The 142,845-nt window shown below is 39.8% G+C and overlaps 16 protein-coding genes across 23 annotated transcripts in view; 8 read left to right on the top strand and 8 right to left on the bottom strand.

Moving 5' to 3' along the window:
* Pop4 (ribonuclease P/MRP subunit POP4) overlaps positions 1 to 21,792 on the bottom strand; it is a 22,133-nt gene extending 341 nt beyond the window's left edge. The window contains exons 1-5 of one of the 4 annotated variants that reach the window (XM_071695543.1): positions 21,500 to 21,792; positions 20,024 to 20,180; positions 15,489 to 15,690; positions 10,314 to 10,488; positions 1 to 283 (exon numbers count right to left, since the gene is read on the bottom strand). The exon at positions 1 to 283 is cut by the window's left edge and continues 341 nt beyond it. In XM_071695543.1, the coding sequence (XP_071551644.1) occupies positions 1 to 283; positions 10,314 to 10,487 (457 nt within the window). In that variant the 5' untranslated portion in view covers position 10,488; positions 15,489 to 15,690; positions 20,024 to 20,180; positions 21,500 to 21,792. The remainder of the gene's footprint in view (positions 284 to 10,313; positions 10,489 to 15,488; positions 15,691 to 20,023; positions 20,181 to 21,499) is intronic. The other 3 variants (XM_071695541.1, XM_071695540.1, XM_071695539.1) reach the window with 3 other exon arrangements.
* Positions 21,793 to 29,991: 8,199 nt separating this feature from the next.
* LOC139766652 (cytochrome P450 3A29-like) lies at positions 29,992 to 41,366 on the top strand. 5 transcript variants are annotated; one of them, XM_071695537.1, is made up of 6 exons: positions 29,992 to 30,114; positions 30,736 to 31,890; positions 32,116 to 32,247; positions 37,740 to 37,846; positions 39,115 to 39,258; positions 40,709 to 41,366. In XM_071695537.1, exons 2-6 carry the CDS (start codon positions 30,766 to 30,768, stop codon positions 40,821 to 40,823), a joined length of 1,623 nt encoding a protein of 540 aa, XP_071551638.1. In that variant the 5' UTR covers positions 29,992 to 30,114; positions 30,736 to 30,765; the 3' UTR covers positions 40,824 to 41,366. The 5 variants fall into 5 exon arrangements, with proteins under 5 accessions (XP_071551638.1, XP_071551636.1, XP_071551635.1 ...); XM_071695535.1 differs by having other exon boundaries at positions 30,004 to 30,165; XM_071695534.1 differs by having other exon boundaries at positions 30,004 to 30,399.
* Positions 41,367 to 43,117: 1,751 nt separating this feature from the next.
* Positions 43,118 to 45,171, bottom strand: LOC139766648 (crustacyanin-C1 subunit-like). Its single transcript, XM_071695528.1, has 4 exons — positions 44,996 to 45,171; positions 44,266 to 44,350; positions 44,022 to 44,144; positions 43,118 to 43,574 (listed from the first exon to the last, which is right to left on the bottom strand). Exons 1-4 carry the CDS (start codon positions 45,131 to 45,133, stop codon positions 43,327 to 43,329), a joined length of 594 nt encoding a protein of 197 aa, XP_071551629.1. The 5' UTR covers positions 45,134 to 45,171; the 3' UTR covers positions 43,118 to 43,326.
* Positions 45,172 to 45,459: 288 nt separating this feature from the next.
* Positions 45,460 to 46,954, top strand: LOC139766650 (crustacyanin-A2 subunit-like). The gene is made up of 3 exons (XM_071695530.1): positions 45,460 to 45,619; positions 45,737 to 45,953; positions 46,431 to 46,954. Exons 1-3 carry the CDS (start codon positions 45,497 to 45,499, stop codon positions 46,661 to 46,663), a joined length of 573 nt encoding a protein of 190 aa, XP_071551631.1. The 5' UTR covers positions 45,460 to 45,496; the 3' UTR covers positions 46,664 to 46,954.
* Positions 46,955 to 51,031: 4,077 nt separating this feature from the next.
* Positions 51,032 to 54,828, bottom strand: LOC139766649 (crustacyanin-C1 subunit-like). Its single transcript, XM_071695529.1, has 4 exons — positions 54,648 to 54,828; positions 53,780 to 53,864; positions 53,510 to 53,632; positions 51,032 to 51,489 (listed from the first exon to the last, which is right to left on the bottom strand). Exons 1-4 carry the CDS (start codon positions 54,783 to 54,785, stop codon positions 51,242 to 51,244), a joined length of 594 nt encoding a protein of 197 aa, XP_071551630.1. The 5' UTR covers positions 54,786 to 54,828; the 3' UTR covers positions 51,032 to 51,241.
* A 286-nt stretch (positions 54,829 to 55,114) lies between these two features.
* On the top strand, positions 55,115 to 56,315 carry LOC139766651 (crustacyanin-A2 subunit-like). Its single transcript, XM_071695532.1, has 3 exons — positions 55,115 to 55,274; positions 55,392 to 55,608; positions 55,996 to 56,315. Exons 1-3 carry the CDS (start codon positions 55,152 to 55,154, stop codon positions 56,226 to 56,228), a joined length of 573 nt encoding a protein of 190 aa, XP_071551633.1. The 5' UTR covers positions 55,115 to 55,151; the 3' UTR covers positions 56,229 to 56,315.
* A 2,353-nt stretch (positions 56,316 to 58,668) lies between these two features.
* Positions 58,669 to 64,475, bottom strand: LOC139766646 (crustacyanin-C1 subunit-like). Its single transcript, XM_071695526.1, has 4 exons — positions 64,300 to 64,475; positions 61,322 to 61,406; positions 61,052 to 61,174; positions 58,669 to 59,132 (listed from the first exon to the last, which is right to left on the bottom strand). The coding sequence occupies exons 1-4, from the start codon at positions 64,435 to 64,437 to the stop codon at positions 58,885 to 58,887; spliced, it is 594 nt and encodes a 197-aa protein (XP_071551627.1). The 5' UTR covers positions 64,438 to 64,475; the 3' UTR covers positions 58,669 to 58,884.
* Positions 64,476 to 64,767: 292 nt separating this feature from the next.
* Positions 64,768 to 66,363, top strand: LOC139766647 (crustacyanin-A2 subunit-like). Its single transcript, XM_071695527.1, has 3 exons — positions 64,768 to 64,927; positions 65,045 to 65,261; positions 65,884 to 66,363. Exons 1-3 carry the CDS (start codon positions 64,805 to 64,807, stop codon positions 66,114 to 66,116), a joined length of 573 nt encoding a protein of 190 aa, XP_071551628.1. The 5' UTR covers positions 64,768 to 64,804; the 3' UTR covers positions 66,117 to 66,363.
* Positions 66,364 to 75,226: 8,863 nt separating this feature from the next.
* Positions 75,227 to 83,067, bottom strand: LOC139766645 (crustacyanin-C1 subunit-like). Its single transcript, XM_071695525.1, has 4 exons — positions 82,904 to 83,067; positions 81,000 to 81,084; positions 80,678 to 80,800; positions 75,227 to 75,717 (listed from the first exon to the last, which is right to left on the bottom strand). The coding sequence occupies exons 1-4, from the start codon at positions 83,039 to 83,041 to the stop codon at positions 75,470 to 75,472; spliced, it is 594 nt and encodes a 197-aa protein (XP_071551626.1). The 5' UTR covers positions 83,042 to 83,067; the 3' UTR covers positions 75,227 to 75,469.
* A 278-nt stretch (positions 83,068 to 83,345) lies between these two features.
* LOC139766644 (crustacyanin-A2 subunit-like) lies at positions 83,346 to 85,071 on the top strand. Its single transcript, XM_071695524.1, has 3 exons — positions 83,346 to 83,522; positions 83,644 to 83,860; positions 84,476 to 85,071. The coding sequence occupies exons 1-3, from the start codon at positions 83,361 to 83,363 to the stop codon at positions 84,706 to 84,708; spliced, it is 612 nt and encodes a 203-aa protein (XP_071551625.1). The 5' UTR covers positions 83,346 to 83,360; the 3' UTR covers positions 84,709 to 85,071.
* A 6,074-nt stretch (positions 85,072 to 91,145) lies between these two features.
* LOC139766643 (crustacyanin-A2 subunit-like) lies at positions 91,146 to 97,435 on the bottom strand. Its single transcript, XM_071695522.1, has 3 exons — positions 97,295 to 97,435; positions 96,957 to 97,173; positions 91,146 to 91,620 (listed from the first exon to the last, which is right to left on the bottom strand). Exons 1-3 carry the CDS (start codon positions 97,427 to 97,429, stop codon positions 91,388 to 91,390), a joined length of 585 nt encoding a protein of 194 aa, XP_071551623.1. The 5' UTR covers positions 97,430 to 97,435; the 3' UTR covers positions 91,146 to 91,387.
* Positions 97,436 to 97,770: 335 nt separating this feature from the next.
* On the top strand, positions 97,771 to 104,558 carry LOC139766797 (crustacyanin-C1 subunit-like). The gene is made up of 4 exons (XM_071695718.1): positions 97,771 to 97,927; positions 101,853 to 101,937; positions 102,137 to 102,259; positions 104,266 to 104,558. Exons 1-4 carry the CDS (start codon positions 97,790 to 97,792, stop codon positions 104,511 to 104,513), a joined length of 594 nt encoding a protein of 197 aa, XP_071551819.1. The 5' UTR covers positions 97,771 to 97,789; the 3' UTR covers positions 104,514 to 104,558.
* Positions 104,559 to 117,107: 12,549 nt separating this feature from the next.
* LOC139766640 (crustacyanin-C1 subunit-like) lies at positions 117,108 to 120,910 on the bottom strand. Its single transcript, XM_071695519.1, has 4 exons — positions 120,714 to 120,910; positions 118,303 to 118,387; positions 118,046 to 118,168; positions 117,108 to 117,806 (listed from the first exon to the last, which is right to left on the bottom strand). Exons 1-4 carry the CDS (start codon positions 120,882 to 120,884, stop codon positions 117,559 to 117,561), a joined length of 627 nt encoding a protein of 208 aa, XP_071551620.1. The 5' UTR covers positions 120,885 to 120,910; the 3' UTR covers positions 117,108 to 117,558.
* Positions 120,911 to 121,033: 123 nt separating this feature from the next.
* Positions 121,034 to 122,791, top strand: LOC139766642 (crustacyanin-A2 subunit-like). The gene is made up of 3 exons (XM_071695521.1): positions 121,034 to 121,191; positions 121,850 to 122,066; positions 122,258 to 122,791. The coding sequence occupies exons 1-3, from the start codon at positions 121,069 to 121,071 to the stop codon at positions 122,488 to 122,490; spliced, it is 573 nt and encodes a 190-aa protein (XP_071551622.1). The 5' UTR covers positions 121,034 to 121,068; the 3' UTR covers positions 122,491 to 122,791.
* A 3,719-nt stretch (positions 122,792 to 126,510) lies between these two features.
* On the bottom strand, positions 126,511 to 129,071 carry LOC139766641 (crustacyanin-A1 subunit-like). Its single transcript, XM_071695520.1, has 4 exons — positions 128,871 to 129,071; positions 128,118 to 128,202; positions 127,861 to 127,983; positions 126,511 to 127,177 (listed from the first exon to the last, which is right to left on the bottom strand). The coding sequence occupies exons 1-4, from the start codon at positions 129,006 to 129,008 to the stop codon at positions 126,930 to 126,932; spliced, it is 594 nt and encodes a 197-aa protein (XP_071551621.1). The 5' UTR covers positions 129,009 to 129,071; the 3' UTR covers positions 126,511 to 126,929.
* Positions 129,072 to 129,244: 173 nt separating this feature from the next.
* On the top strand, positions 129,245 to 132,072 carry LOC139766796 (crustacyanin-A2 subunit-like). The gene is given in 4 exon segments (XM_071695717.1): positions 129,245 to 129,372; positions 130,873 to 131,089; positions 131,284 to 131,333; positions 131,335 to 132,072. Coding segments are annotated over 4 exon segments (573 nt in total). The 5' UTR covers positions 129,245 to 129,249; the 3' UTR covers positions 131,518 to 132,072.
* The last annotated feature ends 10,773 nt before the right edge of the window (positions 132,073 to 142,845 follow it).

Raw genomic sequence — 142,845 nt, 5'->3', positions numbered from 1 at the left:
TTGTGTCTCTATCACCACCTTTCCATCCATTCTCCACAAAAAATCTTATGCCAAGAAGGTCCTGGGCATATTTCTTCCACAAATCATTTATGGGTAAAAACATTTCAAAAGTCTTATTACACCTATCAACTTTGTGCAGCCCTAACTTCCGTTTCTCATGACCTGTCAAACGTTTCTTTCCTCTGTGTGGTCCTCCATCCTTGTGAGCTTTACCCTTTTTCCTCATGGATTTATGTGGTCGTTTTCTTGCTTTCTTTTCAGTCAGCAAGAAGCCTTTTCGAACCTAAAATATACCAAGATATAAAACTTGAGTTGTATCAAAAAAGAGATACTGCATTAATCTAAGAACAATTCACTTCTTAAGAAACGCAATATTTTTCCCATATTTTACTTCTCAAACATACCTGACTTCTCAAAGATGCCAAGGCTGAGGTATAGTTTCGTAAAGACATTGATGGATGAACACACTACTAATGCAATAAGTTGAAGTAGTCAATGGAAAAAAAATAAATATTAGATGAAAACAGTGAAAATGAATCCCAAATACAGGAGGCCACCACGACCTTTTCTACTGTTTGGAAATAAAATAAAGGACTGGAGGATATGAATAAACAATCATTATGATTATAACTGATTGCAATTACCCGCATTAGTGAGGTAGCACCAGGAAACAGAAGAAGACCCATCCACTCATAAACACACATATATACATACACGCACATACATGTACATTTACATAAATATACATAACATACACATACATATACATAGACATATATTATCTTTTTTTTATTATACTTTGTCGCTGTCTCCAACGTTAGCGAGGTAGCACAAGGAAACAGACGATAGAATGGCCCAACCCACCCACATACACATGTATATACATACACGTCCACACACACACATATACATACCTATACATCTCAATGTATACATACATATACACACATGTACATAATTCATACTGTCTGCCCTTATTCATTCCCATCACCACCCTGCCACACATGAAATGACATAGACATACACATACATATAATATACACATGCATATATACATAAATCCCTGAGGATAGGGGAAAAAGAATACTTCCCACATATTCCCTGCCTGTCATAGAAGGCGAATAAAAGGGGAGGGAGCAGGGGACTGGAAATCCTCCCCTTCCATTTTTAATTTTCCAAAAGAAGGAACAGATAAGGGTGCCAAGTGAGGCTCAGTCCTCTGTTCTTAATGTTATCTCACTGATGCGGGAAATGGCGAATATGTATGAAAGATATATACATATGAACATATTCAAACGTGTTTGCCTTTATCCATTTTCAGTGCCACCTGCTGTCCCACAGGATACAGCATTGCCACCCTGTGTCAGTGAAGTAGCCCCAAGAAACAGACGAAAAAAGGCCAAAAAGGCTACGTTTACTCGCAATCATACTCTAGTTGTCATGTGTAACTGCAAATAGCTACAGCAGACTTTTTTATGGGAATATGGTGTTCGGAGAAGGGACAGAGCACACACCAGTAATGTTTCAGGGATCAACGAAAATGTGAAGGCAGGTGAAAAACTGAAAATAAAGAAATACCCAGGAGTTCAACAGCTTTAGACCATTTAGTCCCTTAGAGGCTGTTGATGATAATGGAAATGTCAGATATCACATATTAGCACCATAAGATTAAAAAGCATACATATTTTCAGAGAGAATACCCCTGCAAACTTTTCCAAACTTTTCATGTAACTATGGGGCACACATAATATCATTCCTGGCCTTGAAGCTAGATATTTACCATGTCTGTTCTTAACTGTATCTATGGTACTGTTTTCAACCTTCGTACTGTTTTCAACCTTTCTAAGTGATAAATCACCCAACATGTCTACAATCATTTAAAAGAAAATATAATATCTTTTCTCTGAGAAAATTCCTTATAAACACTGAAATTTCTCTGGCTTTCCCCATCCATCACTAACCACTACACTAACAACAGTTAACTCATTCTGGGTTCTCTTTTGACCAATTTGAGTCCACCACAGTGATTACATCAACGACCCACTCATTCTAAGGGACTGATCAACCTGGCAGTTCAGAATCTTAGATTATGTGCTTCAACCCAGAGGTGGTCAACATAAGTAAAGATGGTGAAAAGCAAAATACAACTGATATTTTAGAGGTATGTAATGAATAAATCAAAAGTACTGGACTTTGGGACAAAGATTCATTGATAATATCAGGATACTTGGTGGGATCTTGAATGGGAAATCTGAGGGCTTTCTAACTGAGGATAAGGATGCCAGTGGGGAGATGTTACATGAATCTATGATTAGAAAATATCAACATGAGGGTAAGATGAAGAAACTGAACATTTCCACAGATCATGAAATATGCCAAAAGGCATTAGCTGAAACTGATAAAGGTAAAAACTCTGGTGGAGCTTGACTACAAAACCAGGAATATGAAGATGTTTTTAGCATGGGTATGGTCATATGTGGGGTCTCCCAGGGATGGCAAATGAGATGTTAGGTAAGCAGCCATATTTCAAAGAACTTAGAACAAAGAATGGAACATGTGACACAATCTAGGAGATGACTCTGGGGCTGAAAAAGAAAGCTGCACAGCAGAGAAAAATGAAGTGGAATAGAGGTCTGGGGATTCTGAATAAGAAAATAAGAAGAATATATTGAATGAAGCCAGAGAAAAGAGTTTACAAAGTCAGAGACAGGACAATCAGGGAAGTATGTGAAGCATTGGATGAAAAACTGAGGAGCAATAATCATTTAGGATGAATGTGCTGAAAATCTAGATTCTAGATAAGATGAAAACTAAAAATGACACAGCACAGCTATAGGAGACAGCCAGCAGGTGGGCAACTCATCAACAGAAAAAGACTGAGAAGAATGAAATCAACACATATTAAGAGGGTTATGATCTTTGGGTTGAAAAAAACTACTGAACAAAGAGGAAAATGAAGCTAAAGATGAAGCGCATGTCAAAAAGGTACTTGTTGCAGGGGACTTGCTAAATGTAATTCAAGAAGTAAAAGAACTTAGGAGGATTTTTAGAATCATTAGGATAGACAATAGAGGGTGACTCATTTGGGTTACTTCTGTTATGAAGATGTTTGGTGATGAGCTGCTTAAACAAGCCAGTAAATTTGCTAAAAAAGGGAAATTTGAAGGACTATGTCAGATTTGCCAAACCAGTATGAAAAAAGAAAGATCTCCTACCTATCTACAATGAAATTTAGCCATAATGAAAGGGTTAGTTCAAAACACTCACTGCATGTCTTGCTTGATGAATACAAATATTCTTCTCATCTAGAGAATCTAGACAAAAGGCATAAATACAAGGAACAACACTCCTACTACTAGCTCGTGAAAAAAGAAAGATCTCCTACCTACCTATGATGAAATTTAGCCATAATGGCAGGGTTAGTGCAAAACTTACTGCATATCTTGCTTGATGAATGCAAATATTCTTCCCAGCTAGAGAATCTAGACAAGAGGCAAAAATACAAGCAACAACACTCCTACTACTAGCTTGTGGAGGATAAGGTCATTAAGTACCATACTGGGAGTCCATGATTGTGAAAACCTAAACATGAATTGAAAAAGCATTCGTCGAAAACATTCTTCCCATAAGTATAATGTCATAAACTGATGATGAGATCATGGGCAGTACTTTCAGGTCACCTTAACCTAATTGCTTACCTATATCATGTACATGTGTGCCCATTTTAAAAAGAGACACAAAGTGCATGTCAAGACCTGAGAGGTGAAGGAGGGGAGTAAAAAAGTTACTGAGGCAAAAGTATCTGCCTTTTATATGATACTGGCCAGTTTCTTGCATGGATGGTAAGGTTTCTGTGCATGATGGAGGAATTTCCTGAGTTTTTGATGGGGTTCCCTGATCTGTTGACAGAATTTTCTGAGATCTGAAGAAGGTATGAATAGAGTTCTCAACAGTTTGCTACATTACCTTCCTCTCATATAGCTCTTTAAAGCAAGGCAGGGTGCCCTTAGCTGTACAGCAACAGTTGAAGTATTAGTTCTTATTGAGGTAATTTCAATGTGGCTGAGCCATTTTTTGCTGCATCTACAGAAAACAAAAGATAGGAAAGGCAAAATAAAAGCCAGTATTCAAGCTTTTATAACTTTAAGTGCTACTGAATGATAAGAACAGAGATGGCAATGATAAAAAATTCATACAGAAGAGTGATGCAATGCATACTTAATTGTAAACAAATATAGAGGAGAAAAGTTCTCACTGATACAGTCATGTAAGTGACTCTTTCGGTAAGATCCATCTATCTATATCTCTGATGCCTGTTCCCTCAGGAACTTCCTCAATGGGGTGGCCATGGCAATAGCATTTCCATAACTAGTGAACTCCAATGCCGCTTCTTAGCCTTTATGCCTTACCATCAAAAGGCCACTGGAAGAAGGCCAATCCAGCACAGTGTTTGCAGAGGTTCCTACGGACTTCTACCTAATGTTTCTACCTGAATGTTCCATCCTACTGCTTCTATCAATTGCTCCTATCATTTTGTCCAAAGGCAGGGTTAGCACACAGCTCTCACCACAGGAAAATCTGGAGTTATGAAGAATGAGTTCCGTGAGTTAAGTGTTGTCAAGTGCTATGTGAGACTGGGAGACATATTGTATATCTATGGACAGAATGCCAGCAGTCCACATGTAGATGAGGCAGAAAGAAAAGACAGGTACCTGGATCAGAGGAGTGCAACTTGAAAACCAATGATGTGCTGGGTCACTATGCAGCTATCACTATAACCCTCATGACACCAATGTGGGTAGTACTGGTAAAATACCTCCCAGGTCATTGGCTGCTTACCAACTACTACCTTAAGGTAAGAAATGAGTGATAAATATAAAGAACTGTTATGAACTAAACTCTTAATCATCTTAAAAAAGAAAAGCCATGAATAAATCACTTTAGATGTAAAATTGGAAGTGTTAAGAAGATTCAAATACTGGACGACTTACTCATACTTTCTTTCTTTCACATGTGCTCACTCTCTTCCAAGTGAGTGAGGTAGTGTCAAGGTAATGACTGAGTCTAAGAGAAAAAAATCCTTAGTCAGCTGCATTCGCTGTTTCTTCTCTTGAAAAATAATACAGGAGGGGAAGATAACAGCCCCCTGCTCCTGCCCATCTCAGCTGTCTTCTATGACATGCAAGAGATATGTGGGCAATACTCTTTTTCCATCCTATCCCCTGGGATAGGACTTGTTACATGTACATATAAAACAAAGAGAAAATAAAGGCCAGTGGGTGTTAGTGGATTCCACCTACTTGAGATTACACCACGAAAGAAAAGTCCCCTTTGGCAAAGCTGTATCACTGGGAGTAGAGCCATATTAAAAAAGTTCCAGCTCCAAAGGAGCCTACATATCCCTTGTACCTGAAGTAGTACAACCTTTGGATGTGGGAGCCTATATAAAGTTCCTTAGTAACTTCAGAACTCTTTCAGAAATTGCTCTTGGGTAAATTATAAATAAATGAATGAGACAAAAGCAGTGCTCATACTCTTACTCCTTTAAGTACCAAGTAAGTGAGAGTAACAAATATAGTGCTGCAACAAGTTTATACTACATGAGCAATGTCAAGGATATGTATCAGTTGATATAAAGAGAACATTGAATAAATCATTAATGCCAAGAAAATACATGAAAGTGATGATAAGTATACAAATCTGAATGATATAGTCACTTTGAGGTTCTGAAATTAACAAGTTCATGATTATCATACTAAAGTGTTATATCAAAGGTTCTTTTAAGTGGACAAACAGATTTATTCAATTTCAGAAATTGGCTAAAGCTGACTGCTATGTCAAACTGAAAGTGGGATGACTGGTAGTGACAAAAGTAACTGGGCATCAGTTTCTGAATGGATCAAAAGAGATACAATAAATGCCTAAAGTAGTACTGTTATATAAAATAAAAAATAAATAGCACTGTTAAAGGAGAAAAGGTCATAATCTTTAATTATCTTAATGAGAAAGTGAAAGTGTGAATAAGGAACAACTGATAAACAAAGAAAACATATTATATTTGATAATTACAGATTTAGCCAGCATGATGCAATAACAAAATGGTAAGTCTAGCATCTGGGTTCTGCAACCCTCCATTTACTTTATCCTTTAATATTCTCTGATAATAATCTTATATTTCTAAAAGCCTGTGAAGCATATTTCAAGTAAATTCCTTATTCTCATTTTTGCATACTAATAGGCAACAATATTATTGAATAAAAAAAAATATTACGTTTAACAAATTGTTGAATATCTTTTCTTTCTTTGATTTACTATACTTAATTGCCGTCTCCCACGTTAGCAAGGTAGCGCAAGGAAACAGATGAAAAAATGATCCAACCCACCTACATACACATGTATATACATAAACGCCCACACATGCACATATACATACCTATACAATTCAACATTCCCAAGGTTATTAGGTACAGTAGGGTTGAGGGTCAAGTCAATTGGGAGGTATGTTTGAATGGAGAAAAACTGGAGGAAGTAAAGTGTTTTAGATATCTGGGAGTGGATCTGGCAGCGGATGGAACCATGGAAGCGGAAGTGAATCATAGGGTGGGGGAGGGGGCGAAAATCCTGGGAGCCTTGAAGAATGTGTGGAAGTCGAGAACATTATCTCCGAAAGCAAAAATGGCTATGTTTGAAGGAATAGTGGTTCCAACAATGTTGTATGGTTGTGAGGCATGGGCTATGGATAGAGTTGTGCGCAGGAGGGTGGATGTGCTGGAAATGAGATGTTTGAGGACACTATGTGGTGTGAGGTGGTTTGATCGAGTAAGCAATGTAAGGGTAGGAGAGATGTGTGGAAATAAAAAGAGCGTGGTTGAGAGAGCAGAAGAGGGTGTTCTGAAATGGTTTGGGCACATGAAGAGAATGAGTGAGGAAAGATTGACCAAGAGGATATATGTGTCGGAGGTGGAGGGAACGAGGAGAAGTGGGAGACCAAATTGGAGGTGGAAAGATGGAGTGAAAAAGATTTTGGGTGATCGGAGTCTGAACATGCAGGAGGGTGAAAGGCGGGCAAGGAATAGAGTGATTTGGATCGATGTGGTATACCGGGGTCGACGTGCTGTCAATGGATTGAATCAGGGCATGTCAAGCGTCTGGGGTAAACCATGGAAAGTTCTGTGGGGCTTGGATGTGGAAAGGGAGCTGTGGTTTCAGGCATTATTGCATGACAGCTAGAGACTGAGTGTGAACGAATGGGGCCTTTGTTGTCTTTTCCTAGGGCTACCTCGCACACATGAGGGGGGGAGGGGGATGTTATTCCATGTGTGGCGAGGTGGCGATGGGAATGAATAAAGGCAGACTGTGAATTGTGTGCATGTGTATATATGTATGTGTCTGTGTGTGTATATATATGTGTACATTGAGATGTATGGGTATGTATATTTGCGTGTGTGGACGTGTATGCATATACATGTGTATGGGGGTGAGTTGGGCCATTTCTTTCGTCTGTTTCCTTGCGCTACCTCGCAAACGCGGGAGACACCGACAAAGCAAAATAAAAATGAAAATAATACATTTCAACATATAAATACAGACATATACATATATACACATCTACATATTCATACTTGCTGCCTTCATCCATTCCTGTCGCCACCCTGCCACACATGAAATAGCATCCCCCCCGCAAGGTAGCGCTGGGAAAAGACAAAAAAAGACCACATTCGTGAACACTCAGTCTCTAGCTGTCATGTGTAATGCAGCAAGACCACAGCTCCCTTTCCACATCCAGGCCCCACAAAACTTTCCATGGTTTACCCCAGACACTTCACATGCCCCAGTTCAATCCACTGCCAGCATGTCTATCCCGGTATGCCACATCATTCTAATTCACTCTATTCCTTGCATGCCTTTCACCCTCCTGTATGTTCAGGGCCCGAATGCTCAAAACCTTTTTCACTCCATCCTTCCACCTCTAATTTGGTCTCCAGCTTCTCCTCGTTCCCTCTATCTCTGACACATACATCCACTTTATCAATCTTTCCTCGCTCATTCTCTCCATGTGACCAAACCATTTAAACACATCCTATTCTGCTCTCTCAACCACACTCTTTTTATTACCACTCATCTCTCTTTTCCCTTCATTCCTTACTCGATCAAACCACCTCACACTACATACTGTCCTCAAACATTTCATTTCCGACACATCCACCCTCCTCCGCACAACCCTATCTACAGCCCATGCCTCGCAACCGTATAACACTGATGGAACCCCTATTCCTTCAAACATACCCATTTTTGCTCTCAGAGATAATGTTCTCGCCTTCCACACATTCTTCAACACTTCCAGAACCTTCGCCCCCTCCCCCACCCTGCGACTCACTTCCACTTCTATGGTTCCATCCTCTGCTAAATCCACTCCCAGATATCTAAAACATTTCACTTCCTCCAGTTTTTCTCCTTTTAAACTTACCTTCCCATTAAATAGTCCCTTAACTTACTGAACCTAATAACCTTACTCTTATTCACATTTACTCTCAGCTTTCTTTTTTCACACACTTTATTACAATTGCATAAATTGGAAAAGGGGCCCCTTTTAAGTATAGCACCAAGAAAATTCTACTTTCTGTAGACTAAGCATGGTTTTAAAGGTTTTTAAGTTCTTGCTGGGAAATGGTTAATTTGCATTATGATTTTTGCTACAAGAAAAGGTGTACGCATGACAAAATGGCAAGCCGAGCTTCTAAGTTCAGCAACCCTCCCCCTTATCCTTTAACATTCCCACATAATAATCTTATATTTCTAAAAGCCTATGAATACATTTCATGTAAACTCTTTATTCTGTTATTATATTACAAGGCAACAGTATTGTAACAGAAGAAAAAAAAGACTGACATATTCTGAATATCTATTTAGCATAAACTGGAAAAGGGGCTCCTTTTAGGTACAGCAACAAGAAACTTCTGCTTTCTGTAGACTATGCTTGGCTTAAAAAGTAATTACGTTCTTGTTGGGAAATGGTTAATTCATATTTAGATTTTTGCCACATTTTTTTTTTTTTTTTTCATACTATTCGCTATTTCCCGCGATAGCGAGGTAGCGTTAAGAACAGAGGACTGGGCCTTTGAGGGAATATCCTCACCTGGACCTCTTCTCTGTTCCTTCTTTTGGAAAATTAAAAAAAAAAAAAAAAAAAAAAAAAAAAAAAACGAGAGGGGAGGATTTCCAGCCCCCCGCTCCCTTCCCTTTTAGTCGCCTTCTACGACATGCAGGGAATACGTGGGAAGTATTCTTTCTCCCCTATCCCCAGGGAATATATTAAGCATATAGATATATATATATATATATATAACAAAGATGAGCAAAGAAAGACTGACTAAGAGGATCTTAATATTAAAAGTAGATGAAACAAATGGGAATAGGGAGACCTAGAAGGAGATGAAAGGAATGACTGAAGGAGGCTTTGGGGTACTGGGGCCTAAACATTCAGGAAAATGAAGGGCATGCATAGGATAGAATGAACTGGATTCATGTGAAATATAGGATCAACAAGATGGTAATGGACTGATCCAGAGCATATGAAGCAATCTAAAAGACCTGGTTGTGGATGGTAAGTGCTGGTTTCAGTAAATCATACTTGCCACATGAAAAGGTATATTTCTGTAGACGATGCTTGGCTTAAAAAGTAATTACGTTCTTGTTGGGAAATGGTTAATTCATATTTAGATTTTTGCCTCATGAAAAGGTATAAAGGCGAAAATCATGCAGTGCATAATGAAAGTACTGTTGAGGGTATTCCAAAAAAAGTAAACAATGGCCATCAATTGAAGAGTCTCTTTCGAAGAAACCTTAGGTTAAAGATCACATGCACAAATGCAGACAGACTGGTTGTAAATCTTACAAACCAAGTTTGGGTTGCCTAATCTATCCAGAGGGGCACACAATAACATGGGGAGACAGAGAATATCATGGAAGGGGTGGGGAACTGACCCCGTTGATAAGAGGCATCATTAAATTTCAAGAAATATCAATGAATAACTTATTCAAAGAGCATATACTTTGCAAAATCAATGCTGCTAAGAAGTGAACAGCAGTGCTGATAAAATATAACTCTCCATGAAACTGTAGTGACCCAGAACAACTACACAATTACAACAGTGAAGGTACAGTCAGGTTGGTGAAGAAAACAGTGATAAACTCCCCCCCCCCCCCCCCCCCCCTCCTGGATAGAGTAAAGTCCAGATAATGGAGCTATTCAGTAACAAGAAAACAGACTAGGAAAAAGATTCTCATGGAGATAGAGTGTACAGCTATCTTACCTCATCAAAGACTTCACCTTTATCACTACATGGAAGATGAGCTGTAAGGAAGTCTCGCAGCTCATACTTTGATGGTATCTTTGATTTCTGGGATGGAAGGTCAATCAAAGCAGAAGAACGTTTCACGATAACCTCAGGTAGATCTTCATAGATTTTTGATGTTCCAACTTCCATGCTACAATGTCCAATTCAGAAAGGTTAGAAAACTGACATTTTGTTTCTAATGCAAGAAGTTGTTCTAACTTATGGTTTTCTTTTTTTTTCTAAAACACTACTGCCTTTATGCATTGATTCATTGGTCAAAAATGATACTGCACAAAGTCTAAATTGATGCTGAACACAATAATGTGTTTAATGAGGTTTCAAAAGGAGGAAACTTTATTTCCTCCCAAACTTCTAGAATGCATGTACTGCAGTAAACATATGTTAAAACCCATATCTTAGATGGTAAAAAATTGAGAATTACATTGGTAAAATAAAAATTATTTGCATAATAAAATAGATAAAACTATTGCATACTGTCTTCAATTCATGTATAATTACACTACAGAAATCTAATTTATGCATAAGGTTGTTTAATTAAATGAATAAAAAAACCTTTTCCTGGAATTATGAATATAAGCAAGAACTGTCAAAAATCAATTTTGACCAAGGCCCTACCCCAAGTGATGTGGAAGTGCTCTTCCTCCACACTTCTTCATATTTTCATTTTAGTAATGGTACTCCTAATCAACTCCTTACATCGGAAATGTGTTCCTTGAATATAAGACTTAGCAGTATCACTGTATACCTGTATACTGGAACCTATTTTACTACATGATTCAGTGATATAAAGGAGAGTCTTGTTCATAAGGGTGATCTCTCAACCTAATGTTTAAGCAAAAAATGAATAAAATGCAAAGAAACATAAAGTACGATATAAATACATTATCATTCCAAGTATCTAAATAAGAAAACTTATAGTTATTAAGTGTAAAAATATATTGTAGTAAGTAGAGGTATGTTATGATAAATCTTTCATCCTGACAGTCAACAATCACTCCAATTTCTCTAAAAACTTCACCTCATTATGAGTGATCTTCACTGCACATATATTTGTCAAGATGGAGGCATACTGTTTCACTTCATCCATACACTCACAAATTGCTCTTATGATATAGTGGATATGACAAAGGTGCAGGCAATATCAACAACACGATGAACAGGATCAAAATGTCTAACTTTACCTCCTGCTCTTCTTATACTTATTTGGGAGCTTTCCATTTATCCAGTAGCTGTTGGTATTCTAATGAGGTTAAATGCAACACAGCAATGTAGGAAGAAGTGTTCTATGACCATTCCATAATTCACATGCATTAGAATTGCTGCCTTGATGGATGATGCACTCAACGGTGAATGATTGCTTGCAGGAGCAAATGCCTGCCAGAGTATTCACCTACCACTGTCGTGAACGTTTCGTTAAACACTTTAATTTCTTTTATGTATGCTGACAATATCAAAAATTTTCTCACCGAATAGTGAAAAACTGAATACTAATGCACCACATAGCAGTGATTAGATGTAACCACGTAGAGATGATGGATATATATTACTCTCTATAACTATATGTATACTAAGGAATACTTCACTATTTATTTTACTATATGTATACTAAGAAATATTTCAATGAGTTTTAGTACATTATCATGAACATCCTCAAGTTCATAAGAGCATCTTTAAATACAACTTCAACAACATACAGTTATCTCCATTAGCATCCTATGTACAACTGAAAAAGTAATACAGTATCGCAAGTGTTCAAGACTGCTGATTAAGACAGCAGCTGTTGACACAGCTCCCATTTCCTATTACAAGGAGAGACTACTAATGCAGAAGTCATAGGGAGGGCTATGAAGATCATGGAAATTGTAGAGTTATTAACTTAATAGTAGGAAAATCAACAGAGCCTATGAAAGCCTCACCTAACCTCCCCTAGCAGTTGACTTACTTTAATTTTCAATGTTATAATGAAAAAAAATATCAGTTGAGTTACTTTAATTTTCAATGATATAATGAAAAAAAATATCAATATCATTATCTGACAAATGATGAGGAATATGAATTAAACTGCAGCACATTCATGCACTGAGATGCACAGTGTACAAACTTCCTAGCCAGTGAATGTACATATACAGCCAAAAAATTGCATTATCTTTAAAGAATACTGAAAAAGAAATAACATCTATCACTGATACTATACACACTACATAAATCATTCATACAACATATTCATCCTCTTGCATTAACTTCTGCTCAACTGCTTCAGTAACAGTCATCGGAAACAAGGCATCCACCATCGGAAGCAAAGGAAATGGCAGGCATGTTAACAGTCTTCAGAGGCAAGGGTCTATGCAGCCATGGCAACAGTGTGCAGTAGCAAGGGAAATGACAGCTAAGGCAAAAGCCATGAGAAGCAAGAAACAAAACAGCTGTGGCAATAGCAATGAGAAGCAAGGACCTGGTGGCCATGTATCCTTTGCAGGTTCTAGTACTGTCGTGTGCTATGGGAAAGGCTATAAAAATCAGCAAAAATGTTGGGATAATTAACAATTAAGCAGGTTAAAAACTTCTAGAAATCAAAAAACTCTATAATAACCCTACCTAAATTTCTTTAAATTCAACTTGCCTAAAGCATGCGACAGAAGCAATGACAATGTCACACGTGTGCATGCGAAAGCACACAGAAAAGAAACCTTTTGGTAACTGGATATCTACATAACTATCACATATAACTTATATCTAAAATAATGCTGAAAATAAAGTAAATCTTATCAACTGTACTGCATAAATCTTAACTAATGGTTACTTTGTCAAAAAACTCAAGAATATTGCACTTCTACTTGGATGAAAGTGCATTTTCCCATGCACCACATGATTACTAGATTTATTTGAAGATGAGAGAGGGTATTTTCCCATGTGCCACTTTATTACTAGATTTATTTGAAGTATCATCTGACTATCACCCTTGAGCTATGCTGGGGTAGGTTTGGGTTTATGTTAAGGTACCAATGGCCTGGACTGAGGGAGTCAGAGAGAGAAGCGTCCCCTGGTTCGGGGGTTAAGTAAGGCTGATAAGTCTAACTGTTTCAATTAATTATTTCTTTGAAATTCAAAATGGTTATGGAGAAGAAACTTTTGAGGATAATGACAAGTTAATCTTTTCACTCATTAGAACTGATATCAGTAGGAACCTCTCAAAAGAAACTTTTCTTCTGAAGCAAAAGTCTAAATCCAGTAATGAAATGGAAATTATGCAAAATAAATGATGTTGGCTAATGCCAACTGGCAAAATAGCCATTTGTCTAAATGACAACAGATATGGCAACAGCCATCAAAAGCAAGGGACACTGAGGCTATATAAATTAAATTTGTATATAGCATAAATGTAAATGGATGCTTATTAATCATGAAAATATAATCAACATATACAGTATCCTTTTAAAACTCTGCTTGTTACCAGGTCACTCTGTAACCTTCAGGCTTGTATCTTAACAAAGACTTACATGCTCTTGTCTTTTTTTTTTTTTTTTTTTTTTTTTTTTTTTACCTCGTCGCTGTCTCCCGCGTTTGCGAGGTAGCGCAAGGAAACAGACGAAAGAAATGGCCCAACCCCCCCCATACACATGTACATACACACGTCCACACACGCAAATATACATACCTACACAGCTTTCCATGGTTTACCCCGGACGCTTCACATGCCTTGATTCAATCCGCTGACAGCACGTCAACCCCTGTATACCACATCGCTCCAATTCACTCTATTCCTTGCCCTCCTTTCACCCTCCTGCATGTTCAGGCCCCGATCACACAAAATCCTTTTCACTCCATCTTTCCACCTCCAATTTGGTCTCCCTCTTCTCCTCGTTCCCTCCACCTCCGACACATATATCCTCTTGGTCAATCTTTCCTCACTCATTCTCTTCATGTGCCCAAACCACTTCAAAACACCCTCTTCTGCTCTCTCAACCACGCTCTTTTTATTTCCACACATCTCTCTTACCCTTACGTTACTCACTCGATCAAACCACCTCACACCACACATTGTCCTCAAACATCTCATTTCCAGCACATCCATCCTCCTGCGCACAACTCTATCCATAGCCCACGCCTCGCAACCATACAACATTGTTGGAACCACTATTCCTTCAAACATACCCATTTTTGCTTTCCGGGATAATGTTCTCGACTTCCACACATTTTTCAAGGCTCCCAAAATTTTCGCCCCCTCCCCCACCCTATGATCCACTTCCGCTTCCATGGTTCCATCCGCTGACAGATCCACTCCCAGATATCTAAAACACTTCACTTCCTCCAGTTTTTCTCCATTCAAACTCACCTCCCAATTGACTTGACCCTCAACCCTACTGTACCTAATAACCTTGCTCTTATTCACATTTACTCTTAACTTTCTTCTTCCACACACTTTACCAAACTCCGTCACCAGCTTCTGCAGTTTCTCACATGAATCCGCCACCAGCGCTGTATCATCAGCGAACAACAACTGACTCACTTCCCAAGCTCTCTCATCCCCAACAGAGTTCATACTTGCCCCTCTTTCCAAGACTCTTGCATTTACCTCCCTAACAACCCCATCCATAAACAAATTAAACAACCATGGAGACATCACACACCCCTGCCGCAAACCTACATTCACTGAGAACCAATCACTTTCCTCTCTTCCTACACGTACACATGCCTTACATCCTCGATAAAAACTTTTCACTGCTTCTAACAACTTGTCTTATGGTCCATAATTATCAAAGTAACTATGAAGACTTATATGCTGTTGCCTTATGGTCCATAATTATCAAAGTAACTATTTAACACTTTCAGTGCCACTGTCCTCAATTCTGTGCACATTGTAAGCTCTGTTGCCTGGCCATAGATTGCATTCTACACAAAGGATGTCATTGGAGTTATGTGAAAACCTTATTAACCTGCTTATAACCCTTTCAAGGGACTTGCCGAGTATGCAGCACCTACCACCATGCCTACGGTGCTTGTACTTTGGACTGGCCAATTCAATAAGTAATGTTTTCTTAAACCCTTTAGAAACCAATTAATACCTCTACAGGATGTAAAACAAAGCATGAAGGAGCATCCAGCAAATGATGAAAAAATCAAATAACTTACCTTTCTCCAAGAGACTGTGTGAGTCTTGTCACACCAGATATATAATTCTTCTGTGTTCACTTGAGTGCTGCTGTGGTGTCTAGTCAAGTTACTGATGGGCCAGAAAGAAGGAAACTAATGTGTTGTGGTCCTCAAACATGACTTCATTTAATTACAAGTGGCTATAGGTACAACTTTTTCACACTTCTCTGATGGTGAAATGCTGCAACAAAATAATAATCATTAAAAACAAGTAAAGATAACCCCTACTTTCCACCCTCATTATTCTTTTCCTTTAATGTATCAGGTCATGTGATGTGATGGAGGATCTCACAGAACAATGACTGGTCTGAGATGGAAAGCTTTTCTCACATCATAGTCAAATGTAACACCCTGGCCTAACACATGGTGGTCCCAGGGTCATATCCTCAGTGCCAAGTGGTAAACTGTTTCCTCTAATTTCATGTATCTTCTTATAGGCTAAGAAATGTGTATCCAGTTGTTTGAGACAGGTCAATTCCTTTTAAAACATGAATAACTTCATCTAGCCCTCTCAAAACCTATGATGCATAGCACTAACCACTGGCTATAAAAACAAGAATGTGTCCTCTCAAACACGACTGTGTATATTCTGTTTATGACTTGAAGAAGGAAGCTATACTATTTCTATCATTCTATTTTACTTTACATTACTTATTGATTACTGAACTACAATTTCTTATTCTCCTTCATAACACTCATTATTTGCTATATATTTTTTTTCATACATATTTGCCATTTCCTGCATTAGCGAGATAGCATTAAGAACAGAGGACCGAGCCTTTGAGTGAATATCCTCACTTGGCCCCGCTTCTCTGTTACTTCTTTTGGGGTGGAAGCACAGGGCTGGAATTCCTCCCCTATGTTTATTTTCCAAAAGAAGGAGCAGAGAAGTGGGTCTAGTGAGGATTTATGCTCTAGGGCTCAGTCATCTGTTCTTGGCGCTACCTCGAAAGCACAGGAAATGGAGAATACAAATGAAAAAAGAGCATTGAAGAATATGTGGATGGCGAGAAATTATCTCAGAGAGCAAAAATGGATATGTTTGAAGGAAAAGTGGTTCCAACAATGTTATATGGTTGTGAGGCATGGGCTATAGATAGGGTTGTGCAGAGGAGGGTGGATGTGTTGGAAATGAGATGTTTGAGGACAATATGTGGTGTGAGGTGGTTTGATCAAGTAAGTAATGAAAGGGTAATAAAAAGAGTGTGGTTGAGAAAGCCGAAGAGGGTGTATTAAAGTGGTATGGTCACACGGAGAGAATGAGTGAGGAAAGATTGACAAAGAGGATATATGCATCAAAGGTGGAGGGAACAAGAAGTGGGAGACCAAATTGGAGGTGGAAGGATGGAGTGAAAAAGATTTTGAGTGATCAGGGCCTGAACATACAGGAGGGTGAAAGGCATGCAAGGAATAGAGTGAACTGGAACAATGTGGTGTATATGGGTCAAAGATCTGTCAATGGATCGAACCAGGGCATGTGAAGCATCTGGGGTAAACCATGGAAAGTTTTGTGAGGCCTCAAGGTGGAAAGGGAGCTGTGGTTTTGGTGGATTACACATGACAGCTACAAATACTGAGTGTGAACAAATGTGGCCTTTGTTGTCTTTTCCTAGTGCTACCTTGCGTGCACGCAGGGGGAGGGGGGTGCCATTTCATGTGTGGCGAGGTGGCGGCGGGAATGGATGAAGGCAGCATGAATGAATGTGTAAATGTGTATATATGTATAGGTCTATGAATGTATATGTATGTATACATTGAAATGTATAGGTGTGTATATGTGCGTGTGTGGGCGCTTATGTATATGCATGTGTATGTGGGTGGGTTGGGCCATTCTTTCGTCTGTTTCCTTGTGCTACCTCACTAACGCGGGAGACAGCGACAAAGTATAATAAATAAATATAAATAAATAATATATGTATATATCTGAGAGTGGACTTAGCAGCAGATGGAAACAAGGAAGAGGAAATGAGTCACAGGGTGGGGGAGGGGGCAAAGGTTCTGGGAGTGTTGAAGAGCGTGTGGAAGGTGAGAGCGTTTTCTTGAAGAGCAAATATGGGTATGTTTGAAGGAATAGTGGTTCCAACAATGATATCTGGTTGCGAGGCATGGGCTATAGATAAGGTTGTGCAGAGGAGGGTGGCTGTGTTGGAAATGAAATGTTTGAGTACAATATGTGGTGTGAGGTGGTTTGATCAAGTAAGTAATGAAAGGATAAGAGGGATGTGTGGTAATAAAAAGGGTGTGGTTGAGAGAGCAGAAGAGGGTGTGATGAAATGGTCTGGACACATGGAGATAATGAGTGAGGAAAGATTGACAAAGAGGACATGTGTTAGAGGTGGAGGGAAGAAGGAAAAGTGGGAGACCAAATTGGAGGTGGAAGGATGAAGTGAAAAAGATTTTAAGCGATTGGGGCTGAACATACAGGAAGGTGAAAGGCATGCAAGGAATAGAGTGAATTGGAATGATGTGGTATATCGGGGTTGACCTGCTGTCAATGGATTGAACTAGGGCATGTGAAGTGTCTGGGGTAAACCATGGAAAGGTCTGTCGGGCCTGGACATGGAAGGGAATTGTAGTTTCGGTGCATTACACTTGGCAGCTAGTGACTGAGCATGAACAAATGTGGCATTTTTGTCTTTTCCTGGCACTACCTCGCTGGAGGGGGGGATGCTGTTTCCTACATTGTGGGGTGGTGGCAGTAATGGACGAAGGTAGCACGTATGCATACGTACATGTGCATATATGTATGCATCAGTGTACGTATATGTATGTATATGGTGAAATGTAAATGTATGTATATGTGCGTGTATGAGCGTCTATGTACATAAATGTGTATATGAGTATTTGGGCCATTCTTCCTCTCTTTCCTTGCGGTACCTCGATGATGTGGGAAACAGTAATTATGATGATGATAATAATAATAATAATAATAATAATAATAATAATAATAATAATAATAATAATAATGAGTATTCCTGGTAAATTATATGGGAGGGTATTGATTGAGAGGGTGAAGGCATGTACAGAGCATCAGATTGGGGAAGAGCAGTGTGGTTTCAGAAGTGGTAGAGGATGTGTGGATCAGGTGTTTGCTTTGAAGAATGTATGTGAGAAATACTTAGAAAAGCAAAGGGATTTGTATGTAGCATTTATGGATCTGGAGAAGGCATATGATAGAGTTGATAGAGATGCTCTGTGGAAGGTATTAAGAATATATGGTGTGGGAGGAAAGTTGTTAGAAGCAGTGAAGAGTTTTTATCGAGGATGTAAGGCATATGTACGTGTAGGAAGAGAGGAAAGTGATTGGTTCTCAGTGAATGTAGGTTTGCGGCAGGGGTGTGTGATGTCTCCATGGTTGTTTAATTTGTTTATGGATGGGGTTGTTAGGGAGGTAAATGCAAGAGTTTTGGAAAGAGGGGCAAGTATGAAGTCTGTTGGGGATGAGAGAGCTTGGGAAGTGAGTCAGTTGTTGTTCGCTGATGATACAGCGCTGGTGGCTGATTCATGTGAGAAACTGCAGAAGCTGGTGACTGAGTTTGGTAAAGTGTGTGGAAGAAGAAAGTTAAGAGTAAATGTGAATAAGAGCAAGGTTATTAGGTACAGTAGGGTTGAGGGTCAAGTCAATTGGGAGGTGAGTTTGAATGGAGAAAAACTGGAGGAAGTGAAGTGTTTTAGATATCTGGGAGTGGATCTGGCAGCGGATGGAACCATGGAAGCGGAAGTGGATCATAGGGTGGGGGAGGGGGCGAAAATTCTGGGGGCCTTGAAGAATGTGTGGAAGTCGAGAACATTATCTCGGAAAGCAAAAATGGGTATGTTTGAAGGAATAGTGGTTCCAACAATGTTGTATGGTTGCGAGGCGTGGGCTATGGATAGAGTTGTGCGCAGGAGGATGGATGTGCTGGAAATGAGATGTTTGAGGACAATGTGTGGTATGAGGTGGTTTGATCGAGTGAGTAACGTAAGGGTAAGAGAGATGTGTGGAAATAAAAAGAGCGTGGTTGAGGGAGCAGAAGAGGGTGTTCTGAAGTGGTTTGGGCACATGGAGAGAATGAGTGAGGAAAGATTGACCAAGAGGATATATGTGTCGGAGGTGGAGGGAACCAGGAGAAGAGGGAGACCAAATTGGAGGTGGAAAGATGGAGTGAAAAAGATTTTGTGTGATCGGGGCCTGAACATGCAGGAGGGTGAAAGGAGGGCAAGGAATAGAGTGAATTGGAGTGATGTGGTATACTGGGGTTGACGTGCTGTCAGTGGATTGAATCAAGGCATGTGAAGCGTCTGGGGTAAACCATGGAAAGCTGTGTAGGTATGTATATTTGCGTGTGTGGACGTATGTATATACATGTGTATGGGGGGGTTTGGGCCATTTCTTTCGTCTGTTTCCTTGTGCTACCTCGCAAACGCGGGAGACAGCGACAAAGTATAATAAAAAAATAAATATAAAAATAATAATAATAATAATAATAAGAATAATAATAACATATGGGACAGAAAGAATACTTTCCACGTACTCCCTATGTGTTGTAGAAGGCGACTAAAACGGGAGGGAGCAGGGGGCTGGAAATCCTCCCCTCCAGTTTTTCTTTTCCAAAAGAAGGTTCAGAGATGGGGATCAAGTGAGCAGTTTTCCCTTCAAGGCTCAGTCATTTGTTCTTGAATGCTACCTCACTTATGCGGAGAATGAAAAAACACACCAACATGAAATCTGTCTCCTGCTGGGAAATTCTCAACAGTTAGGGGACATCCTAAGCCACTTGTTTGGCATTCAATCATAAGTGTGACTAGTGTGTCACGAGGATAATATATAACAATGTGAGGATAGGGGAGAAGAATACTTCTCACATATTTCCTGTGTGTTGTAGAAGCTGAGTAAAAGAGGTGGGAGCAAGAGGCTGGAAATCCTTCCCTTCTATTTTGCTTTTCCAAAAGAAGGAACAGAGATGCAAGCCAAGTGAGGATTTTTCTCTCTGAGGCTCAGTCGTTAGTTCTTGACGCTACGTCACTAATACTGGAAATAGTGTATATGTATAAAAAAAAGATAAACCATGACTTCTAGAAAGGTTAGATGCAATTTTCAGGTAATGTGTCAGAAAGCAATGACTCAAAATGTAGTAGAATAAAGATCCGAAGCTAAATTACTAATGTTTGTTTCCTGATAAATCATGTTTGACAGGCTCTCGATTTTTTTCTGTATGTGTAACAGCTTCTTTTAACCCATTTCAGCTGATGTAATAATACCACCTTTAACAGCATTGTTCCATAATCTGTAATTTTCAAACTTAGGCTCAACAATTATAATGGTATTCTTTAAACACTAAATCAGCATTGCAGAGTAAAATCACTTGACATCCAATGCTAATAACAATGTGGATTCAGATAATAATTATCAAAGAATTTTAGTACATGCTCTGTTTGGGACCATGACATCAAAATCTAAATTTGGTATTATTACTGTTTCGGACATGCAATGAAGATTAGGTTAGGTTTGGTTAGGTTAGGTAACTTAGATTTTGGTTTGGTTGAAATTGCTCTTCCGATGACTCTTGATGTCTTTGGAACGATTCTGAAATTCATTTGTATCACAAATCACTACTTTTCGTGATTTCCCCATCCAAAAAACCTGGTTCCTACCGGGAGGTTCTGAATTACCGTCAGGTAAAGGGTGGAATATTTCAGAAGGTGGAGATGTGCTGTGGAAACGAAGGCTTGAATGGTGTAAAACGTACCAAAAACCAAAGGAAAACATAATTTCATCTTCCAAACAAGTGGCTGTCCGAAACGGTATTCATAACCTAAATTTCTCCAATATCGTATTCATTGATTTCTAACACTTAACAGAACACTTTATATTAGAGGAGTTAATGAAGTATACGAATTCTATGGTACGTATGAGTGGAAAAGGCTTTTGAAATGAGGTGGGATGTGAAAGGTTCAAGTAACGTAAAACAATGAATAACATATGTAAAATTGAATAAACTTATGGATACCTCATTTACCTTTTCCCTGGGGACCCAAATCTTAATTAATCTTCAAAGTCATCAAGGAAATGTATATGTAGTCGATTTGTTCTTCCCAATACTTCCTCCTCCGCACGATGAGCGATGTAAACAATTGTGCATTTAAAAATCACTTTGTAGAATTATTTCAGAAGTTTACACTTTTTCTGAGGGAAAATACATTTACAACAGTTTCAACTGGCAAAAAATATTTCAAATGAATATTCCAAATAGCTTACTGTGAAAAATATTCTAAATTCATGGCTTTTTTCGCATACTCGACCGCAAACAACACAGCAAATCGAAGACTGACAGCAAATGGACGAAACGGAATACTGTAACATTGAGGTTTCTATTATAATAACAATATGATAAGGAGAAACTCAGCAATTTAGAGAAAAGTCTACGATTTTCTTAAGTTCCAACGTTTCTTTCTAAAAATTTCCATATGTTAACTAATCTCACATTTTTCCTTATCTCCTAATGCCCTACCCACTTTTAAGTAATGGTAAAGTGTATTTTTCTTAAAATCAGATACACTTATGGTATACGTAAAAGTATTCTAAAATGAGTAAAAGAATTGATTGATTTGATTTTTTGGTAGGTAAATGGTGCCACGACCTAATAATATTGAACAATTATCAGAATTTTCTTTCACAACAATGAATTAGAATGTGAATTTTAGGACGACATCCAAATACTTATAACATTTGCATGAGGTAATTGGGAACTAACTTGTGACAAGTGTCATTTGACTTGCACTTAAAAAAAAAAAAACAAGGCTTGGAAGGTAATTATGACTGGGGGTAAAAGATATGGAAACTAAATTCAAATATTTGCGGTTTCCAAAGCAGTAATACTAATTAATTAGAGTCTTAGCAGGATTTTAAGAGCAATTGAAAATATGAACTAAAAATATTTGGAAAAATGAAAACTCTCTCCACCTAACCTAAAGTCTGAGACTTTCCTCCTGAAATTTACGTTATAGATAAATAATACATTCATCTGTTTTCATGTAATGGGTGAGGCAATATTTCACATTATTATAAAACTGATAACGAGGACAACTATAAGAATAATCAAAGACAAGACTTGTACAAATGTCTTTCATCACTTACTCCTGAGTATTCTATATCGATCTTTTCTATATAGAATTCTATGGCATAAAGGATGAATGATGATATAGCTGTAAGAAAATGAAAAGTAAATAATAATTCAATAATCAGATTTATACATTTCCGTTGGATCATAAGTTTCTTACACCTTGATACTGCGTCGTCGGATCAACAAGACTCCCGGGGAGAGTGGTTTTTTTCTTTTTTTTTGTAAGGTCGAGAAAATATGGACGGGTAGGAGAACTTTCAAAGATGATTCTTCGAAATTACTGATAATTGGCAGGTTGAGACAGTCCCTGGAACTGAGGACCATTGCACCAAAGATAAATTCACATAATGTGACCGTCTGGCGGGCGAAATGAAAATACCCAGAATCGTGTGATGCCACACACCAAGCAAAGTTACTTAGTAATAACCATAAACAAATTTTCTAAACCAGTCTGACGCAGGCGAAAGTGAACAGTTCTTCGAAAGATGCAAATAAAGGCCATCACTCTACGAAATCATGCAACAAAGTTGAGATGGAAAATTCTACGAAATACTTTCAATAGCGTCCGAGTGATTGGGTGAGTTGAAGATGCTATGTGATAAAACTGAATGCTGGCAGAACAGAGAATCTTATAAGGAAGTACGATAAATAGATGAGGAAGTTAGAATCACCGGACCTTACGGCTATATATATAGATTTCCCTCACAGCACTGTACAAAAGGGAGATTAAAATCAGGGGCGAGGATGGCTGCTGGAGATCCAGGTGTCTGGGTGGTTGACAATTGCATCAACGGGAGATAGCTGGTTAGCATTCTAACCAGCTAAAGATATGACTGCAAACGTCTGCTGTGGTAAGGAGATGAGGGCCCTGGTATCTAGAAATTGCAGATGGATGTCAAATCATATCGGATCACTATGCTATAATCGAAGGAACAAAAACTAGTCACTATGAAATCTTTTTGCACATCGGTCTCGACTGGGATTTATTTTTCTTTTTTTTTTTTGCCTTTAGAGAAGGCAGTTTCAACTGAAATTGGAGATTTGTTGCAAAATACTGGAATAACTTTTCAGGAGGTGGATGTGTCCTACATTTATCATCACCCATTTCTTGTTCATCATAAACAGAACGGGAGTAACATCTGATAAATTAAGCAACTCTCGAGGAGAACAAAACGCACTGGTACGCTGTGGGGCAAAACACACACAGCTTCGACAGGAAGTTAAAAGTTGCTGTGGCTTCGCTTCAATGACCATGTATTTCAACCACAAATTAGTTGGCATACCATTCGTGGCCAGCGGGCCTAAGATTCAAAATGCTATGTCCGTGTGAACAGAGAACCGTTTGGAGTAACCTTTGCGAAGCTTAGTCACAAGATCCGACATGCCTCTCTCTTGCACATTGTTAGTGGAGGCCACAGGACTTCAAATGGGGTCTAACCAGGGCATTGTAAAGGGTGAGTACCGGATTCTTTTTGTAGTTTATATTTCTTTGGCTTTATCATACGGTCTAAGTACTGTTTACCGTATCTAAAAGGTCATTACCATGAGCCACTCCAAAGTCATTTTCTTATTTAACTTTTGTAGTGGTTTACCAAACTCTTTGTATTTATGGTTTATGATTTTTGACACCAGAGTGCATTATGTTACATTTGCTGAAGTTGGAACCCATTTGTTGTGTTTCTATCCATTCTTCTAGTTTGTGTAGTCGGCAAATTTTGAGTTTCTGCTGGTGAATCCTGTATCTAGGTCACTGTTGATGACAATGAAAAGTATAGTATGGGTCCTAGGACTGAACCTTGTGGAACTCCACTTTAAGCCAGCCAGGTGCTTCCTCATCTCTGTTTTCATGATGAGAGCTTATCTACTATTTGCGTGTAGATTCGACCTCTTATGGCGTGAACTTTGATTCCACTTAGCAATATTTTAAGGGGTACTTTATCGAAGAATTTGCGACTTCTGGTGATGGTACACAGTTTGTGTGTATCAAGCCGAAGGCAGAAAAAAAAAATCAGTTGTTGAGAGGGCATTTTGGAACTTCAAGCTCTCCCAAGGCGTCTATTCTGAAACAATATCGTATACGTGCACATAGAGATGTGAGAAGAATCATTGAGAAATAATCAGGGAAATCTTTAAAGCAAGAAGGCAATAGGAAAAATACTATATAGATGGTCTTCACTCAAAGACAGAGAAGTGCAAACTTGTGAATGTTGCCCAAGGAAATGGCGGAATCAGGTTTGTCAGGGAAGTTAGAATTCTGGGAAAAGCCATTGATGCTGGTGCTTGACCTTTCCCTCTCACTGGCAGTGAGAAAGGCCTGTAAATGCCGATAACTGAGCCCACCCCTCTCACTAGCGGGGCAACCAGACAAAACCCTGTAGATCCCTCACAACCTAAGGTGCTGAACTCATTTTGCCCTACCATTCATATTGTACGAACATTTTCAGCCTCTCTTATGCCTATTCTCAAATCTCTCACCCTATTCAGACATAATTTCATTTATCCCTTTTTTTTCTTTTTTTTTTTTTTTTTTACATACAGCAGTCTAGATTTCATTTTTCCTGAAGATATCTGTCAGATCCATTCTTTCACCATCACGCAACCCTCTGACATTTCAGTCACCTATCAACGTCACGACGATTAAAAAACTGGCCTTGGTGCTTGGGTGTTATAATCTACATCTGAAGTAGTGTCCTCCTTGATCACAATGAGTTGATAACATTGATCGGTTCTATTACAGACTGCAGGGATATGACGGGCCTTTAGTCTCCAAGAACACAGGTAAGGAAAGTTCTGTGTAAGCGGATAACAGAAGAATCTTGTATGAAAATATAGTAATTTCTTTTAGATGGAAAGGAAAACAAGAAAGTTGTGAATTATGGTGGCCTGCTATGACACAATATTAGAAGGAGGAACATGGTGGAGAGTGTGGTACAGTCTTTCTGCTACTTATGGGGGACAAGAAGAAATTTTCTCATTGTAAATGCGGAACTGAGTAATGGGGAAAATCATCATAAATCAGGTTGACGAGAGAGTCAGAGAAATGGGAATAGCAAATTTGCTAAATTTCTGTGGTGAATGCGATGTGTGCATGACTATATACCACTCAACTATGACTGAGGAAAATGGCATGCCAAGATCAGACTTTTGTCCGTATTGCCACAGATGACATATCTAAAAGACTAAATTTTTCACCTCGGACATATTACTCGTCTGAACATCCCTCTCACAAGCACAGCTTCAGTGAAGCAAAGGAGGGATGTGTTGAAATGGTTTGAACATATGGGGAAGATGAGTGAGGAGATAATGACTTGGAGGGTATACGTATATGTCAGAACTTTTCATATCAGGTGAACTATAAATTCACTCTCACCTTCATAATTGCGCTCTTTGTCTCACACAACTAAACTTATACCAGACAAGATAACCAGGTTTAATGTAATAATTCACTGGAATAAGTACAAAGAAATCTGTATCCATTGTAGGAAATGGGAGTTTGGGGTTAATACAGTCACTTGCCGAGTATGCTTAGAGTATAACTGCAAGTCTCTGAAGTCTTTTACCCTCAACAACCTATTATGGTCCCAGGCTACTGGGTTGGGTCGCTGGTCGATCGAGTTTTTGGAAGTCGTATACTACAGGCTCACGTATTCCCCAGAGCCAGGCTGGTCTGGTACACTTAGTAAATACTTATCCAGAGCACTCTTAAAGTGCTCCAATGGGCAGCGCATGATGTTTCTAATGACTGCCAACAAATTGTTGACCAAAATTAAGGAAAGGAAAAACTAGATTTTAGAAGTTACGAATCAAGTATAGCGGTCGAAATTAGATTTTTTTTGCTCTCTCAAGTTGATGGTTCCTACGATTATCAGGGCGGTCATAGATCAGTAAAGTTAGACACGTGATAGGACCCCATTCTCGCTACACGAGGGAAGCTGATACAAATTCAGTCCACACCTCCCCTACCCCCAGTACACTTGACGCATGTAGCTGGTGCAGTACAGGCGAGATTGGCTTGGGCTTTCACTGCAGTTCTTGACTTTGTATCTGGGCCCATAGGATGATAAGATGACCAGATATAGGGCTGCACTCTTGTTAGATAACACTGTGTGTCCTCCTGGCCAGATCAAGCCTTGTATATGCACTTGTTGACCAGCTCTTGTGTCTCATTCCAACTCAAGATGATTTTTTTTATGTATACACACAAGCGCATATTACTGTATGTAATCACATGAACTAAGAGTAAAAGAGCTTTTGGACACACAAGCCCAGAATTATAACACACACTAGCCCAGACGTATGGCACACACTAGCCCAGAAGTATGGCACACACTAGCCCAAAGTATAGTGCACGCTAGCCCAGAAGTATGGCACACACTAGCCCTGAAGTATGGCACACACTAGCCCAGAGGTATGGCACACACTGACCCAGAAGTATGGCACACACTAACCTAGAATTATGGCACACACTAACACAGAAGTATGGCAAACACTTGCCCAGAAGTACGACACACACTGACCTGGAAGTATCGTACCGACTGGCCCGAAAGTACGACACACAATAGCCGGGATGTACGGCACACATTAGCACAGACGTACGTCACACACTTGCCCAGAAGTTCGGCACACATTAGCCTTTTACAGGACACGTGAGATGTGGTGATCTCGTGTAAGAAGATCCCACGGTGCATGTGGGTTAGTATTAGTCGCACAGTACTCAAAGGCCCTGACCTGTCTGTGACCTTCGTCCACATCTCATCATCCTGATAGTGTGGGCACTATCTGCTGCTGCTGCTGCTGCTGCTATTGTTCTTACTCCTACTCCTATTGCTACTTATGCTGCTACTTTCTTGCACATGTTAACATCTCTGCCTCTCGAACCATAAACCATTTGGTGTTTCCGTTGCTTTAACGCCTAAGTACATAGTAGTTTTTCTGTTTATCAATTTATCCTTTTCATTGTTTCCCCTCAGCAAATCGTATGATCCTCGCTACGAACCGCTTGGACTGGTCCAGGAGATTCATTCAATCGCTTCATGGAGCACTCCAGTTGGTTCATGCCATGATCTGTATCGTAGGATGGTCTTGTTGATTCGCTTCATGAACCGGTGCAGCTGATGCAGACTACTGCCTGCACTTCCTTCAGGCAGTTAGCGTAACATCTCAAATTTTTATTCGTCAAGCTATAATATCATCACCTACGACACTACAGTTTTGAAGTGTTTGATTATGAAATCATAAAACGATAAGATATCTAGCTAGGCTACTGTCGCTACAGACAAGGACTCTGTGTGATCTTAGGCGACCTCAGGTTACAAGTCATGTCATAGCCAACGTGCAGACAATTTGGGAGGCGATCCGATGCAGTTGGTCGCCTACCAAGAACCAATACAAAGGAATTCAAACAGCATAAGGCCACTGGGTTCTTTCGAGGCTGTTTGTGATAGTGGAAGATACCAGAAACTCACAGAATAGTGTGATGAAAGTTAGAAGGTATACAGATAATTCAAAGATGATAACCTACAAACTATCAACTTGACAATGCCATTATTCAGGACCCCACCATCATGGAATCAGCGATAGCAACCACACAAATAACACTATCAGTTTGGTCAAAGAATCTCCTGTTATATATATACCCGGGCATCAGAGTAGTCAAACACTGTACTAATGCTCTTGTTTTAGGACATCGAGATGAGTCAAGTATCTGGATGTGTCTATCATGTGACTTATGGGTTATCTCTTGCAGAAAAATTGTGAAGCCTTACCCCAATACTCAGGCTGCGGCCCCTTAGACATTGCCACCGCCTGTCTCGAGATCCAGTTTGCATTATAGGACTTACGACCATGACCGGCAGAATAAAGCAGAAACGAAAGCTGTCCACTAATTCAGGACCTTAGAAACAACTGTTTCCTTCTGCAGAAGCTCCACAGGATCCGGCATCCACAAAACTGTTCCACGGAACGCCTGCCTCATTTTCTGCCCTTACATGCACGGTTACTCTGATAGTCTCATCTCGCCTTGCCTTTACCTTCATACCTAATCCTACACCACTTGCATCAGTGCACTCACTCATCCAATAATGTACTGTGATTACTCCTGTTTCTGTACTTCTCTCTCAGGACTCACAGTTGCAAGGATGGTCGAAGGAGATAGGTGGACGAGCACGTCCACACACTGCTGATTGTTAACCTTTTATTCTTAGTCCGACTATACCCTCTCCTGCTGTCATTATCGTATCCACTCCACTACCTTACCAATACAGGGTCATCCCACCCCTGTCCGTCTACTCTGTCTATCCTGACAGGTTCAGCCAACAATTCATTACTAGCTTGTTAATCCAACAGGCTAGTTATATAATCCAGCTGGCTTAGACTTCTTTAATCCACCTTCCATATCATTTCGCGTCACTTGATAGCTCTGTAAAAGAGTCTTAATGTTCTTCCCTTTTTAATGTTTCTTATTCATAGAAGAAAAATGTCCATTAGGCAAAATTCTCAAGTGACTTTGCAGCTTGTAAATGAATTTTTTTTTTTTCATCCGCTCTTAGTGGACCGATCAGGGAAAGGACAGGATCATTCAGGTATGACCGACTTTGAAAGCTGCTATCCCTATTAGGTCATGTCATAGCCTAGTTTTCTTAGACAGCGGGCCCACTCCTCCCGCCATCCCATGGTATTCAGACCTTCATCAACCTACTGATTGCAGTGTGTCGTTCATTATCTTTCTTAGTCAGCAGCTGTTCATCAATGTACGAAACAAGAGTTGCACAGTCGCCAACACGTTTTGTAGATGCCTGTCAATGTCCGGTGCTGATATTCTCTGCAACCTCCTTCAAGCTTTAATTAGCAAAAGGTGAGCTAACGTTGTGTAAGGTAACCTAATTTCCTCACCCAGAAAGTGTTAGGTTAGATTAGGTTAGGAGGCGTCCGGTGAGCTGATAGTGTTCTCCATCTCCCACACAGCTAGCTATTCATTGGTGCATGTTGCTTCAGGGTTACTGGTTACATGAAACCACAGTTGACTATTCAGGGATGGTAGAAGAAAGAATGGTAAGGGCTCATAAAGAATTTTTCTCAATAAGTTGGGAAATAACGTTGGCAATCGGTTCTGCATGTATTTTCCATGAACAGTTATACCTAAGCGCCATGAATGGCAAGGACACACTTTATTCCCACACTGTCCTTGTCAGATATGTCCCAAGTGTATTGGTCATTATCGGTGATAGACTAACATTATATCGGTCATTATCAGTGATAGACCGATAGTATATCACATGTTTATATAAGCTGTGTGCCTATGTGTGTGTGTGTGTGTGTGCGTATGTATGTGTTCTGTGGCCAGTTGATGTGAACTTGATAGGTAGTCGACGCAGCTTCCTCCCAGTGTGAGACTTTCCAAGTGTACGCGAACTCGGCAGGCGATATCCGACCAGCTGATTCGCCTCGTTGGCCACAGTGCTCGACCAACCTATTATTATTACCTTGCACCGTTATTTGTTATTGTACCAACTTTTTTTTTTCTTCTGAATTTCCTCTCCTACTTATTTTCGACGGTAGTTCACCATTTATATTTGTGCGTCAACATCCATCGTTCACTAACCACGCCATTATTCAAGTATCAACAAAAAAAAAAAAAAGAAAGAGATTGTTACTTCAGTCGTTTCATCACACGCTGATTCTCTGAAACAATAGGCCTGCGATTCAGGTCAATTTCAGGGAATATTACAACATGCTAACACAACTTCAGCCGTCGTACGGAAACCAGTAACGTCTCGAGATACCAGGAGGTCTGACTTGCATTTCTTGAATTTCTTTGTATTAAACTATTGCTTGTGTTCAAAAGTATTTAGTATTTCTGTTGTACTTCACGCGAACCCGTGTAATAAAGGGAACCCACCTGTCTTGCTAACACAAATACTGAGCATTGATAGCCACGAAACAGTTTGTTTTTGGGAGGCGCGGTAACGAAGCAATGCGCAGAATCTAACGTCAATAAATACCTGAATGATATCGGCAAATTTACACGTTGGCTATCGATTGTTACATCATCGTTAAGTCTAAGTCCATGAAATGTATGTCCAACTGTTGACAGTCCGTTACGTAAGTGTAAACTGTGTTACCAGGTAATATAATAGAAGTAGTAAGGCAAAACTATGTTGGAGGTGTTACTGTGGGTGTTAGCGAGGGTGACTACCCACAGCTGGATGCTGTTGGCCGTTGCTCTCCTGCTGTGTGCTGCCCTGTGGGTACAAGAACGGTCGCGTCAGCACTCTGTCTTCTCTCGTCTGGGCATCCCTCACGTCCCGCCACACATCATCTACGGCAGCAGCCATATCCTGCGGGCACCAGGAAACCTTGCGACAGAAATCGTGGGTCAGTGGATGCAACGGTACGGCAAAGTATTCGGTTTCTACGTCGGCTGGCAACCTAATATGGTCGTGGCTGATTTAGACCTGGTCAAGATGATACTAGTCAGAGAATTTCCAAATTTTTCCAATCGACCCACCCTGGTGATCGACGCTCAGCCAGTCGTCGATAGTCTTGTCGGACTCCGGGACCAGCGATGGAAAGATGTTAGATCAGTTCTTGCTCCTACGTTCTCTTTGATAAAGATGAAATTCATGGCCAGCATCATGAACAGGAAGGCTAATGAACTGTTGTCTATCGTCTCGAGAAAAGTGGAACTTGGAGAGCCGATAGAGTGGCACACGACCTTCCAGGGAATGACGCTGGATATCATATGTGAGTGCGCACTAGCCTTAGAGACGCACTGCCAACGTGATCAGAATGGAGATGATTTCTTCCTAGCAGTTCGCCAGTTTCTGAAGACCGCCGTCAATCCAGCCATCCTGATGGCCCTGTACTTTAAGATGTTCGCCAAATTCTTGAGCTTCGTGAGCAACAAATTGGCTTACTCGGGTAGGATGACCCAGATGATCGTCAACCATCTAAAGACCGTCATCGCCATTCGTCGAAAAGACATGGGAACCAAGTACCTGGACGTGTTGCAACTGATGCTGGAGGCTGCTGAGTCACGCCATGACGATTCTAAGGAGGCAAAGGTCGAACTTCCCTCCGTCAATGATAAGTCAGATTCGCCCAGAGGGAATTGGCTCAAAAAATCTCTGACAGACGAGGAAATCATCGCAAACGCGTGGGTCTTCCTGCTCGGTGGATTTGAGACCACGGCCAACTCCATCACCTACACAAGCTACTTGCTTGGGACGCATCCGGAGGTACAGGAAAGAGTCTACGAGGAGCTTTGCGAAGTTTTACAGGTGAGTTGATTTGTTTCGTAATGATTTACATGTAGGGGGACACGCACACGTCAAAGTGTACAGAGAAGAGTGCGAGAGTAAGTGACCTAGATAGAAAATAACTGTAGCTCAGGAATTTCGACAGTATTCTACTCACAAAGAGCAGCTGTTTGTCGTCACTTGAGCATCTGGACAAAGATATAACTGTAAAGAAAGTATATATGTTGTTGCTTGTTCCCGGTGCAGGACAGCCCAGAGGAACTGACCTACGAGCAGGTTCATCGCCTGAAGTACCTTGACCAGGTGTTCTGTGAAGCCCTCAGGCTTTATCCGCCCGCCGTCAACTTCGTCAGTAGAGAGGCGTCCCAGGACATCCAAGTTAGTATCTCCTCTCTTTTTCCTGACAGATTTCCTTTCTTTTTTTTAGCTGGCTCCCTGTCTAAATAGTAAGCATTTCCAGGGCCGTGACGCATTATATCCTAGTATGCCGAAGATTTACGGAATGCCAGTCTGAATTCTGCTTTTTGCGTGGTAGTTGGATGATCTAGGGAATTGCAGCTAATCCTGCTGGTGTTCGTACTATGACTACAGCAGTATCGTGTAACCCCAACTGAGACATATGAGGTTATCCACGCACACACACACACACACACACACACACACACACACACACACACACACACACACACGTCTATCAGCTTCATGTTTATCCTCTCAGCACTGAAGATTCATCCACTGATGTCAGATGATGACAGGAGAGATAATAGTGATATATACAATCTAGAAATGAAAAGTCTCAATCTAACAGTATACATCACGCAGTTGAGATGGTAATCATCTTTATGTACTGATATTGTGGCACGAAGATTAAGAAAAGATACCATTATATATATATATATATATATATATATATATATATATATATATATATATATATATATATATATATATATATACATATATACATATATATGTATCATTTCCAACGCATCTACCCTCCTCCGCACAACTATATCTATAGCCCACGCCTCGCAACCATATAACATTGGTGGAACCACTATTCCTTCAAACATACCCATTTTTGCTTTCCAAGAAAACTTTCTCGCCTTCCACACATTTTTCAACGCTCCCAGAACTTTTGCCCCCTCCCTCACCCTGTGACTAACTTCTCTTCCATGGTTCCATCCGCTGCCAAATCCACTCCCAGATATCTAAAACACTTCACTTCCTCCAGTTTTTCTCCATTCATACTTACCTCCCAGTTGACTTGTCCCTCAACCCTAGTGTACCTAATAACCTTGCTCTTATTCACATTTACTCTCAGCTTTCTTCCTTTCACACACTTTACCAAACTCAGTCACCAGCTTCTGCAGTTTCTCACCCGAATCAGCCACCAGCGCTGTATCATCAGCCAACAGCAACTGACTCACTTTCCAAGCTCTCTCATCCACAACAGACTGCATACTTGCCCTTCTCTCCTAAGCTCTTGCATTCACCTCCCTAACAATCCCATCCATAAACAAATTAAACAACCATGGAGACATCACGCACCCCTGCCGCAAACCAACATTCACTGCGAACCAATCACTTTCATCTCTTCCTACTCGTGCATATGCCTTACATCCTCGATAAAAACTTTTCACTGCTTCTAACAACTTGCCTCCCACGCCATATGCTCTTAATACCTTCCACAGAGCATCTCTATTAACTCTATTGTATGCCTTCTCCAGATCCATAAATGCTGCATACAAATCCATGTGTTTTTCTAAGTATTTCTCACATTCTTCAAAGCAAACACCTGATCCACACATCCTCTACTACTTCTGAAACCACACTGCTTTTCCCCAATCTGATGCTCTGTACATGTCTTCACCCTCTCAGTCAATACCCTCCCATATAATTTCCCAGGAATACTCAACAGACTTATACCTCTGTAATTTGAACACTCACCTTTATCCCCTGTGTCTTTGTACAATGGCACTATGAGATGTTTGAGGACAATATGTGGTGAGAGGTGGTTTGATTGAGTAAGTAATGAAAGGGTAAGAGAGATGTGTGGTAATAATGAGTGTGGTTGAGAGAGCAGAAGAGGGTGTATTCAAATGAATTGGTCACATGAAGAGAATGAGTGAGGAAAGATTGACAAAGAGGATGTATGTGCCAGAGGTGGAGGGAACGAGGAGAAGTGGGAGACCAAATTGGAGGTGGAAGGATGGAGTGGAAAAGATTTTGAGCGATCGGGGCCTGAACATGCGGGAGGGTGAAAGGCGTGCAAGGAATAGAGTGAATTGGAACGATGTGGTATGGAGTCGACGTGCTGTCAGTGGATTGAGCCAGGGCTTGTGAAGCGTCTGGGGCGTGGATGTCGAAAGGGAGCTGTGGTTTCGGTGCATTATACATGACAGCTAGAGACTGAGTGTGAGCGAATGTGGCCTTTGTTATCTTTTCCTAGCGCTACCTCGCGCGCGTGCGGGTGAAGGGGTTGCCATTTCATGTGTGGCAGGGGTGGCAACAGGAATGAATAAAGGCAGCAAGTATGAATTATGTACATGTATGCATATGTATATGCCTGTGTATTTATATATATGTATACGTTGAAATATATAGGTATGTATATGTGCGTGAGTGGACGTGTATGTATATACATGTGTATGTGGATGGGTTGGGCCTTTCGTCTGTTTCCTTGTGCTACCTCGCTAACGCAGGAGACAGCAACAAAGTATAATGAATATATATATATATATATATATATATATATATATATATATATATATATATATATATATATATATATATATATATATATATATATATATATATATATATTGCACCGAGATAAGGAAGTTTTCCAGCTTTATCTAAATACTTCCCTCAAATGCACTTTCCACTGTTATGTTCGCCGATGAACACAGCTCAGTGAACAAGATTGATACTAGTGATCCAGCAGCAGGAGTTCAAAGCCTCCATCCAGTTCAACTGACATCAAAGTGTATCATCATGCATCAAGTCTCAGTTAAAGGACTCGATGTTTTTCTTTTCCAGCTGTTACAGATCACTACAGAGGCAATGATCACCCACTAATCAGACAGTTATGTACAATCATGTATTAATTTGCCAGTGCAGCTGAACATCGAACAGTGGAATTTATGGTAGAGAAATGATTTAAAAAGCCATAGGTGATAAGTCATCCTCTACAGAATTCTACACTTGTTCAGTAATTGTAGTAATGATTGTCTTGGTCTGTTAGAAAAAATTATTTTGGGATCATATATTTACTTAATCTTTAGGAAGAAAAAAATTCTCCCTTTTACCGTAATGAATTTGCATTGTGATTGTATGTATTGGTTTAATTACATATGTTGATGTAATTGTAGTTGTGATTTGATTTAATGTATTCAGACAGCTACTTTATTACAGATGTATTCAAAGATTTTGATACTGAAATGATCATATCTTGTAATGTCGAGAATAAAGAAAAAAAAAAGATTGTGGTCCCTCTCTCTCTCTCTCTCTCTCTCTCTCTCTCTAGAGGGTGCCATTTCATGTGTGGCGGGGTGGCGACGGGAATGGCTGAGGGCAGCAAGTATGAATATGTACATGTGTATATATGAATTTTGTCTGTGCAAGTATATGTATGTATACATTGAAATTTATAGGTATGTATATGTGCGTGTGTGGGCGTGTATGTATATGCATGTGTATGTGGGTGGGTTGGGGTATTCTTTCGTCTGTTTCCTTGCGCTACCTCGCTAACGCGGGAGACAGCGACAAAGTACAGTGATATATATATATATATATCATAAAGATCTACCCATGGCTAGGAGGATTCGAACTACACTGAAGCGTAGACTATTGTTGTTAGAAAGTAGTGAAAGTTGTTGGAAAGGTTGGGCTGTGCTAAATGAGGATCTAACGTTTTCTGTGAACTGTAAGGTCGTGGAGCAAGGCAATGTTTTGCCTCACAGAACCTAAACATGGCGGCGGCCACTGTTGCCATCATAGGAGTCTTCCATAAACAATTCTTCTATCGTGAGAATTAACTATATTGTATACCAGTGTTATGACTTTTATGAGTATCAACTAAAGAACAGAATTGGTAACCCTTGAGAGGGGTCGTGGAGTAGATTGGATGAGGTAGTGTTGGAGTGAGGTATGTGGCGAGGAGGTAGGATATAAAAACACTAACCTGCAGCAAGTGTCATTCTTCCATAGTAACCAACATAGCACCATGAGAAACATGCCCATACCATAGCCATCAGATGTGGAAGACAACCAGAGCATGAGAAAGATCGGGCAAGTTGTACAAGTAAGGGAAAGACAAGAGTAAGGAAGGGAATCCCACACTTTTTCTGTACGAGAAATGAAGTAGGTATCGTTATTATCAATCCTCGTGTGGATGGTCTCCACATAGAATCTATGGGAAGCAGCAGCCAAGCAAGTGCCACAGGGGTCACAGACTCTCTGGCGGCAGGGACACTTGTAGAAACCTGTAGAGGTAGGAAAAGGCAACGACATCTTAGCGGACAGGAAAAGGAAGGCTCAAGAGACGTTCATATCTATAGGATCTAAAGTGTGGAAGGCTTTGGAATCCACTTTAGCCAAGAGAGAGATGCAGGGCGAATCACTTTACCTAGGTATACGAGCAGTATACTCCATACTGGGACGAAGAAAAACAGTCCGATTTAAGATGATTTTGTAATGCTCGTATTGTGAGGTGTCCAGGACGGAGTAGATATGGTTATACCCAGCTTTTTTATAGGGTTGGGTTGGTGAAGAGTTTGGGTATGTGGTAGTGGAAAAACAAGATAGATGTACCAAAAGATGCGGGAGAAAATTATGGTTCTTGCACTACTGAATCTAATTCTATAATCCCTTATCATTACACACTGTACACCTACATATGAACAGAGAGTTATTCAGTATATCTATATCTATCTATCTATCTATATAGATATTTCATATATGTTTGCCAATTCCTGCTTTATCGAGGTAGCGTCAAGAACAGATGACTGAGCCTTAGACGGAAAATCCTCACTTGGCCCCCTTCTCTGTTCCTTCTCTTGGAAAAGTAAAACAGATTAGGATTTGCAATCACCATCGGAGCTTCTACTACTACTACTACTACTACTACTACTACTACTACTACTACTACTACTACTACTACTACTACTACTACTACTACTACTACTATCATTACCATACTACTACTACTACTACTACTACTACTACTACTACTACTACTACTACTACTACTACTACTACTACTATCATTACCATACTACTACTACTACTACTACTACTATCATTACCATACTACTACTACTACTACTACTACTACTACTACTACTACTACTACTACTATCATTACCATACTACTACTACTACTACTACTACTACTACTACTACTACTACTACTACTACTACTACTATCATTACCATACTACTACTACTACTACTACTACTACTACTACTACTACTACTACTACTACTACTACTACTATCATTACCATACTACTACTACTACTACTACTACTACTACTACTACTACTACTACTACTACTACTACTACTACTACTACTACTACTATCATTACCATACTACTACTACTACTACTACTACTACTACTACTACTACTACTACTACTATCATTACCATACTACTACTACTACTACTACTACTACTACTACTACTACTACTACTATCATTACCATACTACTACTACTACTACTACTACTACTACTACTACTACTACTACCAAAACTACTACCACTACTACTATTACCGCTACTACTACTACAACTACTCCTACTGCTACTATTTCTACTGCCACTACCACCATTGCTAATGATGTTAACAATACTGGACGCCAGCTTGGTGAGACGTTCATCCCGAAGAACATGAGCATCCAGATCCCTCTGTGGCACATCCACCGCGATCCTGACCAGTGGCCTGATGCTGAGGTCTTTGACCCCGACAGGTAAGGTCATTACACCGTTCATGGAATAACCAACGGAAAAGCCGAGGAATCTTGTGTTGTGCTGTCATGCACGTGTGTCATGCACGTGTGTCATGCTGTGGTGTCAAGCACTTGTATTGCGTCGTGTTGTAAAACACCTCTGTTATGTTGTGTTGTAAAACACCTCTGTTATGCTGTGTTGTTTTACCTGTGTGTTATACCATGCTGGGGATCCCGCCCAAGTGTTGTGCTGTGTTGTCATGCACGAGCGTTATTCCGTGTGTTACACACAAGTATCATACTATGTTGTCACGCATCTATATCGTGCTATGTTGTCACGCATCTATATCGTGCTATGATGTCACGCATCTATATCGTGCTATGTTGTCACGCATCTATATCGTGCTATGTTGTCACGCATCTATATCGTGCTATGATGTCACGCATCTATATCGTGCTGTGTTGTCACGCATCTATATCGTGCTATGATGTTATGCATCTATATCGTGCTATGTTGTCACGCATCTATATCGTGCTATGATGTCACGTATCTATATCGTGCTATGTTGTCACGCATCTATATCGTGCTATGTTGTCACGCATCTATATCGTGCTATGATGTCACGTATCTATATCGTGCTATGTTGTCACGTATCTATATCGTGCTATGTTGTCACGCATCTATATCGTGCTATGTTGTCACGCATCTATATCGTGCTGTGTTGTCAAACACTTGTGTTGTTCCATGTTGTTAAGCAACTGTATTTTGCCATGTTATTACGCAACTGTGTTATGCTGTGTTGGCACGCATATGTGTCAAGCTAGATCGTGCATTATCATCACACACTTGTGTTGCATCATATCAAACACCTGAGTCGTGCAACTTTACTTGTGTTGCCTCATACCATTAAGCACACCTGTTGCGCAACAGTGTGAGAACATATCATCAGACACCTGGACTGAGTTACATCGTGTCTACTGAAGGAGAGGTCCTCTAAAATAGGTGAAAAAAATATGCAGAGGCAATTTTTGAAATATTTCGTGAAATAGGCGGTCGTCGGTAGGGAGGTGGGTGACGCATTTTGATTTTGATGTCGCCCACTACGCCATGTGTCTGTCACCTTTCATGCACAACTAGTAATAATCCTTCTCAACTACCAACATCCATAAGCTGCCTCCACTCTCCTCTTTTTTTTTTCTTCTCTTCAGTTATATCATTATGTCAGCGCCTGGATTTATGTCTCCATAAACTCTGAAGCTTAAAAAGATGTTGCTGGTTCTTCGTGCAGGTTCTCGCCGGAGGCCAGGGCCACCTCCACCCGGCACCCGATGGCGTATCTCCCCTTCGGCGCCGGCCCGAGGAACTGCCCAGGCATCAGGTTCGGTCAGCTCGAGGCCAAACTCGCCGTCGCCAGAGTCATCAGGAGATTCAGGTACTCTCTGTATGTCTGCGTCTTAACAGGTCCAGTATTATAGCAGGCAGGTGATCGTCCGCGATACATTCATGGCCATGTCTGCACCCATCCAACTCCTGTCTTTCTTGCCGCTCAAGATGTACCATGTTAGCCTTAACAGTATGTTGACGTTGGTGGAATATCTTTCTAGAAGAGTCATCAGATCCCTGATGGCTTCGAGTCACTGAATGATAAGTACGATGATCTAAACCTAAGACTCAGATGATACGCGCAAGAGATCAAGGATTAAACTGAAAGCAGAATAAAAAGAATTAACAAAAGGATACCAAAGAATGTAAGGATACTTGTCGAAGGTGGTTGACATCTACGAACACTCTCATCAGTGTTTACTTTTTTCACATCCTTACGCACAGGTGACGTATGTGTGTCCATCCTACAGCTGTAAACCAGGTAGGAATATTCAGTTGCACGATTCAGGATAATCTTATCCTCGTCTTCACCTCTGAGTAAAGCGATTGCTGCTCTTTGTATGATCGTATTCATCGTCTCCAGCATAAAAACGATAATTTTGCCTTTGGATTTCTATAATCATTTTTCGTATTTCATTCATCATTTCATTTTCATTAGGTGCGCTGTTGTCTACAAAGTTTTCACCAGATGTAGCGAGAGGTTCCCGTATCTCCGGGAGTACTACCCCGTCCCCTTACATCCTGGGAATCACTACATCAGTTGGTAATGGTTATACTCCGGCATAGCTGGGAGTCCATCTAGTGGGGTAGGTGTCTGCTGTGGCTGCTAACCTGGTCTCCTGTATTCAGTCATGGTAGGTAATTTGTAGCATGCGAATGCTGGCAGAGGGGACGGTAATCCTCATCTGGCATCAGAGGTAGCAGCGCCCTGATATATCTTTTTTGTTCGGTTAAATTTGGACACTTGTGAACGAAAGTGGGACAGTAGAACCCTCTCATCAAATGTCTTCCTTCTACAGTTACTTTTTTTCTAATTGGTTTGTTAGAGGAGAGGAAAAAGAAGTGGGGCAAGGGAAGAAATAATTTGAAATGGCAAAAATGGTTGAAGTGGCCAGGTGTATGGTGTATCTTTTTTTTTTTTTATGTATGTTGATGATTTTCTGGGAGTGCAGTATTGGTACCCTAATCTTATACGTCCGACAGACTTGAGGTGCGCATGTGGTCATGTTTTACCTGTTGGTCTGGGTAAGAAAAATAGAATAACTGAGCTAAGCTAAGCATTGTTCATTGTGTGCATCGATGGAAACGGTGGAGCCTCTTTAGAGTCTTCTGCAGTAAGCCTAGTAACCATGTACCAAAGGTTCTCCCTACCTCATACCACCTCTTAACTAGCTAATGCGTCTGCAGATTCATCCCTCAACTGACAGGCTGACACTGACAGCTTTGTTCTCCCATTTGCCGTTCACTATTCCTCTCACATTTCCTTTTCCATGTCACAGGTTGGTAGCGTATGAGGACACACCGATCCCCCTCACCTTCGAGATCCCAACCGTCACCCTCAACCCATCTAAGGGGGTCTTCATGAAGGCTGTCCCCAGAGACAAACGAGAGTAATCCATCCTACGAAAGTATATCGGAAGGGTTTAAAAACCCCACCTCCTGACACTGAGGCAAGAGCGAAGGATCACTTGGCGAAGAAGTAGAAGCATTACCGACCACCTGGAAAGAAAGGACTCTGGAGGGAAGTAAAAGATGATGAAGATGGAAGCCAAGTTATATTGTTACTTTATAACTTACGGTAGACAGAGAGGACGGATTCAGCCACATCTCGAAAGTTAAGCCAAAGAGGAGATAAGCTACAGAATCTCTAGGTGGAAGCTGGCTGAGGCATGTCATTACGTCAATGTAGGCAGTGCTATTACAGACAGTATCGTGTCATCTGAAAGTGATATCCTCTATGATGGATGTATGATGATGATAATACTCTCTGATAGGAACGTTCAGTGTCATAACCTAGTCCTCTTTGTGTCAGTGTAATCTTATAAATAACTTTGCAGTATCCCATTTTGTTTGTACGTAAAGTGATTGCTATGCAACATAATCTACAGTTATTTGTATAAGTTTCCATTAAAGTCTATCATCAGTACAGTCGCAAAACATTTTTTTCTTTTATGTGGGTCCGAGAAAGAATGACGTAACGTAAATCTTTATGCTTTGTCTATGATATAGGAAGATATTGTTTTTTTTTTTTTTGTTAAGTCCCAGATAAATGGTAATCTGTTGTTAAGAACTAAGTTGACTTCAGAACACTGTGAAAGTTGCAATGATCACGCGCAAAATTGTGATCCTTTCCAATATGTATATATATATATATATATATATATATATATATATATATATATATATATATATATATATATATATATCCCTGGGGATAGGGGAGAAAGAATACTTCCCATGTATTCCCTGCATGTCGTAGAAGGCGACTGAAAGGGAAGGGAGCGGAGGGCTGGAAATCCTCCCATCTCGTTTTTAATTTTCCTAATGAAGGAACAGAGGAGGGAGCCAAGTGAGGATATTCCCTCAAAGGCTCAGTCTTTTGTTCTTAACGCTACCTCGCTAATGCGGGAAATGGCAAATAGTATAAGAGAAAAATGAAAAGATATACACACACACACACACATACACACACACATATATATATATATATATATATATATATATATATATATATATATATATATATATATATATATATATATATATATATATATATATATATATATATTTTTTTTTTTTTTTTTTTTTTTTTATACTTTGTCGCTGTCTCCCGCGTTTGCGAGGTAGCGCAAGGAAACAGACGAAAGAAATGGCCCAACCCCCCCCATACACATGTATATACATACGTCCACACACGCAAATATACATACCTACACAGCTTTCCATGGTTTACCCCAGACGCTTCACATGCCTTCACATGTATATATATATATATATATATATATATATATATATATATATATATATATATATATATATATATATATATATATATATATATATATATATATACATATATATATATATATATATATATATATATATATATATATATATATATATATATATATATATATATATATATATATATATATATATATATATATATATATATATATAGAGAGAGAGAGAGAGAGAGAGAGAGAGAGCGTTAATGGGTTGGCTTGATCAAGGCCTCGGTTGCACGTGCCGTTTAAGCTAACATAATAAGAAAAAATTGTCTAGGATGTATACAGAAGCGATTTCTTGAAAGCAGCTGCCAGGAGGAAAGAGATTTGAAAAGAAGAAGTGATGCTAATATCTCTATCTAAGAAGAAGTGATGCTAATATCTCTATCTAAGAAGAAGTGATGCTAATATCTCTATCTAAGAAGAGGTGATGCTAATATCTCTATCTAAGAAGAAGTGATGCTAATATCTCTATCTAAGAAGAAGTGATGCTAATATCTCTATCTAAGGAAACTGACAGGTAATCCTTTGCCTTGATGACAACTGGAGTCAACTATTCATTATCATGGCTGATCACACTGGCACTAGCGCTACATACACAAGTATAACTAGAGTTTAGCCAGTCGTGTTATCATTTCATTTCCGAGTCTCGTGTAATCATCTTATGTAATTGCTTAATGCCATTGCATGGACTGGTTATCTTTCCAATTTTTAAGTACCATCTTTATCTCACTTATCATTAAGTATAAACTGACCTTCAAATGCTGACAGAATACTTTGGAATATGAATTACGTTGCTGGATGACACGTTAGCAAGACAGCCTCTATGTTCTGCCGTACCACATACGATTTCTTCTTGAGAAATTATTCAGTTTGTGGATGTAAGGAAAACATTTTTATTTTATTCATGTATCTTTATATCAGAGAACAAAACATGACAGTAGTATTCAGTATGTAGTTAAAAAGACCTTTCCATAATACATATTATTTTCATACTTAAAGTATCACTGAATAAATTTATTACATTTGTGGAAATGTATCAGAAGGCATGTTGGACCTCTGATAATGATGGCAGGAAGGTTGCCTCAATATATGTTGAGTAAGATTGTTCAGAGTTCCCTCTGAGAGTCGTAAGGGCAAGAAGATCCTTGATAGGTCTTGACAAAACGGGACGTGTCAAAGTTGATGTTCTTGAAGGCATCTTCACATCGCTTCACGTGGCTGTCAGACAAACTTGGAGAGCGGGAGAAGATGAAGGCAAAGTCGGAATGATAACCGAAGTTGAAGTCTATACAGGAGTGGATGCAGGCGTAGTTGTCGTAGTCCGTGTCGAGGATAACATAAGGAGCGGCAAAGGCTGGCGAGAGAATAAGATATGGGGTGACATTAAGAGATTTCATGTAAACTATAAAGAAAAGGTGGATATAAGGTAATTCTGTGAGTAAAAAAGAATACTGAACCAAACTACAGTAATGATAAAAGATGTTAAAAACTCTATCTCCATCATCTTGGACACACACACACACACATACTATATATATATATATATATATATATATATATATATATATATATATATATATATATATATATATATATATATATATAAAGATAATTTTTCTATATCTTTTTTATTTTTTTTACTTAAATTAGTTTATACCGCTTGGTATCATTCGTCCTCCATATATATTGTAGGGTAAATTTGGATTCGTGTTCTTACAATATTTTCTTTATAAGATTCTGTGCATCATGTGAGCTTTTTCATTGACAGCACTAATTACGGACATGATGGCAGAATACTTACTGTTGTCGTAGTCAATAGTTAGATGGGGTTCACCGAAGGGATTGGGGTATACATTTCCACTGTGCTTGATCAGACGATCATCTGCTGTGATGCCAGTTGAAACAGCCTCGAACTGCCTACCATCTACAGGAATTAAATTCATATTTAGTGGTATTCGCAGTATTTAGATAGATAATAGAAAACTACTTAAGTCAATGTCTGAAGTAGATATGTAGGACTTATAAGTTACAACACAAAATCTTACCAAAGGAATACTCGATGCGAACACATTTGTCAATAGGGTGATAAGGATTCTTTATGACAGCATATTGATACCACACACCTTCGTACTGAAATGTATGAGAGTTAGTGACATGAACACCAGAAATGTCTTTTTAGAATCACTGGTTTAAAAGATATATAAGAATATAACTTCTGGAATATATGTATATTGCATATGAACGTGCACTTCTATATAACATACAAACTTCCAACAACCAGAATCGAACCCGGGACCAGGGCGTAGCAGGCGGGAGCACTACCGCTAGGCTATGAACGCCACCAGTAAGGAAATGACTATTCGAATACTATTTACTCAAATACCCTTCGTCTCACGTTGCTGAGCAACCGGGTCTCCACTGGTCATTTGCCATCAGGCTCACACAACCAGCAGATAGCATTTTCCAGAAGCCAACTTACAACACGGAAGTATATATATGCGAATATAGTACATATGAACGCGCACTTCCATGTAACATACAAATATCATAGCCTCGCCGCAGTGCTTCGGCCTGCCACGCAAGGGACCCGGGTTCGATCCTGGCTGTTTAAGGCTTGTACGTTATTTGGAAATGCGAGTTCATATGCGCTAAATTCGTAAATATATATATATATATATATATATATATATATATATATATATATATTTATCTGTAGTGTACCGTTAGGTTCTGTAAAATGCTATCTGGTTAGTTAATAAAGTGGTTAGAACTCACCTTTTCATGGTTTGGGGTCTGCTCAGACCACAGTTTGCCTTTATCAACACTGGGACACTTGCCAGGGACCACAAAATCTGGGATCTTGTTGGCAGCGACGGCTGCTACAAGACATAGCAGGTAGCTCAGTTGCTTCATCTTCGAGGTGCTATGAGGCTCTGAGCTACATCCTCTCACTCACACTCCTTATATACTGTCCCTAGTGCAAAGGAGCCTGACTCCGCCTTCTTCAGGTTTCCAGCTATGTCTTGTGTACAATAGCATGTTTCTGCGTTCCCTCAGGCATCTAATCTTTTCGTATATTGCATTTGTTACGAGAGATATTAGAATCCGAGGAATAGTCAGCATTGTAGTATAAGTTACTGTAGAAGAACATGTTATATTAGGATGACTATTTGAACGCTCCTCCCTCATAGCTGTTTCTCGTTTTTTGTGTTGAAAGCAGAAGATATAAAGGCACTGGTGTAGTCAAGCCTCCTCAGTGTAAGACTTCTTTGCGAAATGATCGTTACAGTAGTCAGTGTGGCCTTCCTGGCCTGTGTGGCCGCAGACGAGATCCCGAGCTTCGTGAAACCCGGCAAATGTGCCTCAGTAGCGAACCAAGACAACTTCGATCTCCGAGAAGTCAGTATACAGTATTTTCTACTCACGTTAAGTAATGATTAGTGACCTACAGTTGTTTTAGGTTTATATAAGTAGGAATGATGATCTAAAGTCTTCTACTTTGATTTCTGTCACCAGTATTCCGGGCGTTGGTACATAACCCATATGATCGAGAACCCATACATGCCGATGGACAGATGCATCCACTCCAACTACGGATATTCCAGTACGGACAATGGCTTCAAGGTGACCACTGCCGGGTTCAGCACGAAAAACGAGTATCTCAGTATGGATCTTGATATCTACCCTACCAAGGAGTTCCCAGCCGCTCATATGCTCCTTGATGCTCCCTCGGGTAAGATTGTAACACAGTTCTCGGATTATGTATGTTATGTACAAGACTCGAGAAAAGTGAAACAATTGAATGTATCATGTTATTATCAGGTATGTAGCACATATCGGGAATGGTGGGTGGTTTTATACAAATGAATGTACGAATGTATGTATTTTCAGATGTATTCCCTGTCCATCATCAAGTCTCTCTCTCTCTCTCTCTCTCTCTCTCTCTCTCTCTCTCTCTCTCTCTCTCTCTCTCTCTCTCTCTCTCTCTCTCTCTCTCTCTCCCCCCCCTCTCTCTCTCTCTCTCTCTCTCTCTCTGTATATACGTATATCAACTTGGTTGGCTGCATTTATCTACCTGTGTGTGTGTGTGTGTGTGTGTGTGTGTGTGTGTGTGTGTGTGTGTGTGTGGATGGTTATTGTGTTTAGGCACTAGAAAGGTCTCTGCAGTTTCTTGTGACTGATGTTTTCAATTCTGTTTTACATACGACAGTCTTTGCCTCGCCATATGAAGTAATTGAGACCGACTACGATACTTACTCCTGCGTCTATTCCTGTATATCTACTGACAACTACAAGAGTGAGTTTGGCTTCGTGTTCTCCCGCTTCCCTAAGACAGAGGGACTCGCCCTGCAAAAATGTGCCGAAGTCTTCAACAAGAACGGGGTCGACTTCTCACTCTTCGAACCAGTCTCACATACGGCTGAGTGCGTCTACCGAGCTTAAGCCTTCAACCTCTGACACAACTTCTTTAGAAATGATAGTCTTTACCCTTGATAGAAGAAACCTTCTAAAGTGTAAATTCTCTTCTGTTTGTTGGTAACACCGGGATCAATGCATTTATTTTTACAGGAGGCCATCAGGCCAACACTAAAGTAATCTAGAATGCCTTTTGCTCTTAAGGAACGAAGATGTAACTTTGATACGTTTATACAGTATATAACTATGTGTATTAAATATGCTACTAGGAGAGTGATGTATGTGAAAAAGATCTTCAATAAAGATGATGAAATTCCACCACTTGTATTAGGAAATGATTCTCCTTCGCCAAGTCCTAGCAGACATTATATTGCTACTCTCCAGCCCCACAAAAGGCAGAAGGAGAGAGACGACAACATAGAAAAGAGTTTCCTCAGTTTTTGTATTCAGTGATGAGAGATTGTCATATAATTATAAACGTACCGAGAATAGGATGCTTAAAAGAAATATAATTCTTGGAATTACCATGGTTAAGTCTTGAGAAGCACAGTTGCACTGATTCATTCACTTGTTAGGCTATACGAAATAGATGAAATCTTACGCATTTGTTTTTACGAAATCAGTGGATATTATTGCTTTTCAACATTTGTGAATATGATTTATTTGCTATTTATAATTCCTAATATGCTTGAGACAGAGAGAAGAGATACATCTGGAAGGTACTTACAGGTAAATAATGCAAATAATATTAAGATGTGTAAGAGAAAGCGGCAGTCGGTTAAGAGGAAGTTGCAGGGGTTGAAAAAGTGGTCAATTGAGAGTTGGAGATTCGGGAAAAAAGAGAAGTTTTGGAAGAATGCAGATAATGAGCGAAAGACAAGAGAACAAATGGGAACGTCGTTGAAGGGGGAAAAGAGGAAGTGATAGCAAGTGACACATTCACAGGCCGCCCAGGGTCGAGCGCATAAGGTCGAATGCTGGTTACAGCAGTCGGTTCACAGTCATCCCCGTTTTTTATTCACTTTAGTGTTTGATAGTTAATTGGGTACCTGGCTCAGGCTACACACACACACACACACACACACACACACACACTCACATACACGCACACACACATAGAAGGAAATTCATCGTTTCATTTTTCCCTTGGACTCATAGGAATATATATATATATATATATATATATATATATATATATATATATATATATATATATATATATATATATATATATATATATATTTATCTATTTTGCTTTGTCGCTGTCTCGCGTTAGCGAGGTAGCGCAAGGACACAGACGAAAGAATGGCCCAACCCACCCACATACACATGTATACATACACGTCCACACACGCACATATATATATCTATACATCTCAACGTATACATATATGTACACACACAGACATATACATATATACACATGTACATAATTCACACTGTCTGCCTTTATTCATTCCCATCACCACCCCGCCACACATGAAATAGCAACCCCCTTCCCCTCATGTGCGCGAGGTAGCGCTAGGAAAAGACAACAAAGGCCACTTTCGTTCACACTTAGGCTCTAGCTGTCATGTAATAATGCACCGAAACCGCATCTCCCTTTCCACATACAGGCCCCACAGAACTTTCCATGGTTTACCCCAGACGCTTCACATGCCATGGTTCAATCCATTGATAGCACGTCGACGTATACCACATCGTTCCAATTCACTCTATTCCTTGCACACCTTTCACCCTCCTGCATGTACAGGCCCCGATCACTCAAAATCTTTTTCACTCCATCTTTCCACCTCCAATTTGGTCTCCCACTTCTCGTTCCCTCCACCTCCGACACATATATCCTCTTGGTCAATCTTTCCTCACTCATTCTCTCCATGTGCCCAAACCATTTCAAAACACCCACTTCTGCTCTCTCAACCACGCTCTTTTTATTTCCACACATCTCTCTTACCCTTGCATTACTTACTCGATCAAACCACCTCACACCACATATTGTCCTCAAACATCTCATTTCCAGCACATCCATCCTCCTCCTCACAACTCTATCCATAGCCCACGCCTCGCAACCATACAACATTGTTGGAACCACTATTCCTTCAAACATAGCCATTTTTGCTTTCGGAGATAATGTTCTCGACTTCCACACATTCTTCAAGGCTCCCAGGATTTTCGCCCCCTCCCCCACCCTATGATTCACTTCCGCTTCCATGGTTCCATCCGCTGCCAGATCCACTCCCAGATATCTAAAACACTTTACTTCCTCGAGTTTTTCTCCATTCAAACTTACCTCCCAATTGACTTGACCCTCAACCCTACTGTACCTAATAACCTTGCTCTTATTCACATTTACTCTTAACTTTCTTCTTTCACACACTTTACCAAACTCAGTCACCTGTTTCTGCAGTTTCTCACATGAATCAGCCACCAGCGCTGTATCATCAGCGAACAACAACTGACTCCCTTCCCAAGCTCTCTCACCCACAACAGACTGCATACTTGCCCCTCTTTCCAAAACTCTTGCATTCACCTCCCTAACAACCCCATCCATAAACAAATTAAACAACCATTGAGACATCACACACCCCTGCCGCAAACCTACATTCACTGAGAACCAATCACTTTCCTCTCTTCCTACACATGCCTTACATCCTCGATAGAAACTTTTCACCGCTTCTAACAACTTGCCTCCCACACGATATATTCTTAGTACCTTCCACAGAGCATCGCTATCAACTCTATCATATGCCTTCTCCAGATCCATAAATGCTACATACAAATCCATTTGCTTTTCTAAGTATTTCTCACATACATTCTTCAAAGCAAACATATATATATATATATATGGGAGCGGGGGCTGGAAATCCTCCCCTCTCATTTTTAGTTTTCCTAAAGAAGGAACAGAGGAGGGGGCCAAGTGAGGATATTCCCTCAAAGGCTCAGTTCTCTGGTCTTAACGCTACCTTGCTAACGTGGGAAATGGCGAATTGTGTGTGTGTGTGTGTGTATATATATATATATATATATATATATATATATATATATATATATATATATACATATATTTTTTTTTTTTCCCTGGGGGTAGGGGAGAAAGAATACTTCCCACGTATTCCCTGCGTGTCGTACAAGGCGACTAAAAGGGGAGGGAGCGGGGAGCTGGAAATCCTCCCCTCTCGTTTATTTTTTCTTTTAATTTTCCAAAAGAAGGAACAGAGAAGGGGGCCAGGTGAGGATATTCCCTCAAAGACCCAGTCCTTTGTTCTTAACGCTACGTCGCTAACACGGGAAATGGCGAATAGGTTGAAAGAAAGATATATATATATATATATATATATATATATATATATATATATATATATATATATATATATATATATATATATATATATATATATATAAATATATATATATCCCTGGGGATAGGGGAGAAAGAATACTTCCCATGTATTCCCTGCGTGTTATAGAAGGCAACTAAAAGGGAAGGGAGCGGGGGGCTGGAAATCCTTCCCTCTCTTCTTTTTTTTTTTTCAATTTCCAAATGAAGGAACAGAGAAGGGGGCCAGGTGAGGTTATTCCCTCAAAGGTCCGGCCCTCTGTTCTTAATGCTACCTCGCTAACGCGGGAAATGGTGAATAGTATGAAAGAAAGAAAGATGTATATATATATATATATATATATATATATATATATATATATATATATATATATATATATATATATATATTCCTATGAGTTCACGGGGAAAATGAAACACGATAATTTCCCAAGTGCACTTTCGCGTAATAATCACATCATCAGGGGAGACACAAGAGAGAAATATAACAGTCAGTTGATATACATCGACGAGACGAAGCTAGGACGCCATTTGGTAAACATTCGGTTGTCCAAGACAGACAACAAGCGTTCATAAACTTATCATTTTACAAATTTTGTCAACAATAAAGTTATCTAATTTGTATAGACCATCACTGATATGAAGATTATTATTCTTTGTGTATCTAATAATAATAGATTCAACGATATTTCTCGTGGTAATAGAGTTAGAGTTAATAACTGAGATGGCATTATTCCAGTCAATACAATGATCATAGTTTTTAACGTGATTAAACAAGGCATTTGATTCTTGTCCCGTTCTTATATTATATCTATGTTGCTTAAGTCCTTACCAGTCTGCCCAACATAAAACTTATCACAACTTCTACATGGCACTTTATAGATGCACCCAGGAGAATTTTCTGGTGAATTCCTGATTAAGACATTCTTTATAGTATCATTGTTGCTGAAGGCAACATTTACATTAAAGGATTTAAGCAACATGGGAGGTAAAGTAAAATTATTATTAAAAGGGAGAACTAAAGCCTTCAGTTTGTGGATGTAATAAAAACATTTCCATTTTATTCATGTATGTTTACATCAGTATACAAAATGTGACAGTAGTATTGAGTATGTAGTAAAAAAGACCTTTCCTTGTTGCGTATCATTTTCATACTTAAAGTATCACTGGACTGATTGAGTACATTTGTGGTGACATATCAGAAGACATGGTGGACCTTTGATATTGACGGCAGGAAGGTTGCCTCAATATCTGTTGAGTAAGATTGTTCAGAGTTCCCTCTGAGAGTCGTAAGGGCAAGACGAACCTTGACTGGTTCTGACTAAACGGGACGTGTCAAAGTTAATGTTCTTGAAGGCATCTTCACATCGCTTCACGTCACTGCCAGACAAAGTTGGTGAGCGGGAGAAGATGAAGGCAAAGTCGGAGTGATAGCCGAAGTTGAAGTCTATACAGGAGTAGATGCAGGCGTAGTTGTCGTAGTCCGTGTCGAGGATAACATAAGGAGCGGCAAAGGCTGGCGAGAAAATGAATTATAGGGAGATGTTAACATATTCCGTGTAATCAGAAAAAAAAGTGTGTAGGAATACAGAGAAACCCAAGGAATGTCAAAAATGCTGAAAGATATTTAAAGTTTTAGTTTCACACACACACACACACACACACACACACAGACACACACACACACACACACACACACACACACACACACACACACACACATATATATATATATATATATATATATATATATATATATATATATATATATATATATATATATATATATATATATTTGAAAGGATCACTATTGAGTGCGTGGTCATAGGAAGTACTTCCTATGAGTCCACAGGGAAATGAAACAAGTTCCCAAGTGCACTTTAGTGTAATAATTTCATCATCGGGGGAGATATAACAGTCAGTTGATATAAAACAATATACAACAAAGATACGTGGCTAGGACGCCATTTGATAAATAAGTGACTACCCGAATGGAGGTTGGGTGCGTTCGAGTCTAGCATTGAGCGTATCATAACCTCACTATATGAACAAGAAGGAGAACTGTTTGTAAATTTTATCATCAATAAAGCTATCCAGTTTGTATAGACCTTCACTAATATCAATGTTACAATTCTCTGTGTATTCAAAGATATAAGATTCAATGATAACTGAGATGGCATTACTCCAATCAATACAATGATCATAATTCTTAACATGATTGTACAAGATATTTGATTCTTTTCCTTTTTTTTCATACTATATTCATGTAGCTTAATTCTAACAGAAAGATCCTTACCATTCTGCCTAACATAAAACTTAGGACAATTTGTGCATGGTACTCTATAGATGCATCCTGTAGAACTTTCTGATCAGTTCCTGATTAAGATATTCTTTATAGTATTGTTGCTGCTGAAGGCAACAATTACAGTAAAGGATTTAAGCAACGTGGGAAATAAAGCAAAATTATTATTAAAAGGGAAAACTAAAAGGTTTTTGGTGTCAAGGGTAAGTTTGGGTTCATCTATATAAAATGATTTCTTTGCCAACTTAAGAGATTTATCAATGAAATATCTAGGATACTTTAACTTGGATCCAATAGTATATATCTTCTGAAACTCATCATCAATAAACTCTGGACTGCAAATCTGTAATGCCCTGAGAAACATAGACTTGAATGATAATAATCTAACCATGTCGTGTAGAGCTGAGTGATAATGGATATATGAGTATACATGGATAGTCTTTTCTGTATAGGCTAAACTTAAACTTGTTTCCATCCCACGAATCTCACAGTCTAAAAATGGTAACATACTGTTATTTTCAATTTCATTAGTAAAATTGATGAAAGGTACTAAATTGTTAAGTAAAGGTAAAAAAATGTTTGTAAATTTTCTATGTTGGGCAAACACAAGGAGCGTTATCTATATACCTAATCCAAATTGAATTAGAAGGTAAGATATCCTTTAATAACTTGGTTTTAAAGAATTCCAATAAATATCACTTAACACAGGTGAAACAGGGTTATCCATTGCCATACTAAATTTTTGAGCATAACATTCTTCAGTAAATTGAAATACACAGTCTTTTATACACAATATTATCATTTCAGTAGGAACAGATTTTGAAACAGGCAAATGGACATCATTCAATATATATCAAATAAATGTTCTAAGAGGTCATCAACTGGAACTCTTGTGAACAGAGTTGAAAGATTAAAGCTAACCAGTTTGAAATGAAATGAACATTAATGTCATTAAGTTTGCTAACTAAATCTACATTGTTTATGATATCATGGTTTGATATCTTACCAACTAATTGGCTTGATAAAGAAAGTAAACACTTTGACAATCTATATGTGATAAAGCCCACTGAATTTACTCTAGGTCTTGCTGGAAAATTTGGTTTATGTGCTTTGATAAGTCCATACATATGTGGCAATGAAGGGGACAAAGATGACAAGCCTTTGATTAGTGAACCATTATATTTCAACAATACCCATTTCCCAATAAGTACGGACATGATGGGAGGATACTTACAGTTCTCGTAGTCAATAGTTAGATGGGTTTCACCGAAGGGATTGGGGTATACCTTTCCACTGTTCTTCAACAGACGATTATCTGCTGTGATGCCAGTTGAAACAACCTCGAATTGCCTACCATCTACAAGAATTAAAGATCATAGTTAATTTATGATTTTCTGTACTTCGTACGAGCAGGATTAATATAGACATTAGAATAACAACTGAAGTGGATGTCTGGTTCATGTATATAAAATTTAAAGAGAAAAAGAATGACACAAAATCTTACCAAACGAATATTCGTTGCGAACGCATTTGTCAATTGGTTGATAAGGATTCTTAGAGAGAGCGTACTCATACCACACACCTTCGTACTGAAATGTAAGAGCCACTGAAATATCGCTGTGAACACTTCTTGTGCAAGTGCTAATTGCCTTAATAGATATGAAAGAATGCCACCTACCTGGAATTTAAATCTGTGAGCGCTAACTTCCATATATATATATATATATATATATATATATATATATATATATATATATATATATATATATATATATATATATATATATGTATATATATATATATATATATATATATATATATATATATATATATATATATATATATCCCTGGGGATAGGGGAGAAAGAATACTTCCCACGTATTCCCTGCGTGTCGTAGAAGACGACTAAAAGGGAAGGGAGCGGGGGGCTGGAAATCCTCACCTCTCGTTTTTTTTTAATTTTCCAAAAGATGGAACAGAGAAGGGGGCCAGGTGAGGATATTCCCTCAAAGGCCCAGTCCTCTGTTCTTAACGCTACCTCGCTATCGCGGGAAATGGCGAATAGTATGAAAAAAAAAAAAAATATATATATATATATATATATATATATATATATATATATATATATATATATATATATATATATATATATATATATATATATATATGGTTTGTATATCATATTCTGGTTCTCTTTGTCTGTATTATCGGGCATGAATATATCCAAGGGTTATAACTGCACACCAACAGACACTGACACAGCTTTTCTCTGACGACATTCAACATGCCAATATCATTTGAATTAGAGGTTTGTTATGTATGGATGTTTACGCTGGAAAGGTTGCCTAGTCAGTAAAGGATTTAGGGCTCACCTTCTCGTGGTTTGGGGTCTGCTCAGACCATAGTTTGCTTGTGTCAACACTTGGACACTTGCCGGGGACGACAAAATCCGGGATCTTGTCGGCAGCGACGGCAGCCACGAGACATAGCAAGGAGCACAGTTGCTTCATACTTCAAGGTGGTGTTAGCGAGTGAGTGACTGGCTCCCTCTCACCCACACCATTTATATACCACGGCTTACATGAGCGTGCTTGACTCCGCCTTCTTCAAAGTTTTTCCTTTCCCTCTCATGCAGTCGTGTTTCTGCATTTTCCCAGATATCAAATCTTTTTGTATTTTTCACCTGGTAAACACGAGCTATTATCAAAAGAGTAACATGTAATGAAACGCATTACTTTGAAACCCCACGCCAGATACATGGTACAATGACGGTCTACATACTCCGCCTTATTTTCTTTCATTTTTTGTGGTTGAAAGCAGAGGATATAAAGATAGTGGAGTAGTCAGCCAGTCTCAGTGTAAACCTGTCTCGCAAGATGATCGTTACAGTAGTCAGTGTGGCCTTCCTGGCCTGTGTGGCCGCAGACGAGATCCCGAGCTTCGTGAAACCCGGCAAATGTGCCTCAGTAGCGAACCAAGACAACTTTGATCTCCGAGAAGTCAGTATACAGTATTTTCTACTTACGTTAAGTAATGATTAGTGACCTACAGTTGTTTTAGGTTTATATAAGTAGGAATGATATTCTAAAGTCTTCTACTTTGATTTCTATCACCAGTATTCCGGGCGTTGGTACATAACCCATATGATCGAGAACCCATACATGCCGATGGACAGATGCATCCACTCCAACTACGGATATTCCAGTACGGACAATGGCTTCAAGGTGACCACTGCCGGGTTCAGCACGAAAAACGAGTATCTCAGTATGGATCTTGATATCTACCCTACCAAGGAGTTCCCAGCCGCTCATATGCTCCTTGATGCTCCCTCGGGTAAGATTGTAACACAGTTGTTTCATTATGTTAAAATTGAAAACTTGAATGAATAGATTATGACGTTATTAACTATGTAGCACACTGAAGGTATAAGCTTGTGTCGTAATTATTTTTTGCGAGCTAGTGGTTACAACTTTGTTTTTGTACCATAGGTTTCACTATTATGTGTACACACACACACACACACACACACAAGTCTAAGAGAGGTACTCAATTATCAATCAACATCAGTGACGGGAGGGGGGGGGGGGGAATTAAGAGCTGTATTGACTGTGGGCCGACTGTGGTCACCATGATTCGAACCCGGATGGGATAGGGTGTGATTTGTACCCAGCGACAATTGAATAATGATTCATGGATTTTTTTCTGTCTTACATACGACAGTCTTTGCCTCGCCATATGAAGTAATTGAGACCGACTACGATACTTACTCCTGCGTCTATTCCTGTATATCTACTGACAACTACAAGAGTGAGTTTGGCTTCGTGTTCTCCCGCTTCCCTAAGACAGAGGGACTCGCCCTGCAGAAATGCGCCGAAGTCTTCAACAAGAACGGGGTCGACTTCTCACTCTTCGAACCAGTCTCACATACGGCTGAGTGCGTCTACCGAGCTTAAGCCTTCAACCACTGACACACCTACTTTAGAAATGACACTTATTTTCTTTTCATAGAAGAAAAATTCCCCCCCCCAAAAAAAAATAAACCTCTTAGGTTTGAAGATAACGATGTGATCAATGCATTGACTGAATGATATAGGGCCTTACAGGAGGAGGCCGTTAGGCCAACACTAAAGTAATCTGGAAGTCAGAATACTTAACAATCCCTTTCGCACTTAAGGAACAAAGATGTGTAATTTGATACGTTTGTACAGTATGTAACTATGTGTATTGAATGTGCTACTAGGAGAGTAAACTATGTGAAAAAGATCTTCAATAAAGATGATGAGATTCCGCCACTTGTGTGAATAGATAGTTTCTCCACCTCCACGTACGTCCTGTGTTCACTAATAGACATGATGCTGCTACTCTCCAGCCCCACAAGAGGCAGAAAGAAAGATGAAACAACACAGAAAAAGACTTTCATCTGTTGTTGTATTTCGTGATGAAAGATTATCATATGATTATAAACGTACGAACGATAGGAAGAGTTAGATTTAGAAATACAATTCTTGGAATTACTATGGTCAAGTCTTGAGAAGCACAGTTGTAGTGATTCATTCAATTGTCAGCCTATACTAAATCAATGAAAATTTTTAGGGAATTAGTGGAAATTATTGTTTCTTAAGATTTGTGAATATGATTTGTTGTGGTTATTTACAATTTCTGATATGCTTGAGAAAGAGAGAAGAGATGCACCTTGGAAGTACTTTTAGGGAAGGAATGGAAATGATTTTGAGATGTATAAGAGAAAGCGGCAGTAGGTTAAGAATAAGTCGCAGGGGTTAAGAAAGTGGGCAAATGAGTGTTGGGGGTGAGAAAAAAAGAGAAGTTTTGGAAGAAAGAAAATGATATGCGAAAGATAAGAGAACAAATGGGAAAATCGTTAAAGGGGGCAAAAGGGTAAGTGATAACAAATGACGTATTCACTCGCTGCCCAGATTTCGAACGCATAAGGTCGAATCCTGGTTACAGCAGTCAGTCCATAGTCATACCACTTTTTCATTCACCCTAGTATTTGGTAGACAAAATGAATACCTGGATATATATATATATATATATATATATATATATATATATATATATATATATATATATATATATATATATATATATACATATCATATACAAATCTCCAACAGGCACAATCGAACCCAGAACCCCTGCGTTGCGAGCGGGAACACTACTGGTAGGCTATGATCGCCCTTAATAGGGAAATTGCTATTTGAATACTATAACAAGTGGAGGCTCCGGTGCTCACCAACATGAGACGAAGGGTATTTGATTACATGGTATTCGATTAGTCATTTCCCTATCAAGGGGCGATCAGAGCCTAGCAGTAGTGCTCCCGCCTGCCACGCAGGGGTCCCGGGCTCGAACCTGGCTGTTGGAGATTTGCATGTTATATGAAAGTGCGTGCACATATGCACTATATATATATATATATATATATATATATATATATATATATATATATATACTGTAATGAGTCCATGGGGAAAATGAAACACGATAAGTTCCCAAGTGCGCTTTCGTGTAATAATCACATCATTAGGGGAGACACAAGAGAGAAATATAACAGTCAGTTGATATACAACGAGGAGACGTAGCTAGGACGCCATTTGGTAAACAATCACATGTTTACCAAATGGCGTCCTAGCAACGTCTCTTAGTTGTATATCAATGGACTGTTATATTTCTCTCTTGTGTCTCCCCTGATGATGTGACTATTACACGAAAGTGCACTTGGGAACTTATCGTGTTTCATTTTCCCCGTGGACTCATAGGAATATACTTGATCACGCGCAAAATTGTGATCCTTTCCTATACATACATATATATATATATATATATATATATATATATATATATATATATATATATATATATATATATATATATATATACATAGCGTTGATGGATGTGCCGTCTCAACTAACATAAAAAAAAAGATTGGGATGTATACAAAGGAGATTTCTTGAAAGCAACTGCCAAAAATAAAGGAAACGGACAAGTAATCATTTCTTTGATGACAACTGGAGTCAACTATTCATTATCATGGCTGAGCACACTGGCACCAGCGATACAGACACAAGTATAACTAGAGTTTAGCCAGTCGTGTTATCATTTCACTTTCGAGTCTCGTGGAATCAATAGAGATTATCTTATTCGATGTAATTGCTTAATGCCACGACATGGACATGTTATCTTTCCACTTATCATTCACCAGCTTTATCTTACATATCATCAAGTACCAGCTTACCTTCAAATGCTGACAGAATAATTTGAAAATATCCATTATGTTACTGGATAGTACGTTAGCAAGACAGCCTCCATGATCTATCAGATAAGATTTTTTTTTTTCCTGAAAAATTACTGTTTTTGGATGTAATTAAAACATTCTTATTCTCTTCATTTATTTTCATATCAGTGTATGAAATATGGCAGTACTATCAAGTATGATTTAAAAAGGACGTTTCAGTGATGCATATCATTTTCATACTTAGAATATCACTGGGTAGATTTAGTACATTTGTGGAAACGTATCAGAAGACATGGTGGACCTCTGATAATGATGGCAGGAAGGTTGCCTCAATATATGTTGAGTAAGATTGTTCAGAGTTCCCTCTGAGAGTCGTAAGGGCAAGAGGATCCTTGATAGGTCTTGACAAAACGGGACGTGTCAAAGTTGATGTTCTTGAAGGCATCTTCACATCGCTTCAAGTGACTATCAGACAAGCTTGGAGAGCGGGAGAAGATGAAGGCAAAGTCGGAATGATAACCGAAGTTGAAGTCTATACAGGAGTGGATGCAGGCGTAGTTGTCGTAGTCCGTGTCGAGGATAACATAAGGAGCGGCAAAGGCTGGCGAGAAAGGGAATTATAGGGAGATGTTAACATATTCCGTACTAATTAGAAAAAACGTGTGCGAAAATACAGAAGAACCCAAGCATTATCAACAGTGATGAAAGATATTTAAGGCTCTATCTTCATCACCTTGGACGCACACAAACACACACACACACATACACACACACACACACACACACACACACACACACACACACACACACAAACACACAGTTCCCAAGTGCACTTTCATGCAATAATCACATCATTAGGGGAGATACAAGAAAGAAATATATCAGTTAGTTGATTTACAATAAAGAATCGGAGCTAGGACGCCATTTGGTAAACAAGTGACTATCCGAATGGATGTCGGGTGAGTTCGAGTCCGGCAACGAGCGTATCATAAACTCATTATGTCAACAACAAGAAGGGGAACTGTTTACAAATTTCATCAACAATAAAGCTATCCAATCTGTATAGACCTTCACTAATATGAATGTTACAATTCTTTGTGTATTTGATAATAGAAGATTCAATGTTGTTTCTTGTGGTATTGGAGTTAAAGTTAATAACTGAGTTGGCATTACTCCAGTTAATACTATGATCATAATTTCTAGCATGATTAAGCAAAGTATTTCATAATTTTCCTGTTCTTCTACTATATTTATGTTGCTTAAGTCTCACAGAAAGATCCTAACCAGTCTGCCCAACATGAAACATCACAATATCTACATGGTACTCTAGAGATGCATCCTGCAGAACTTTCTGGTCAGTTCCTGATTAAGATTTTTTTTATAGTATTGTTGCTGCTAAAGGCATCAATTACAATAAAGGATTTAAGCAACGTGGGAAATAAAGTCAAATTATCATCAAAAGGGAGAACTAAAAGGCTCTTGGTGTCAAGGGGAGGTTTGGGTTCAACTGTATAAAATGATTTCTTTGCCAACTTAAGAGAATTATATATAAAATATCTAGGATACTTTGACTTGGATCGAATAGAATATATCTCTTCAACCTCATCATCAATAAACTCTGGACTGGAAATACGTAATGCCCTAAGGAACATAGAATGGAATGATGATAATTTAACTCTGTCATGTTGAGCTGAGTAATGATGGATGTATGAGCATACGTTGGTAGGTTTTCTGTATATGCTAAACTCTTGTTTCCATCCATATGGATCATGGAATCCAAAAATGGTAACATACTATCATTTTCAATTTCTACATCAAAAAGTTGATGGAAGGTACTAAATCATCAAGTAAAGGTAAGAAATGTTTGTAAATTTTCATTTGTGGACCAAACACAAAGAGCATCATCTACATACCTAAACCAAATTGAATTAGAAGGTAAGATATCCTTTAGTAACTTTGCTTTAAAGAATTTCGAATAAAGATTACTTAACACAGGTGAAAGAGGGTTACTCATTGCCATACCCAATTTTTGAGGATATGTTCTGCATTAAATTGAAATACATAGACTTTTATACACAATTTCATCAATTCACTATAAACAGACTTTGAAACAGGTGAATGAATATCATCCAATATATCAAATAGATAAATCTAAGAAGTCATCAACTGGAACATTTGTGAACAGAGATGAAACATTAAAGCTAACCAGTTTGAAATCAAGATCAACATTGATATAATTAAGCTTGTTAACTAAATCTACATTGCTCATAATATTATGGTTTGATATCTTATCCACTAATTGGCTTGATAAAGAAAGTAACCACTTTGACAATTTATATGTGATAAAGCCCACTGAATTTACTCTAGGTCTTGATGGAAAATTTGGTTTATATGCTTTGATAAGTCCATACATATGTGGCAATGAAGGGGACAAAGATGACAAGCCTTTGATTAGTGAACCATTATATTTCAACAATACCCATTTCCCAATAAGTACGGACATGATGGGAGGATACTTACAGTTCTCGTAGTCAATAGTTAGATGGGTTTCACCGAAGGGATTGGGGTATACCTTTCCACTGTTCTTCAACAGACGATTATCTGCTGTGATGCCAGTTGAAACAACCTCGAATTGCCTACCATCTACAAGAATTAAAGATCATAGTTAATTTATGATTTTCTGTACTTCGTACGAGCAGGATTAATATAGACATTAGAATATCAACTGAAGTGGATGTTTGATTCATGTATATAAAACTTAAAGAGAAAAAGAATGACACAAAATCTTACCAAACGAATATTCGTTGCGAACGCATTTGTCAATTGGTTGATAAGGATTCTTAGAGAGAGCGTACTCATACCACACACCTTCGTACTGAAATGTAAGAGCCACTGAAATATCGCTGTGAACACTTCTTGTGCAAGTACTAATTGCCTTAATAGATATGAAAGAATGCCACCTACCTGGAATTTAAAACTATGAACGCCAATTTCCACACACATACACACACACACACACACACACACACACACACATATATATATATATATATATATATATATATATATATATATATATATATATATGTGTGTGTGTGTGTGTGTGTGTGTGTGTGTGTAAAAGAGAATAAAGAAAAAGTACAAAGTAGCCCAACAAGCCGTCAGTAGTTAGCTGATAATGATGGTCATTGAAGAATACCGTGGGGTCCATGACCCATGGCTAAAGTCCATTAATGAGAACATTAATGACCTAAGTAGGCTAACGGACTGCCAAGCATACTGTGACCACTCACTCTCCCGTAGGCTAAGGAAAGATTCTTACATTTGATATCTACATCTGATAACAGTGGTAGAAGTAATGTGGTAAACACCTCAACACACCTGCTAATAATAACTAAAGCATCCTATTTCACAGGTGTAAGGGAAAATTCAGTAAATGACGTTTTTACTAAATTTCAACACCAAATAAGCTTTAGAATGCAATTGCTACCGAACAGCATAGGTTTGATGAAGCGTCTCTGCCCAGTCTCTGGTGGTAAAAGCCCACGTAAAGGAGCATCAACTAGTTACACATGTCCTTAGATTATGATGATAGCTGTATAGACCACCAGGTGCACGGGAGTCCTGTCTTGCCGCTGTCCATAGTCAGCGAGGCTGCACGATTCCCAGGCTCACTGTACAAATGCGGTGTGGCGCGCTCAGCGTTTTCCCTTCGACACTTTTAAGATTCGCTCTCTGCCCCTGTTGGGGTTAAAGTCCTGCAGTTCCCGGACCCTTTCTATTGACACTCGACCCCCTACTGTAGCCATGTTGGAAATGAAGTTATCAGTGTTTCTAGTCGACATATTATTGGCCTGACGCTCTAAAAGTCATCCCGTTGTTACAGAACTAGATACGACTTACCGGGATTCGTGGTAGATGTTAGCGTTATGCATCCCAGGCTGGAGACAAAAATGTCTGTTACTATGTTGATCTGGTACTAACTATTACAACACTGACCCTTGTCTCCGTTCTGCGTAAAGCAGGATGCCATTTCTTGTATTACCAAGGCAATTACTTCAGTTCCCTTGGATGATTACTTCACTAATGCACTTTTTTTCACTTTTCCACTCTCGATACATTTTCGTGTTCATTCTAATTGTTGCTTTCTTCTTGAATTTTCTTGAACACCACGAATGTTATATTCTAAACCTTACTTTCTATAGAGGACCCGTAATGGACGATGTCAGGTCCCGTGGGTTTAACACGTTAATTCTTACTGCTAACTTATAGTTACAATACTGATACAAAATTATTAAAGGACTCAAACACTATGTCACTTCTATTGTTCTTACAATCTGAAGATTTATTTACTAGTAACTAAACAACCTTAAAAGAATATCCTTGATCAATAATATCTCGATGGGTTAGAGAGACGTAGGATGACCACGCGCTATGGTCATTCATAACGGTGGAAAAGAGGACCGCACTTGGATCAGCCTACTAAAGTTTACACACCACACACACACACACACGTTCCCGATCTCATAGCCTGTTCCGTCCTGTTACACTAGACCTTTCCTTCACAATAAGTCACAGTTCCACCTGCGATTACTTTTCTATCCTCTATACTCTAACTTAATACGTCCCCCTTGCGACATCCCTCATGACTGCCTGAACTTGCCTACACTTCTCTGCTGTTTGGTCCATTTTTCGAGGTTCCTCAGTACAGCAATTATGCCTGACCACCAGTTGTGCACTCTCCTGTTTCGAGCCCACATTGAAGGGATACCAAGGAGACAATTGTGCCATTCCTCACCCACCATTCTGGCGCCATCTGCACCCCAGTCGTATTCATCAGCCTACGTGGTTGAAGTTACGGCTTTACCCAATGAAGACCTACGACCCATCTACAGATGTGGAGCTCATTTTTTCGAGAGATCTAGATATAATATCCATTCCTCTGGCAATGTTCCATCCAATACGCTGCAATGCCAACTGCCATAAGTCATTCCAATCTCATACCACTTACCCTGTCCCATGCTGCTACTATCACTCATTACCACCTTCTCACCTCCGCCGCTTACTGTCTTACCATCCTCCCTTCATCTCTGTTTTCCATGTCCTCCCCTAGTACACCGCCATCAACCCCTCACGTTTCTACTTGTCTCCAGTGCCTCCCCTAAGGCTATCCAAACTTGGAGTCATTTCACCACCCGTCGAGCCCTACCCACCATCGACCACTCCACTCGCTAGCTGGAGGAGCGATTCAATCGGCGCCTCGTCCACTTATCACCTTTCGCCAGTACACCTCATGCTTTGCTCACCCGAAAGGCAGTTGCAACATTTCTGAGAAGAGTTTCCCCGGCCGTATCATTATTGCTAAAGACTGCATTCATATCAATTCATTTTTTTTTTTTTTAACAAAACAGGAATATCAAGCAAGTCCTTACAATAGGTAGATATTACTAGTATTTTTTCACAATTGTTTTTATTAGGTTCAACATTCTAAAAAGACTTTCTAGCAAGATTACACGCTGAATCAAGAAAATGTATTGGAAACTGTGATTCTTAACCAGTGTGAAAATGGCATGAGGAGTTTTAGTATTTGAGTGACTGTATTATCGGGCATGAATATATCCAAGGGTTATAACTGCACACCAACAGACATTGACACAGCTTTTCTCTGACGACATTCAACATGCCAATATCATTTGAATTAGAGGTTTGTTATGTATGGATGTTTACGCTGGAAAGGTTGCCTAGTCAGTAAAGGATTTAGGGCTCACCTTCTCGTGGTTTGGGGTCTGCTCAGACCATAGTTTGCTTGTGTCAACACTTGGACACTTGCCGGGGACGACAAAATCCGGGATCTTGTCGGCAGCGACGGCAGCCACGAGACATAGCAAGGAGCACAGTTGCTTCATACTTCAAGGTGGTGTTAGCGAGTGAGTGACTGGCTCCCTCTCACCCACACCATTTATATACCACGGCTTGCATGAGCGTGCTTGACTCCGCCTTCTTCAAAGTTTTTCCTTTCCCTCTCATGCAGTCGTGTTTCTGCATTTCCCCAGATATCAAATCTTTTTGTATTTTTCACCTGGTAAACACGAGCTATTATCAAAAGAGTAACGTGTAATGAAATGCATTACTTTGAAACCTTACGCCAGATACATGGTACAATGACGGTCTACACACTCCGCCTTATTTTCTTTCATTTTTTTGTGGTTGAAAGCAGAGGATATAAAGATAGTGGAGTAGTCAGCCAGTCTCAGTGTAAACCTGTCTCGCAAGATGATCGTTACAGTAGTCAGTGTGGCCTTCCTGGCCTGTGTGGCCGCAGACGAGATCCCGAGCTTCGTGAAACCCGGCAAATGTGCCTCAGTAGCGAACCAAGACAACTTTGATCTCCGAGAAGTCAGTATACAGTATTTTCTACTTACGTTAAGTAATGATTAGTGACCTACAGTTGTTTTAGGTTTATATAAGTAGGAATGATATTCTAAAGTCTTCTACTTTGATTTCTATCACCAGTATTCCGGGCGTTGGTACATAACCCATATGATCGAGAACCCATACATGCCGATGGACAGATGCATCCACTCCAACTACGGATATTCCAGTACGGACAATGGCTTCAAGGTGACCACTGCCGGGTTCAGCACGAAAAACGAGTATCTCAGTATGGATCTTGATATCTACCCTACCAAGGAGTTCCCAGCCGCTCATATGCTCCTTGATGCTCCCTCGGGTAAGATTGTAACACAGTTGTTTCATTATGTTAAAACTGAAAACTGAAATGAGTAAATTATGACGTTCTTTGTTATGTAACACACTGTAGGTATAAGCTGGTGTTGTGATTATCATTATTATTTGAGAGTTGTTTTTGTGCCATGGGTTTTGATGCTATGTGTAACACACACACAAACACACACACACACACACACACACACACACACACACACACACACACACACACACACACACACACACACACACACACACACACACACACACACACACACACTCACACACACACACACTCACGTAAGACAGTTAATTATCAAGCAAAATCAAGGGAGGAGGTGGGAGAGCAAATGAAGAGCTACATTGTCTGTGTGTCAACTGCAATCACCATGATTCGAACCCGGGTGGGCCTGTATGTGAATTGTCCTACCATGCATGAATGTGTGTATGTGGTGTGTGTGTGTGTGTGTGTGTGTTTGTGTATGTGTGCGTGTGTGTGTGTGTGTGTGTGTGTGTGTGTGTGTGTGTGTGTGTGTGTGTGTGTGTGTGGATAGTTAATGTCTCTAAGCACTAGAAAGGTCTCTGCAGTTTCTTATGATTTTTTTTCTTTGTCTTACATACGACAGTCTTTGCCTCGCCATATGAAGTAATTGAGACCGACTACGATACTTACTCCTGCGTCTATTCCTGTATATCTACTGACAACTACAAGAGTGAGTTTGGCTTCGTGTTCTCCCGCTTCCCTAAGACAGAGGGACTCGCCCAGCAGAAATGTGCCGAAGTCTTCAACAAGAACGGGGTCGACTTCTCACTCTTCGAACCAGTCTCACATACGGCTGAGTGCGTCTACCGAGCTTAAGCCTTCAACCTCTGACACAACTTCTTTAAATATGATACTATTTTCTTTTCGTGAATGCAACATTCTAGATAAAGTATAGAATCTATTAGGTTCATAAGTAATCTGTAAGTCACAAAGTTTAACAGTCACTTTTGATCTGAAAAAAAGGTATCATTGATACGTTTATACAGTATATAACTATGTGTACTGAATGTGCTACTGGTGAGTAATGTTTGTGAAAAATACTTACAGTAAAGATAGAATTCCATCACTTACATGAATATTTAAATTTCCTCCGCTCCATTGCGTGTTCATTGACCGACAATGTTAGTCTCCAGCCACACAGGAGGTAAGAGGGATAATGACACAACCTAGACGATATCTCTAATGCTTCCACAGTTAAGAGTAAAGGATATATATTCTCTAGGATAACTACGGTCAAGTCATAAGCAACAATATCCGAACTGATTCTTTCACTTATTATATATATATATGATACTATATATATATATATATATATATATATATATATATATATATATATATATATATATATATATATTATTTTTTTTTTTTTTTTCTTCTGCTTTGTCGCTGTCTCCCGCGTTAGCGAGGTAGCGTAAGGAAGCAGACGAAAGAAATGGCCCAACCCACCCCCATACACATGTATATACATACACGTCCACAGACGCAAATATACATACCCATACATCTCAATGTACACATATATATACACACACAGACATATACATATATACACATGCACACAATTCACACTGTCTGCCTTTATTCATTCCCATCGCCTCCTCGCCACACATGGAATAACATCCCCCTCCCCCCTCATGTGCGCGAGGTGGCGCTAGGAAAAGACAACAAAGGCCCCATTCGTTCACACTCAGTCTCTAGCTGTCATGCAATAATGCCCGAAACCACAGCTCCCTTTCCACATCCAGGCCCCACAGAACTTTCCATGGTTTACCCCAGACGCTTGACATGCCCTGATTCAATCCATTGACAGCATGTCGACCCCGGTATACCACATCGATCCAATTCACTCTATTCCTTGTCCGCCTTTCACCTTCATGCATGTTCAGGCCCCGATCACTCAAAATCTTTTTCACTCCATCTTTCCACCTCCAATTTGGTCTCCCACTTCCTCGTTCCCTCCACCTCCGACACATATATCCTCTTGGTCAATCTTTCCTCACTCATTCTCTCCATGTGCCCAAACCATTTCAAAACACCCTCTTCTGCCCTCTCAACCACGCTCTTCTTATTTCTGGGGTAAACCATGGAAAGTTTTGTGTGGCCTGGATGTGGAAAGGGAGCTGTGGTTTCGGTGCATTACACATGACAGGTAGAGACTGAGTGTGAACAAATGTGGCCTTTTGTCCTTTCCTAGCGCAACCTCGCGAGGGGAGGGAGGACGCTATTTCATGTGTGGCGGGGTGGAGACGAGAATGAATAAAGGCAGCAAGTATGAAGTATGTACATGTGTAGATATGTATATGTCTGTGTATGTATATGTATGTATACGTTAAAATGTATATGTATGTATGTGTGCGTGTGTGGACGTGCATGTATATACATGTGTATGTGGGTGGGTTGGGCCATTCTTTCGTCTGTTTCCTTGCGCTACCTCGCTAACGCTGGAGACAGCGACAAAGTATGATAAGTAAATAATATATGTATATATATATATATATATATATATATATATATATATATATATATATATATATATATATATATATATATATATATATATTTTTTTTTTTTTTTTTCTCTTTTTTTTTTCTTCTCTTATACTCAACCTCCGTCTTCCACGTCAGCGAGGTAGCGCAAGGAGACACGAGGAACGGCCCAATCCACCCACTTACACATGTATATACAGAAACGCTCACAGACGCACATATACATACATGTACAGTTCAACGTATACGTACATATACATACATCGACATATATATTTATGCACATGTACATATCCATAATTGCTGCCTTCATTCATTCCTGTCGCCACCCCGCCACACACGAAATGGTATCCCCACTTGTTATATATATATATATATATATATATATATATATATATATATATATATATATATATATATATATATATATATATATATATATCAATCTATTTATTGTTTATATATCTATTATACCTAGCCGCTGTCTCCCGCGTTAGCGAGGTAGCGCAAGAAAACAGACGAAAGAATGACCCAACCCACCTACATACACATGTGTATACATAAACGCCCACACACGCATATATACATACCTATACAGTTCAACGTATACAAACATATACATATCTACATATTCATACTTGCTGCCTTCATCCAATCTCGTCGCCATCCCGCCACACATGAAATGGCACCCCATTCCCCCCGCGCGCTCACGAGGTAGAACTGGGAAAAGACAACAAAGGCAACATTCGTTCACACTCAGTCTATAGCCGTCATGTGTAATGCACCGAAACCATAGCTCCCTTTCCACATCCAGGCCACACAAATCTTTCCATGGTTTACCCCAGACGCTTCACATGCCCTGGTTCAATCCATTGACAGAACGTTCACCCCGGTATACCACATCATTCCAATTCACTCTATTCCTTGCACGCTTTTCACCCTCCTGCATGTTCGGGCCCCGATTGCTCAGAATCTTTTTCACTCCATCCTTCCACCTCCAATTTGGCCTCCCACTTTTCGTTCCCTCCACCTCTGACACATATATCCTTTTTGTCAATCTTTTCTCACTCATTCTCTCTATGTGACAGAACCATTTCAATACACTTTTTCAATTTTTTACCACAAATCTCTCTTGCCCTTTCATTACTTACTCGATCAAACCACCTCACACCACATTTTGTCTGTCCTCAAACATTTCAGTTCCAGCACATCCACCCTCCTCCGCACAATTCTATCAATAGCCCATGCCTCGCAACCATATAACATTGTTGGAACCACTATTCCTTCAAACATACCCATTTTTGCTGTCCGAGATAACTTTCTCACCTTCCACACATTCTTCAACGCTCCTAGTGCCTTAGCACTCTCCCCCCACAGTGTGACTCACTTCCGCTTCCATGGTTTCTTCCGCTACTAAGTCCACTCTCAGACATCTAAATACTTCGCTTTCTTCAGTTTTTCTCCATTCAAACTTACCTACCGGCTAACTTTTCCCTCAACCATATATATCTAATTTTCCAAAAGAAGGAACAGAGGGGGCCAGGTGAGGATATTCCGAAAAAGGGCCCAGTCCTCTGTTCTTAACGCTACCTCGCTAATGCGGGAAATGGCGAATAGTTTGAATAGTTTGAAATATATATATATATATATATATATATATATATATATATATATATATATATATATATATATATATATATATATATATATATATATATATATATATTAAGTCAATAAAATTTTTTTATGGTTCGGGAGATATCATCAAGTTCATGTTCAGGCAAATTAACCTTTCTAGCTTAGTTTAGAAAATGTAAGCTTTTCGTAACATGCGATGGAAAGATTTTTCCTTGAACATGGCTAAGGTGTTTAGCTAACCATTTGGATAATCTATAACCAGAAGAATTAACGGAAGAGAGACAGTTGGTTTAAGGGAACACCCATCTTTGTGAGTCTTAGGAAGACCACATATATAAGGAAGAGAGGGATTGACCATCCTTATTGGCTTCAAAATCTCCTGGCGCTTCTTTAACAATTGGCTGAGTCTTAAAAGATTAATATCAAATTTCCTGTTTAATAAAAACCTTCAACTCTAGACTCAACCAATTACTGTGTCCTTTCGAGGCTGTTTGTGATGCAGGAAGAGATATGAAAGTCGCAAGTCAGCATGGTAACAGCAGAAAGACACAAATATCTCAAAGAGTAAAAGTACTGTAAACTTTTTGTGTAATTATGGAGGCGCGAGAAATCACGTCTTCTCATTTCGCCACGTACACCTACTGTGAGAAGAGTTGTACAAAACACACCTGGACAAGAAATCTTCATTGGCAAAACTCGCTATCGATGTTGTATTACTTGCCTAGCGTGGTATACGCTGAGATAATTCTCTGGTTACAGTACAGCGGGTACGGGGTAGATGATTCGCATAATCTCGTTCATTCATTGTTCAGAGTTGGGTTACGTGGCGTTGGGGATGGACCTATCCGGGTGTTGGCCACAACCACTCTCGAACGTGGTATAGCATTGACCTTGTCTTAAGGACGGCAAGCAAAAAGTGAACCCGAGATAAACAGCTTATAGTCTGGGTGGAGCGTGCAGTATCTTTGTCAAGTTATTTATCAGAAAGGTTCGCCACAAAGGAAGGGTTTGTGCTCTTAGTTCAATCATTGTTTTCAGTATGGTGGGCTAACTTCCTATTCAGTTTCCTTTAAAGATTGTTCCGTTCACTTCTTGATTTATTTAAGTAACAGTCCAACAGCCGGGTTCTTCCAATGTCTACGTAGGTATAGCCATTCGAATGTCGCGTTTCTTTCTCTCTTGAAATGCGAAAGGCCTTTTCCATCTCAAACTTAGTTCAATGTGTTTCTTCAGAATGATTGATTGAAATTCATCAAACAGCTGGCCATACATCAAGAGAGAATCATTTTGAAAAACACTTTCAACTAACGAAGAAATGATAAGAAGATTGCGGTAGAATAACGAGCAGGTTTAGTTTGCCTTGACGATCAAAGTAATATTGAAAACGGAATAAGATTGAGAGGTCTAACTTTAACTTTCCTTCACCCCTTGATGCTCCTCTCTAATCCTACACACCCTTCTCGTAATCTCTTTCCTAATTATTCGAAAAGCGCTTCTATCTCCGAACACTTGCAAGGCCTATGGTCCTAATGGCATCCATACCTCTGAATTTGCACCTGTGGTTTCACGTCTCTTTCGATTCTGTTTAGAAATAAGAACTTTTTCTTCTTGGAAACATGCATTGGTACATCCCATACCTAAAAAGGGTGACCGTTCTAAACCCTTTAACTACCGTTCTCTTGCCTTAACATCTTCTATTTACAAAATCTTTGAAACCCTTATGAACTTCCATATCCTCGGACATCTTAAATCTCACAGTCTTCTCTCTGATCACCAGTATGGCTTTCGTAAGGCAAGATCCACAGGTAATATTCGTTTCTACCACACTTAGTAATGTCTGGTCATCATCCCTCAAAGATTCTATGGAGTCATGTGTCGTTGCTTTTGACATATCTAAAGTTTTACTAGGTGTGACATCGAGGTCTCATGTCTAAGCTCTCCTCTTTTAGCTCCCCTCCCTCACTTTGCTCCCTTATATCAAGCATTCTCTCTGAAAGATCTGTCTCCGTGGTTGTTGATGGATCAGCCTCTCTCATCATCTCCATCAACAGCGGTGTTCCTCAAGGTTCAGTCCTGTCTCTTACGCTTTCTTTCCTTTTGGATCAACGCTTTCCTTTCTTCCACAAATAACCAAATGCACTCATATGCTGATTCCTCAACGGTGCATTCCTCCACATCCTTCAGTTCTGCTCCTTCTCTCACTCGATCTGTATCTGGTCTCAACACAACTTCCTGTATAAACTCAAACTTGGACAGGATGTCTCATTCAGGTCAGAGGAAATCTGGTTAAATATAATGCCTCCAAAAGCCAGTTTCTATCCATCTCTCTATCGAAGATTGCTTGATACTATTCTCTATCCTTTGACAGTTCTACTAGTCCACCTGTTGACTCAATGAAAATATTTGGAATCACTGTAACATCCATTTAATCTTAGAAAATCCACATTAGGGAAATAGTTAAGCCTGCCTCTAAGAAACTGGGAGTCCTGTTTAGTGTCGAAATTTCTTTTTTTCAGAGCAGTTACTCAGTTTATACATAGGATTGATCCATTCTTGTATGTAATACTTCTCATACATATGTGTTGGTTATAGCTCTGCACCCTTACTTGACAGAGTTCAGTCGAAAGCGGTCCAACTTATAAACATTCCAGGCTAACTTACGAACTTGACCCACTTGTCCTACGTAACAATGTTGACTCACTTTCTCTTTTCTGTAGGTAATACCATGGTTTTTACACCCGAGAGCAGGCTGCTTATGTGCCCTCACCACTAGCTAGAGCACGCAATGCTCGGTGCGGCCGTTGATAACTCAGGGGTAGACCATTTTGATAACTGTTTCGTTCCCAACACGTCGAAGCACTAGAAGTCTCCTCCATCGCATATCAATCCCAGTGGCTATGACCTGATACATTTCAAAAGACAAGTTTTTCACTTCTTACAAAATTCGTAAATACTTTCCGTTGTCTCACCTTTCTCCCTTTTTTCATTAATCTCTACATATTTTGATTAAGGCCTGGTTTTGATGTGTACTTTCGTCCGTGACTGAAGCCTCCAAAGTAAACAAAGAAGGAAAATCACTTGGAATATGGAAGACAAGAAAACGTTACTTTTCTATCTTTCAGCAGAGGAACAAGAGATGAACCAGAGGGAGAAAAAAAATGGAAATGATATGCAGGACATGACAGAGAGGTTTGTCAATTCAGTTAGTGACATATATGATTATAAGAACAAATGAATAGCGGAAAATGTAAAAGAGAAAAGGTTAAGCTTATCAAAGTATTACTGAATAGTGTTAATCCTTTGGAAAATATTTTCAAGAAGTATATCATTCCAGTGAAGAATGTGTTATCTATAAGGACTATACGGAAAATGAAGAATGTGGCAAAGTTAACTATGGATATTTTTTCTATGAGATCTACTAAATGGACTGAAGTTGCTCGGTTTATTCTTGGTGGGTGGATAGGGATGGAAGATCATTGAGAATGAGGAAGTTATGCTTTTAAAACACTTCAATGATCCATTGAAAGTGTGTGATGACATAGGATAGAAGGAACTGGAATGGAGAACAGATAAGAACGTCTAGAAGTCCCTTTCAAGAATACTAATATAACTGGCTTATTACTTCGATGTACAAGAACTGGATGACGACCTTCCTTAGTCATGCATTTAGCATTACGCTGAAGGAGCTAATGATAAAAGATCTGTGAAAGCAGAACAATGATGACCTTGGTCGAGGTTATGGAACAAGAAGTATATCATTGATGGCTACAGAGACGGGAAAAGATTTTGCGGCTTGAAGGCAAGAGTTAAAGTGTGGTGAGAGACGAGCCATGAAAATGGACCTGCCGAAGGGCAGAAGAGTAAAAAAAAAAAAAAAGAAAAAAAAAGGAGAGACTATCTTGCAGATATGATTAATGCAAAAAAAAAAGAAAGAAAAAACCCTTCGAAGAAAAAATAAAAATGACCAATTTTACACGTCTCGTAAAGACATGATGGATGTACACCGGCTCTATTACCGTAATTCAAAAGGCAGCAAAGTCGATATATATGAAAGAGGTTTATGAGAACAGATTCAGGTATGGTATTTATGTGAAAGAGTTTGTCATTAGTCTGATCATGACTTTATGTTATAAAGATAGTGTACAGGAGTTTATGATTCTCCCATTCGCTTGTAAAGTATATGTGATTTAGATGTATATATGTATATTACTGGTTCACGCAGTAATCTTTTTGTCACGTTGATCTACGCACTTTAGAAGATTCATCTTGCGGGAGTGCTAAGTCATAGTTATTGCTAAGTTATTTGCGAAGTCATAGTTATTGGGAAAAAAACCGAGTGAAAAAGGGAGTTCCAATGCTTCGACGTATAAGGAAAGAACAGTCAAAAAGGAGACGAGAGTTATGAGGAGTTTTTGATAGGAAGAAGGATAGAAACTGGGTCGTAGAGGCATTAAACTTAACAAGAATTTGTGTAGCCCACTGAGATATCCTGTCCAAGTCTGAGTTTATTGAGGAATCTGTGTCAAGACGAGATGCAGATCGAATGAGAGAAGAACGAGCAGAGTTGAAGGATATGGAAGAATGTAGTATTGAGTCGTCAGCGTATAAGTGCACTGGATTATTTGTGGAGAAGAAAAATTGAAAAAAAAAGAAAAAGTTTAGGGGACAGGACTGAACCTTTAGGGACACCGCTGTTGATGTAAAAAAAGTGGGGAGGCTGATCCATCAACAACCACAGAGATAGATCGGCCAGCGAGGAAACTGGATATGAAGGAGCAAAGTGAGGGGGTTGGGGTTGGGGGTGGGGGGTGGGGAAGCCAAAGGTAGGGAGCTTAGAGATGAGACCCCGATGAAACACCCTGTCAAAAGCATTACAAATGTCAAGGGCAACTACACATGACTCTCCAAAATCTTTCAAGGATGATGACCTGACATGAGTAAGATAGGAAATAATATCGTCAGTGGATCTCGCCTTTCGAAAGCCATACTAGTGATCAGAGAGAAGACTGTGATTTCTGAGGTGTTTAAAGATATGGGAATTGAGCAGGGATTCGGAGACTATGAAAATGATAGATGTCAAAGCAATTGTATGGTTCAGAACAGTCACACCTTCCTAAGAATGGGATGAATCAATGGAAGCTTCCATGGAAAACAGAGACATAAGGGTACTTCGGCTCATTCGAGGCCTCACTAGTTTATATCCATTACCAAGAATGAAATCAGACGAATCAAGCCATAAGTTGCTCGTGCGATCGAGATTATCGAAACTATTGCTATATTTGCATACATGCATTAGATCACCTCTTAACCTTCTCATTGAGAAGCTAAATAGATTTAAGTCGTTTAGTTCATCTGTTTTTCTGTTCGGGAATCATCTTGGAAGACTGATGCTGTAATCTCTCTCCATTCTGCCTGAATCGTTTCTCAAGTTGTGTGACCGAAACTGAACACACTTTCAAGACGGAGACTTAACAGAACACTGCAAAGAGTGAGGATGATTTACCTAAGCTTATATCAGAAAGCCCTACCCATGAATCCAAGAATCTTGTTCGCTTCTGTGCACTGCTTACTTGGCTTTAGGTCACCAAAGATTATCACGCCCAAGCCTTTTTCCTTACTCTCCTTTCAGTAGTGCAACAGAATTCATCCTGTAGGTTACCTTTTCTCTTTTAAAATAGATATGTAATACTTTGTACTTCTCAATACTAATTTCTCATCACTCTTATGATGAGAACTTACAGTACAATTTCTATTTTTCTTTAACATTCGATCCATTTGGGATAGATTAGAAACACCAGCTGATCATTGATAAGTATATATTACGTACAAATTACGAAAGGGGATAACTATTACGTGGTAATAAAACACTTACTTGATTTTAAGAACACAGGAAACTTACTGAAATTCTAAATTATTACCAAAGACGTTCTTCGTCATTGGTTACAATGTTTCATTCCTGGAATTATGTCAACAGACACAGAATCCACGTTGGAAGAGAGGTTTTTTTTTTCAAACCTCTGAAAAAAAAAAGAAAAAAAATGCTCACAGTGTTTTCTGAGAATCATAAGGACAGGATGATCCTTGAAGGGTCTTGGTGAAGCGAGAAGTGTCAACATTAATACCCTTGAAGACAGCGACACATCGCTCCTCGTACTTGCTAGCCAGGTCTGGGGAGCGGGAGAAGACGAAGGCGAAGTCAGAGTAATAGCCAGCGTTGTAATCGTGGCAGGAGTAGATGCAGGCGTAGTTGCTGTAGTCCGTCTCGAGGATAACATAAGGTGCGGCCCAGCCTGGTGACAAGACAAGATGTTAGGAACACAGAGTGAATGACTTTTGACAGATAAATTTTCTGTTCCCATTTCATAACGAATGGTTTTCATGAACATGAAAAAAAAGAAGCCAGAAGTGGTCCCAATATATGCAGACCCATGAAAGACAAATGCATACTTACAAGTGAATGATGAATGTATTTGTAACGAATGATAAATGATAACGATGTTAGATCTAAACCATGTGTCATAAGAATTAGATTTCAGAATGGTACTGGCTACAGCTGCGTTAGTGACACTACGATATAGCAAAGAACTACAGGAAAAAAGCATCTGATACTCTATGTGCCATAGAAAGAAATACAAAGGAATTCAAAGAGCAACCGACTGCTGGGTCCTTTCGAGGCTGTTTGGGATAGTGGAAGATATCAGAAACTCACAGAATAGTGTGATAAATGTTATAAGGCACACATAGATAATTCAAAGGAGATAACATGCAAATTGTCATTTTGACTATGAAGGCGCAGATGAGGAAAGTCTTGGACTTGAAGCAAAGTATCTGTCAAGCCTATTCTTAAACTTATCTATAGTACTACTTTCAGCCACTCTACTTGGCAAATCGTCCATATGTTGACAATCCTTCTAAAGAAAAAGTACTTTGCCTCATTCGAGGTAAATCGTTTGTCTATGGGTTTGTATTCAATATTACGAGGGAAATCATACGAATCAAGTTTGGGTAACTCGATAGATCAAGATTATAGAAGCATTTCATCATTTTGCATACTTGTATTTGATCCCCTCTAAACCTTTCTCTTATCTGAGCTGATTAGATTCAAGTCATTTAATCTCATCCAGTAAGATTTGTTTCTCAGTCCGAGAATCACATCTGGGTAGTTCCATTCTGACTATGTATGTTTTTAGGTAAGGTGATGCAAACTTGAACACAATATTCAAGATGTGGACGAACCAATGAGTAAGAATGCTTTCCCTAGACTTAATTAAAGTCAAGGTTATGCCTATGAAACTAAGAATTTTATTCGCTCTTTTTACTGCTTTTGTGATTTGTTTTTACAACCAATATGTGAAACTGCACTTATCGATATCATTATTCATTTGCCATCTTAAGTCCAGTCCATCAGTTATATTATGTCAGTTTGAAGCTGGAGACATTCGAGTTTATTTGCGGATTTATTTCTCAGTTTCATATCATCAGCAAATTTTGATATCTTGCAATGCAGTCCATCATCACCATCATCAATGCATGTATATGGATAGAGAACAGGTCTCATGGCTCACCAATTGTTACGTCTAACCATTATGAGGCTTGGCCATCAATCAATACTCTACTTAGGGCCAGTTAATCAATTTGCAATCCACTGAAGCGCGGCCCAATTAGTACCATGTGATTCGATTTTTGATGGTAATCTATGATGTGGGACCTTAACGAGATCATTTTCTTTTTTTAGAATTTCTCCTTAGATAATATCAACTGCTTTACTTTTATCATACATGTTCATCAAATCATAAATCAAGCAGATTTGTCAGGCATGAGCACTATCGTCTAGAACCATGCTGGGAATCGTTTATCAAGTGGTGATCCTTCTGAATGGTTTACAATTCTATCTCGAATAATGGTTTTCATAAGCTTTCCCAACTACAGACGTTAAGCTAATGGGACGTTGATTTCCGGGTAGGGACGAATTTTACCTTTATGGAATATCGATGTCACACTGGAGGACTTCCATTCCTCTAGAACTTTTCCCGTAACGAGTGACTTACTGAGAAGGGCAGTCAAAGGGCTTAACTATCTCATTTTTCGCCTCTTCCAATGTCCTCGGATCAAAACGTATATCAGGACCTGACGCTCTATTTATTTTCATTTCGTTTATCGCTGAAAGTATGTGTTCTGTTCTCAAAACCAGAGACAACCTCTCCACGGAAAGGATGCATGAAGATCTGTCAAATATGAAAGAACTAGTAGAAGTAATTGAGGAAGTGGAAGGGAATTTAAATGAGATCACACTACCTAAGGTAAACAGTGAAGAGGTGGAGAGAACAGCTGTGAAGGAAATGAAAATGGAAATGCATGAAGGGATGACGAATTATCTATAATCAATGCAGTTTTATCAAGGGAAATGAAATGGCTTATATTCGACGTTGCATGGGAACAGGGGAGGGGATCAACGAACTTGCAAAATGCTTTTGTTCCTAATCATGACGCATTCATAGGCCGCCCAGGGTCGAGTGCATAGGTTCAAATCCTGGTCGCAGCAGTCTGTCCAAAGTTAACCCAGCTGTTCATACGAACCTCGAGGCTAGGGTACACACACACACACACACACACACACACACACACACACACACACACACATATATATATATATATATATATATATATATATATATATTTTTTTTTTTTTTTGCTTTGTCGCTGTCTCCCGCGTTTGCGAGGTAGCGCAAGGAAACAGACGAAAGAAATGGCCCAATATATATATATATATATATATATATATATATATATATATATATATATATATATATATATATATATATATATTTTTTTTTTTTTTTTTTTGCTTTGTCGCTGTCTCCCGCGTTTGCGAGGTAGCGCAAGGAAACAGACGAAAGAAATGGCCCAACCCACCCCCATACACATGTATATACATACGTCCACACACACAAATGTACATACCTACACAGCTTTCCATGGTTTACCCCAGACGCTTCACATGCCTTGATTCAATCCACTGACAGCACGTCAACCCCGGTATACCACATCGCTCCAATTCACTCTATTCCTTGCCCTCCTTTCACCCTCCTGCATGTTCAGGCCCCGATCACACAAAATCTTTTTCACTCCATCTTTCCACCTCCAATTTGGTCTCCCTCTTCTCCTTGCTCCCTCCACCTCCGACACATATATCCTCTTGGTCAATCTTTCCTCACTCATTCTCTCCATGTGCCCAAACCATTTCAAAACACCCTCTTCTGCTCTCTCAACCACGCTCTTTTTATTTCCACACATCTCTCTTACCCTTACGTTACTTACTCGATCAAACCACCTCACACCACACATTGTCCTCAAACATCTCATTTCCAGCACATCCATCCTCCTGCGCACAACTCTATCCATAGCCCACGCCTCGCAACCATACAACATTGTTGGAACCACTATTCCTTCAAACATACCCATTTTTGCTTTCCGAGATAATGTTCTCGACTTCCACACATTCTTCAAGGCTCCCAGAATTTTCGCCCCCTCCCCCACCCTATGATCCACTTCCGCTTCCATGGTTCCATCCGCTGCCAGATCCACTCCCAGATATCTAAAACACTTCACTTCCTCCAGTTTTTCTCCATTCAAACTCGCCTCCCAATTGACTTGACCCTCAACCCTACTGTACCTAATAACCTTGCTCTTATTCACATTTACTCTTAACTTTCTTCTTTCACACACTTTACCAAACTCAGTCACCAGCTTCTGCAGTTTCTCACATGAATCAGCCACCAGCGCTGTATCATCAGCGAACAACAACTGACTCACTTCCCAAGCTCTCTCATCCCCCACAGACTTCATACTTGCCCCTCTTTCCAAAACTCTTGCATTTACCTCCCTAACAACCCCATCCATAAACAAATTAAACAGCCATGGAGACATCACACACCCCTGCCGCAAACCTACATTCACTGAGAACCAATCACTTTCCTCTCTTCCTACACGTACACATGCCTTACATCCTCGATAAAAACTTTTCACTGCTTCTAACAACTTGCCTCCCACACCATATATTCTTAATACCTTCCACAGAGCATCTCTATCAACTCTATCATATGCCTTCTCCAGATCCATAAATGCTACATACAAATCCATTTGCTTTTCTAAGTATTTCTCACATACATTCTTCAAAGCAAACACCGATCCACATATCCTCTACCACTTCTGAAACCACACTGCTCTTCCCCAATCTGATGCTCTGTACATGCCTTCACCCTCTCAATCAATACCCTCCCATATAATTTACCAGGAATACTCAACAAACTTATACCTCTGTAATATATATATATATATATATATATATATATATATATATATATATATATATATATATATATATCTGGGGATAGGGGAGAAAGAATACTTCCCACGTATTCCCTGCGTGTCGTAGAAGGCGACTAAAAGGGGAGGGAGCGGGTGGCTGGAAATCCTCCCCTCTCGTTTTTTTTTTAATTTTCCAAAAGAAGGAACAGAGAAGGGGGCCAGGTGAGGATTTTCCCTCTAAGGCCCAGTCCTCTGTTCTTAATGCTACCTCGCAAATGCGGGAAATGGCGAATCGTATGAAAAAAAAAAAAAAAAAAATATATATATATATATATATATATATATATATATATATATATATATATATATATATATATATATATACCCCAGACGCTTCACATGCCTTGATTCAATCCACTGACAGCACGTCAACCCCGGTATACCACATCGCTCCAATTCACTCTATTCCTTGCCCTCCTTTCACCCTCCTGCATATATATATATATATATATATATATATATATATATATATATATATATATATATATATGCCCATACACGGACATATGCATACACATGATAGACCTATACATATATGCATATGTACATATTCATACTTGCTTGCCTTCATCCATTCCTGGCGCTTCCCCGCCCCACGGGAAACAGCGTCGCTACCCCCCCGTTTCAGCGAGGTAGCGCCACATTCGTTCACACTCAGTCTCTAGCTGTCATGTATAATGCACCGAATTCACAGCTTCCCCTCCGCATCCAGGCCCCACATCCCTTTCCATGCTTTACCCCAGACGTTTCACATGCCCTGGTTCAGTCCGTTTGACAGCTTCGACCTGGGTATACCACATCGTTCCAATTCACTCTGTTTCTTGCAGGCGGAGTTTATATGACGCTTCATATTGGTGACGTATGTGATCACAGGATACTTACTGTCCTCGTAGTCAATGGTCAAATGAGGTTCACCGAAGGGATTAGGGTATACTTGGCCGTTGCGCCTCAACAAACTACCATCAGATGTGAGGCCAGTCGATACGACGGTGAATTTCTCTCCATCTATAAGAATGAGACATTCTATCACGTTATGCTAATGGCATTTATCATAGATAGTATATATACAGTGCACACATACTTATCACATATATCTGATTCTTTGTTTTAACAGCGACTTAAAAGTCGGTACCTAAATGAGGTGTAAATAAAACATTAACAAAAATGAAAATTAGACATGAGAAGTATCAAGATACAATCTTACCAAATGAATATTCGTTGCGAACACATCTTTCGATCAGCTGATATGGATTGTTAGTGAGAGAGTGCTCGTACCACACGCCATCATACTGGAATATGGGAAAAATTGTTGACATGAATATGTAAGATTACTGTTCTCAAGTTAATCTGCTTCCACGTACATTAATCAAGAAATGAATGATATCAGATATCATTCGGAGCCATTGGCCCTCAAATGACAAACTCTTCCACTTAAGTAATCAGTTGATTTGGGTTCAGATGATTACTGTTGTATTACTAAGTTTATAAGTTATTGGATTTTATGGTTATCAACATTTCAAGCAAAGGAAAGCCAAAACCGTTGCTAACGGACTTGACAACAAAAGCCAGACTACTCTTTTTCAATAACAAATGAGATAAGAAGGCCTTTTAAAGATAAACAGTGCTGTAATGAAGTTATATGAAGTGTGAGATAATAAGTAAACATAAAGTCATGAGGTGAGTTTGCTCAGAGTCAGTTTTTGCTTTTCATATACCTGTTCTGGGGGACGATGAATGAGTGGAGGAACCGTGGACACGTGTAAGATCAACTTTTTACACAAGAGACTCGTCTTTTTAGTCTTCAATACATTTGTTCTCGAGAGTCATTTTGTACTTAGGGTACCTCAGTATATCTTTAGCTAATTGAAAGTACGAGTCAAGTCTAAAGTCAATTGCATTATTGTATTATGTGTGAAATGATGGTCCAGGATAAGTGACTACAGAAAAGTAACTTGTATAGATGGTCATTTGGAAGTAGTTCGATCTTTAGGTGATATTTACTATTGCTTGTATATGGCCTGTGCAAGCCTGTGATGGAGTGTGACAAAAGCCAATAAACAGGTATTGAGCAGGTTTCCCGAACGCATAAATCTTAACTTCTAGTGATCATAGAATATTTCTCGTTATATTATTATCGAAGAGGTAACTGTGAGCAAGCTTTTCTTTTTTTTTTTTTTTTTTTAGTTTATCTTTAACACCGAAAGTACAATTAGATTTGCCAGTGGGGAAAAAGGACAGCCACTGAAGGGTTGGACTGCTGTACAGCTACCAGTAACCCACTCGATACCCGAGCGAGTAGTGAACTCTAGTTGGAAACCCTGTCTCTACTTCCTAGGGATGATCGAAGACAGTTTTGGGCGAGATATTAGAAATAACTCCACCCTCCCCCCCCAAAAAAAAAGAAAAAAAAAAGTTTCGCAGAATAATGACAATGACTTGAAGGGGTGGAGTGGTGAGGGGAGTGGGAAAGGGGGAGTAGTGGGGGAGAAATGGGGGAGGAGTGGGGGAGGGGAGGGGTAGGAGAGGGGGAAGGGCGGGGAGGTGGTGAGTCAGTACGCATTCGCAATGCGGTAGTAACCGGATTTGTGCTTGAAGGTCCCTCCCCCCCCCAAGCCAGACTTGACTCGTCAAAGAAGAAGAAGAAGAAGAAGAAGAAACCCTAAAAACTCGTCGTTCCCAAATCACACCTGCCCACACTTTAAGCCCGCCCGTGTGGTGTACACTACGCATGTGATCATCTCTTGGGAAGGAGAGGAAAGAAAAAAAAGAAAACCTTATATGAATAGCGTTATACTGGCATATAGAACTTGATAGCGTGACCATACATATGTATGTCTCCTAAAAATCTTTGTCAGATGGTTAAGGCACAGGTGGTGTCACTGGACATGATTATCTTCTTGCGTTATGGCGCTCTCTCGGTCTTTAAGACTCATATCCTCTAAATGTCTCCAACATACTGCTGAACTGGAGGGTCAGTGATCTAGAATATTACAGTCTAGAAGTGGTCTTAAAGAAGCTCATGTGGAGGACGGGCCGTCAAAGACGAGCCTCCGCCAGGCTTTCAGATTAGATGAGTAAATACCATGCACAACAACAACAAGGACTCACGCTAGCACGGTTGGGCGTCTGCTCATCCCACAGTTTGTTTCTGTCAACTTCGGGGCACCTGCCGGGGACTACGAAGTCCGGGATCTTGTCGGCAGCGACGGCGGCCACAAGGACAAGAAGGACGAACAGGGAGTTCATCGTGCTAAGTGTTCAAGAGTTATGTACAACCGACGCTCAGGGAGGACTTTTATATGAGGTGGCTCGGTGGACACTGCCTACACCACGCCTCCAGTTACTCATTTCTACTTTAGTGGAACACGTCCTTTGTATTACTACAGTCACCTAAGCTCTTCTTATCTGATGATATCTCTATGATATATAATGAACGAGCTAGACAAGAAATGTAAGTGAAAGGAGAAAATGAAAGATTATTTTTGAAGTGGCACATTCTCTAAGCTCCGCCCTAATACATGTGTCTCTAGTTTTTATGCCGAAGGAGGAGGGTATATAAGATTTCATGTGGTCCATCAGTTATATTACAAACTTGTCGTTCAAGATGTTCATTTCAATTTTTGCTCTCTTCTTCCTGACCTGCGTGGCCGCTGATGGGATCCCGAGCTTCGTGAAACCCGGCAAATGTGCCTCAGTAGCGAACCAAGATAACTTCGATCTCCGAAAAGTCAGTATACAGTATTTTCTACTTACGTTAATCAAAAAGATGATAATGTTCTGTAGATTTTGTTCGTTTATATCAGTGCCACTAACATTCTAATGCATTCTGTATTGTTTCCTATCACCAGTACTCCGGGAGATGGTACATAACCCATATGATTGAGAACGAGTACATGCCGGTGAGTAGCTGTATCCACTCCAACTATGAATATGCCAATACCGACTATGGCTTCGATGTGACCACCGCCGGGTTCGACCTCAAGAACGACTATCTCAAAATAGACTTTAGGATCTACCCCACCAGGGAGTTCCCCGCCGCTCATATGCTCATCGATGCTCCCTCAGGTAAGTTAATAAGCCCAAGACAGATGTAGGGTTTTGTTGGGTTCACAGTGTTCTCCTGTAAATACATACACTTAGGTATGTACATACGTGTATTTCATGATAATGTATATATACGAACTCATACTTTTACACGTGTGTCCATGGATCATATATATATATATATATATATATATATATATATATATATATATATATATATATATATATATGTTATCCCTGGGGATAGGGGAGAAAGAATACTTCGCACGTATTCCCTGCGTGAAGTAGAAGGCGACTAAAAGGGAGGGAGCGGGGAGCTGGAAATCCCCGCCCTCTCGTCTTTGATTTTCCAAAAGAAGGAACAGAGGAGGGGGCCAAGCGAGGATATTACCTGAAAGGCTCAATCCTCTGTCCTTAACGCTAACGCGGGAAATGGCGAATACTATGAAAAATATATATATATATATATATATATATATATATATATATATATATATATATATATATATATATATATATATATGTATATATATATATATATATATAAATATATATATGATATACATATATTCATGCTGCTGATTTCCTCACATTTGTAACGCTAATTGATTTTTTGTTTTGGATTATTTGCTACAGTGTTTGCCTCGCCTTATGAAGTGATCGAGACTGACTACGAAAACTACTCCTGCGTCTATTCCTGTATCACTACCGACAACTACAAGTCCGAGTTCGGCTTCGTTTATTCCCGTTCTCCGAAGGCAGAAGGGCCCGCCCTACAGAAGTGTGCTTCAGTCTTCGCCAAGAACGGAGTCGACTTCTCACTCTTCAATCCAGTCTCACATACGGCCCAGTGTGTTTACAGAGCTTAGGTTTTCCAGCCATACGAGAACATCTGTAAAAGACATAAGCATTTTATTCTGTTTATGGATGCATCATGCACATGTCGTTGTAATTTACCTATTATTTTTGGTGATCATTATGGAAGGCTTGATGTCAAAGTGTGCATCAAATTGACCCATTACGAGATTCTGTATGCGAACAAGATTTAAAGTTGAATCCCACATGGTGTGTATTATTTTTGAATTTTCTGCAATTGATTTACAGTTGGCTGACTTGTTCTGTTGGCTTCAGGCCAAGCGTTAGGTAGAGTCATCAACGCCAAGTTGTCACCACTGATTGAAAAAATAAAGATAACCTGGGCTTCTTCTTCAGGTGTCTAAGACCATACATGCTCTCACTGTATACATGACCACTTTTCCCACATGCGCAATGTACTGACGCGAAACTACTCAATGGAAACGTTTTGAACTTCTGCATCTCTTTCTCACACAAGTGAATTCTCATGCAATGGTAAAGGTAATGACAAATATGAACCCACTCGATACCCATGAGGAGAACAACCATTCACTATAAGCCTCAGCGCTTCTTCTTCTTCTTCTTCTTCTTCTTCTTCTTCTTCTTCTTCTTCTTCTTCTTCTTCTTCTTCTTCTTCTTCCTCTTCTTCTTTTCTTCTTCTTCTTCTTCTTCTTCTTCTTCTTTTCTTCTTCTTCTTCTTCTTCTTCTTCTTCTTCTTCTTCTTCTTCTTCTTCTTCTTCTCCTTTTCTTCTTCTTCATCATCATCTTCTTTTTCTTCTTCTTCTTCTTCTTCTTCTTCTTCTTCTTCTTCTTCTTCTTCTTCTTCTTCTTCTTCTTCTTCCTCTTCTTCTTCTTCTTCTTCTTCTTCTTAAGGATGAACTGAGACATCGGTGGAAAAGATGACAGACATATAACTCACGACATCCCTAGGTATATCTACAATGTGACAGTGTCCGGAGTGATAGTTGCAGTACCCTTTGCATGACCGGTGTTGAGGGAGGGAAAATCCTAGAAAGCTTATTATACTCAGCAAGATGCTGTAAGGACGAGTAAGGGAAAACGATGAAGAGTACAAAGGGGTTGCGTTTCACGTGACCTAGGTTCATCACAACCGCCCGAGTGTCCACAGTTATGATGTCCACTCGGGAGTCTTCTTGATACACCTTGTATCACGTGAACCTTAGCATCCGGCTCGACCCACACGCCTTCTCTGCGTATTGGTATAAAACCTCGGCTTGCCCACCCTCCTTCTCTACTCTGAATACCAGTGTTTCTGAGGGAGAGGAATGGCTGATTAGCATGACACACAAGCACAATGAAGGCAAAGACCTCATCTCCAGAAATTTTACCTCACTCATCTACTCTGCGGAAAGAGAGACTGCAGTTGGTGATCCAGTTTGGTAAAGTGTGTGAAAGAAGAAAGCTGAGAGTAAATGTGAAAAAGAGCAAGGCTATTAGGTTTAGTAGGGTTGAGGGACAAGTAGATTGGGAGGTAAATCTGAATGAGAAAAACTGAAGGAAGTGAAGTGTTTTAGATATCTGGGAGTGGATTTGGTAGCGGATGGAACCATGGAAGCGGAAGTGAGTCACAAGGTGGGGGAGGGTGCGAAGGTTCTGGGAGCGTTGAAGAATGTGTCGAAGATGAGAACGTTATCTCGGAGAGCAAAAATGGGTATGTTCGAAGGAACATTGGTTCCAAGAATGTTATATGATTTTGAGGCATGGGCTACAGATAGGGTTGTGCGGAGGAGGGTGGATGTGTTGGAAATGAGATGCTTGAGGACAATATGAGGCGTGAGGTGGTTTGATCGAGTAAGTAATGAAAGGGTAAGAGAGATGTGTGGTAATAAAAAGAGTGTGGTTGAGAGAGCAGAAGAGGGTGTATTGAATTGGTTTGGTCACATGCTGAGAATGAGTGTGGAAAGATTGACAAAGAAGATATATGTGTCTGAGGTGGAGGGAACGAAGAGAAGTGGGAGATCAAATTGGAGGTGGAAGAATGGAGTGAAAATTTTGAGCGATCGGAGCCTGAACATACAGGAGGGTGAAAGGCGTGCAAAGAATAGAGTGAATGGGAACGATGTGGTATACCGGGGTCGACGTGCTGTCAGTGGATTGAGGCAGGGAACGTGAAGCGTCTAGGGTAAACCATGGAAAGTTTCGTGGGGCCTGGATGTGGAAAGGGAGCTGTGGTTTTGGTGCAACACACATGACAGGTAGAGAGAGTGTGAACGAATGTGACCTTTGTTGTCTTTTCCTAGCGCTACCTCGAGCACTCGGGGGAAGGGTGTACTATTTCATGAATACATATATATATATATATATATATATATATATATATATATATATATATATATATATATATATATATATATATATATATATATATATATATATATATAATGATGAAGGTAAAATAACCCTTGAGTAGGAATTCAGATAATTTTCTTTATCAGTCCTTTACACAATACATAACATGTTTCTCGGAGACAATCCACTTTATTAGGTATGAGCAAATCATAGAATTTCAAATACCAACACAAGCACAAAAGCTTGTACGTCATGTTACCGCCATGCCAGAGTAGACACTGACACCTGGCAGTTAATGGAAAAGTGGGGGAATGTCTTGTGATTAAACGTGTGTGTGTGTGTGTGTGTGTGTGTGTGTGTGTGTGTGTGTGTGTGTGTGTGTGTGTGTGTGTGTGTGTGTTGGGTTGGTCGGCCTGTGTAGTGAGATGCATGTTCTCAGCCACTCTTATTAAGTTGTTCTGCCGTGATCATTCATGTGATAGATGAAAGATACTGATATTAGCGATAAAGTCAGAGTCAATGACAATATGGATAGCATAATCCAGTGACAGGTACAGTGTGACCTGGGTTGTAATGGTGTACAGGGTGATCGTTTTTTTTTTTGCCAGTGCTCGGCGATTGCTTTACTGTAACCACCTCTGCTTGCTGGAAGGGCTGTGCCAATAGCATCTGTCAGTTTCTGTTTTACCTGCCTTATATCTAACGGCGAAGACACTCCCAATTTTCTAGTAATTTGGTCTACGTTGATTACAATCTTCTTGATAGTGTTATTACACTGGAAGGCAACACTGATTTATAGTACCTGTCTAACATTAGCTAAGTTAGGAGATTATGGCAACATGGAGCATTTAGATCTAGCATCCTCTTCCACATTTTTGTTACTAAATGTCTTCCTGGCATTCCAATAAGTTTTGTTCACAAACCACTTGGGGTAACATAATTGCTTCAAGTGACATCTTGCATTATTATATTATCTTCTAGACTTGTGGGATCACATATACATAATGCTGCCACACGTATAAATGAGGCAAGGAGACAAGCTGAAAACCAGATCACCAGGAAAAAGAATGAGACTGGAATGGAAAACTAACAGGATCTTTTTTCTTTTTTTATGGGCGAAAGCCTCACACCCAGAACAGAACAACGTAAATCTTTCGTCTTATTCCCAAATCCGAGATGGAAAACTTGCTGAAGGATTTGCGCTCACTGCTTTACCGAAAACATTGGTTCATTTTCCTTTGGCTGACAAAAATTAGATTTTATGCAACAAACTTTGCAAATTGCTTGATCAATTCTAACCACAGATTTCTGTTAGTGGCCAAGGATAATATCTGTAGTCTGAATGAACTTAAAAATGGAGTTCCCTGAGCTTTACAGAGTCTATTGTACACAGATGATGTGATAATCGTCAGACATCTTATCTCGAAAAAATCACACAAAGGAAAATAAAACAATCACCCCATGTTAGCGTACTTGTTCTCAGAGCTGCGTAGGAGTGCATGGGTACAGGGCCTCCAGATCATGGGAGCATAAAACACTACTAGGAATGAGCCCATCATTGGCCTCGTATGAGCTCCTTACGAAGCTCTCAGGTTTCGAATATTCGTTTGGTCGGTTGTCTGGGCTTTCGGCCTGTCAACTGTTAGGGCAATTGAGGTCTTCAGCATCAAGCTGCTGCTACATCCACCAATCTGAAAACAAGAAAAAAAAAAGAAATTTGAACACGTTCTTCTGGATTTGAGAATGTATCCAAGACATATACTTTCACCATGCATGTGGTGGCCCTTGTTATATTAAGTTTGCTGAGAAAAGTGTACGCTAGATTAATGATTCATGTGTGTGTGTACTCCTTTTTAAGCAATACATTTTGCTTAATTCATGATGTAGATGTTATAATTCTTTGTTTCATCTGATAGTTTTAATCGACAACTCAACCGATTATTTTCAGTATTTTAGGTTATTTGTCATATTCAAACGAACTCGCTTTTGTTTAAATGTTATCCAGTTGTGTGGATAGCCTTATTTGAATTACATATTTAGTTACTGTTTTCTTATTGCCTTTAACCATGACTTTACTCCACAGTTGCAATATGAGAACTCTGACAACTCATAAGGCTCGAAATCTTGCAGCTTGTCAGGGGCTACATGCACAGCGAGAGCCTATGTGGGTCTCGACACTGCAATCCCTGTTAAGAATGTCTTATGTGTTGAATGCAGCTTGAAGTCGACGGCCTTCTAAATGGCCTTTGCAGGTAATAGGCAGAAAGCCTAACTCACCCACCAAGTAGCCAGTGTGTTAGATCTGCCTGGCTCTCCCTCAAGCGTCTTGTTAGGTGAAGCAACTTTATTAAGGACGTTTCCTTTAAGACACTTAATGCGAGGACTCTAGTCTAGTCAAGTGACAGATTAGGTTTAGACAGCACCAGACACTGGATAGAAAGTGGGTAACTCCTGACCAGAGACATTTTATCAGATCTGTCACCTACATCCCTTGTATATTTCTTTTTGTTCCATTTTCAGAACGAAACTCCTCCCTCGGGTTATTTTCAAAAAGTGGTGGCAGTAAGAGAACGGGTCTCTCTCTCTCTCTCTCTCTCTCTCTCTCTCTCTCTCTCTCTCTCTCTCTCTCTCTCTCTCTCTCTCTCTCTCTCTCTCTCTCTCTCTCTCTCAACCCTTTTTTGAGTACAACCTAGGGACCCCGTTGTCCCTCACTGCAATATTCTCTTTCATCATATGACTTGATTATTTTGTTCCGCGATGGTCCAGACCCACACGACGCAAGTATTGAGAAGTGTATTGGCAATGGCTGGCATTATCATCACTAATCAAGAAGCCTTAAGGTCTTACCTGTGGCTACTACAACCCCAGTCTACCAATCAGATGACTCCCTTGAATCACGTGTTCTCTCCTCTCACCATTCACCAGCGCACACTAGAAGCCACCTCACCAGTCACCAGAGCACACTAGAAGCCACCTCACCAGTCACCAGCGCACACTAGAAGTCACCTCACCAGTCACCAGCGCACACTAGAAGTCACCTCACCAGTCACCAGCGCACACTAGAAGCCACCTCACCAGTCACCAGCACACACTAGAAGTCACATCACCAGTCACCAGCACACACTAGAAGTCACATCACCAGTCACCAGCACACACTAGAAGTCACCTCACCAGTCACCAGCGCACACTAAAGATCACCTCACCAGTCACCAGCGCACACTAGAAATGACTTCTAGACATCCAGTCTAACGCTTATACCTCAGTAGATCAAGTCGAGGGCAACATGAGGCTATGGAGTGCGCGCGAGCTCACACACACACACACACACACACACACACACACACACACACACACACACACACACACACACACACTTTGGTTTCTGGCATATTGACTCATCTCGTTTCCAGCCACCGCATTTCGCTTCTTGCCTCATCCTCGATTCCACAATTTCTGTCACTGTGATCTTTTCCGATGTATCGTGATTCTCCTCGCTCTTTCGGATTTCTGATCATGCATCAGTGGCAACATATCCCAGAATAGTTAATGGTAACATTTTCATTTCTTGTTTATCAATTTTGACGGCCATGGGTGTCCAAAATGAAAAATCACTCGTAAATAGCCAATATTTTAATATACTGACTCCATTTAATATATATATTCCCTTTCTCAGCCCTGTGTCCCCAACGCCACCTCACCAGTTGTAGAAATATAACGATCACACGGTTTCTGCTGAGTTGAATTATCCTATATCACATAGAGTGACATCATATTTTACCGACGTCAGCATCCGCGTCAGTGTGTGAGGATTCAATTCTAAAAAGTGACATGAAAGCATACAATGTTTCCTCTATAGATGTTTTCATTACAACATCGAACGCTTGTTGAAGCTGGAGAGGTTCTAGTATAGAGTAAAAGCATGTATGGTCTTATAGGATTGTCTCCAACACATGAAAAAAGGCATTTTCTTTATGCTGGCGTCTATGATCTTGAAGTTGATTAACCTGGCCGACGATTGGCCTAAAGCCAACACAACCAGTCAGTCAACTGGGGGATTTAACAGTGGAAAAATCATGAAAAAGATAAACATCAGGTGGATCTCCACCTTAGATCTTTTTCATATAAAAACTCTCGTAATAGATCATTTTGATGCACACTTTAATATCCTATACAAACGTATCACTGTATTACAATGTTGTTCATCAAGAACAGAGCAGATGAAGAAACTCCGTACATCTCTACAGTGCTTTAGTGCTGGCTGAATGACCTTTCATAATGATCACCAGAAATAATAGGAAAATTACGACGTCATGTGCATGATGCATCCATAAACAGAATAGAATGCTTATGTCTTTTATAGATGTTCTCGTATGGCTGGAAGACCTAAGCTCTGTAAACACACTGAGCCGTATGTGAGACTGGATTGAAGAGTGAGAAGTCGACCCCGTTCTTGGCGAAGACTGAAGCACACTTCTGTAGGGCGGGCCCTTCTGCCTTCGGAAAGCGGGAATACACGAAGCCGAACTCGGACTTGTAGTTGTCGGTAGTGATACAGGAATAGACGCAGGAGTAGTTTTCGTAGTCAGTCTCGATCACTTCATAAGGCGAGGCAAACACTGTAGCAAATAATCCAAAACAAAGAATCAATTAGTGTTACAAATGTGAGGAAATCAGCAGCATGAATATAGGTATATCACACACACACACACACACACACACACACACACACACAATGGGCTCCCCCGTGGTGCAGTGGTTCGCGTCACTGATCATTGAACATGCACCTCCTTACCATCAGGCCCGCATGGGTTGGAATTCCAAGCGCGGTAGTTGACCCACACCCAACCTATAGGTTTATCCTCCCCTTAGCGCTTCTGGACTTCCAATGGATAGGTAATTATAAGTGTATGTGTGTGTGTATGTGTGTGTGTGTGTGTGTGTGTGTGTGTGTGTGTGTGTGTGTGTGTGTATTTACACCTAGAAGTAAAGAATTGTCAAGGTTACGAGACGGGGCAAAACGAGTGTAAAAGCAGAACCTTCTCCCCGTAAAAAAAGGAAAAGAAAAAAAAAGAAAAAAAAAGAAAATATCTTATATAATACCTCATTTAGGAGAGGACATAGAGACGTTATACCTATGAACAGACACATGGTAGACGAAGGTTAACCTAATCAAATGGAGTTATAGATATGGGACAAAGTGAAAGGAGACCTGATCCTATCTACTGGGAACAAAGTGTAGAAATGATGATGGAAAACGTCTTAAGGCCAAACGCACTATCAGGTTGTTACCAAAAGCATCACATCAAGAACATCGCCAAGGAGGTAAATCTCATTCAAGTCAGCGTCAAAATTGCCTTTATGGGCGTGGCCATAGGTATGTTAAGAGTCTTTTATTCATATATGATACGTAAACTAAGACATGCAACGCCAATTTGGTCATCCTGCTTATGGTGGTAGCGACACAAAGACCTACATGAGAAGGTTCACAGTTGGGCAACACAAAATATTGTGCTAGGATTAAGGGAAATATGGTACAATCTTTGGAGAGAGAGAGAGAGAGAGAGAGAGAGAGAGAGAGAGAGAGAGAGAGAGAGAGAGAGAGAGAGAGAGAGAGAGAGAGAGAGAGAGAGAGAGAGAGAGAGAGAGAGAGAGAGAGAGAGAGAGAGAGAGAGAATAAAAAAAGATACGGTGTAGTATTTAGAATTTCATAAGAGTATCATACCCATAAGTCGAAAAGAAAGCTTAGCGGAAAACTAAGCAAGAAGAGAAGGACGAAAGATATGATAAAAGTAACAAAGAAATAAAGAAAACCCTTTGAATATAAAGGACGAGCTAAGAATAAGCTTCAAAAGTTGTAACGAGAGAGAGAAAAAAGAAAAGATAAACTAAGGAGAATTTCAGACAGATCCCACAAGGATTTAAATAGTAATTGGTCTTACTGGACTCTTATGCGTCTTAACTACACAAGTACGGAGTCATCGATGCCGTCTACTACTTATTTATGGCTTTCACATGCAACAACAACAACAACAACAACACGACACAAAAAAAAAAAAATCGAGAAAATAAATCTTATCCAGTATAGCCATAAGGTTGTGACTGGTAGTGTACGTATGATTTCCCCCCAGTTAGAAATTCACACTGCTTCGGAAAGACACTTGGTTCGAATCCTGCTTTAAAATCAGAGGCCTCGTAAAAAAGCAGAAGTCTAAACTATGGGAATATCAGGTGTAGTTCAATGAAATATCTAAAGGATTGAAAGGCTTCTGCCGACGTGTCCTGGGAAAGTTTCATTGCTGGCGATCACGTGCGAGATACCTCAAACCATCCAGCCATGACTCGTGTGTATGTGTGTGTGTGTGTGTGAGTTTAGTTTTCTAACGCAGATGTTCTCTGTGTGCCAAACTATTGTCATTTTCATCGGGAGATCTTATTAGATCTCGTACCATTTATGTCTTCGCTCTCAATGTTGGGGAAAAAAAGAGATAGATTGAGGTTGCTCGGCAAAATGATTTTCGGATTGGTATATTGCCACTCACTCTGTCGTAAGGCGCTGTGGTCGTTTGGGTACTCCATAATCGGCCACTGTACCAAGCGATATGTTCATATACACTGGTGTTACCGGACTCCGCCTGTTAGAGGCTACACCGCCAGGAGTAAAGTCTCGTCAAAGAATTCCCCTACAATTTCCGGAAGTCGGCGAGTCTCAGAGTGCCTCACGAAGGTCTTAAGTAACACCAAGACTTTGACAGAAAAACTGGTTATCAGTATCATGAATAGATGAATATACGTACACTTTCGGGTTGTATTTCATATGCTTAACTGCAGAGTGTAGAATACCGATGTGCAAGACAAATATTAAAACAAACAGACTGAGTAGCAATGAAAAATGTTATATGATCGACCAAGAGGTCGCTTCCGCAAGGTGAGTTCAAGCCTCTGTTGGTTAACGCACCAACTCGTTTTTGTATGTACATAAATTTACATATACTGTTCAGCTTACATTTAACGTTCGTGTAATTTTATTCAGTACATAAAGGAGGAATACATAAACCAGTTATGAAGACCAAGTCACTAAGCAAGAAAGGAAATATATACATATACGAACTCAACCGCAGGTTTCTGTGTGCGAGAGAAACGTGGCTGACCTGCAACCTTGTTTTTGTTCGTTCATGTCAATCTTTTCTCTTCATCTTCATATACTGCACCACAAAATATAGCGAATTAGATTCCTTTTTTTTCAGAACTGTGATGAAGACTACAAAACTAGAGCAAATGCTAAAGGATGCTATTGAACAATCGCCGATTCGTAGCTCTGAGTCATGCGAGCACGCTGAGGAGCGAGGCTTTGTTTAGGCGCGATGCATTCGAGGGGGGGTCAGCGTCCTAGCTCATCTTGTCCGGGAGCTGCCCTTGCCAAACAAGTTCTAAAATCTTTGCCTCTCATAATGCTCCCAAAGGAAAGAACGAACTCTCATGAAGTGTTCACTCCTGCCACATCTAATCATGTTACTGTCCTCATGATGGTGGAAATTACAAAGCTTGCTAGCTCGGCTTCAGTGGAAAGACATCATTGTTCTCGTTATGGTTTTGGTGCGTCCGAACATCCATACCTTGAGGAAGAACCGGCAGAACTTATTAAACGTATTTACTGCGAGTAAATTAATTCTTCGAGGCATGCACTTGCCCAGATGTTGATCCATCGTTGTCTTATCACTCAACAGAAAGAATAGTGCAGTACTGTACCATAATAGATCATTCTACATTCGCCATGTGCACGCTGTACTCTTTATAGCTTATGGACCACTGACTACGAAGCTGGCAGTACCACATCTCCCTATCTGTATACTCCATTAGTGGATTAGTGGATTTATCAGAATTAAGAGTGCAATGGTGTCTTGCTCTTCGTTAAAGCTCGCTCTACTCCCTTGGCAAGAAAAACGTTGTAACCTTTGAGAATGTCGATTTCATTCTTTTTTTTTTCACAGAAATCAAAGATACACTTCTTGATGAAATAACGGTAGAACAAGTTCATACCACCTCCCTCCCTACAACAGACACCAGGGTAGACGGAAGATTGTATGATCAGTTAGAAGGAAAAAGTAATGAACAAGATTCTAAATCAGTAGAAGATTTTAGCATACCAGCACTTGAATGGGAGGGACCCCTCTCCAATAGTGGCCAAATCCAATCAGTCGAAAAACCTACTCTCGACGATAAAGTATCACATCTAGATCTAACTACAAATATAGGATCTCGTTGGTAATGTTGAAGGCGGAGAAAAGCTTGGTACGTATGAGTGGTTACCGACAAAACATTTTGGAGGTCACGTTCAACAGTGTGTGTGTGTAATATTGGTCATGACTGGCGGAGAATGAAATACCCTATCTGAAACCTGCAAATTCTAATGCTCTTCGCTTTAGTCTTGACCGAAAAACCTGGGATGATATTATCAGTGAAAACGGCATGAATGTGGCTTGGAAAAACATGAGTAAAACGGCATGAATGTGGTGTGGAAAAACATGAGTAAAACTTTCAAAGCAGTAGAGGGAACATCCGTGCCAGTGCATAGTAGACTATTTCTAAAACGAAGCCAAAGTGTGAAACGGTGAAGTAAAAAGTGCCTGTTATCTACCAAAGTAGCTCATAAGTAACTCAGAGAGACCAATATCCAATATGATAGATTAAGTTAAGTAGACATGTGTAAAGAAAGTTGTATGAACCGCATAATTCTGAGCCTTATCCGAGGGCAATGAAAGGGGCGAAAAAAAAAGAAATAGTGAAGCAGTTAAGCCCTTGAGTCACTGTTCTTTCCAATAAGTCACTTGCCACGGGAAAAGTTCCAGATGAATGGAAGTTCGCCAATATGATATAAGCCACTGCCCGGATATTGTCTGTCGTCCAAATAAACTTCACCACAAGCAGTTGGAAAAATGGGAACCATCATTCAAGACAGAATTTAAACCATTTTGATGACAACCACCTAATGAGCAATTCCCAGCATGACAATTTTCGACGAAATCGGTAATGTCTGACAGATCTGCCTGCTTTGTTTATGATATAATCTATGACGAAAATACAGCAGTTGATGTCATCTACGAAAAATTTTCAAAGGCGCATTTGATAAAGGTCTGGATCAAAGGTTACGAGCAAAAATCAAGTCGCATTGCACAAAGAATCGCATCCTATGACAGCCGACCAAACGACGTGTATTTATTTGGCCTAGAAAAGAGAAGGTTAAAATAAAAGGTGATCTGAGACCAACTCTTAAGGTTATTAAAGGCTCTGATAATCTTGATCTGTCGACCGACTGAAGACGATTCGTCTAATATCATTCGAAGTCTTGGACACGAACTTTTGGGCAAACGTTTTACTGCGAATAAGGCGAAGTACTTTTGCTTCAGCAGGAATGATTTGTCAGTTAGAATGTTTACAAGCGGTTCGATAGATGACTTTAAGAGTAGACTTGATAGATATTTCGCTTCAAGTCCACGACTTACATCATTTGCGTCTCTTCAGTCACAATGAGCATTTGCAGGTTATTCTCTACTACGAAAGTTTCTGGTATTTCCCGCTATCACAAATAGCCTCGAAAGGACCCAGTGGTCTGTTGCTGTTTGAATCCTTTGTATTCCTTCATATTTCTATGTATAATTCATTATTTTTCTTCTAGTATTTTCTCTTCAAAATGTATGATTATGTTAGGGTAAGAGTGATGTAAATTAGACGTCTATGTTGTATTGATGAAATCACTTTGCACATTCGGACTTTACTGTTTGCTAAACATTAAGAATCCTTAGAAATGCTACATAGAGAGTCTGAAGCTTCTAGCACACACACACACAGATAGACACATCAATAACAATTCAGGCATACACACTTACATTAAACGGAGAAGACCATGTTTATGCATACAGCAAAACGCTACAATGCCTTGGGCTTATTAACTTACCTGAGGGAGCATCGATGAGCATATGAGCGGCGGGGAACTCCTTGGTGGGGTAGATCCTAAAGTCTATTTTGAGATAGTCGTTCTTGAGGTCGAACCCGGCGGTGGTCACATCGAAGCCATAGTCGGTATTGGCATATTCATAGTTGGAGTGGATACAGCTACTCACCGGCATGTATTCGTTTTCAATCATATGGGTTATGTACCATCGCCCGGAGTACTGGTGATAGGAAACAATACAGAATGCATTAGAATGTTAGTGGCACTGATATAAACGAACAAAATCTACAGAACATTATCATCTTTTTGATTAACGTAAGTAGAAAATACTGTATACTGACTTTTCGGAGATCGAAGTTATCTTGGTTCGCTACTGAGGCACATTTGCCAGGTTTCACGAAGCTCGGGATCCCATCAGCAGCCACAAGGGCCAGCGAGGCAAAACCGAGAATTGTTATGATCATCTTGCGCGACATGGTTGCACTGAGACTGGTTGACCGAAGCAGTGCTTATATACCCTCCGCTTTCCAGAGAGGTACATATACAAAAAAAAGTATCGGGCGGAGCTTGCAGAGAATGGCAGGTTAAAGTAAAACTTTTTTGTTTTTTTTTAATCATTATATACATAATTCTTGTTTACCTCGTTCATTAGATGTATGCTAATCAACAGATGAGAAGAGCGTAGTAGACTATAGCAATACAAAGAAGAACATGCTCCAGTAAAGAGAGAGAAGTTGAGTAACTGGAGGCGTGGTGTAGGCAGTGTCCACCGAGCCACCTCATATAAAAGTCCTCCCTGAGCGTCGTTTGTACATAACTCTTGAACACTTAGCACGATGAACTCCCGGTTCGTCCTTCTTGTCCTTGTGGCCGCCGTCGCTGCCGACAAGATCCCGGACTTCGTAGTCCCCGGCAGGTGCCCCAAAGTTGACAGAAACAAACTGTGGGATGAGCAGACGCCCAACCGTGATAGCGTGAGTCCTTGTTGTTGTTGTGCTTGGTATTTACTCATCTAATCTGAAAGCCTGGCAGAGGCTCGTCTTTGACGGTCCGTCCTCAACATGAGCTTCTTTAAGACCGCTTCTAGAATGTAATATTCTAGATCACTGACCCTCCAGTTCAGCAGTATGTTGGAGACATTTAGAGGATATGAGTCTTAAAGACCGAGGGAGCGCCATACCCCAAGAAAACATTTATGTTCAGTGACATATTTACCTACCTGACTTAACTCCTCGTGAGGAATTGATTCATTATGTGATCACACTAGTGTTCTATTTAGTGATGTAGAACCTCTGTGTTGAAGCGGCTACCGTCACTAATGCACGGGTCGCCCAGAGTCAAGCATACATTGGTTCGAATTCTGATTGCAGAGGTCAGTCCACAGTCCACCATCCTGTTCATTCGCTCTCAGGGGCTGATATATATATATATATATATATATATATATATATATATATATATATATATATATATATATATATATATATATATATATATATATATATATATATATATATATTCATTCGTTTTTCATACAGATACGCCATTTCCCGCGTGTTTGAGTTAACGTCAGCAACAGATGATTGAGCCTTGGTGGGTAAAATCCTCATTTGGTTCCTTTTTTTGTTTCTTCTTTCGAAAAGTAGTAAAAGAGGGGAGGATTTGCAGCCCCCAGCACCCACCCTACTTATCCTCCCCGTCTATGACAGGCATGGAATAAGTGGGAAATATTCTTTCTCCCCTATCCTCTGGGATATATATATGTATATATATATATATATATATATATATATTTTTTTTTTTGCCGCTGTCTCCCGCGTTTGCGAGGTAGCGCAAGGTAACAGACGAAAGAATGGCCCAACCCACCCACATATACATGTATATACATGCACGTCCACACACGCAAATATACATGCCTATACATCTCGATGTATACATATATATATATACACACACAACATATACATATATACACATGTACATAATTCATACTGTCTGCCTTTATTTATTCCCATCGCCACCTCGCCACACATGTAATAACAACCCCCTCCCCCTCATGTGTGCTAGGTAGCGCTAGGAAAAGACAACAAAGGCCCCATTCGTTCACACTCAGTTTCTAGCTGTCATGTAATAATGTATGGGTATGTATATGCACATGTGTGTATGTTCAGGCCCCGATCGCTCAAAATCTTTTTCACTCCATCCTCCCACCTCCAGTTTGGTCTCCCGTTTCTCCTTGTTCCCTCTACCTCTGACGCATATATTCTCTTTGCCAATCTTTCCTCACTCATTTTCTCCATGTGACCAAACCATTTCAATACACCCTCTTCTGCTTTCGCAACCACATTCTATTTTTTACCACACATCTCTCTTACCCTTTCATTACTTAATCAATCAAACCACCTCACACCACATATTGTCCTCAAACACTTCATTTCCAACAATCTACCCTCTTCCACACAGCCCTATATATAGCCTATGCCTCGCAACCATATAACATTGTTGTAACTACTATTCATTTAAACATACCAATTTTTGCTTTCTGAGATAACGTTCTCGCCTTCCACACATTCTTCAACGCTCCCAGAACCTTCGCCCCCTCCCCCACCCTGTGACTCACTTCCGCTTCCATGGTTCCATCCCCTGCTAAATCAACTCCCAGATATCTAAAACTCTCCGCTTCCTCCAGTGTTTCTCTATTCAAACTTACCTCCAAATTAACTTGTCCCTCAACCCTATTGAACCTGATAACCTTGCTCTTATTCATATTTACTCTCAGCTTTCTTCTTTCACACACTTTACCAAACTCAGTCACCAGCTTCTGCAGTTTCTCACACGAATCAGCCACCAGCGCTGTATCATCAGCGAACAACAACTGACTCACTTCCCAAGCCCTCTCTTCACCAACAGACCGCATACTTGCCCCTCTCTTCAAAACTCTTGCATTCACCTCCCTATCCACCCTATTCATAAACAAATTAAACAACCATGGAGACATCACGCACCCCTGCCGCAAACCGACGTTCAATGGGAACCAATCACTTTCCTCTCTTCCCACTAGAACGCATGGCTTACATCCGTGGTAAAAACTTTTCACTGCTTCTAGCAACTTACCTCCCACACCAAGTACACCTAATACCTTCCACAAAGCATCTCTATCAACCTTATCATATGCCTTCTCCAGATCCATAGATGCTTCATACAAATCAATCTGTTTTTCTAAGTATTTCTCACATATGTTCTTCAAAGCAAACACCTGATCCACACATCCACACTGAGTATTAGAGGGAAAATTCTCACTTGGCTCCCTTCTCTGTTCCCTCTATTGGAAAAGTAAAAGTTGGAGGGAAGGATTTCCATCCCCTCTCTTTTACTGTTTTAGTCGCCTTCTACGACACATAGGGAGTACGTGGGAAGTATTCTTTCTCCCCTATCCCCAGGTATAACATTAGTATATATATATTTTTTTTTTTTTGCTTTGTCGCTGTCTCCCGCGTTTGCGAGGTAGCGCAAGGAAACAGACGAAAGAAATGGCCCAACCCACCCCCATACACATGTATATACATACGTCCACACACGCAAATACACATACCTACACAGCTTTCCATGGTTTACCCCAGACGCTTCACATGCCCTGATTCAATCCATTTGGTAAACATGTGATTTGGACAATCACATGTTTACCAAATGGCGTCTTAGCTTCGTCTCTTCGATGTATATCAACTGACTGTTATATTTCTCTCTTGTGTTTCCCCTGATGATGTGATTATTACACGAAAGTGCACTTAGGAACTTTTCGTGTTTCATTTTCCCCGCGGACTCATAGGAATATCTTGATCACGCGCAAAATTGTGATCCTTTCCAATATATATATATATATATATATATATATATATATATATATATATATATATATATATATATATATATATATTTATTTATTTATTTATTTTGCTTTGTCGCTGTCTCCCGCGTTAGCGAGGTAGCGGAAGGAAACAGACGAAAGAATGGCCCAACCCACCCACATACACATGTATATACATACACGTCCACACACGCAAATATATATATATATATATATATATATATATATATATATATATATATATATATATATATATATATATATATATATATATATATATATATATATATATATATATGCCATTGAAGTTTGCCACACTTCCTGACAGGCTTACGTAAAAGCAACAATATATGTCATTTGATGTCCCAGCCACTTGCAAGCAACTATCTGTGTAAGAAGCTAACTTTTCAGAGGTCAATTCACCATAACATACACTAGCTTCAAGGTATGTTATACTTAGACTGAGGTATATGATACTTGTCTATAAGTTGAAATACTGAAGAACTCTAACCATACCACGCCTGACGGGAACATACAAAAGACAAATGGCTTGTTAACGAAGTTGACTTGTACATGCTATGAGAGAAAATGTGAACAAAAGCAAAGTTCTTACCCTCAAAAAATGGTTTTGAGGAATCTCAATTTACCATATGCACGTTTGGTAATTATCTCACAAAGTATATCTATTAATACAATATTGAAAATCTCTAAATTGCCCTTCTGGTTTGAATTGCTATTACAATAGATAGGTTCAGCTTTGGTTCTCAAGTGTGTTGTATAGTCTGTGTTTTGGCTTAATGTGCTTGATCTGTCTTGCACAATAAAATCTAACAACTTACTTAAACATCAACACAACCATAATCAACTGAATCCAAATCAACTGATTACTTAAGTGGAAGAGTTTGTCATTTGAGGGCCAATGGTTCCGAATGATATCTGATATCATTCATTTCTTGATTAATGTACGTGGAAGCAGATTAACTTGAGAACAGTAATCTTACATATTCATGTCAACAATTTTTCCCATATTCCAGTATGATGGCGTGTGGTACGAGCACTCTCTCACTAACAATCCATATCAGCTGATCGAAAGATGTGTTCGCAACGAATATTCATTTGGTAAGAATGTATCTTAGTACTTCTCATGTCTAATTTTCATTTTTGTTAATGTTTTATTTACACCTCATTTAGGTACCGACTTTTAAGTCGCTGTTAAAACAAAGAATCAGATATATGTGATAAGTATGTGTGCACTGTATATATACTACCTATGGTAAATGCCATTAGCTTAACGTGATAGAATGTCTCATTCTTATAGATGGAGAGAAATTCACCGTCGTATCGACTGGCCTCACATCTGATGGTAGTTTGTTGAGGCGCAATGGCCAAGTATACCCTAATCCCTTCGGTGAACCTCATTTGACCATTGACTACGAGGACAGTAAGTATCCTGTGATCACATACGTCACCAATGTGGACCGTGATGTAATCCCGGCCTGCGTGGGAAAGGATTATGATTATCAATTGGACTTACCAGAGTGATCTGGTGTAAGGCTGACTGATTTCTTTCTTTCATTTCCATCTTTTTTGGTTTTAACTATGCATTATGTCACTATAGATGAATTTCCAAATGATGAATGCGCTCTTTTTGGTACCTCACTTCCCCTTCCCTCCTCCCCAACTTGATTTATAAGAATCTCCTCCTGGTCCTCCGCCTTCATCTCCCACTATCGTATGCCCATTCCTATCCTCTCCTCGCGTAGGGTTCTCTTACTCTAAAATGGTAACACAGACTTCGCTTTCCCTTGGAAGCATGCGTCGGTGCAAGCCATCGCAAAGAAACGAAACTGCTCTAACCCTTCTCTGACTATCAACCCATTGCTCCCATTTCCGATACCTTCAAAATCTTTGATACTCTCCTTTGCTCTCACTTTCTCAGACCTAACAATCCCATACTCTTCTTTCCGACCACAGATACGGATTTTGCAAGTATATGTCTTGGTTGTCTAAACTCCCGTAAGTTGATTCCTCTGTTTTTCTCTGTTCATAAATGCATAGTGTCAACTCTGACTAGTCCATTGCTGTAAATATTGATGGAGTGACCTATCTCCTTCATCCTATCAACAGTGGTGTGTTCTTCAAGGTTTTGTCCTATCATCTATCCTTTCTCTTCTTTCAGTAAAGGATCGTCTCTCATCTGCATCTAACCGTATTCCCTCTTATGATGATGATGATTCTACTCTACATAATTCTATTAGCTCTCCCTTCACTCTTCCTTATTCCCTCTCGTGCATTAGATATATTACCTCTCTCCGTCCTGACCTCTGCAGTATCTCGGAATGGGGAACAGTAACCAAGTTTAACTCAATAAAACGCAATTTTCATCTATTTCTCAATCTAATAATCATCCACTCTCCTTTGCTCAAATTCTGAACACCACAATGTAAACGTGCGATAGCATAAACCTAGAGAATGGAGCTATATCTTCCTCTGTATTCTGGTAACCTAGCATAATCCTACTCCCAAGAGCCAGGCGTGTTGTACAGATGCGACAGGTTGCTTCTTCTCTACGAGGGTTCTGTGCTCTCTACTTTGAAGTACTTCTCACACACACACACACACACACACACACACACACACACACACACACACACACACACACATACACACACACATTTCGGGTGTCTCTTCCTCCACCATCTTTATGAACCAGGTTGGCAAACATCAAAAGCTTTAAGACTCATTTGGTCTCCTGGCATCACCTCTCCCCAACCTTACCTTGCATCATGTTGCTGCTCCCACTCTCGTTCCTGAAGTTGTCAGTTTGGTCAATGTTCTCCCAAGCGGCGCCGTCTCTCTCTCTCTCTCTCTCTCTCTCTCTCTCTCTCTCTCTCTCTCTCTCTCTCTCTCTCTCTCTCTCTCTCTCCCAAGGGGCTTGGATGCGAGGCACTCGTCCGGCAGCTGCTACTCACGTCTTCTCAGTGTAGACCGGCCACTTGAGAACTGACCGTTATGACACCTCCCTTTCCTGGCGAACTGATAAGCTTCGGAGCTGTTTTCCTTCATTGGTCTAACCTTTTTCGTAGAACCTCTCGACCTTTACAAGTCAGGTAACAAACACCTGCGGAGTCCTGATTGATTTCTACTTTCTTTTATCTCTTGATTTATCCCCTTTACCAAAGATGACCTTTTGACTGGGGCATGTATTACCCTTGCCCATAATGGTCACTATATATATATATATATATATATATATATATATATATATATATATATATATATATATATATATATATATATATATATATATATATATATATATATATATATATATATATATATATGTATATTGTGTGGATGTGTGTGTGTGTGTGTGTGTGTTTCTTTATCAATTCATCTGTCAAAAGTCATTCACTCTGTGTTCCTAACATCTCGTCTTGTCGCCAGGCTGGGCCGCACCTTATGTTATCCTCGAGACGGACTACAGCAACTACGCCTGCATCTACTCCTGCCACGATTACAACTTTGGCTATTACTCCGACTTCGCCTTCGTCTTCTCCCGCTCCCCAGACCTGGCTGACAAGTACGAGGAGCGATGTGTCGCTGTCTTCAAGGGTATTAATGTTGACACTTCTCGCTTCACCAAGACCCTTCAAGGATCATCCTGTCCTTATGATTCTCAGAAAACACTGTGAGCAAATTTTTCTTCGGAGGTTTCAATAAAATTCCCTCTCCTCCGTCATGGTTTTTTTGTGTCTGTTAACAAAGTCCCCAGTAATGTGCAGACTTATCATAACTAGTGGAAAGCGACGTCTTTGGTAAATACTCGAGAATACAAAGAAGCAATCGTTGTTGGTATATCAAGGAGAGGTTTTATCAGAACTACAAAGTCGATATTACTTTCATGTTTTGTATGTGGTATGTATACAAATGAATGAAGAATTAGTGTTCTTACTCTAACCACCCACCACCCTTCCCCCAAAAGTTCCACAAACTAAATACTTCAAGAATTAAATTGAATGACACGAAAAGATTCTACTTTAGACAAAAAATTGCAACTTTATACAGGTCCTCAAGATTCCAGAGATCTTCTTGATGTGATAATATAATCGTTTACCAAACATTGACATGAACGCTGTCTCTATGACGAAGACCATTAACAAAAATGATGTCTCGAAAATATTTCGACAGGATTTTCTTGTCATCCTTAAAACAGGTTGAGGGTAGAATAGACAATCGTTACATGATGGTGCTATGTCTTCGTCCATGATAAGCATCACTTCTAATGTACACATTCTCTCTCTTCTGATTGTTCGAATATTGCGAATTTCGCGAAACACAAGCCAGTCATTAGAGAATCACTGAGTCAAGGAGATGTTGACAGAACTTGACTAGCCAGTAAAAGTGCGTGTATGTGAGGGTGTGTGTGTGTGTGTGTGTGTGTGTGTGTGTGGGCGTGTGTGTGGGCGGGGGAGGAGGGGTTGTGCGCTGCTAATGGCTCCATTTTTTCTCGTGGAAAAGAATTTTAAGGATAGAATAAGCTGAGAAAAATTCCATCGTGGACCAGATCCCCTTTGTGTGGCTTATGTTCTCTGGTGATGATGAGGAATTCAACTCTCTCATTCCTCTATTGTAGCGTTTATATATGTTTTCTGTTGGCACGTTCACCTCTTGTCATTTGGTGGAAAGTTCATCTTTGTCATCTGGAGGAATTTTCATGTCTTATGATCTTTTTTTTTTTTTTTCGTTGAGGTATGACCGAATTACGAAAGCTTGTCTAGTTGCGGTGTTAAGGAGAGGAGTATGCTAACCTATTGCCAAAGTTCAACCTCCTTCCTTTTGTATAAGACTGATGTTAAAAATCTATTAGGTGAACCCACATCCCGAATACTTTTTTTTTTTGGTGTGAGAGAAATATGAGTTAACGTTATTATGGTAACGAACTTAGCACCTTTACATGTGTTTATTGTACAGTTTTGCACCTGGAAGATGGAAGGCACGTAGTGAATATTGTATCACTCATACTTGTTCACTGTTTCCCGCGTCAGCGCCAGGAACAGACGAAGAATGGCCTCATTCGCTCACATTCATTGTCTAGCTGAACCAGTAATCTGCATCAATATCTTTAAACTTCATATTCTTCAAAGGTGCACTGGAGAGTCGTACACGCCTCCACACTATCTACATAACACTTACCCAAGATATAATTATCATGCTTGTAGAATCACTCTTATATAATCTTCATATTTTTCCAATCGAGATATGGTAACATGAGCTCGACGCTCACTTCGCATTGATCCAAAAGGAAAAAGTACATGGTGAGTCAGTTTTCCCGTTCACCTCGACATTGTCTCTGCATCGTTCCTAGAAGCTGATCTCTCTCTCTCTCTCTCTCTCTCTCTCTCTCTCTCTCTCTCTCTCTCTCTCTCTCTCTCTCTCTCTCTCTCTCTCTCTCTCTCCCCTTTTCCCGTTCTACGCTTTGGTGGGTCTATTTTCAGGGATGCAACTCTCACCATACCGCCTTCCACCCCCCACCCCCTCCCTTTTTTTTTTTTTGGAGCCACACGACCCACGATGGATATGTTCCCTCAGCGACTCTCGCCTCTCGAGCGACATCTAACGTGGATTTCACCGGATCCCTGTGCTCTCATCAGCCTCTGTCACTGACGGGGGGGGAAGAACTGGTTCTCGAAAATCCTCAGTTACGTAAAGTCAACGTAAGTTCGTGCTATAAGAAATTCAGACAAAAACTAGATGAGTGATTATGCTGGGAGACTCTTACATGACGACTCTGCTTAACTAATTCTCCTCAAAATGGCGTGCCATGCTCTCGCGCCCGTATAAAGGACACTGACTTCTCCCATCATAAAGGGCCTTAGTAGGCTATAAACTATGGTGGTCTGGCTTTGATTGGGATGTGGAGGCAGTGGCGACTGACTGTAGCATCTCTCTCTCTCTCTCTCAAGAGAGAGAGAGAAAAACAAACTCTCTATCAAGATGTGGCCACTGATGAGAACCTGTTGTCATCACTTTGAAATTTACAAAGTCCATTTGAAGTTCCAGTATTCGACTTTCACATTAGGTGGCTGTTTGTACACATGCGATAATCTCTGACAGATTCACTCACTATCAAGAAGCGTAAACAAAATGTAGTTGGTTATGCGCTATCAGACTTCTTTTCTTTTCTTTTTTTTTTTCCTTATAACGCTACAAGTTTCTCTTGTCCTGATCCTCAGGCGTTATAGTAAGCAGAATAACATACATGACCTGTAAGTTTCCACTGTAGGCGCTTGAAAATAATGATCTAGAAGGAAAAAAAAACAAGCTGTGTAGAAGTTCAAGCCAAGGATGGAGAAAGAAAATGGAGTACGTAGGTCTGGCGACCCTGATGGTGCCGAGATTTTCTTGTTCGACAAAAGCGATTACACTATACAATACGACTCGTTTAAACTCTTGGTAGATGTTATTTTGATTGTGACGCCGTTGGACCACAGGACCAGTAGATGACTTCGGATAGGGCTGAAGAGAAGTACTGGAGCTGGAGAGAAGCACCGGAGCTGAAGCGAATGGTGAACTATACTACCTGACACAGAAGACGATTTGGTATGATGCACGACTCTTACCATGTCTGTCTGTATTCTCCGCCTCACTCATACAATGGATGCAACTAGGTCCAAGGAGACGTATCGTCCTGCTAAGGCATCTCTTGCACTGTGGCGCCGTTATGTGGAAGATAATCTTCAACGGCGTTCAAGGATTATATGTGACTTCTACAAGGCATGACTCCAATCTTCTTCCTCCCTCCAAAGCGTGTCGGTGAGTGGGAGATGTCAGAGTGCAGGAAAGTGGTGGTGCCACAATTACTGGTCCATTCAGCCTCTCATTCTCATACGCATCAACACCATCCGATCCATGTGGTTAGGTTCACAATCCTCACCAGCCAGTGTCTGTCATGATATACTGATCACGACTCCATATCTGGTTCAGTCTGACGATATGAAACCTTTCTTACAACCTGACAGTAAGATGAACAATCACTGAATGGGCCAGGTACTATAATGTCCCTCCCATCTATTCACACTGAACTATCGAACTGATGACTGATACATTAGGCGATCTAATGCATCACCTGTTGTCTCCTACTGGGTGAGGGGGATTTTGGTCCAGCCCTGGTGAGCCGTGCTCTGGTTGACACACTCACTAACATGTACGCCTTGCTTTGTTGTCTCCCATGGCAATTGCTGATTGTAGCGCCTTCTCCAACGTCATATATATATATATATATATATATATATATATATATATATATATATATATATATATATATATATATATATATATATATATATATGATGTCTGGACAGTGGATCTGATTCTGAGCAGTGGATCTGATTCTGAGGCTCACTGCTCGTGGGAGTGGATAATAGTGAAAGCCAAAAGGACCCTGATATGACGTTGGAGAAGGCGCTACAATCAGCAATTGCCATGGGAGACAACAAAGCAAGGCGTACATGTTAGTGAGTGTGTCAACCAGAGCAGGGCTGGACCAAAATCCCCCTCACCCAGTAGGAGACAATAGGTGATGCATTAGATCGCCTAATGTATCAGTTATCAGTATATATATATATATATATATATATATATATATATATATATATATATATATATATATATATATATATATATATATATATATATATATATATATATATTTATATATATATATATATATATATATATATATATATATATATATATATATATATATATATATATATATATATATATGTATATTTATATATAGCTTTTGGCTATCTGATCGTGTCTTCTATTAACGTGAAGCAAGGGGTTGGCCCTGACACTTGCTACAATACTCAAAGGTTTCGAATAATTCTGATCTTTCAGCTTTCGAGTCAAAATGTCAAATGGACAATTATACTTAGGGCTAACAGGCGCTACGAAGTGGCCTCAGAAACCTGCAAGTGGACGGTTCCTTCTTAAGAGCGAAAAGCATCTCTCTGGTCACCAGGGGAAGCGGCAACACTGTTTCCCTTGATCGCGGTATGAATTCCAACTGTGTCATTCTCTCTTTTTTTTCAGCTCTTCGAGGCTGCATGCACTCTTCTTACGGCCTGTTTTATCCCCATCGTTATTTCATGAGAGTCAGGCATACCACGTTGTTGGAAGTAGCATGAGATTGGTTGGCTTCATGGCCATATTGTGAAGCATGTGTAGGAAGGAGTTTACACGGAAGGTGCACACCCAAAGCAATTTACACGAATGGTGTACGCCCAGGCCTCGGTTGGCTAATTGTCAGCTTCAGTGGTAATGGGCTCTGTGAGAGAGGTCAGTGTGGGCTTGCCAAACCATCTGATGTTTGCTCTTGTATAGATGATCTTCATCTCATTCCTTTCTCTTTCATGTCTATATCACGTCTTCCAGAAGAAGTTTTGAAAGGTTTTGTGGTTTTAGAAGGTGCTATTAATGAGGGAGAAAATGTTTGTTAGAGATAGACATAAAGGTTCTCACGGAATTAGAACTAATATTTATGTTATTCAAAACATATCTGGGTAAAAGCAGGTAAATCTTTATTGCACACGGAATCATACACGGATATCAAATTACATTACCAAATTACAAATTCTGATATCAGTAGCTTTTAGAATAGATCACGTGGGTTTGAACAGTCGAGAAAATGATCAGCTTATCGATCGAGTGAACCCGAGTCTTCCTGAAGAAGTCTCTTGTTTTTTTTTATTCTTTACCACATCGCAAAGTGTTTTGTTTTCGCTACAACAATCAATGATTCTTTTTTTCTTCTTCCTGGTATGTATCGTACCTTTTGGTCATCTATCTTCATGTATTCTATTGTCATGTAGGTTGATCCATTCTGTTCATTTGTCGTGGACACAATCTATTATGAGACGATAAGGCTTGGAGGTGGGTGGCTTTGGAGTAACAGGCACTCAGAGAGCAGGCAGGAGCCCTACGTAGCCCTTACAGTTGGAGCTACGCTCGGCTGGGTCTGGCCTAAACTTCAAATGTTAATCCTTATAATGCTCAATAGCTTTTGACGATGAAGAAACCGCGAATGTTGATGATGAAGACACCGCGAATTTTGACGATGAAGAAACCGCGAATGTTGATGATGAGGACACCGCGAATTTTGACGATGAAGAAACCGCGAATGTTGATGATGAAGAAACCGCGAATATTGACGATGAAGAAACCGCGAATGTTGATGATGAAGACACCGCGAATTTTGACGATGAAGAAACCGCGAATGTTGATGATGAAGACACCGCGAATGTTTTTCTTTCTTTTTTTTTTCTCTCCACCCACTCCCACAAAAAGACACAGACCGTAATTGCCAAGGAGCGGACTTCTAGATTTTTCATCTTGCTAATCCTATGATGCTGTCCATGACCAGGCACTCAGTGTGATGACTTTCGATTCGGTAAGTTTGAATTTCATTCTCATGTTTGTTAAACCTGCGTTTATATAATTCAAGCGTTGAAAGCGTTGGCATCGAAGCCCCCTGGAACATGAACCTTAATCGTGGTTATATCTTAAGCAATATTCTGAGGTCGTACGGGTAGACAATTGTTCTGCACACACACACACACACACACACACACACACACACACACACACACACATATTGAGCGCGTGATCAAGCATATTCCTATGAGTCCATGGGGAAATAAAAGACGATGAATAGTTTGCAAGGAACAATTAGTCATCCATGCACTTGGCCCCATACTCTCCATCGATGTTGGAGTCTATATATCGTGTAGATAATGGTGATACGTATGGACTTTAGTGTTTCTGCAGATCTTCTAGTCGGTAGCGAACCTCCGCCACCACCAATGCATCACTTTCATGTGGTTAGTTGAGGGAATATGTCACTCTATAAGGTCTAATGGTATTGGTAATGAGCTCTCTGATGTATACGTTACAGCTGGTTCTTCTTCTTCAGGAAGTTCACTGTTGTTTTGCTCGCCTGACTGTGATTAAGATATAATAGTATTAAACAAAAGAAAAAAAAAAATCATGGTCATAAGTAAGCGAAATCCAAACATAAGAGAAATGTCAGCCAAATATATCAACGGTGATCGATTGAATCTCCACTAAGTGATTATCAACGTCAGATGTGAGGATTGGTGTTGATCTTTATCATTTGTTACTAGAGTGATTGTAGTAAACCATACCGCGGAAAGTAGGATGCAATGCCAGACAGTGGAGGAGAAAGAATATTGCCAAAGTTCTTCTCTTTCGGATTTCTTGGTAACTGTCTTTGCCTAAGACCTCGGTTGCATACATTTGCAATTCTCTCTATGAAAAAAGTGGTATCATCATCCACTGCACTGACTTAAAGTTTTGGATTATTCTGTTTTCCACAGCCGAAAGCTTTTTTTTCTTTTTTTTACGTTAGAGGCAAGGTTTGGGAGATAATGGAGAACGATGCCTTTAAGATGTATAGGTGATCCTTGCCCTGTGGAACCCTAATCTACCTTCTTGAAATCAGATTTGGGCGGAACAGTATTTAGAATCTAGTCTACTGCATAAGAGAATGAAGAGTTATAGACGACAGTCTCGCAGTCTCCCCCATGATCTTGGTATATGTACTCCATCCGGAGTCTTCAGTCTATGAGAAAAATGGCGTGAGACTCATCAGTGATGTGTTGCCAGTTTCGATTGTCTGCACGAGCAGCCGAATCTTCATCGTTCAGAAGAGAGACATGTTGTTATGGCTCAGCATGAGATAGCTGCTTGCCCCCTGACCAATGCCTTCTTTGCACCTCGCACGTAAGCTTGTCGAGTTTCTCCATCTCCCAGAAGATAAACCCTGCGTTCAGTCTGTAACTCTTACTGTCTCTTGCATGAAGACAAGTAGCAAAAAACTCCTCTCCTTTGAAGCACCAGATTTGACCGATCCCTTCACATGCAATTGTTTGAATTTTAGTCAACCAGTTTATAGAGAGATTTCTTGCTTTTGATTGTCACTCTGAGTGTCCCAGTTCATTTACTTATTCACCTACACTCTGTGGAATGCCGGCCTGCTCGTAAATCCGCCATGAAATCCTAATGGTTCAACCTCAGTTGATATCGTAAGGGGTTCTAGCCAACCCTGTTGTAACAGACGCTTTAACCTTTCCAGGAGCATCCTTAACAAGAGCCCTGCTGGCTGCTATAGCCAACATCTACTCCCTGATTTGCACGTAAGTGTGAGCTCATCATAAGAACTCTTTTAGTGTAGAGTTGGTCAGCTGAGGATGGAAGAAGTCTGCATTCAATAGTGGGTTAAGGTAGGCTTGTGTGGTGGAGCAATGTGCGTTTCCCCCCTAGAGTTTATCACCATAGCATGTCATGTTCATGTGCCGATCTGTCGTCTTCATTCGTCTTCAGTCGATAACGTCTAGTGTAACTTTGAAAATGTCTTTGATTATACGGTACAGTGTATTAACAACATGTTCCTCTAGCCCCCCCCTCTTTTGAGTCTTAGATTATTTTCATGAGATCCAGTCTGAGTGTTAGTGAATTATGATATAAAGTTTGACATCTCACGAAGCAGTTGTAAGAGTTGGAGTCCCGTCTTTGACTGCTCTGTATCAACCCATATTCTTTTTTTTTTTTTTCTTCAGAAATCGGAGGGGAATTGTTCTCAGTAATTTCCGCAATATATTTGTGTACGAGCCAGGAGTAAAGTAGATATTTTCATTATTGTCTGATATCTAGTTAATTCCTTCACCAGTAGGTGAGCTTTCGGGACCCTTTTTTTTTTATATTCTTTTTAACCGACCTAACGTTAATTTCTATCTTTTCTTTGTTGATTGCTTTGTGAGATTAACCCACTACTTCAGGTCTGTGTCCTTTGTTACGTAGAATGGCTAACGCTGGCATCCTTCGAAGGTGACTGAAGCAAACCATTCACTAAAAGTTGCAGTAAGCTGTTTTGACGAAAGACTATCGTGTGAATCAGCTTGGAACAATGCACTCCAGTGTACCCATAATAAGAAGCCAGGTCTCATTAGTACTGTATTCCATTACTTAGTTGAAGGGAAGTACTTTGCCCTCATTACTTGTACTCAGCCTCGTATTATTACCTTGTTGAAGACTCAAGGTAAAATCGACTGGAGCACAGTGGTTACTCATACAAAAAGGGCAGGAAATAGATGCCGGGTGTGTGTGTGTGGGGGCGTGGGGGGGTTACAGAGGAAGACAGGCTGCAGGAGTTAAGGGTTGCAGAACGCCAAACGAAAGTAGAAACAGATTAACCAGCTTTTGAGAAGTAAAGAAAATATCAAGAGAGTAAGACTTGAATGTTCCTGACTGTGTCAGAAGGTTATCTGGAAATCATCAAGATTACTTCGATGATGATAAATTTATCCATTTACTAGTCCTTCTCTTGAGACTGGTCGATGAACTCTGAACCTTTCATTGGCTAATGTGTGTGTGTGTGTATATATATATATATATATATATATATATATATATATATATATATATATATATATATATATATATATATATATATATATATATATATATGTATATATATATATATATATATATATATATATATATATATATATATATATATATATATATATATATATATATATATATATATATATATATATATATATATATATATATATATATATATATATATATATATATATATATATATATATATATATATATATATATATATATATATATATATATATATATATATATATATATATATATATTTTTTTTTTTTTTTTTTTTTTTCATACTATTCGCCATTTCCCGCATTAGCGAGGTAGCGTTAAGAACAGAGGACTGGGCCTTTGAGGGAATATCCTCATATGGCCCCCTTCTCTGTTCCTTCTTTTGGAAAATTTAAAAAAAAATGAGAGGGGAGGATTTCCAGCCCCCCGCTCCCATATATATATATATATATATATATATATATATATATATATATATATATATATATATATATATATATATATATATATATATATACACACAATTTCCCACATTTGTGGGGTGGCATCCTTACAGCAAGAAGGATATTTTCCAGGACCATACAGACCAGCTCTATGAACACCCAAGTGAACTATAAATCTGCCTGAATGCTGAACTCGATCCATGTCTCACGTGTAGCACAAGTGCAGAGCATTTATTCTGTATCACAGTACCTGTTATTGTGATATTGGTAGCCTCACCATCATCCTATTTCTTTCCAATAACATTTCTTTTTTAGTATATTTACATGGATATCAAAATCTCAAGACTGGTACATGGTACAAAGATCTATTTTGTACTCTTAAACAACACAGTAATTTCAAACTAAATTAAACAATACATTATATAAATAATACCTATGTGTATAATAAACTAAGTTGTAGATGGTCAGATGCTGAACACGAAATTATCCTCTATGTAGCCTACAGAATCTCTAAATCATATGCGTGTCCAAACCCTCAGTAGGTGTAGTATCTTCTGTCTTCTGCTGGGGATGGTGATCGACGGTATGTATCCCGTGGTGAAGGTGACCTCCGTGGTGGAGTTCGACTGCGATATGATGTTTGTGGGGAAGGAGATCTGCGACGGTATGATGTTTCTGGTGAGGGGGATCTATGATATGGGAGTTCTCTTGTTGGGTATTTATCCTCAGATGTACTACCTCGCCGATTGTTGGGAGAATAATCATCCTGTCCACTGTCGTACCCATTTCTTTCCCTGTATCGTTGATCTCTGCTACCATGATCACGATCTCGACTTCTATATATATATATATATATATATATATATATATATATATATATATATATATATATATATATATATATATATATATATATATATATATATATATATATATATATATATATATATATATATATAGTAGTGGTGATGTGAGAAGGAGATGGAGTGAGTATTTTGAAGGTTTGTTGAATGTGTTTGATGATAGAGTGGCAGATATAGGGTGTTTTGGTCGAGGTGGTGTGCAAAGTGCGAGGGTTAGGGAAAATGATTTGCTAAACAGAGAAGAGGTAGTAAAAGCTTTGCGGAAGATGAAAGCCGGCAAGGCAGCAGGTTTGGATGGTATTGCAGTGGAATTTATTAAAAAAGGGGGTGACTGTATTGTTGACTGGTTGGTAAGGTTATTTAATGTATGTATGACTCATGGTGAGGTTCCTGAGGATTGGTGGAATGCGTGCATAGTGCCATTGTACAAAGGCAAAGGGGATAAGAGTGAGTGCTCAAATTACAGAGGTATAAGTTTGTTGAGTATTCCTGGCAAATTATATGGGAGGGTATTGATTAAGAGGGTGAAGGCATGTACAGAGCATCAGATTGGGGAAGAGCAGTGTGGTTTCAGAAGTGGTAGAGGATGTGTGGATCAGGTGTTTGCTTTGAAGAATGTATGTGAGAAATACTTAGAAAAGCAAATGGATTTGTATGTAGCATTTATGGATCTGGAGAAGGATCTGATAGAGTTGATAGAGATGCTCTGTGGAAGGTATTAAGAATATATGGTGTGGGAGGCAAGTTGTTAGAAGCAGTGAAAAGTTTTTATCGAGGATGTAAGGCATGTGTACGTGTAGGAAGAGAGGAAAGTGATTGGTTCTCAGTGAATGTAGGTTTGCGGCAGGGGTGTGTGATGTCTCCATGGTTGTTTAATTTGTTTATGGATGGGGTTGTTAGGGAGGTGAATGCAAGAGTTTTGGAAAGAGGGGCAAGTATGAAGTCTGTTGGGGATGAGAGAGCTTGGGAAGTGAGTCAGTTGTTGTTCGCTGATGATACAGCGCTGGTGGCTGATTCATGTGAGAAACTGCAGAAGCTGGTGACTGAGTTTGGTAAAGTGTGTGAAAGAAGAAAGTTAAGAGTAAATGTGAATAAGAGCAAGGTTATTAGGTACAGTAAGGTTTAGGGTCAAGTCAATTGGGAGGTGAGTTTGAATGGAGAAAAACTGGAGGAAGCGAAGTGTTTTAGATATCTGGAAGTGGATCTGGCAGCGGATGGAACCATGGAAGCGGAAGTGGATCATAGGGTGGGGGAGGGGGCGAAAATTCTGGGAGCCTTGAAGAATGTGTGGAAGTCGAGAACATTATCTCGGAAAGCAAAAATGGGTATGTTTGAAGGAATAGTGGTTCCAACAATGTTGTATGGTTGCGAGGCGTGGACTATGGATAGAGTTGTGCGCAGGAGGATGGATGTGCTGGAAATGAGATGTTTGAGGACAATGTGTGGTGTGAGGTGGTTTGATCGAGTAAGTAACGTAAGGGTAAGAGAGATGTGTGGAAATAAAAAGAGCGTGGTTGAGAGAGCAGAAGAGGGTGTTTTGAAATGGTTTGGGCACATGGAGAGAATGAGTGAGGAAAGATTGACCAAGAGGATATATGTGTCGGAGGTTGAGGGAACGAGGAGAAGAGGGAGACCAAATTGGAGGTGGAAAGATGAAGTGAAAAAGATTTTGTGTGATCGGGGCCTGAACATGCAGGAGGGTGAAAGGAGGGCAAGGAATAGAGTGAATTGGAGCGATGTGGTATACCGGGTTTGACGTGCTGTCAGTGGATTGAATCAAGGCATGTGAAGCGTCTGGGGTAAACCATGGAAAGCTGTGTAGGTATGTATATTTGCGTGTGTGGACGTATGTATATACATGTGTATGGGGGGGGTTGGGCCATTTCTTTCGTCTGTTTCCTTGCGCTACCTCGCAAACGCGGGAGACAGCGACAAAGTATAATAAAAAAAGATAATATATATATATATATATATATATATATATATATATATATATATATATATATATATATTCTTTAGACTTGAGATTTGTATCAGCACTTTAATGTAAATCTTCATTCACCATTTGGCAAACTCATTTGTCCAGAATCATATAATGTGAAAGTAATTTGAACCTAAATGATTATTATCACTGTTTTCGTCAGAGATGTTCCAATGATTCCCTTACAGAATTCAATTGTCTTCTGCCATACAGTATCTTGATATTTTCACTATAGTTTTTGCTTCATGCCGCATGTGCAGGCTTTCTTTGGTGATAATACTTTAATTACTATAATTGTACTACTGTCAGTATGGTAAGCATGATGCAATTGTGAATAGTTTCATTTTTTTAAATTGGCAATATGTCATTTTTAACAACAATGATTTGCATGTCAGTTTTCCTCTTGTGATTTCAGAAAGATATTACGAATGGTTGTGTGAGCATCGGGTATAGAATCATTTCCAGTCATAAGGTAAGATTTTCCAAAGGAAAACAAAGAAAGTATACCTAAGTAAATGTTTATTCTAGTTCGTTATGCTTTTGCATTTTCTTATTTGTAGTTAGGAACAAATTCAATTCTACACACACAAAAAAGAAAAGAAGCGTTCGAGTTTATGATTGGTCAAAGGCTGAGTAAAAATCATGTTTCACTTGCATTCATACACGGGATCGAAAATGACAACAGACACATACACACACACACACACACACACACACACACACACACACACACACACACACACACACACACAGACACACACACACACAAATTCACCCACACACATTAAAACATTAAGAAAACATTTTGATTTATGCAGTTTTCATAAAAATTTTTGGGCATTATTTTATCCGAATTATCACTATAAATCAAAACTTTTTGGGTATGGCTTAAGATCGACATAATGGACATAAACTTTCTCGTTACAGTTGATAAAGAACCCTCAGCTGCGAACTCAGAGGGTCTTCTGGGTGTCATAAGGACAGTCGCTTCCCTGGATGGTCTTGACAAAGCGGGAGGTGTCAACATTGATGTTCTTGAAGGCAGCTTCACATTTCTTGACGTACCGATCATCCAGGCTCGGGGAGCGGGAGAAAATGAAGGCAAAGTCCGTGTAATAGCCACTGTTGAAGTCCACACAGGAGTAAGTACAGGCGTAGTTTGTGTAATCCGTCTCTAGGACAACAAATGGGGAGGCGAAGGCTGGAGGGAAGACAAGATGTTATGATTATTATGTACCATCATCATCATGCGAGGGAAAATATCTCGTCGCTACCAAGAATTTCATATATATATATATATATATATATATATATATATATATATATATATATATATATATATATATATATATATATATTACATCATTGTTTCATGGAAGGAGTGATAGTATAGGACACATACATATGCTAAAAGTAGATGAATAAACAAGAGATACTTACAGTTTTCGTAGTCAATGGTGAGGTGAGGATCACCCAAGGGGTTGGGGTACACCTGTCCGTTGCGCCTCAACAGATTACCATCAGCAGCGATGCCAGTCGACTTGACGGTAAACTGTTTATCATCTGTGGGATACGATGGCCAGGGGTCACAAACCTTCCCTCACGTGCAAAATATCTATAACAAACAAACTATGGCTAAACGACTATATGGGATGAGTATAGTCATAAACAGTGGTGCAAGATGGGAGATACATTACCAAAGAAAAATTCGTTTTGTACGCATTTCTCGATCAGTTGATAAGGATTGGTGGTAAGGCTATGTTCATACCACACTCCTGCAAACTGAAAATATAAAGAAATACATAACAATCAGGATTATGTGTATATCAATATTCAGTGACTAAAGTCATAAACATTCTATTTCTGTAAAATAGATATAATCAAAATAGTCATGATGAACGAGAGACATGTGATTGAAGATGAGTGATATAAGGAAATTCAAGTAATCAAGAGTAAAACATTTAAAGCATTTGAACATACCCTCTTCGGCCCTGTTAACTACCCTCTATTTATTACCTCACATATCTCTTACTCTTTCTTAAGAAGTTGGGGTAGTCCAAGGAAACCTTTGTGATACAGCAGAACTAGGAGCTTTTCAGTGCTTTAATGTTCCCCTTTCAAAGCAAACCCCAACTCAGAAGGTAAATTTAAGGATCTTCACATAATTTTAGGATGAAGTTGTTAATGAAAAGAATATGGACGTAGATTGGAAAAGGTTTCGTAAAACTTTCAGAGCAGTAAAAGGAAACACATGTAACAATACGTAGCAAACGGAACGAAGCCGAAATGGCGGAGCAAAGGCATCAAGAAGTTGTGTGACGAAGCAGTACACAAGAAACTAAAACAAACCAGTAAATTACATGATGGACAATAATATTAGACTCTATGTAGAGAATCCGTTAGACTATGTCAACAGAAACGCCAGTACGATGTGTTTATGGAGACTTGGTTTTAAGACAACGGAACCATGGCAAGGATTTTATATGATTCTCTGTCAAGTGTAATAACCACTGAAGACACAAATCAAGCCTATTGCTAAAAGCGGCAAATGTTTGGAACACACAAACATCAAAAGATGAAGATATACTAACGGCATTACATGAGATGAAGGTACATAAAACGGCAGGTGGAGATAACTTTCATGCGAAGACAATGAAAGAGACGAAAGATGAGATAGTTAAGACCATGAATGCTCTCTTGCTAAGGGGGAATCTTATCAGAGGAACAGAAACTTGCCAGTGTAACACCAGTATTGAAATGGTAACGGATCACTGCCTAGAAAGTATCGTTCAATTATCCTAACTTCTGTCGTTGTTACAATTATGGAAATCATCATGCAGGATATATTTGTCAACCATTGTGAGGATCATCCCTAAACGATTCTAAGCACGGTTTCGTTTTAATGAGATCCTTGGAATATGACAAATTCGCTTGATTTATAGTATGATATAATCTATTTCTTTTTAAAATGAGGTAAAGCAACTCATGACGTCAAGTTAGGTTTTACGAATCTATCAAATCTAAGCCTAGGAAGTTATTCTCGCTATTTGCTAGAAGCCAGTGCGTCCCCGTCTTGAATTTTGGATTCAGTTCTGGTCACTGCTTGAGAATAGACACAAACCGAGTGGAGCGATGATTCCCAGACTGAGAAACAGAGAGCCATTAAACGACATGAATCTATTCAACATTGAAAAGAGAAGGTTAAGGAGTGATCTACTACAAGTATTCATGGCTATTAAGGACTTCGATACTCTTGATCTATCTGACGTCGATCGCAGAAATGGATGCAGATTCGTTGGCAAACGTTTTACCTCGAGTGAGGTAAAGCACTGTTTCTACAGCAGGATTGTTAACATATGGAATGATTTACCCAAAAAGTAGTTGAAAGCGTTGCCATGGGTACCTTGAAGAATAGACTTGATATAGATTTCACTTCAGATCCAAGACTAATATTGTTTGCACCTCAATGATTAAATGAAAATATACAGGATTTTCTCTTAGCAATATCTGCATGTCTTTTTACTCTTACCACACTAGACCACGAGTCCTTCTTCTCTTACCTTACACTAATCCACGAGTTTCTGATCTCTTCCAATATCACATGCAACCTCGTTAGGATCCGATGGTCTGATTTTGTTTCAATTCCTTTTGGAAAAAAAATGTACTTCGCCTCATTTGAGGTAAAACGTTAACCTACGAGTTTGTATCCATTACTATGAGTGAAATGTGACGAGTCAAGCTTTCAGTAGCTTATTAGAGCGATATTATCGAATGCATGTATGAGATCACCCCTTGACTTACGTTCTTTTCTAGTCTTAATGTTTTTACATCATCCAGTCGGCTATTATAAGATTTGTGTCTCAATCCGAGATCATTATGGTAGCTCGACACTGTATTCTCTCCACTCTGTCTATGTCTAGACATTGATTATCCTGACACTAAAACGTTGCGCTCATATCTCCATAAACAGATGAGCGGCAGATCATATAACCCAGCACCCGAAAAAAAGGATCCGCTCCTTTCAAGACAATGTTAGGCCATATCACACTCACTCAAGAACTGTAAAATGAGGATTATGTCGTCTTCGAATATTGCACTAAGAACTCACTTTTGAGAGGTTGGGTGCCTGTTCTGCCCATAGCTTAATTTCTTCAACTGCAGGACACTGTCCAAGGACCACGAAGTCTGGGATCTTGTCAGCAGCGGCTGCCGCCACAATAGCAAGGACGAGACAAATCGGATTCATAGTGCTACACACAAGACACGTTTCTGAGCGCATGTAGAGAGCGGTCGCCCCTATATATATACACGTATGTATAGGCGGCAAGACGACACTGACCTTAGGTACGCCACTTACCTGCCGTAGTTAATGGCTCCTCCCACTGCCGTTGTTGCCAGCTTCTGCTGTTATATAAGGCAGGGGAGGAGGTGTGAGTCACCTCATAGTGTCCATACCTGCAGACATGTTTGCTACCATCATCGCTTCTGTCCTCGTGGTCAGTGTGGCCGGTGAGGGTATCCCAGACTTTGTCACTCCTGGGAAATGTGCCAGTGTGAAACATCAGGATAACTTCGATCTTCGAAAGGTAAGCTTCGCTGTATACGAGTGGGATATGACGTCTTCATAGCTTTTCTATTTCCACCTTTCTCATACATACGTACTTGTTTATATACTTACCTGCATACAAAAGTGTTTCTTTGTGTGTATCGTCCTTATCATACCAAGTTGTATGTGTGTGTCTTTGTGTACAGACAGAGGAATAAAGTTGTGGTACATAGTATATACAAGGTTAAGGATCGGAGAAAAACTCCCTCCACGTATCACTCAAATGGTAATCACACACGTGTTTATGTGTGTGTGTGTGTGTGTGTGTGTGTGTTTGTGTGTGTGTGTGTGTGTGTGTGTTTATAAGTGTCACGTGATAGTAAATCATAAAGGGGGTCTATAATGCCGAACAGATTTATTTTGTTTTGAATCTATTATGATATACATAATCACTTGATGCAATGCTTTATGAAATCCAAATACATGTAAATCTTAGATAATTATATTCAAATGGAAGTAGTATTATTGTGAAGCCTTATGAGGATTTCTCTCATAGATTCGAACCAGCATTCGAAAATATAACAATGGATTCATCCGAATTTATAGATGTTATATGAGAAGCATTTTTGACATTACGTGTTCCATGGGATTTACATATTTCTAAGAGGATTTCATATCTCTCTCTTCCCACCCCACAGTATGCTGGACGATGGTATCATACCCACATGATTAAGAACCCATACGAGGCGGCGAGTCGATGCATTCACTCAACCTACGAATATTCTGAAACCGACTATGGCTTCAAGGTGACTACCGGCGGCTTCAACACTAACAACGAGTATCTCTCCCTAGACCTCAAGATCTACCCTACCAAGGAGTTCCCAGCAGCACACATGCTCATTGACGCTCCTTCAGGTAAGTGGAAACAGCATTACGAGTTTATTTTTTCGACATGTATTGAAAAGTTGTGAACTTATGCCACTTTTTATGGTTAGGTTAAAAAAAAATATGCATATGATAAAGTACATATTTAATGATATAGAAATTCTTTTTATCGAGGAATATTTGTCTAAACTTTATTTTTATTTTCTTTTCTCTTGCGACAGTGTTTGCAGCGCCGTATGAGGTCATAGAGACTGACTACGACACGTACTCTTGCGTCTATAGCTGTATCTCCACCGGTAACTTCAAATCCGAGTTCGGCTTCGTGTTCTCCCGCACAGCTCAGACTTCAGGCCCAGCCTTGCAGAAGTGTGCCAGTGTCTTCCAAAAGAATGGTGTCGAGTTCTCCAAGTTTGTACCTGTGTCACAGACTGCTGAATGCGTCTACAGATCCTAAGACATTCTTTGATACAATTACACCCCTTTCCTTTAAGATGTAGGAATATCTTTCTTGCATGAATTTTGAGCAATGATAAGGGAATCACCAAGACCAAATGTGTATACTGTAGGTACCTTTGTTAAGCAGAGTGGCTTGATGAATTATAGTGTACGTATTTCTAAGATTTACTCCTTAGATAGATAAAACAATTACATACACAATTTTGGATATGTGAATAACAAAATTTTGATTACATTCTTATTTGCCTGGCCGTACGAAAATATGTAAGGAAAACTGAATAAAAATCATATTCATAAAGGAAAATGTATTTAATCTACTCCCTACTTCATATCCCGAATACTCACATGACATTTCTTGAGTAGTATTTCTTGATTTTGGTAAAGTGTGGTAAAGAAGAAAGCTGACAGTAAATGTGGATTTGGCAGCGGATGGAACCATGGAAGCGAGGTGAATCATAGGGTGGGGGAGGGGGCGAAAGTTCTGGGAGCGTTGAAAAATGTGTGGAAGTCGAGAACGTTATCTTGGAAAGCAAAAATGGGTATGTTTGAAGGAATAGTGGTTCCATCAATGTTATATGGTTGCGAAGCGTGGGCTATAGACAGAGTTGTGCGGTGGAGGGTGGATGTGCTGGAAATGAGATGTTTGAGGACATTATGTGGTGTGAGGTGGTTTGATCGAGTAAGTAATGAAAGGGTAAGAGAGATGTGTGGTAATAAAAAGATTGTGGTTGAGAGAGCGAGGAGAGTGTTTTGAAATGGTTTGGTCACATGGAGAGAATGAATGAGGAAAGATTGACAAAGAGGATATATGCGTAAGAGGTGGAGGGAACGAGGAGAAGTGGGAGGCCAAATTGGAGGTGGAAAGATAGAGTGAAAAAGATTTTGAATGATCGGGGCCTGAACATGCATATATATATATATATATATATATATATATATATATATATATATATATATATATATATATATACTATAATTTGAATATGCTCTATTGGTTAGCTCTAAACTTACTCGAAAACCATATTTGTAGTGATGGAAGAATGATGTATGGATAAGAAAATAAGTTGTACATAGATGCTACATTTCTACAATCATTTCTACGAAATTCATGAAACTTTTTGCTCCATTGGAAGACATAGGAACTTACGTCAAAGCTCTGTGCTGAGTGTGCTCTAGAAGGCGTATAAAACAATTAGATTTGTAGCCAGGAGAACGGAACAATATCATTCATTTTTTTGCTTTTATAAAGCCCTGAAGGTTGTTCATGACATAATGACTGAACACATATCAGAAAATAAATCTTGAAAATACATGATTGTCGAGGAATAAAACACAATGACAAGGAATCACTCCTCACTGTTAATGTGAGCTAAGTTCCTGTAATGTCGCTTTGCAGAAGAATAACACCATCAGTAAGACCTTAATAAACAATAGTCCAAATCATGTAACAATTGGGAGCGTTTACGCCGTCAGATGCAAGGCATGTAGGTATACTGATGGAGGCCATACAGGTAAGACTGCAACGGAGAGGTGTTCTTGGCATCGACATTCAGTACGGAGGGATGACCAGAAAAAATGCAATCACTAAACATTTTCATGAAAGTGATCATCCCATACATCTTGAAAATCCCCTTTATTCTATACCCCTCTGCTGATTATGCCACACGTATGGTAATTGAATCTGTCTTAATTGCTAATGCTAAGAACTTTGATTTGTCCCCAGGCAATTTTAAAGCCTATCCTAGCATTGATAAACAAGAAAACAGAAAAGGTTGTTTATGACACATCCAGCTACCCAGGTCAACCCCCGCCACCTGACCTTCCTTGATCACTCTCCCTTGCAAGGGTCAAGATCAGACATAGCAAACAGTGCTTGGCTTAGAAAGATTTGGTGTCTGGACGGCGGGAACCAGGTGTGATGTTGGGATTTAAATAACTTTGTTAAGTACTGGCACCTGATGAGATGGATTGTCTTCACGAAACGTCGTGCCACATGTATAAAAAAATTATATTTTAAATGAATTGTATGAATTCCTACTGAAGTGCAATTTCATAGTTACTGGGAAAGACGCGAGAAGCTTCGGCGTGTAGGAAAAGAAGCAGTTGTCAAAACGGCCCACCTAAAGTTGCTGATGGCCACACAATAATTATTTGACGTAGCAGATTGCCTAGTATTGCTTGGTGTAGCTAGTGGTGTGGGCACAGGAGTAGCCAGCTCTCGGGAGGAGAAACCAAATTGATACCTATAAAAGAGGGAAAGTGAATCAACAATAAAGCATAGGGCAAGGGGGTCAAGTTTGGAAGTTAGCCGGACCGCTTTCGACGTAACTCTGTCAAGTAAGGATGCAGAGCTTGAATTACCCCTAATGTGAGAGCAGTACTCCATAAAAGGACTAATAATTTCCCTGTGTAAACAGAGCAACTGTTCAGAAGAGATGAAGTGTCGACATCTAAACAGGACATCCAGTTTCTTAGAGGCTGACTTAGCTATATCTGTAATGTGCGTTTTTTCAAGAAAGAGTGGATGTTACAATAACACTATGTTCATCGAGTCAAAAGGTGGAATTACAGAACCATCAAAGGTGAGACGATAGTTGTGAGGAGTTTCCAAGAAAGAGATGGGTAGAAACTGGGTCTTGAAGGCATTAAACTTAAGAAAATGTTGTGTACCCCACTGAGATATCCTGTCCAAGTTGAGAGAAGAGCGATTAGATTTGAAGGATGTAGATGATTGCTGTGTTGAGTCGTCAGCGTATGAGTGCACTGGAGTATTTGTGGCGGATAGGAAACCGTTGAAAAAAAAAAAAGTGTAGGGTAACAGGACAGAACCTTGAGGGACACCACTGTTGATGGAGAAGTGTGGTGAGGCTAATCCCTCAACAACCACAGAGATAGATATGCCGGAGAGGAAGATAGATATGAAGGACGAGAGTGAGGAAGGGGGAAGCCTACAGAGGGAAGCTTAGAGATCAGATCCCAGTGCCACACCCTGTCAATTACATATGACTTCCGAAAGTCTTTCAAGGATGATGACCAGACATTAGTAAGATAGGATAGAATATCACCAGTGAAATTGCCTTACGGAAGCCATACTGGTGATGAGGGAGAAGACTGTGATACATATCTTATTTTCAATTTCCCAAAGACCTCTCTCCAGAGGCTCCAACCGCTTATGGCTGCGCTGCTTCCAGAAACAAGGAAATGTGGTCTATTTTGGAGTGAGAAATGATTTGAAGAAACTGTACTTCCACTTCTACAGCCTTCCCAAAAGTGTAATTTTCGAAACTGTTTCCCTTTTGCTTCTCCTCCGCTCTTCTAAATCTACCATCTTTAGAGCTTGCTTCGACCATCTGAATTCCTGCCACGAAGGTGAAGAGATCTCAGGTGTTGTGATTAACGATTGTTTTTCTCAATACTTTACAGTGAATCAGCAGTTATTACTCAAAGCAAAGCTACAATCATGGTGTCATATATATATATATATATATATATATATATATATATATATATATATATATATATATATATATATATATATATATATTCTGTAGACTTGAGATTTGTATCAGCACTTTAATGTAAATCTTCATTCACCATTTGGCAGACTCATTTGTCCAGAATCATATAATGTGAAAGTATTTTGAACCTAAATGATTATCACTGTTTTCGTCAGAGATGTTCCAATGATTCCCTTACAGAATTCAATTGTCTTCTGCCGTACAGTATCTTGATATTTTCACTATAGTTTTTGCTTCATGCCGCTATGTGCAGGCTTTCTTTGGTGATAATACTTTAATTTCTATAATTGTACTACTGTCAGTATGGTAAGCATGATGCAATTATGAATAGTTTCATTTTTTTCAATTGGTAATATGTCATTTTTATCAACAATGATTTGCATGTCAGTTTTCCTCTTGTGATTTCAGAAAGATATTACGAATGGTTGTGTGAACATCGGGTATAGAATCATTTCCAGTCATAAGGTAAGATTTTCCAAAGGAAAACAAAGAAAGTATACCTAAGTAAATGTTTATTCTAGTTCGTTATGCTTTTGCATTTTCTTATTTGTAGTTAGGAACAAATTCAATTCTACACACAAAAAAAAGAAAAGAAGCGTTCGAGTTTATGATTAGTCAAAGGCTGAGTAAAAATCATGTTTCACTTGCATTCATACACGGGATCGAAAATGACAAACACACACACACACACACACACACACACACACACACACACACACACACACACACACACAAATTCACCCACACACATTCAAACATTAAGAAAACATTTTGATATATGCAGTTTTCATAAAAATTTTTGGGCATTATTTTATCCGAATTATCACTATAAATCAAAACTTTTTGGGTATAGCTTAAGATCGACATAATGGAGATAAACTTTCTCGTTACAGTTGATAAAGAACCCTCAGCTGCGAACTCAGAGGGTCTTCTGGGTGTCATAAGGACAATCTCTTCCCTGGATGGTCTTGACAAAGCGGGAGGTGTCAACATTGATGTTCTTGAAGGCAGCTTCACATTTCTTGACGTACCGATCATCCAGGCTCGGGGAGCGGGAGAAAATGAAGGCAAAGTCCGTGTAATAGCCACTGTTGAAGTCCACACAGGAGTAAGTGCAGGCGTAGTTTGTGTAATCCGTCTCTAGGACAACAAATGGGGAGGCGAAGGCTGGAGGGAAGACAAGATGTTATGATTATTATGTCTCATCTATTCGAGGGAAAATATCTCTTCACTAGGAAGGATTTTATATATATATATATATATATATATATATATATATATATATATATATATATATATATATATATATATATATATATATATATATATATATATATACATATATATATATATATATATATATATATATATATATATATATATATATATATATATATATATATATATATATATATATATATATATATATATATACGAACAAAGTGTATAGGAACGCGCGTGTGTGTGTGTGTGTGCGTGTGTGCTCCACTGAGATATCCTCTCCAAGTCTGAGTTTTATTGAAGAAACTGTGTCAAGACGAGATAAAGGTCGAGTGAGAGAAGAGTGAGTAGAATTGAAGGATGCGGATGAATGTAGAGATGAGTCGTCAGCGTATGAGTGCATTAGGCCATGTGTTGAGGAGAGGAAGTCGTCGGAAAAAAAAAGGAGAAAAAGTGTAGGGAACAAGACAGAACCTTGAGGGACACCACTGTTGATATAGGGAGAAAACTGATTCATCAACAACCACAGAGATAGATGTTTGTGTCTCAAGGTCCCATACAAAAAGCAGCGAGTGATAATATAAGCCAGACTTATGGCAAACATAGAAGAATAAACAAGAGATACTTACAGTTTTCGTAGTCAATGGTGAGGTGAGGATCACCCATGGGGTTGGGGTACACCTGTCCGTTGAGCCTCAACAGATTACCATCAGCAGCGATGCCAGTCGACTTGACGGTAAACTGTTCATCATCTGTGGGATACGATGGCCAGGGGTCACAAACCTTCCCTCACGTGCAAAATATCTATAACAAACAAACTATGGCTAAACGACTATATGGGATGAGTATAGTCATAAACAGTGGTGCAAGATGGGATATATATTACCGAAGAAATATTCGTTTCGTACGCACTTCTCGATCAGCTGATACGGATTAGTGGTAAGGCCAAACTCATACCACACTCCTGCAAACTGAAATATAAAACCATATAGATGATGCAGGATCATCTGTAGAGTAATTGATATTCATAGACCGAAGTAAAGTAAGAGGTTTTAATGAGAGATTGATAAAGTAGTTATGCTTCTAAGTGAAGAAGACTAGTGCTGAACACATCTCTTCAAATACGGAAGCAAACATGAAACGAAGTTGGTGATTTAGAATGATTTGATTTAAAGTAACATATCGAAAAATTCATGATAATCAATAGCTTTTTTATATATACATATATATATATATATATATATATATATATATATATATATATATATAGAGAGAGAGAGAGAGAGAGAGAGAGAGAGAGAGGTTGCAAGTTAATGCTTCCCCAAGATGCATATAAACAAGTGAACAAGAATTTGTGTCCTGGCAACAGGCATAGTCTTTCATATGTTAAGATGTTATTGTATTTATTGAGAAATATAGGACGAATCTTTCTTTAATACGTTTATAATTAATAAAATCATTTTAACTCCTTTATATTTCGTTGTATACATGAGTGTGCTATGTATGTGAAGAGAAGCTCTCCAAATAACTTCATGCAAGAAGATAGAATTACATTGATTATCAGATCCAAGAAACTAATCTGGATGGCAAAAAAAGGAAAAGAAAAAAAAGATCATTAAACTTTAAGTTAGAAACTTACTCTTGAGTGATTTGGCACCTGCTCTCCCCACAACTTATTTTCGTCAACTGCAGGACACTGGCCGAGGACCACGAAGTTTGGGATCTTGTCAGCAGCGGCGGCTGCCACAAGGACCAGTAGAACGCAGAGCGTGTTCATAGTGCGAGGAGAGGTTTCGCTGGTTTGCTGATTGGTTAGGTTAGCGAGGCGTAACCCTTATCAACTGCCACACTCAAAGGCCTGCCCTCCTGTATATATAGGCGGCATGACGTCATTGACCTCAACCGTATTACAAAACCCTTCCCGTACTCATTGGCCCCTCCCACTGCTCCTGTAGCTAGGCTCATCTCATATAAAAGGCAAGGAAAGCCAGTCGGCACCAGAGTCCATAGCTACAGACATGTTTGCTACAGTCTTGGCAGCTGCCCTTGTGATTTGTGTGGCCGGCGATGGCATTCCAGAGTTTGTGTCTTCTGGAAAATGTGCTGCTGTTCAACTCCAAGACAACTTTGATCTTCGAAGGGTAAGCTTTCAACGTATAGTTATGTTTAGTGTACTTTGTTTTACCGTATTTACATCTTTCATGTACAAATATACGAGGATGGGTTTGCACTTGTAAAAGCGTTTGTTTTGGTGTCGTCTTACCTGTTTGTCTTGATGTTTTTGAAGACAAACACACACTGTAGGAGTTAAGCTGTAGGGTTAGTGTGAGGGCAAGAGCAAAGGAGTTGTTGACACTTGTGCAGAAGGAGGTGTTGTGGGGGTGTGTGGAAACATAGGAACTTCAGCTCGAGACTGAAGTTAAGGAAAGAACAGGTGGATGATGAATAGTGGATTCCTGTTAGTATTGATACACTTGGCAGTGAGAAAGGGTTGAAAAAGAGAGGTGAGTGATTTGGGAGGAGCTGAGTGGGTGGGTGAGTCAGCAGTGTTGACATTAGGGATCAGATATCAGAAATGGGTGATTTACATGCAAGTGTGGGGGATGATGTGTCAGTTGAGGGTATAATGGTGGGGTTTGGGATGCCCATTGGGGAAAGAAAACGGTGAACTTTTGTGGCGTTGTGTACTCAAAAAGAACAAGATAGCTTAGGAATACGTGATTTAAAAAAAGAGATACGTTCATAAGTTTATGAAGGAAAATATAATAAATGATAAGCGGACTTGACTAGTTAATGTCTTAAATGATGGATGTACTAAAAACGCACAAGCAAAAGTAAATGGGCTAAGAGGAACCTACTTGGTGGGAGCTTTAGGGAAAAAGGTGGTGAAATGAAGAACTTGGAAAGACTTGCTTGTGTGAGGAGATAGTGGGAGAAACTGAGTGAACATTGGGAAAAAGTGATATTCAGCCAAGGTAAGAAAATGGACGAGGAATTGAAATTATTTGCGGAAGCAATGCTTACATGTGCAAGAGAGGTTTGTGGCATGTTAAGGAGGGTTGGGGCGTGCGAGGAAGGGTAGTTAGTGGTGGGATGAAGTTGTTTGTGAAACCAAAGAACCTGAAGGTAAGAAAACGGACGAATCAGGATATATATATATATATATATATATATATATATATATATATATATATATATATATATATATATATATTCTTATGAATATCTTGATCACGCGCAAAATTGTGATCCTTTCCAATATATATATATATATATATATATATATATATATATATATATATATATATATATATATATATATATATATATATATATATATATATATATATATATATATATATATATATATATACTTAAATTTTCATGTTAGTTATGGTAAACATAAAGATCTTTCATAATGTTCGATCTTCTCGAAACGATCCATTCACAGCTTTGAATACATGTTTCAGAAGCATTACAATAATTTTATGTAGATCTATGTCTGTTACATGAAGACTGCTTTTGATATTACGTTCTGCTTGGGCAGATTATGAAAAGTGGTTCAAATGGACTCCACTGAAAAAAAATCGCATCAAGAACTGTCGAAGACACTGATTTCCATTTTTTTTTTCTTCCCACAGTATGCTGGACGATGGTACCATACCCACATGATTGAGAACCCATACCAGGCGGTGAGTCGGTGCATTCACTCAACCTACGAATATTCTGATACCGACTATGGCTTCAAGGTGACTACCGGCGGCTTCAACAGTAACAACGAGTATCTCTCCCTAGACCTCAAGATCTACCCTACCAAGGAGTTCCCAGCAGCACACATGCTCCTTGACGCTCCCTCAGGTAAGTGAAGGCAACATAAACTTGGGGAAATATTTCCCTATACATATTAAAAAGTTGTGATACTATACTGCTTTTCATTCTTTTGTTGAAATATATTCAAGAAAGTACATATCTAATAAAATATGGATACTTCATAACGAGAAATCTTTGTCTCAAGTTAAACTTTATTGTTATTTTCTTTTCTCTTGCGACAGTGTTTGCAGCGCCGTATGAGGTCATAGAGACTGACTACGACACGTACTCCTTGCGTCTATAGCTGTATCTCCACCGGTAACTTCAAATCCGAGTTCGGCTTCGTGTTCTCCCGCACAGCTCAGACTTCAGGCCCAGCCTTGCAGAAGTGTGCCAGTGTCTTCCAAAAGAATGGTGTCGAGTTCTCCAAGTTTGTACCTGTGTCGCAGACTGCTGAATGCGTCTACAGATCCTAAGACATTCTTTTGCACATTTTTACCACGAAAGATGTTAGGATGTAAAGCATGATTAAATTGATCCCACTTTCCTGGAGGATCAGATCTTTTAAAAACCCTGTTCGTTAAGGTTCCCGTGATTAAATGGTCCAGAATTAGCTTTGATCGGTACAGCTGTTAACGAAAAATCTTCTTCTAGCATAGAGCATATACCAAATATCATGTTTATATTATATATAGGACATATTCATGTTTTATTTACGTAAGTGAATGTACATGTTTATGTTTCTTCTGGAATTAAGGCTATGTTAAGTAGTTGGGTTTGATTAAAGTTCAACTTTGTTCAATTGACTTTTAAAAGAACAAAAACTATTTTGATGAGCTCAGTTTTTGTAAGAGACAGTGTTTATAAGAGAACTGTGAACATTATCCTTTGATTTGTACTAGGCCTTAACGCCTGTTGGCATGTAACGACCCTTAACGCCTGTTGGAATGTAACGACAAAAATATACAAAAAAATTTCATTCAGTCCTGAAATTTTGTTGCTGAATCAATAAATAAACAATTTTTCACGATGGTGAAGACTTTTTCTGTCAACGTTAACCACAGGATAAGCTAGATATACACATGACAACGAAGCTAGATATATACATGACAACGACGAAGAGAGTCATGAAAGGAATAGAAATCTAATCACTGGAATAGAAAAAGTAAAAGGGTATGTACTAAAGAATAATTTCCAGGAAAAAAGATGAAGAAAAAATAAAAAATCACAGGAGGCTCGTTACTGAGTTTCACTGTGACGCAACAGGTGTACTAAGAAAACTCCCAAGCTCTCGATGGGTAATTGAAGCATTACTAGTCTTATCAGAATCCAAAGGTACTTGCAGAGGTTGGTGACTGAGTTTGGTAAAGTGTGTGAAAGAAGAAAATTGAGTGTAAATGTAAATAAGAGCAAGGTTATTAGGTTCAGTAGGGTTGAGGGACAAGTCAATTGGGAGGTAAGTTTGAATGGAGAAAAATTGGAGGAAGTGAAGTGTTTTAGATATCTGGGAGTGGATTTAACAGCGGATGGAACTATGGAAGCGGAAGTGACTCGTCACAGGGTGGTGGAGGGGGCGAAGGTTTTGGGAGCGATGAATGTGTAACGGCGAGAACGTTATCTCGGAGAGCAAAAATGGGTATGTTTGAAGGAATAGTGGTTCCAACAATGTTATATGGTCGCGAGGCATGGATTATAGATAGGGCTGTACGGAGGAGGGTGGATGTGTTGGAAGTGGAATGTTTGAGGACAATATGTGGTGTGAGGTGGTTTGATAGAGTAAGTAATGAATGGGTGAGAGAGATGTGTGGTAATAAAAACAGTGATGGTTGAGAGAGCAGAAGGTGTTTTGAATGGTTTGGAGACATAGAGAGGATGAGTGAGGAAGGATTGCCAGAGAGGATATACGTGTCAGAGGTGGACGGAAGAAGAGAAGCGGCAGAGCAAATTGGAGGTGGAAGGATGGATTGAAAAAGATTTTAGCGATCGGGGCCTGAACATACAGGAGGGTGATAGGCGTGCATGGCATGGAATAGAGTGAACTGGAACGATATGGTATACCGGGGTGGACGTGCTGTCAATTGAACAAGGGCATGTGAAGCGTCGGGGGTAAACCATGGAAAGTTTTGTGATGCCTGGATGTGGAAAGCGAGCTGTGCTTTTCGGTGCATTACACATGACAGTTAGAGACTGAGTGTGAACGAATGTGGCCTTTTTTGTCTTTTCCTGGCGCTACCTTGGTGGGGGGGAGGGGAATGTTATCTCATGTGTGGCGAGGTGGCGAGGAAAATGGATGAAGGCAGCATGTATGAATATGTATGTACATGTGTACATGTGTATATGTTTGTGTATATACATACGTATGTATACGTTGAAATGTATGTATATGTATGTATACGTTGAAATGTATGTATATGTATGTATACGTGAGAAAGGATAGTGAATATTGCGATGACAAAGTTAGGTTACTAGTGAAAGGGAAAAACAAGATGTGTGGGCACTATTTGCAGAGAGGGAGTACATGGCGAATCTACAAGAAAAAGCAGCAGCAGGTCAAGAAGAGGATGTCCGGGGGCTGAAAAAGAGAGCAAATGAGAGTTGGTGCGAGCGAGTTAAAGCAAACTTCAGGGAGAAAAAAAAAAATGGAAGGATGTTGGTAGTATGAGAAAGACAAGAGATGTAATAGGAATATCGATGAAGTGGGCTACTGGGGTTATAGCAACAGGAAGAAGTTATCTGAAGTGAATGAGTATCTATGAAGGAATGTGAAATGTGTTCGATGACAGAATGGTATATTTGACAAAGCCATGATAAGTGGTTTAGTTAAAATAGAAATAGGGGTGATAACCTTGCATAAACTGTAGTGTGTCAAAGCAGCTGGACTGGATGGTGTAGCAGTGGAATACCTTAACAAAGAGGGTAAGTGTATTGTTGATTGGTTAATGAGGATTTCCAGTATACGAATGGATGTATGGGAAGGTGACGCCACTATGTCGTATTGTTCTCTACGGCCAGCAAACACATTAGGAAAGAAATTACAAGAAGTCTCAGTTGGTTCTGCAGATATCTGGATCTCATCCAGTCCATATCTATAGGGTAAGAAACGATACAACCCAGTGAGTGTCTCAGTTCTGTTATACTTGTCGATGTGGTATGCTAGGTTTTGCGTATCCTGCGCAATCGGGTTCTGGGTACGAAAAAACAGCTTTTTGTAGTAGGGGAGCTGCTTGGACCTCTTACTGTTTCGAAGCTACGCTCTACGTAAGAGCAACGTAGCCCGGGCTTATTTAAGGCAAGAAAGGTTTTGACAGCACTGTACTCCGTACTCCATTACGTCCGATGACAATGATACAACACTTTACGGGGTGAGCTCTCGCTGGTAGCGTTACCACATGTAGTTGGAGTCCGGTAACACCATATATATATATATATATATATATATATATAAAGTTAAAGTTTGAAATTAGAGTAACCTTTTGATTTAGATATTTTGATCAAAAAAGTCAATTTCTTTAATACCTGGTTTCAAGGGGAAAATTCTGTCGTTGCGTTTTCTTTTTTAATCGTTTCTTTTATGAACTGAACGTCTCATTCATCATATACTCTCACGGGCGGACTGTTCCTAGAATTTTTCTCGTGGTCTGACTTTTTCATTTCGTTTCTTGGTATATCCACCACGTCCTTCAACTGAGTGCTTTGACTTTTCGCTAACTTTGCTCATGTTCCGCGAAGAAGAATTTCTCGCTAACTTTCTGCATGTTCCACGTATATGACTTCTCGCTAAATTTGCTCATGTTCCGCGTATAAGAATTCTTGCTATATTTTCCCGTGTTCCACGTATACGATTTCTCGCTAACTTTGCTCAAGGTCCGCTTAAGCTCAACGCTAATATGTCGCTAGATAGAAAAAAGACAGATGTTTGCTAGATAAAAACCCGTCCACTCTCTGATTCTATATATGTACTTGATCTCCTGAAGTTCGGCTTGACTCGCCCATTTCGTGAAGTCATGTTACTCTTTAGAAGCTTGACCTTCTCTACTTTTTCTTCCTTCTAAATACCTTTCCTAAATACCTTTACGAACTGTATCAAGTACGTTCACCCTGGGTATGTCGTTTCGCAAACCTACTTAAGGAGGCGTTTCGATTCTCCTTTTCACTCAGTACATAACAAACACGTTGGTTCAGAGGACTTTGATCATCCACCATCACCTGTGTTAACAAAGCATCTCAGGTATAATCTAATCAATACTCGCTAAAAGGAGTTACAATTACTCATAATGCGAAGTAGAATGTATGATACTTAACAGAGCTATCTGTAATGCTAAATACCAGATAGAAGACGGCGCGTCTGATCATAAAAAGGTTCCTCTTTTTTTATTTTTTTACATGCATGTTCGCTTATCACCACATTAATGAGGTAGCACAAGGGACGACGCAAAGCTGCTTCATTTGTTAAACTTACATTCTCTAGCTGTCATGTGTGATAAAACCGAAACTAGAGCCCCCTTACCCACGGCCAGGCCTCACAGACTATTCCTGTACACCAAATCGTTTTAGTTCTATTTCCATCGCATTCACGACTCCCACCCTCCTGTATGATGTGGCTTCCGGTAATTTAAAACCTGTTTCACTCCATTCCTCCCTCCACTTCTTACCTGCGTGTCTTTGTCTGTCTCTCTTCGTTGGTCTTTCCCATATGTGCACATCATTTCAGTACATTATGTCCAACTCTACATCATACTCCATTCACTACCACACCTTCCACTTCCCTCCCTTGCCTTGTTCAACCCGTCTCACACTATTCATTGTCCTCAGGCAAGAAGTACACAAGTTACGAGTGAACATAAGATACAGGTAAAACCATGAAGAAAAGGAAGATACAAAGTGTCAAGGGCTTTCGTATATTTACACCTTCAGGACTCAGGACTTTCTACAAACAAAATACGGAGTGGAAAATAATATAAAAATGGAGACTACGACACCTCATTAGGGCAGAAAGGATAGAGGGTCTAGTTCAAATCGGCAAGAGAGTGGGGAAGAGAAGAGGAGTCAGAAATGGTGTTAGATGAGAGTAGGGCTGAACGTAAGAGTTGACAGCGTCATCCACCTAGCAAGGGAAATGATAAAGTGGAGGATTAAGGTCATGATCACCTAAGGAATGCACTAGCACTCACCTCCCTCTCACCTGTGTACGGAGGTCACTGCGTAACTAGAGGAGGGGGTAGAAATGGACGAATTACAATTCGTATTATCAGAGGCACCAAAGTCAGAAGTCATACGAGCGCTTTGGACGCATTCATTTGGAAGAAATAGGTAATATGTGTTTAATCGTATTGATGTATTATGATGATCGGTGTCTTACGCCATAGGGACGCGCTATCGCTCAAGCTATGTAGAAGACTCAACCAGGTGTTTTTAAGAACAGAAATGCAATTTTTCATTTCAGCAATGTAACTCACCATCATGCGTGAAGGTAGAGTTCTTAGAAATACTATGATTGCCATTTAGGTGAAAGGGTCAAGCCTGAGCAACCACCTTGAGAAACTGTTACCTGCCTTTTTTTATAAGTGAGGTTACGTGAGCCTTCGTCCATGATATAACCTACGTCGGTTGTTATGGGAAAGAGTGGCACCTAGTGGTGGCTGGCCTGTTACATTCTAGATCTGTCTATCTGTGCTCAGTCCTGAAGACGTAAATATACGAAAGCGATAGACGCTTCGTATTTTCCTTTTCCTCGTGTCTTTAATTGCAACTTATGTATACTCGTCACGTGTGTACTTTTTGCATATATATATATATATATATATATATATATATATATATATATATATATATATATATATATATACATGTATATATTTGTATATGGAATCCTGCGCTGTAGCGGTTAGCTTCCCTGACCATGACGCATTCACGGGCCGCCCAGGGTCGAGCGCATAGGTTCGAATCTTGATTGTGGTAGTCGGTCCACAGGCAACCCAGCTGTTCATCCACACTTGATATAAATATATATATATATATATATATATATATATATATATATATATATATATATATATATATATATATATATATATATATATATATGCTGATAAGCCACTGGAAATTTAAGACGATAAGTTCGCAAGTGCAGTTTCGTGTAATAATCACATCGATGAACAACTGATGACAGGATCTATCCTACCCCAACGATTGTTGATGTTGTCTGGTCGACCATTTGATGATTTTCAAAATAACATCTTGAAGAAACACATTGTATTAAAGATCAAGAGGAGAGAGGCCTTTCGCAATTCAAGAGCGAAGAAACGAAACTTTCAAATGGATAACCATACTCATCACAACACGACTCACCACAAGAGAACCCTATTTTGGACTACTGTCACAATAGGTTAAGAAGTGAACGGAATAGGCCTCAGAGGGAACACAAACCCTTTTTTTTGTGATGAACTTATCCTATGAACAACTGGGCAAGGATTCTATGTGTGTCCTCGGCAACGGGTTAAGTTTTGTGTGCTCTAACAAGGAAGTCAACAATGTTGATATTACAGGGTCATTCTGTGATTTAGAAAAGTACAGTAAACTATCTAATGATGAAATTAACATTTGCAAAGGTTTAGTGTGTGCCAGTTTGTCAAAACCAGTGGATCCTAATTGTCCAAAAAAGATTTATGGGTACTATTAACAATTTGATAAAAAAATAATGAAATCCTTATTACTAAAGCAGATGAGGTTAAAACAGTTGTGATTATGAGCAAAGGTAATCATAAAGACAGGATTTCGAAGACGTACAAACCAATGGCATTGTAGGGGCAGAGGATGTAGCCAGTCATTACAGACAGACTGCCACAGGTCGTCGCCACTTACCCATGGCAGATGTTCGCAGCTTCTCTCTCTCTCTCTCTCTCTCTCTCTCTCTCTCTCTCTCTCTCTCTCTCTCTCTCTCTCTCACTCACCAACTATTTGGTAAATTGCGTCCGATTCACCTTCCGTGACGACAGCAGATCCTGACACAGGCTGTGTGTGTGTGTGTGTGTGTGTGTGTGTGTGATCGAGATAATTCAACCACAACACGACCCCGACCTGGCTCGATGGCTCACGGGACCAGCCAAGCCAGGCTAGCAACCACAGTCTCTCAGACTGGGACCTGACTCGTCGTTCCTTGTGGCTCCAACGGTTGGTGATGTGGTCACCTGCAGGGGCTGGGTTCTGTGTTGATGAATGTCACTGCGAGGGAGGCGTAAATGAGGTCAGGTATCCACCATTTCTCTCTCTCTCTCTCTCTCTCTCTCTCTCTCTCTCTCTCTCTCTCTCTCCCAATACGTCATTCTTCCCTCCTTACGTATACGAGAGAGAGAGAGGGAGAGAGCAAACTGCTTGCTGATTACTACCCCTCGCCAGTTAGGGTAGTTTGGTTATTCCCTTGAATGTTCTGCGGAGAGTCGTAACATCTGGAGAGGAGGAGGATTCAGGTCCAGCTGAAAGCAGTGGGTTAGGTCTGATTTGTGACCCTGAATAAGAATGTATCTTTTTTTCCTGAAAACAGAAAGCCACACTGGCGCACAAACCTCGTTATATCAGAAGAATAGCTGATTGTACACACACACACACACACACACACACACACACACGTTATGTTTACATAACTATGACTTTAAACTAGAGGAAAATTTGCATTGCAGGCGCACATACAGGAAGTAATGAATAGAGGCAAAAGAGGGCGCTGGGGAGGCAAGGGGTGGCGTGTGGTCACAAGAGGGCGCTGGGAACGCAATGGTGTGTGGCGTGTGGTCACAAGAGGGCGTGGAGGGCCCCAAAACTGGGCTTAGTAGATCCACTGCTGCTGTACGTGGCTTGGCAACACCACAACTACCGGAAATGGTTTGGATGCACCACGGCCGCTGTAGGTGGCGCGGTAACCTTAGAGATGTTGTAGGTGGAGCGGTAACCCTAGAGATGCTGTAGGAGGCGCGGTAACCCTAGAGATGTTGTAGGTGGCGCGGCAACCCTAGAGATGCTGTAGGTGGAGCGGCAAAAGCCCACCACTATTGTAGGTGGCACAACATGCCCACGGCTACTTGAGCACAGTCTCAATCCTGTTCCCTCACTTTGACAAGACGTAACACCCATTACGGTATGTAAGCAGACAAACCTCGTGTCTCTATATTCATCAGTCGACGTACTTATTGAACATGTGGCCTTAATTCCTGTTGTGTCCTTCTTAACCAATGAATTATGGAACAGTTTGAAAATTCTCTTAGTGTCATCATAACATGTTGTTAGTTATTAACCACCTCACTGTTTGTGGTGACGTAGGTCGTCAGGATGTAGCGTAATCGTCAGGATGTAGCGTAATCGTCAGGATGTAGCGTAATCGTCAGGATGTAGCGTAATCGTCAGGATGTAGCGTAATCGTCAGGATGTAGCGTAATCGTCAGGATGTAGCGTAATCGTCAGGATGTAGCGTAATCGGTTCCTCTTGTGTTGCAGTCGACGAGCAGGATGATGTAAATAAGGCGCGGCCGCCAGGATGGGTATCGCTATGTGGCGCTTCTCTTTGCCTTACTTGCTGTCTACGACCTGCTGGACCCTAGCTGCTGGAAATATGGGTAAGTACAAGATCTTCGATCTCGCTGGTGTACTTACTAGGGGGGGGGAGGGGGGGAGAGTCTTCTTAAGAAGATATTTGGGCCTGTGGTGGTTTTCTGATGGAGGAGGCTTGAGAAAGACAGATATTGAGGCCCAGAAATACCTTCGTATATAAGATACTAGACTATGTTAGCATCTGCTTCAGTCAGCGTTCGCTGAAGAGTCGAACTGTCTCAGCAAGACGAACTGTGATTGAGTTTCTGGTGACTTATCATCATGAGGTGGTCGATAGGAATGACTTAGTCTTGTGAGTCATCATAACGGTGGTTGGTGAGGTCCCCTGTGGGTCACAGATGGGAGGGAGGAGGATGGTGGGCTGCGTGGCTGACGTCTTGTGTGTCACCTCCACCACAAGGATCCCCACATACTCCTGCTGAGGGTCATGAACATCCTGCTAAAGGATTAAAAACCGTATGATATCCTTGAGTCTCACTGATGAGATAGTTTATTTGATTGAACGGTGTAAATGGTACACGATTTTTATTGTGTTTATGATTGTGTGTCTAAGTGGTTCACTGAAAAGATGGTTGTTCTATTTATATAATCACAAGTGTGTACTTCGAAAATGGTTTGTGACCTATCGAACAACATTCGATCATTACATAAGATCTTTTCTTTTAAGGAGTTGGATGAGAGCAACAACAGAAGCATTTCATGAGGCAGAAAACATCACATTAAGGTAGAGGCGGGGCTGGGGCAGTCATGGATACTAGCCATTACTGTCCGCAGACTTTGCCACCAACGTCTTCATTAAAGATCCTGTCATGTGTAGCAAAGTTTTTTCCTCCCGAGATGATGTAGGTAACAGCGGTGCACTCGCTCCTCACCCGGACTGGTGCAGTCCTCCTTGGCTCCAGCCGATATGGTGAAGATTGGTTTCTCCTCATTTTTAAACAAACTACTTCGTTATAAATTAGATTAAGGTGTAGTGAAATTGACAAAGATAATTTTCCCGTGCTAGATTTCCAATACCACACATCTCTCTTACCCATTAATTACTAAGTCGATCAAACTACCTCACACTACATGTCCTCAAACATTTCATTTCCAACACATGCACCTTCCTCCACAAATCCCTGTCAATAGCCCATGCCTCGCAACCATATGATACTGTTGAACTACTAATCCCTCAAACGTACCCATTTTCGCACTCCGAGATAACGTTCTTTCTTTCCACACATTCTTCATCGCTTCCGGAACCTTCGCCCCCTCCCCCACCCTATGACTCACTACTGTGTCCATTGTTCCATCCGCTGCCAAATCCACTCCCAGATATCTAAAACACTTCACTTCCCCCCAATTCTTCTTCATTCAAGCTTACCTCCCAGCGAACTTGTCCTTCAACCTTGCTAAACCTAATGAATAACATTGCCTTCATCCGCATCTACTTTCAAATTTCTCCTGTCATACTCTTTCAGACTCAGTCACTAACTATATAAAGCACATAACCGTATCAGGCGAAGGTCAGACGGGAAGGTCAAGTAAGAGATGTGATCACGAGAGGCAAGGGTTAAATTAACAAAAGCAGTTACCAGGTCACGGATTAGCTAATAAAACCTGTACAAGTTGACATTACTTTGGATCGTTTAGGACCTAATTTGTATGTGCCGAGACTGATGTTGAAATCATCGCGAAAACTTTTTTATATTCCTTCGTAATGCTAGATTCTATATTTGTATCTCAGTTACATGACAAAATGCAATTTTCTGAGCGTTGTTCAAATCAGTATGATGGCTGATATCTCGCACCTGCAGGATTAGAGCACTTGATCCTTGCCCGACGCGAATGCTATACTGACGCTGCTACATTTTTTTAATTCAGTTTTTTACTACTTTGTCCTACTGATACCAGATACCTTAAGTAGTTGTGGCAGACTTAGGGAGTTATGATACAAGTAGTCCTAGAAGGATTTTAGTGCTATAAGGGTCCTTGGCTTTTGAGTAGAAGAATATGTTTCTGGCACTCTATAAACATTTGTCAGTGAAGGTCTTTGGGTTACTTTGAAGACTGAGGAGCAACGTCACGGCGAATGAAGTACACACGAAGGAACAGTGAGGAGGACACGAATTGTCTTACATCATCCTCATGAGCTGAGCAGAAGAGAACCAACATATATATGCTCATACTTGCACTTCTACTCGGCTCATCAGGATGAGGTAAAACAACCCATGCTCATCTCCGTGTTTCTTCACAACTTTACCGTAGCGGACGACGGCAACTGGTGTGCCCAACAGATGCCAGGATGAACTAGGAAATGACATGGACAATCGAGACACGGAAGGGATATATGGTGGTGGAACAGGCAAGTGGTTGACTCTATATATATGTGATGACAACCCACAGACAACGAAAGGGATAGATAGAAAAAAAAAACAACAGTTCCACGCGTCATGACTGACTATAACTCCTCTCAGCTAGCACCAGGTCATAACCAGTACACAACCCTTACTTCCACAACTCTGGAAAGTGGAAGCGAATGTCTCAAGTGATGGTTGAAGGAGCTACCAAAAGCGGAGACTAAAGGGGAATGATTGCCATACAATGACAACATAAGACGAAGGATTACTGGACAGAAAGTAGGTCTCCGTTTCACACGGTCTATCTGTCCGAAGAAAGTAGTTGCTGGTCGTAGAGCCGCCATACCTGAGAAGGAATCATTAGTATCTGTGGGGCATTTACCACTATGGTTCACCTTCCACCCTCGTAACGCTTGGGTAGGTCCCAGCCACTGCTACAGGGACTGTAATAAAATGTGAACGAAAGTAAGCGACATTTCACTGAGCAGCTGAGTTGTTAATGGAGGCATTTCTTCGTCAGGTTTTCTTTTTATCATTTTTCAAATGGTTCATATTGCCTCACGGGCAGCAGAGTTATCAAAACGAAGTTACACATCAGTTTATCCAAAACAAATGAACGTTGACGTAAGAGACGCCAAGACAGATGGGTACGGTTTTTCTATTAGCATGACCTTCACTTGTGGTTGCGGTTGCATTTTAACTTCCACAGTGGTGTTGTTGTGGTCGAGATACGAGATTGATACACCACTTCCCACGCAACGGTCATGCTGTATAAAATTCATAAGGCTGTCTCGTCTGCTCAAGCTGGTGAGACATGGAGATGACTTTTTTCTTTCTTATTAACCATTTCTTTCCGGTCTGCTA

The sequence above is a fragment of the Panulirus ornatus genome, chromosome 58, assembly GCF_036320965.1.
Source record: "Panulirus ornatus isolate Po-2019 chromosome 58, ASM3632096v1, whole genome shotgun sequence".
Lineage (NCBI taxonomy): Eukaryota > Metazoa > Arthropoda > Malacostraca > Decapoda > Palinuridae > Panulirus > Panulirus ornatus.
This window is presented reverse-complemented; position numbering and strand designations above follow the sequence as displayed.

Coding starts and splice junctions, on each gene's coding strand:
- LOC139766797 (XM_071695718.1), top strand. CDS start 97,790: ATGAACTCCCGGTTCGTCCTTCTTGTCCTTGTGGCCGCCGTCGCTGCC. Junction 97,928..101,852: donor AGACGCCCAACCGTGATAGC/GTGAGTCCTTGT, acceptor CCCATATTCCAG/TATGATGGCGTGTGGTACGA. Junction 102,260..104,265: donor GACCATTGACTACGAGGACA/GTAAGTATCCTG, acceptor TCTTGTCGCCAG/GCTGGGCCGCACCTTATGTT.
- LOC139766646 (XM_071695526.1), bottom strand. CDS start 64,437: ATGAAGCAACTGTGCTCCTTGCTATGTCTCGTGGCTGCCGTCGCTGCC. Junction 61,407..64,299: donor AGACCCCAAACCACGAGAAG/GTGAGCCCTAAA, acceptor CTTACATTTCAG/TACGAAGGTGTGTGGTATGA. Junction 59,133..61,051: donor AACTATTGACTACGAGAACT/GTAAGTATCCTC, acceptor CTTTCTCGCCAG/CCTTTGCCGCTCCTTATGTT.
- LOC139766645 (XM_071695525.1), bottom strand. CDS start 83,041: ATGAACTCCCTGTTCGTCCTTCTTGTCCTTGTGGCCGCCGTCGCTGCC. Junction 81,085..82,903: donor AGACGCCCAACCGTGCTAGC/GTGAGTCCTTGT, acceptor CCCATATTCCAG/TATGATGGCGTGTGGTACGA. Junction 80,801..80,999: donor TCGCAACGAATATTCATTTG/GTAAGATTGTAT, acceptor TCATTCTTATAG/ATGGAGAGAAATTCACCGTC.
- LOC139766642 (XM_071695521.1), top strand. CDS start 121,069: ATGTTTGCTACCATCATCGCTTCTGTCCTCGTGGTCAGTGTGGCCGGT. Junction 121,192..121,849: donor ATAACTTCGATCTTCGAAAG/GTAAGCTTCGCT, acceptor CCCACCCCACAG/TATGCTGGACGATGGTATCA. Junction 122,067..122,257: donor GCTCATTGACGCTCCTTCAG/GTAAGTGGAAAC, acceptor CTCTTGCGACAG/TGTTTGCAGCGCCGTATGAG.
- LOC139766647 (XM_071695527.1), top strand. CDS start 64,805: ATGATCGTTACAGTAGTCAGTGTGGCCTTCCTGGCCTGTGTGGCCGCA. Junction 64,928..65,044: donor ACAACTTTGATCTCCGAGAA/GTCAGTATACAG, acceptor TTCTATCACCAG/TATTCCGGGCGTTGGTACAT. Junction 65,262..65,883: donor GCTCCTTGATGCTCCCTCGG/GTAAGATTGTAA, acceptor TACATACGACAG/TCTTTGCCTCGCCATATGAA.
- LOC139766640 (XM_071695519.1), bottom strand. CDS start 120,884: ATGCGCTCAGAAACGTGTCTTGTGTGTAGCACTATGAATCCGATTTGT. Junction 118,388..120,713: donor AGGCACCCAACCTCTCAAAA/GTGAGTTCTTAG, acceptor TTATATTTTCAG/TTTGCAGGAGTGTGGTATGA. Junction 118,169..118,302: donor ACAAAACGAATTTTTCTTTG/GTAATGTATCTC, acceptor CGTATCCCACAG/ATGATAAACAGTTTACCGTC.
- LOC139766651 (XM_071695532.1), top strand. CDS start 55,152: ATGATCGTTACAGTAGTCAGTGTGGCCTTCCTGGCCTGTGTGGCCGCA. Junction 55,275..55,391: donor ACAACTTTGATCTCCGAGAA/GTCAGTATACAG, acceptor TTCTATCACCAG/TATTCCGGGCGTTGGTACAT. Junction 55,609..55,995: donor GCTCCTTGATGCTCCCTCGG/GTAAGATTGTAA, acceptor TACATACGACAG/TCTTTGCCTCGCCATATGAA.
- LOC139766650 (XM_071695530.1), top strand. CDS start 45,497: ATGATCGTTACAGTAGTCAGTGTGGCCTTCCTGGCCTGTGTGGCCGCA. Junction 45,620..45,736: donor ACAACTTCGATCTCCGAGAA/GTCAGTATACAG, acceptor TTCTGTCACCAG/TATTCCGGGCGTTGGTACAT. Junction 45,954..46,430: donor GCTCCTTGATGCTCCCTCGG/GTAAGATTGTAA, acceptor TACATACGACAG/TCTTTGCCTCGCCATATGAA.
- LOC139766644 (XM_071695524.1), top strand. CDS start 83,361: ATGTGGTCCATCAGTTATATTACAAACTTGTCGTTCAAGATGTTCATT. Junction 83,523..83,643: donor ATAACTTCGATCTCCGAAAA/GTCAGTATACAG, acceptor TCCTATCACCAG/TACTCCGGGAGATGGTACAT. Junction 83,861..84,475: donor GCTCATCGATGCTCCCTCAG/GTAAGTTAATAA, acceptor TATTTGCTACAG/TGTTTGCCTCGCCTTATGAA.
- LOC139766643 (XM_071695522.1), bottom strand. CDS start 97,429: ATGTCGCGCAAGATGATCATAACAATTCTCGGTTTTGCCTCGCTGGCC. Junction 97,174..97,294: donor ATAACTTCGATCTCCGAAAA/GTCAGTATACAG, acceptor TCCTATCACCAG/TACTCCGGGCGATGGTACAT. Junction 91,621..96,956: donor GCTCATCGATGCTCCCTCAG/GTAAGTTAATAA, acceptor TATTTGCTACAG/TGTTTGCCTCGCCTTATGAA.
- LOC139766652 (XM_071695537.1), top strand. CDS start 30,766: ATGTTGGAGGTGTTACTGTGGGTGTTAGCGAGGGTGACTACCCACAGC. Junction 31,891..32,115: donor AGCTTTGCGAAGTTTTACAG/GTGAGTTGATTT, acceptor TTCCCGGTGCAG/GACAGCCCAGAGGAACTGAC. Junction 39,259..40,708: donor AGAGTCATCAGGAGATTCAG/GTACTCTCTGTA, acceptor TCCATGTCACAG/GTTGGTAGCGTATGAGGACA.
- LOC139766641 (XM_071695520.1), bottom strand. CDS start 129,008: ATGAACACGCTCTGCGTTCTACTGGTCCTTGTGGCAGCCGCCGCTGCT. Junction 127,984..128,117: donor ACGAAACGAATATTTCTTCG/GTAATATATATC, acceptor CGTATCCCACAG/ATGATGAACAGTTTACCGTC. Junction 127,178..127,860: donor CACCATTGACTACGAAAACT/GTAAGTATCTCT, acceptor TCTTCCCTCCAG/CCTTCGCCTCCCCATTTGTT.
- LOC139766648 (XM_071695528.1), bottom strand. CDS start 45,133: ATGAAGCAACTGAGCTACCTGCTATGTCTTGTAGCAGCCGTCGCTGCC. Junction 44,351..44,995: donor AGACCCCAAACCATGAAAAG/GTGAGTTCTAAC, acceptor CATACATTTCAG/TACGAAGGTGTGTGGTATCA. Junction 44,145..44,265: donor TCGCATCGAGTATTCCTTTG/GTAAGATTTTGT, acceptor TAATTCCTGTAG/ATGGTAGGCAGTTCGAGGCT.
- LOC139766649 (XM_071695529.1), bottom strand. CDS start 54,785: ATGAAGCAACTGTGCTCCTTGCTATGTCTCGTGGCTGCCGTCGCTGCC. Junction 53,865..54,647: donor AGACCCCAAACCACGAGAAG/GTGAGCCCTAAA, acceptor CTTACATTTCAG/TACGAAGGTGTGTGGTATGA. Junction 53,633..53,779: donor TCGCAACGAATATTCGTTTG/GTAAGATTTTGT, acceptor TAATTCTTGTAG/ATGGTAGGCAATTCGAGGTT.